This window comes from Indicator indicator, chromosome 7 (genome assembly GCF_027791375.1).
Source record: "Indicator indicator isolate 239-I01 chromosome 7, UM_Iind_1.1, whole genome shotgun sequence".
Taxonomy (NCBI): domain Eukaryota; kingdom Metazoa; phylum Chordata; class Aves; order Piciformes; family Indicatoridae; genus Indicator; species Indicator indicator.
Genome location: NC_072016.1, coordinates 35,252,879 through 35,393,660, shown reverse-complemented (window position 1 = coordinate 35,393,660; position 140,782 = coordinate 35,252,879). Strand labels below are relative to the sequence as shown.

Here is a 140,782-nt window from a genome sequence, read left to right as displayed (position 1 = left end):
GGTGGTGGGGACCCTGCTGACAGCAGCTCTGCCCTCGCCTGGGGAGCTCACACCCTGACCCTTGAGGCACCACCAGCACAGGGCATTCATGGCACCCATCCACCCCCCTGCTGGGGCTCTTGCCTTTGTGGCAGTACCATGTGCACTCATTAAAGGGTTCCTGCACATGCTGCTGGGCTGTACCACCAGCACACAGGGATCAGCTCCAGCTGAAGACCAAGAGACACACACACGTGCCCAGGGTGAAGTCTGGAACTCACCTCCTACAGATGGTTTCTCTGGAAAGCCCTGGGGTGCTGCAGCACTGAAACCCTCCCTGTCACAGCAGCCCCAGCCCTCTTACCCTGCATGTCCTGGCAGGCTGGGAACTAATGGCAGCCTGCTCGTTTTCTCCACTCAAGCAGCCAACTTGGAGGAATATTTTCTAATCATAATTCAATTAACAGCAGGCTAATCAAGCACCATCAAAGCAACCTTCTTCCAGGCATCCCCCACTGCGGGGAAAGGCAGTGAGCTAGCTCTGGCTGAAGCTCAGGAAGTTGACACAATCCCAGCATGGTGGGATTGGAAGGGACCTCTGGGGACCATCCAATCCAACCCCACTGCTAAAGGAGGGGCACCCACAGCAGCTTGCCCAGCATCACGATGTCCAGGTGGGGTTGGAATCCCTCCAGAGAAGGAGAAGGCCTGGATTGCAGTCAAGACCCTATCACCAACCTGCCAGATTGGAGCCACCTCAACTCCCAAGGCACCAGTATCCATCTGACTGGTACAGGCTGGAGCTGTGTTCTCCAGTATCAGGCTCTATCCTCTGAGCAGTGAACAGCCCTGTGCCAAGGTCGAGGGCCTTCTGCTTCCAGAAGGGGTGGCTTTGGCAGGAAGGGACAGCTCAGCTTATTGGCTTGAAGCAAAGCAGAGCAAGGCATCCAGCAGAGGGGAAGCTAAACCAGCAATTTAGCTACAGTTCATCTCTTCAGCTGCAGAGAGCAGGCAGGGAACGTGCTTCAGGAGGAAATCAAGTCTTTGATCCTCCATCTCCTGCAGCTGAACCAGGACCTGTTCCAGTGTCTCACCACCCTCATACTAAAGAGCTTCCTACTGGTGTGGGGCAAGGACCACACCAGAAGTGGGACAGCACTTCCCAGCTGATGGGAGAGCTGGAGATTTGGGACGCAGGGCCTCCAGAAGTCAAGGTGTTAAGCCCCATCTGTCACTGCTGCTACCCAGAGGCAGCCTGTTTCAGATGTAGGCAACCCCAGGACATGCAGGGGTGCACCAGTGATCCACTGCACAGGCACCCACAGAGCAATGCAGCTGCACCAGGTGGGCGTAGAACAGAAAGCAGCACCAGCTCCTCCTCACCCAGGTGGCAGGAACACAGGCAGGCAGCCACAGGGAATCATAGCATGGTGGGGGTTGGAAGAGACCTCTGGAGATCATCCAGTCCAACCCCCCTGCCAGAGCAGGATCACCTAAAGCAGATCACACAGGGACATGTCCAGGCAGGCCTTGAAAGTCTTCAGAGAAGGAAACTCCACAACCTCTCTGGGCAGCCTGCTCCAGGGCTCTGCCACCCTCCAAGCAACAAAGTTCCTTCTCATGTTTAGACAGAACTTCCTGAGGTTTATACCCAGTCAAGGCCTTCCTGAAGCCCTTCCTCAGCAGCATTCAGTCTGACACTCAGCCCACACACTCCTCCCACCCCAATCCCAGTGCCAGCCACGGGGATGTACAGAGAAAACAACCCACAGATCAAGCTGGAAAACCACACTGCAAGGCTGTCACCTTCTGAGAGCTTTCCTCTCTGCTTTTTGAGTTCCAAGTCCTACCTTTAATACATCAGCATTAAAATAGGAAACCTTAATGTGTCACCCCATTCTGTCACCAGGTCCCAGGAGCCAAGCCCTGCCTGTGCATGACCAAGGCATGGCTAATCCATACCAGCCAGGGCCAGGCCCTGACAAGCCTTTTGGCAAAGAAATTGTTCCTCATGTCCAACCTAAGTTGTCCTCTGGGGCAACTTGAGGCCATTTCCTCTTCTCCTATCATTTATTTCCTGGGAGAAGAGACCAACCCCCACCTGGCTCCAAGTTTTCCTCAGGGAGCTATGGAGAACCAGAAGGTTTCCCCCCTCAGCCTCCTTTTCTCCAGGCTGAACAACCCCAGGTCCCTCAGGTGCTCCTCATCAGACCTTTTCTCCAGACCCTTCATCAGCTTTGTTGCCCTTCTTATACCTGCTCCAGACCCTCAGAGTCCTTCTTGGAGTGAGGGGCCCAAAACTGAACCCAGGACTCAGGGTCTGGCCTCACCAGTGCCCAGTACAGGGGAACAATCCCTGCCCTTGTCCTGCTGGCCACACCACTGCTGATCCACGACAGGATGCTGGTGGCCTTCTTGGCCACCTGGACACACACTGGGTCATATTCAGCCACTACTGACCAACACCCCCAGGTCCTTTCCTACCAGGCAGTCCCCAGCCACTCAGCCCAAGCCTGGAGTGTCCACGGGGCTGTTGTGACCCAAGTGCAGGAGGACCCAGCACTTGGCCTTGTTGAACTTCATACACCACCAAAAGCTACAGAAACTTCCTTTTTACCTCACTTATAGAAGTGTTCAAAGAGTTTCCAGGCTCTGCTCTTTGTTCACCACTCAGACACAGCAACTCTCTCCCAGCCTGGGAAGCTATGCTGGGGATGGGGCTGTTCTGCTGAGCCTGGTCTTTTGCACACCCCACAAAAAGCAGCCATCACCTTGGTCTCCCAGGACAGACCCTGCTCTTGCACAGATTCAGCCAGCACAGAGCACACAGCAGAGCAGCCACACCTCAGAGAGAGGCTCTGCCCACCCTGAGCACGCTCAGCTAGCACAACTAATGCTCTACACGGGGATTGAAGACCACAACCAGCAGATGCCAAATGCTCCAGATGGAGCTTGGAGACACAACCAGCAGATGCCCAATGATCCAGATGGGGCCTGGAGACCCTCAGCCCTGGAAGCAGCTTGCTGTGCTTCCCAGGGAGCTGCTAAGCCCTTTGGTTGACACAAATCTCGCCTGGCAGCTGAAGTCCCAGCTCACGTAAGCAGATCGTGTTCCTGGGCATCTGCAGAGCCCCTCTGCAGTCAGAAATAGCACAATGCATGGCCCCTGGCATGTCCAACCCTACACCCAGGAGAAGAGGGAAGGGAAAAGGGGAGCAGATGGCACAGGGAGGGAGAAGCAGCAGAGATGTCCCCTAGCATGGTGTCAAAGCCCAGCATTGAGGGTTTGGGGGAGCAGGAGAATCTGCAGGGTGCCACCAGTCCCTGCTGCAGACACCCAGGGCCAGGGCACACAGACATGGTTTGGGACTTGCTCTCCTGCTTTGTGCCAGCATGCAGAGACGCTGGCTCCAAGCTGCTGGGAGGAAGACTGAGAACCAGTAATTAAGCTGGGAGCTTGGCTTTAGCTGACTGCACCATCCTGAAACCACGCCAAGAAACATCTCAAGCGTTCCTCTTCCTGGGCTGAAATGTTCCTTGTCACTAGGCAGGTGTTTCTGAAGCTTCAGCTTCCACAGCCACCACCACCACCACAGCTTTATATGAGCAGCCTTTCCATGCCACTGGCAGAGCAAAGGAGAAAAGGTGAAGGGAAAAAAGCAGAGTGAGTGATGCTGCTTTATAACCTGCTGGCAAGAGGCACACTGAGCCTCTTTGGAGGTGAAGTCACCACCCAAGGTTCCAACCCTTACGTTGGAGCTGCTATATATAGCAGTGTGCCATCAGCTGGGGCTCTGCTGCACAGGGCATGGCTGCTGACTCTGAGAGGCTGCTAAGCCAAGGGCAGCCAAATTAGGACCTCCAGAAGTTGGTCTGTTCTGCTTTAATGGTTCCACAGCTTGGGGGTGTGGGGACAAAGAGAGACAGGAAAAGTAAAGGATTCTCCAGAGTACAGAAGCAAATGAACATGGACACTGCTGTGCACAGTTTTGGTGCCTGCTGCACAAGAAAGGCTGGAAAATGTCCAGAGAAGGGCCAGGAGAATGATCAGAGGACTGGAAGAGCTGCCATGGCAGGACATGCTGAGAGAGCTGGGTGTGTCCAGCCTTGAGAAGGCTTAAGGGAGACCTTACTGCCATGGACCAGGACATAAAGGGTGGCTACCATCAGGATGGTACAAGGAGTCCCATGGAAAAGACAAGGGGTGATGGGGACAAGTTACTGCTGGGGAGATTCCCATTGGACTGCAGAAGGAAATGTTTCCCCTTGAGAACAGTTGGACACTAGAATCACCTTCCCAGGCAAGCAGTGGAGTCCCCTGCATTGGGCAGTTTGAAGACTCATCTGTACAGAGTGCTGGGACAGCTCATTTCAACTCTATTGCTACCTAGAAAAGTTGGAGCAGGTGATCCTTGGGGTGCCTTCCAACCTGGCCTTCTGTGACTGCAAACTTATTTGCTGCAGAGCTGTGTATGAAAACCCACCAGCAGTTTTAATGAAGTTTCACTGCCTGAGAGGGCTGTAGGCAGGGAGGGAGGATCTGTCTTGAGCTGCTGCTCAGGAGGACCACAGAGTAAAATGAGGCCCCCAATCTCGTGGCACTGCAGGATTTGCTCACCCTGCAGAAGTACCTGCATGGATCAACACTCTTACCACTGAGTAAGAGGATGGAGCAACAGGAGGTTTAGGCTGGATGTGAGGAACAATTTCTTTGCTGCAAGAGGGGTCAGGCATTGGATCAGGCTTCCCAGTAATGTGATGGAGTCACCATCCCTGGAGGTGCTCAAGAAACGTGTGGCCATGGCAGTTGGGAACGTGGTTTGGTGGCCATGGTGAACTTAGGCTGATGGTTGGATCTGATCATCTTGGAGGTCTTTTCCAACCCAAACAAATGTATGATCCTATGCCACTTGGGAAGCCCCTGGTCCTACCACGTGATGTGTTTCCTGGAGCAGGGACAGGGTGGCCACAGGAACCATGGGTCTCCTTCAGAGCTGGGTCTGCAGCTCCATCCACTGCTCACTCCCAACACCACGTGTGTAATGTCACACCAGCCCTGAAGGGTCCACCCCTGTCCACACGTTCTGCTCCAGACCAGGAGTGTGCCAGCGCCCCACATCACACACCCATCCATCACATCTCTCTGGCAGCTGAGCACAGCACCTCAGGGGGGAGAAAACCTCCTGTTGTAACACCAGACCTGAGTTGTGGTGCTCATCATTGTGGAATACATTTGGCTCAAGGAACCTGAAGCTTACACAGCTCCAAGATTAAACAAGAAGTTATCCTGGAAGTGAACACAAAGCAAAATATGAAAGCACAGGAGACTCTCCTGTGACCCTCCACACCACATGCACTGATTGGCATGGCCAATCTGACTGCCCTGAAGCATCTGGATGTCAAGAAGAAGGGGCCAGGCTCTTTTCAGTGGTGTCCAGTGATAGGATAAGAGGCAATGGATGCAAACTGGAACACAGGAAGCTCCACCTCAAGATGAGGAGAAACTTCTTCACTGTGAGGGTGCTGGAGCCTGGGAGCAGGCTACCCAGAGAGGTTGTAGAGTTTCTTCTCTGGAGACTTTCAAGACCTATCCAGATGCGTTCCTGTGTGATCTGTTTTAGGTGATCCTGCCCCAGCAGAAGGTTTGGGCTTGATGATCTCCAGGTCTCTTCCAACCCCTGCCATTCTGTGATTCTATGATTAGCTGCCACTTCCCTGCCCAGAAGCCACCAGATGTGGCCCACCAGCAAAGCCAGCTATCAGGAATGGTGATAACATTCTGCCCAAGCTGTCCCAAACAGCACAGCAAAGAGTTCAGGAAGAACTCTGCTGCTCCTTGGAGTGGAGCCCTGCTCCTGCAGGAGTGATGGATGCTGACCAGGATGGTCCCAGAGAGGACAGCACATTCTGGGCAGCTCTGGCTAACAGGAACCTGGGCCCAACCCAAACGCTCTCCATATGATGAAGTCTTGAGCCAGAGCTAAGCAGCAGCTGAAGAAGATCAAGAATGAAGCTCCAGTGATGCTACTGCATTGTACATTTTCACTTGTTCCAGTGTCCACTTGTCCAGACACCCTCAGCACACAGGATCCAGATTCTGATGGTATGGTTTAGGTAGGAAGGGACCTTAAAGTTCCACCTGCCCTGCCACAGGCAAGGGACATGTCCCCCTAGACCAGGTTGCTCAAGACCTTGTCCAGCCTGGCCTTGAACACCTCCAGGGAGGGAGCACACACTGATTATTTACTCCAGCCAGGTTTACTGGGTTGGAGTAACAGCTCAAGCAATCAAATCCTTCAAGGTACTCAAGTGAAGTCCCATGACAGAGGCTACAAAGAAAGAAAAGTCCTTTTTGCCCCCTCAGCTGACACAAGCAGTGACCATCACAGTCCTGCTGCTCTACAGCAGGATTAGAACCAGCATGTGAACACAGTGCTTCCAGCACAGAACCATGGAACCAGACTGCTTGGGGTGGGAAGAGACCTTTCAAAGTCATCTAGCCCAACCCCTAGCAGTCAAGCAGGGACATCTGCACCTAGAGCAGGTTGCTCACAGCCCCAGACAACCTAGCCTGCAATGGCTCCATGGATGGGCATCTCCCACCTCTCTGGGCAGCCTGGGCCAGGCTCTCACCACCCTCAGGGTCAAACATGTCTTCCTTCTCTCCACTCTGAATCTCCCTCTTTGAGTTCAAGCCATCACCCCTTGTCCTGTCACAACAGGCCCTGCTCAAAAGTCTGTCTCCAGCTGTTTTCTCATCCCCTTTAAGCACTGCAATGCCATCAATAGGTCTCCCTGAAGCCTTCTCTTCTCCAGGCTGAAGAACCCCAACTCTCTTAGCCTGGCCTCACAGCAGAGGAGCTCCAGTCCTCTTGAATTTCCACCTTTCATTCCAAAGCACCATTTCAGAATCCATTTCAAGGAAAGCTGCACCCTCCTGCTGAAACAACTCCAGGGAGAAATGGTTCCACATTTTTCTCGTCCCCTTTAAGCACTATGAGGCCACCAAAAGGTCTCCCTGAAGCCTTCTCTTCTCCAGGGTGAACAACCCCAACTCTCCTAGCCTGTCCCCATAGAAGAGGAGCTCCAGGAGGTTCTCATGGAGAACCACCACCAACTAACATCCAAGCACTGCAGTTCAACGCCTGTCGGCCAGAGTTTCTTAGGGAAACACCAATGCAGACAAGCATTGCGGAACACAGATTAAATCCCCGGGAAGCACCAGCCCAGCAAGCACTCACCTGATGATGCTGGAGGCCAGGTTATGTCTCAAACTGCGTTAAGAGATCTCTGATTTCTGGAGTCAGATGCTCTACGGCCTTGGCGGCTTCCGTGATGGCTTTGCGATACATCCCCTTCTTCTTGCGGTTAAACCTCAGCTTGAAAAACTCGGAGAAGGGGGAGAGTTTTGAAACAGACAAGAAGGAGGTGGTGGGAGAACCGAACCACGACACTTTCGCTTCTCGCCACGAGGGCTCCCCGCTCTCCTTCTGGCTAAGGTTTATGTCCAGTACGCGCGCTGGCCACCACGGAAACCCATGGATTTTACCCCAAACAACGTCCCCCACGGCCACGGTCCTGCCGTCCTCCGTCACGCACTTGGCTACGCTCTGGGTGTGCAGCCTCACGGTCAGGGGCGGCACCATCTTGCGCTCGTCTTTGGAAGAGGAAGAGACGGAGGCCTCGTCACCAGGCAGAAAGTCACACAGCTCCGGAGACGTCACCTCTGAGCTAGAGGACTTGGACTCGTCCAGGCTGTCGTTGCTGCAGACGGACAAGCTGGAGGAGTCCGCTTTCCTCTTGCGGTAGTTCATCAGGAATGCCAGGTTCTCGTGCCCGTCTTTGCCCTGGGGGAACCTTTTGAAGTCGTCATCTTCCCCCGAGCTCCCCGAAGACATCTCGGCCAAGCTCCTGTCGGCAGACTCGTCGTTGTAGAAGGCGGCAGGGTCGGGGTCCCGGCTGCTCTGGAGGACATTGATCTCATCGATGAGTTCCGCCTTGTAGATGGAAACACTCTGCCCGTCGCTGATGCGGTGAGGCTTCAGCCGGATCTTGGGGGGCGGCGCCTCGGCGCTGGCAGGCACCGGCCGCGTCAGCTTCAGCTTGGGGATGGAAGCCAGCTGCCCGCCCGCCGACTTCTCCAGGCAGCATTTGGTTTCTCGACACCGCTCTGAGTCTCTGCCCTCCTCTTGGTCCTCCCCTCCGTTCTGCAGCATCCGCTCCGGGCAGAAGGGTTTGACGGAGCCGTGAACCCGGGAAGGGATCTTGACCACCTCTCCTTTCCCCTGTGGAGTGCTGTAGGAGATTTTGATCACCGGCGTGCGATGCACCAGCTCCCCAGAGAACTTCTCGTCCTCCCTCTTCTCTCGCTTGTTCCTCTTCTCCGTGTAGTCGGAGTCGCTGTGCTTCTTCTGCTCCTTGTCCTGGATGCTCAGCCTCCTCCTGGTCTTGGTGCTCTGCCGGGGGGCGCCAGTGTCCTCGGGGTTCAGGGTGTTCTTGCACTTCTCGCAGAGCACCTGCCGGGGTCGCAGCCTGATGGTGCTCATGATCAGCCTGCCCGGGTCACGGTTCCGCGACAGGCGCCGCCGTGTCCTCTTGATGGTCCGTGGTGGTGGCTGAGGAACCCACTGCTGGTAGGTGTGCCGCAGCCAGAGCGGCCGGGGGAAGGGGGCTCCCTCGAAGTAGGGCGGGTAGGGGGGCAGGCTGCCCGCTGGCGGGGCAGGCAGCAGAGGGGGCACCTGCTCATCTCCCCTGCCCTTGGGGGGCTGCTGGCTGGTGGGATGCGGCTCCGTCGCGCTCTGCGCAGCGTCCCCGCTGTCGGCGACTCCGTTGGCATGAGGATCCTCAGGCTTGGGGAGGGAGGACGGGAGGCAAAACAGCCCAGACCTAGACAGGGCAAGAAAGACAGGGAGGGGGAGAGACACAGTCAGGATGTTTGAAAGCTCGAGAGGGCATCTTATGAATGTTTACAAATATCTGACAGGTGGGGCCAAGAAAAGGGGCCAGGCTGTTTTCAGTGGTGCCCTGTGACAGGACGAGGGGCAATGGGTACAAACCGGAACTGACGAGGTTCTACCTCAACAGAAGAAACTCATTCGGTGTGAGGGTGCTTGAAGGTTGGCCAGAGAGGCTGTGGAGACTTTCAACATCCATCTGGACACATTCCTGTGTGGCCTGCCCTAGGTGACCCTGCTTTGGTATTGAGGGTTGGACTGGATGATCCTCAGAGGTCCCTTCCAACCCCTACCATTCTCTGAAAGATGCTTCCCTGGGAAGACAGTGCATAGCAAAGATGCCACTTTGCTTAAAAACAAAAGAAACCCCAAACCAACACAAACAAACAAACAAACAAAACCCCTGCCACAGCCTCAACAGCCTCAGAACACAACATTGTCCCTTGGTGTTCAAGACAAGGCAGCCAGTTCTGCTGCTGGAAACAACAAAAGCATTGCACAGCTTAGGAACGGTGTCCTACAGTGCTGACAGAAAAGGCATGGAGAGCAAAATCTGGGGACAAGTTACTGCTGGGGAGATTCCCACTGGACTCCAGAAGAAAATGAAAACAGTTGTATTTCAGAATTGTCTCCCAAGGGAAGTGGTGGAGTCCCCTACACTGAGCAGTCTGAAGACTCAACTTGACAGCGTGCTGGGCCAGCTCATTTCAACTGTTACCTAGAAAGGTTGGACCAAATGATCCTTGGGGTCCCTTCCAACCTGGCATTCTAGGATTCTACTTCCATGAACTCTGCACAAAGTTTTGCTCCAAGAATCTCCAAATTTTACCCCACACAGCAGTTTACTTTGTCAGCAGGCAGGTGAAGCCCCAAGGAGGGCTGTGATAGATTAATGAAGCCCTCTGGGAGCTCTTCAACCTCCTCTCTTCATACTGTACTTGCAGGGCTGATTTTTCAGCTTCTCACTGACAATTTGAACACCTTGACTTGGATGGGTAAGAGTCACTTCCCAGCCAGGTTCAGCAGCACACAGCTCTGCTTCTCTGCCCCCAGGCTCTCCATACATCACTCAATTTGTTAAAATGAGGAACACTCCACCTGCTGCAGAGCAGCAAGATTAATGATGATGGTGTAGGACTGATGATGCCAAGTCCCATTTCAGGCTACCAAAGTCTGGATCCGGTATCCTGCACAGACACTAGCAATAGCAACACCTCTGAAACACCACCTCACAAACACAAGTCACATCTTTGGATTTCGGCACCAGAGTTCATGCCTTTGGCCTCACATTAGAAATATGAAGCTAACAAAGCACTTGCACAAATATTTGCCCTGGAACACTGACTGGTAATGGGCCATGCCCTGTCTTGGCTTTCCAGAGATCCATCTGGAGAGAGGACACTACCAGTGTAGTGCTTCAGCTTTTAAAATGATCGCAAAATGCTGTGGAGAGGAACATGGAAAACAGGAGATGGAAAACAGTTGCCAACTGAACATCAGCTTTACTTCAGGATGCTGCATTCTCCTCCTCCTCACCTGCCATCCTCCTCTTCCCAGCCACTAGCCAGACTGCTCTGGGTGTGAAGGGACCTTTCAAGGTCAACCAGTCCAACCCCCCTGCAGCCAGCCGTGCAACTAGAGCAGGTTGCTCACAGCCCCAGACAACCTGATCTGCCTTGGTTCCAAGGATGGGACATCCCCCACCTCTCTGGGCAACCTGGAACAGGCTCTCACCACCCTCAGGGTCAAACACTTCTCCCTTCTTTCCACTCTGAATCTCCCTCTTTGAGAGTAAAAGGGATCATTGTCGTGGCCTCTCCTGGACCTGCTCCAACTTGCACTCAGTTTCTTGGTAGTGTTACAGAAAGGACTTTGGCAACCATCATGCAGAAGGGCACCAAAGGGAAGCTGAAGGCACCCACACAGCCCCTTATCAAAAGGAACACAAAGCCACTAGCATGGGCTTGCTGATGGCTTGCTCACTGCAACAGGGTTGGACTAGATGACCTCTGGAGGTCCCGTCCAACCCAAACCATTCTCTATTTCTATGGAGAGAAGCCTTCTTCCTCCACACAAGCACCCATGCTCTTCACACGTTCCTCACTCTGCCTTCAGGCCACATAGCTTTGCTGTGGGAAAGACCCTGAAAACATCACCTGCCCTCACCAAGAGCAGGAGAGAAGATGTCTCCTTCCCAGGAACACCTGCAGAAACCAGCACCACCAAAGCTGATGAGCCATGCAAGAGCAGAGACAAGCAGATCACAGCAGTTTGGTGCTGGTACCAAGCCCCTTCTCTGGAACACAACCAACCACTCAGTCACCCGGACTCTGAAAAGTCCTTTCCCATTATCGGAGGGCAAGAGAGCAAGAAATTGCTGGTAAGATGACAGGTAAGTTGAACTGGGAAGCTCACAGTTTAAATCCTAGTGAGCCAAGAGGCTTAAGCCATTGCAAGTGCCCAATTTGGAACAAAGTTCCAAGAGGCTTTTTAGTTAGAGACAACTCAAATTGCAGGTGTCCTTCAAATGACATCCAAGGAAGCAGGCACAGTTTGTGCATCCAGGGATGTCAGCACCATCCATATAATAACTGGCAGCAGCCTCCCTTCCAAATCCCAGGCTATAAATTTGGGTTCTTTTGTGCAATGAAACTGTAATTTGGTCACATCAGAAAGCCTACCAGTCTTTTGTTCCTCACATGGGCACCAGCCCAGCTCCCTCTGCTCCTGCAGGCACGACCAGGTTACAGAATGATAGAATGGGTTGGAAGGGACCTCCAAAGGTCATCTAGTCCAACTGCCCTGCAGTCAGCAGGGACATCCTCCACTAGATCAGGCTGCCCAGGGCCTTGTTGAGCCTCACCTTGAATATCTCCAGGGAAGGAGCCTCAACCACCTCCCTGGGCAACCTGCTCCGGTGTTCCACCACCCTCATAGTGATGAACTTCTTCCTGATATCCAATCTAAATCTGCCCTTCTCTAGCTTGAAGCCATTGCTCCTTGTCCTATCACTGCAGGCCTTTGTAAACAGTCCCTCTGCAGCCTTCTTGTAGCCTCCTTCAGGTACTGGCAGGCTGCTATTAGGTCTCCCTGGAGCCTTCTCCTCTCCAGTCTGAACAACCCCAGCTCCCTCAGCCTGTCCTCGTAACAGAAGTACTCCAGCTCCCTGATCATTTTCAGGCCCTCCTCTGGACCCCCCCTCCACCAGGTCCATGTCCTTCCAGCACTGAGGGCTCCAGAGCTGGATGCAGTACTCCATGTGAGGTCCCAGCAGAGCAGAGCGGCAGAATCCCCTCTCTCCATCTGCTGGCAACGCTGCTTTTGATGCAGCTTAGGAAAACCTTGACCTTCAGGGCTGCAAGTGCCCATTGCTGGCTCATGTCCAGCTTCTCACCCACCAGCCCCCCCAGCCTGGCTGCAAGCAGGCAAATCCATCAATTCTATCCTTCTCGAGGATCTGACACGGCATGGAACTTCTTACTTGGCAGAAGCAAAGCACCAAAAGGTTAACTTCACTGGATGACCTATGTCTGTAAAGTTCAGGTGACAGGGCACCAGAACCTGGTCAGGTTTGAGCTGTTCCATCTCACCACAAGAATGTGCTCCTGCAGACCCTGGCCTCATGGAGCTGTGGGTCAATGCCCTCTAAAACAAGCACACTGGGGCAAGGATTGAGCCTGTGTTCAGGCACCTGCCACCACATGGCCCTGGACTAAGGCTCACTTGAACCTCAGGACAGCTCCTGACAGTCACTTCAGAGAAGTGCAGTGGCTGTGAAGCCATCTGAACCAGAAACCTCTCAAGTTGGGATCCTGCCACTTCAGACTCAGGACAAACATCCAGGGAAAAAGCCCCAGACAATGAGGAAGAGCACCCAGAACAGGGACTCCCCATCCAGACCCAACCATCACCCTGTGCTGGGGCAACAGTTCAGCAGCTCTTCAGCCTAAAGATGAATCAGGGACCAATGGTCCAAGAGCAGTGTACAGTAAGCCACAAAAATCATCCGAAGACTGGAAGCCCTCTGCTGTGAGGCCAGGCTAGGAGACTTGGGGTTGTCCAGCCTGGAAAAGAGAAGGCTCTAGAGAGACCTTCTGGTGGCCTTGCAGTGCTTAAAAGGGACAAGAAAAAACCTGGAGACAGACTCTCGAGCAGGGCCTGTTGGGACAGGACAAGGGGTGATGATTTGAACTCAAAGAGGGAGATTCAGATTGGAGAGAAGAAAGAAATGTTTGACACTGAGGGTGGTGAGAGCCTGGCCCAGGTTGCCCAGAGAGGTGGGAGATGCCCCATCCCTGAGACCATTGCAGGTCAGGCTGTCTGGGCCTGTGAGCAACCTGCTCTAGGTGCAGATGTCCCTGCTGACTGCAGAGGGGTTGGACCAGATGACCTTTATAGGTCCTTTCCAACCCAAACCAATCTGTGATGCTATAAAAAACACCACCTGCCCTGTCTGAGGGATTACACCACCACCAGGCTGAACAACAAAGCAGCTTAAGGCTCATTTTCGATGGCAGCAGCTTCCACACAGCCAGGTAGAGGCTTTGTCAGGCAGGGCCATGGCCATAGAGAGACAGATGAGCTCCACAAGTCCTGCTGTAGCACAGCTAGGATGTTCCTACACTGACACTGGTGGCCCAACACTGCATCCTTTATCCCACCACGGCACCCAGCAGCACTGGGCAGAGCTCTGCTCCACACAGCCACAGCTCAGGGCGCCACAGGAGACAAAGCTGTGGGTGTTGACCTGAGGAGAGAACAGGTCTTGTGAGCAACCTGGGGTTGTTCAGCCTGGAGAAGAGAAGGCTGAGGGGAGACCTTCTGGCTGTACAACTCCCCAAAAGGAGGCTGGAGACAGGAGGGGGTTGGCCTCTTCTCCCAAGGAACAAGCAACAGGACAAGAGATGGCCTCAATTTGCCCCAGGTGAGGCTCAACTGGACGTGAAGAACAATTCTTCCCCTTGGGGGTTGTCAAGGCCAGGGGTCTAGGCTTCCCAGGGCAGTAGTAGAGACCCCATCCCTGGGGTTTCAAAGCCATGGAGATGTGATGCTGAGGGACATGGTTTTGTGGTGACATTGCAGTGCTAGGGTAACACTTGGACTTGATGATCTAAAGGTCTTTTTCAGCCTAAACAACTTTGTGATTATGTGTATGGGAGTCCAAGACCCTCCAGGCTGGTTCTGGGCTTGGGACCCCATGGTGCAGGGGCTCACAGAACCCAGCCTCACATCACAGCCAGGTGACGGACACACTCGCTCCTGAGGGACCTCTAGTTCTTTTCCTTTGATCTGGAAGCATCTCCTCAGGCTAAGAAAGAAGTTTTGCTGAGGAGTCATCCCTTCTCCAGTCTGGGCAGAGGTAAGAAGGGTTCTGAGGCTCTGCCCACCTCCCCAGAATACTCTGCACTTTGGTCCTACTTGTCAGGCACAGAGGGAAGGAAAGCAGCTCCTGAGAAGCCACACACAGATCTCTCTTACCACCCAAGGCTGCCTTTGGCTGCCTCTGTCCCTTCACACTGCATGTTCCTGGCATGGATGCACTAACAGACCAAGCTCCCTCAGGCTCCTCCAGCCCTGGTTCCCATCAGGGCTAGAGGACTTCCCACCACCAGCTAGGAGAGATGAAGTCCTACCTTCGGAAAGTGTGAGCCAGCAGCCACCCCCTCAGCAGCCCGCAGCCGCCTTCCACGTGGGCACAGCTCCTCCTCAGAGGATTCTGCTCCAGTGCCTTTCCACCCACTGCAGAACAGGACATGTTCCATCAGGCACACCTCGCTTTCCAGGAGAAGCTCTTTCACCACCAGCAGAAATACCCATCTCAGGAGCCTTCCCCATGCTGGCACACACCTGGATGTCGCTGATGTACTTCTACCACCTACCCGCCCGACCCTGCATCTCCAACCCCACCCAGCCAAGGTGGAGGGGCCTGAGTTTGTGAGTTCAGGGCATGAGCACATGTGCAAGAATCACAAGCAACAGGAGATACTGCAGGATGTGAGCTCATCCTGTTTGCAACCCCTGAATCCCAGTGTGGTGGGGTTGGAAGGGACCTCTGGAGATCATCCAGTCCAGCCCCCCCTGCTAAAGCAAGGCACCCACTGCAGCTTGCCCAGGATCACAATGGCCAGCTGGGGTTGGAATCTCCAGAGACTCCAGAGATTGTGGAGACAACTCCACAACCTCTCTGGGCAGCCTGCTCCAGGGCTCCAGCACCCTTACACCAAACAAGTTTCTCCTCCTATTGAGGTGGAAACTCCTGGGTTCCAGTCTGTGCCCACTGGCCCTTGTCCTGTTGCTGGGCACCAGCGAGAAGACTCTGGCCCCATCCTCCTGCCCCTCACCCTTTAGATATTACAGACTCATCCTCCATGCCATGCCAACCCCCATGTGAAAGAAATCACAAAGCCACCAGACAGGCTTTCCCTCTTTCAGGGCTCTCCTCTCTTTTTGCACAAGTAAAACAACCCACTCCAGTTGCTCTTCTTCAGCCAGTCCTGTCCTTCTCCAGGGGGGTAGCATCACCCACGTGGCACTGCCAACTGCCCAGGAGGTACTGGCAGAGCAAGCAGGAACCAGGCACAGGCCAGCAAGACCTTGCTTCATCAATGGAGCAGCAGAGAGGAGCATGGAAAACACCTCTGCCACATCTCTGTTATGGAGCCTTGGAAGTTGAGCAGCAAGCTGACAAATCCCTCCTGCCTCTGGGGCATATCTTGACCTTCACCTTCCAATACCAAGCAGACTGACCCCTGGGTTTTGCTGTTACATTGAAGCACGAGATGCCTTCTTCCCACCACATCCCAAATATGCAGTGGAGAAGATGCTTTCAGCCTGCTCCCCACGCTTGTCTGAAGTCACCAAGGTCCACGAGGAGCCAGGCATTCCTCTCATGTACAACACTGTCCTCCAGCTGGTTGGCTACGTGTCACAGGCTTGGTCATCTCCTTCTCTGGAGAGCTTCCAAACCCATGTGGACCTTGTGATCCTGGGCAAGCTGCTGTGGATGCCCCTGCCTTAGCAGGAGGGTTGGACTGGATGAGCTCCAGAGGCCCCTTCCAACCCTCACCATGCAGGGGTTCTGTGATGACAGGCCAGCCAACACTCAGGAACCACCATGGATGAGATATGGCCTCTGCAGTGGATGCCATGAAATCTACCCAGGACTTCATGAGAGACAGTTGAATGGGCAGCATGGCCCTGTGACAGAAATGCAGTGCCAAGTGGCCCCCAGGACTGCTTTTCCTCCCATGTCTACCTGCTCCCATACCAGTGGGTATGGAACTGACACGCTCACAGGCTTTAGCTGCTTTGACAAAAAAAACTTTCCCTCTATAACCCTGGGGGCAGGGGAGCCCATCTGAAGGTCACCTTTCACCTCAGACAAGTCTGATCACTAGAGATGACGATCGCAGGGCTGGTGAGAAGAGATGGGGAAGCTGTGCTACACATCAGCAAAATCCCTTCCTTCTGCCCTTCCCACTCCACTTTGGGTCAGAAAGGAGGATGCTGCTCCTACCACAGCTGCAGGCAGCCCCCAGCTAAGCCACAGGTCTCCTAGTTATGGGACAGCAGCAGAACAAGCACCAAGGCTCACACACAACTCCACTGCTTGTGCCCACAGCCTGCCTGCTGCCTTCCCACTTCAGCAGAGATCAGGTCACAAGAGCTATTGCTGGGTCAGCACCAGAAGCACCTTAAAGCCTGGGAGGAAAGATCCATCTGGTCCTTTTTGGTTCCAGTGGGGGCAGAGGAGGCACAAAGAAGGAAAGAAAAATCATAGAGCAAAGTTAAGGAAAGAAAAAAACAAGGTTAATAAAAGTGCACATTGTCACTACAGAGAAGACAACTGAAGTGTGAAGCCAGCAGGAGATGGCACTGCACAGGGAGGGAAAAGCTGCCCACCTCTCACTGCTTTGGCTGGAACCAGACACCAGGCAGGGTTTACAGGCTCCTAATGGAGTCGGATGCCTGAATACTGCTGCAAATCTGGCTCCAATTTCCTGGGATAGCCACATCAAACTAAACAAACTGCAGGAATTAAGTTCAGGAGTCTTGCTTCGTAGGTCTGCTACGAACTGCCGAGGTGACACTGGCTATGTCCCCCCAGCACTGACCTGAGCAGACAGAAGCTGCCCCCTCTCCTCCTGAGCCTGGCACCCACAGGCTGGGCAGCAGCAGGGTGCCAGTCCTGGGGAGCTCTGCTCCCACCAGGGCGTTTAAAACGGTCTGAAAAGTTCGTGCTGTTTTGAAACAAGGCATCTGCTGAGCGTTTCCCCGGCCTTCAGCCCAGGCCCTCGATGCACTGCGTTAGGAAAAGGCCTCTCTGCACCTCAGAGGAGACTGTGACCTCTCCAGAGCAGGGTGACACCACACAGGGACAGGGGCTCTGCGGCTACCACAGCAAACCCTTAAACCAGGCAGGATTAAACCAAGATCCTCTGGAAAGCACAGCCCGAAGTGGCAGAGCCGCGGAATCTGGGCTGCACGAAGGGGAGATGGGGCCACAAGGTGATGGGGACCCCCAGGGCGACTCCGAGGTGGGACGGACGCTTCAGAGAGGGAAGAAAGAGGAACGGACGAGGCCGGGCTGCAGCCCTCTTCCCCAAGGCGGCCCGGCCAGGCGGGGGCTGCGGCAGCGCAAGGTCGGCGGAGGGGAGCGGGCAGCTCCGGCCCCCGGCCGGGCCGCGGCGCTGCGGGGCCGGGAAGGAGGCGCTGGGGGGGAGGGGGGCAGCGAGGGGCAGGGACACGCTCACCCCCAGCCGGCTGCCAGGGCAGCGGCCTGGCCCCACCGCCTGCCCTCCGAGAGCCGAAGGGGCACGGCACAGCCTCACCGGCCATCACGGACGGGCCCGCGGGGCTCCGGCGCAACCGTGAGTCCCGGCGGAAGCGGGACGGTACCGGTACCGCCACCCCCCACCCCGGGCCAGGCCCCGCTCCCCGGGGCCGCTTTGTTCCCTTAGGGCCATGCCAGACGAACAAAGGGGCGGGCAGCGGGGGGCAATAGGGGGCACCGCGGACCCACTCCCCCCTAACCCCCCCGGTTCCAGTTGTCCCCCTGCCCTTCCTCTCTCCCTCCCTCCCTCGCCGTACTTCTTGGTGCAGTCCAGCAGGACGCCGGTAAAGCGGCGTTCCCCGCAGCTCAGCGTCACCACCAGCGTGTCGTTCACCATCTGCTCCACCAACACCGGCAACCACGCTCCCACCCGCGGCGACGGATCCTCCGCCTCCTCCGCCATGCTGCTGCTGCCGCTGCTGCCGCTGCTGCCCGCCGCGGCCGCTGGGGCCGGGCCGGAGCCGGGGCCGCGCTGTGCGATGACCTCACGCTGCGGGCGCTCCCGCCGCTGACGTGCGACGTGACGTCACAGCGCCGCACGGGGGCTGCCGCGCACGTGCGACGGGGAGGGGCCAAGAGGGGAAGGGGTAGAGAGGGGGCGGATCAGCTCGTACGCCCCGCCCCCTGGCCCCTCCCCTTCCCCTCTCGGCCCCGTACACCCCCTGGTGGCTGCGGTTGTCTCTATTGGAAGGGACCTACCCATCTTCAGGTGGAACCTCCTGGGTGCCAGTTTGTGCCTGTTGCCCCTTGTCCGCACACTGACAAGAGTCTGGCCACATCCTCTTACACCCGAGAGGTGCTTTATCCCTTGCTGAGGGAAACAGACAAGGTAACCCAGGCCATGCTGGGCAGCAGCCACGTGCAACCTCATGAGAGCTCCTCCTGGAGCACCAGGAGTCCACAGCATGGGACAAGGAGTCTACTCCTAAATGCCAGGATGTTGCTGTCATCCATGACTCCTACACTCACACTGAGGAGCGAGCTCCACACTTGGACTGTGCAGCTGGCACTGAGCCGTACACGACAGACTGGAGCGGGAGGGAGCCAGGTGATTGTAGAACAGTGTCACCATTTCCTGGCACAGGGACAGAGGCTCTGCCCTCTGCGTGACTCAACTGCCCTGTTAGGTGTGGCAGGGAGGCTGTGCTCTCCTCAGGTCACTGCGGGTTTGAGGCCAGAAGATGCTTCAGGTAAAACAAGAACTTCTTTATTCCAAAAACAGGTGAAGAGAGGAACGAAGAAGTGAAAAAGGAGAAGTGTATGGTCAGAGAAGCTGCATGAGGTCATAGAATCATGGAATGGTTTGGGTTGGAAGGACCCTTAAAGATCATCTAGTTCAATCCCCCTGCCATGGACACCTCCTACCAGATCAGGTTGCTCAAGGCCTCATCCAACCTGGCCTTGAACATTTCCAGGTTTGGAGCCTCCAAAGCTTGCTTCTCAGAGAAGGTCCTGTGGTTCCAGTGGAGGAAACACTGATGGGGATTTTGGCACCAGCAGAAGAAGATGACAGTGGTTGAAAAGCTACAAAAGGCACAGTAACAAAACGAGAATGTGAAGGACAGTAGAGCTGTGCACATGGCCAGGCTACAGCACATGCAAGCAACTCTTCCACTGTCTTGGCTGTCAGTTTGAAGTGGTAATGGGCAGCAGATCAAACAGTACAACAGAACAGCCCTTCCCAATGCACCACAGGTATCACAGAATGGTTGGGGTTGGAAGAGACCTCTGGAGATCACCAACTCAAATCCCCTGCCAAGGCAGGTTCACTTAGAGAAGCTAACACAGGAACATGTCCAGGCAGGTTTGGAATCTCTCCAGAGATGGAGACTCCACCATGTCTCTGGACAGCCTGCACCAGGGCTCCATCACCCTTAAATTAAAGAAGTTCCTCTTCATGTTTGGATGGAACTGCTTATGTTCAAGTTTGTGCCCATTACCTCTTGTCGTCCCATCACTGGGCACCACTGAAGCAAGCCTGGTCCCATCCTCCTGACACTCACCCTTTCAGTATTGATCAGCATTGATCAGATCCCCCCTCAGTCTCTTCTTCTCCATACTAAAACGCCCAAATTCTCTCAGCCTTTCCTCATCAGACCCCTCAGTCCCCTCAGTGTCTTTGTAGCCCTTTGCTGTACCCTCTCCAGCAGTTCCCTGTCTCTCTTGAACTGGGGAGCCCAGAACTGGACCCAGGACTCCTGCTGTGGCCTCACCAGGGCAGAGCAGCAGGGGAGGATATTCACACAGGTCTGAAAGTCAATGCAAGATCAGGACTGACAGACCAGTGGCTGCTAAATAAAAGTATTTGCTGCACTTTGCTTTCTGTGCTTCTCAGCCCTGCCTGGCCGTAGCCCTAGTGTCTGTGGCCACCTCTCTCCCCTGTTCTGGCCTTAAAGCTGATTTCCTTTGTTTTCAGGTGTGTGTCTGTGCTCAGGAGCCATGCCCTGAGCTCAGCAGCTAGAACGTGCTTGTGCAGTTAGTCACAGCCTCACCTGAGGGCTCACCAGTGCAAAGTGGAGCAAACCAATCTTGTGAGCAGAAGCACAAACAGAGCATTCCAGGCTTCCCCCATACCTGTTGAAACCAAACAGAAAAAAAAAAAAAAAACCTGAAACTTCATTTGAATGCCTTCTAAAAATAGCATCAAACATCTTCCAGGCTCTTAAAAGCTTGGGATGTGTTTATGCATCTCCCCTCTCTTCCTTAGTTAAGCTCTCATAAAGGAGAATGATTTCGAGTGTTTTCCAGCCTGGCTGGCAGAGAGCCACCAAGACAAGCACTCACATGCATCCCTCAGGATGAGCCTGTCCTGGTGTGGCTGTCAGTCATTTGGGACTTGCTTAGTTCATCTTATCACAGAATCATAGCACAGTTTGGGTTGGAAGTGACCTTGAAGATCATCTAGTTCCAACCCCCCACCATGGGCAGGGACATCTTCCACTAGACCAGGCCTTGCTCAAGGCTTGGCAGATAGGACCAGGGAAAACTGACTTCCCATCAGCCCTTTGGCTCATGCCAGCTGCAGAGATGCTATAAAATGTGTAGACACTATAAAATAATTGGGTTATTATTAAAGTAAATTACTCTCATTAAATAAGAACATCTTTGAGAGCATGCTTCTTGCCTTGGCCTTGCGTTGCAGGAGCAGAGGCACACAGCTCAAGTCCATGTAATGGTCTTTTAAAATGCTTTATTTTGATTTAAAGTAAGTCTGGGATTAACTTGATTTTTAAAATTTCTTTTCTAGTCACAGTGTTGGTTAGGGTGCAGGGTTTTTTACTTCACAGAATAGCAAAAAGAGAACTGAATGCTGACAAAATGAAATGAAAGTCATCAACAGAATTAGGTTGGCACAATTCACAACATTGTCTTCATAGATTCACAGAAGGCTTTGGGTTGGAAGGGGCCTCAGAGATCATCTACTCCAAGCTCCCTGCCATGGGCAGAGACACCTCTCGATTAAACTCAGATGCTCAGGACATCATCCAGCCTGGCCTCTAACACCTCCAGGGAGGAGGCATCCACAACCTCCCTGGGCAACCTGTTCCAGAACCTCACCACCCTTGTACTGAAGAGCTTCTTCCTAAGATCCAGTCTAAACCTACTCTCCCACAGCTTCAAACCACTCCCCCTTGTCCTACTGCTAGACATCCTTATGAAAAGTCTCTCTCCAATCTTTTCAGCACCCACCTCATCGCTCCATCTGTTCCTTTCAGCACTTTCTTCTGTGATTCTAGGGCTACAGCCCTGCTTCTCTGCCCCCTCTTTCAAGGTGCAGTCAGTGATATTATCAGGAGCACATGGTGCATTCTGTGCTATCTACAGCAAAACACAATGCTAACACATTGCATGGAAATGCCAGCAATGAAAACTGATTCATGTTGAAATAAAACCATGTTGTAAAGGCTGGAGTTCTGGGAGGTCCTGGTTAGTCATCAGTGGCTGTTGGGGAAACAGTGGTATTTGGTTCCTGACCCTCACCAGAAGCTCAGTGCTGGGGTCCAGGGCAGAAGTGACATCACAATGATGCTGAGAGACATTGTGAGGACACATTTGTAGGAAGACACTTTCCATGTCTATTTCCTTTTGTCACACAGCATGAAGAAGCTTCCGTTTCTGTAGAATCATAGAATCATACAATCATTTTGTTTGGAAAAGACCTATAAGATCATGGAGTCTAACCACTCTCTAACTCTGCCAAGGCTGGTACTAAACCACATCCCTCAGCAGCACATCTCTGCCTCTTTGAAACACCTCCAGGGACTGGGATGCAGCCTGGGCCAGTGTTTGAAAACCCTTTCAGGGAAGAAGTTTCTTCTCATGTCCAACCTAAACCTCCCCTGGTGCAATTTGAGGCCATTTCCTCTTGTCCTGTAACTTGTTAGTAGGGAGAAGAGACTGACCCCCACTCCAACCTCCTTTTGAGAGAGACAGAAGGTCTCCCCTCATCCTCCTTTTCTCCAAGCTGAATAACCCCAGCTCCCTCAGGTGCTCCTCACCAGACCTGTAAAAGGGCTTAATACAGAGCCCAGCAAGCAAGACTCAAAGAGGCCAAGAGAGAAGGCTGGGCTTGAACACCCTTCATTGCTCAGTGAAATGCTGCTGATGCTGTGGAGGCCAAGGAAGCTGCACGGTGACACTGCTCATGAGTCCTGCTACAGCTGCAGTGCTGAAGGCAGAGCCCTGTAACTGAATCCTGCAGCTCATACTCCTGTGCTTGGGTTGCCTTCCACCAAGCTGTAACACGCCCAGCTGCGATGTGATATTTATTTCATATTTACTTCCCAAAGTCTTCATTCCCCAAGGAAAAAAAAAAAAAAGTCTAGACAGAACCCCCAAACCTGCTTCAATTATTTAAGTTCAGTTGAATGCTGATACTTTACAGAAACTCCTACCATAAAGTGAAACCCTTACCAACCACACTTCATGACTGAGGAACAAACCAGGCAGACACAGCAGCATCCCCCCTCCCACAAGGAAGAATATTCTCAGTTTTATTACTTATTAAGTCTAATATTACATTTTATTAGCTGCTTTGTGGCCTTTTCTCCCCCATTCACAGAATCCCTGAATGGGCTGGGTTGGAAGAGACCTCTGAAGGACAGACGACCTTCGGAAGTCCCTTCCCACCCAAAACAGTCCAAGCCCCTGCGGCGAGCAGGCACATCTGCACCCAGATTTCAACAAGAGCAGTTTGAAAACGAAACTCTTTAGGGTTAACTAAAGGAATATTCTCTGCAGCGCTCAAGGAACATGAAACCTGCTTCTTATCAAGACGATCAGAGGACAAAGAAAGGCACTAAACGAGAGCAAAAAGCAAAGATTTGGAATACAAAAGCAGGAGAAGGCGTTGCAGAGCTCGCATTAACTTCAGTATTGATGAGGTATTGATGAGAATGGTGGGAACACGGGGGTGGTGGTGGTGGGGGGAACAGCCTGGCTTTGTCTGTGGTCCTGTGGTGCCACCTCCTGTCCAACACCTGCGCAGCTGCTGATGGTGCCCTTTTAAACTCACTCAAATCCTTTAAGTACCGCTTCAGTACCTGAAAATGATCCTTCCGGAAGGGTCGATGTTTTTCTTTTAAAGAAGAAGGGAAAAAAAAAACCTTTCACAGCAGAAATTCTAGAAGGAACACGTGGTGCTCCCCATCAGTTTCTGTGCGAACAAGGAATGAGGAAGGTTTAACTCTGTCAAGAACATTGTCCTCTCAACTAAACTCAGCTGCTCAAGGCCTCATCCAACCTGGCCTTGTACACTCCCAAGGAGGAGACAGCCACAATCTCCCCAGACAACCTATTCCAGAGTCTCACCACCCTCATACTGAAGAACTTCTTCCTAAGATCCAGTCTAAACTTACTCTCCCTCAGCTTCAAACCATTCCCCTTTGTCCTATTACTGAAAACCATTATGAAAAGTTCCTCTCCAGCCTTCCTGTAGGATCCCTTCAGGTATTGGAAGGCAGCTCTAAGGTCCCCCTGGAGACTTCCCTTCTCCATGCTGAACAATCCCAGCTCCCTCAGCCTATCCTCATAGCAGAAGTGCTCCAGCCCTTGGATCATCTTTATGGCACTTCTCTGGACTCACTCCAACAGCTCTGTGTCCTTCTTATGAGGAGGACATGAGAACTGGACACAGTATTTGAGGTGGGGTCTCACAAGAGTAAAGGGGCAGAGTCCCCTCTCTTGCCCTGCTGGCCGCACTCCTCTTGATGCAGCCCAGGACATGATTTGCCTTCTGAGCTGCATGAGGGCACTGCTGGCTCATGGGGAGCTTCTCAGCAACCAACACCCCCAAGTCTCTTTCTCTCTTTCTTCAGAGCTACTCTCAACCCACCCTGCACCCAGCCTGGATTTGTGCCTGGGACTGGCCCAACCCAGATGCAGGACTTTGCATTGTGACTTGTTGAACCTCATACAGTGGTCACTGGCCCACTTCTCAAGCCTGTTGTCTTCCATTCCATGCTAACCCAATTTCTGTGGTCCTAAAAACAATCAGCAGGTTGGCAAAAAGCAACAACAGCTGTGAGCAGCAGGCCTGTCTGGGAAGGAAGGAGAATGTCATGACAAAATAATTTAGGGGAATTTTTTTATTTTCATATTTATTACTTTGGGGGCAAAACCTTTCAGGCATTTTAGATACAGACAGATCCAGGGTCTAGTCTGTGATCACAGGATCAGAGAACAGTGGGAGTTGGAAGGGACCTCTGGGGATCATCCAGCCCAGCCCCATGGACTGATTTCTGAGGAGCAGCCCAAATGTATGTACAGAGTGGGAAAATACAGAGCTATAAACAAGTGCCTTTAGCAAACTGTGCTCCTTGTTACACCCCAGACAGTTTTTGTGTCAACACATGGAGTTTGCCCTCTAGCTGCAGCCTGCTGTCAGCAAAGATTAGATTTCAGTTTATAGGGAAAGGAAGCTCTGAATGAGCTGAAACGGATTTATTTTCTGCTCAGTTGAAATGGGAATTCACGGAGTTCAAGCCTGAGCTGCTAAGAATCACAGAATGTTAGGGCTTGGAAGGGATCTCCAGAGACCAACAGGTCCACCCCCCCTGCCAAAGCAGAATCACCTAGGGCAGGTCAAACAGGAATGCATGAAGCAGGTTTTGAAAAATCTCCAGAGGAGACTCCGCAACCTCTCTGGGCACCCTCACAGCAAAGCAGTGTCCCCTCCTGTTGAGGTGGAACCTCCTGTGTTCCAGCTTGTACCCCATTGTTCCTTGTGCTGTCACTGCTGTCACTTTTGGCACCACCAAAAAGAGCCTGGCACTTGACATCTCAGGTATTTATAGACATCAATAAGATCCCCTCTCAGCCTTCTCTAAAGACTAAACAGCCCCAGGTCTCTCAGTCTCTGTTCATAGGAGTGATGCTCAAGTGCCCCAAACATCCTTGTAGCCACCACTGGACTCTCTCCAGCAGGTCTCCGTCTCTCTTGAACTGGGGAGCCCAAAACTGGACACAGTATTGCAGCTGTGGTCTCCCGAGAGCAGAGCACAGGGGGAGGAGAACCTCCCTAGACTTCTGGACACACTTTTCTGGATGCATTGGCCCTCTTGGCCACAAGGGCTCATTGCAGTCCCATGGATCACTTGTGGCCCATTAGGACTCCAAGGTCTTTCTCCACCAAGCTGCTTTCCAGCAGGACAAGCCCTAGTCTGTACTGGTGCCTGCTGTTATTGCTACCCAGATGCAGGACTCTGCACTTGTCCCTGTTGAACTTCATGAGGTTCCTCTCCATCCAGCTCTCCAGCCTGTCCAGGTCTCGCTGGATGGCAGCACAGCCTGATGGGATGTCAGCCACCCCTCCCAGTTTGGTATCATCAGCTAAGAGTACACTTTTGTATTCCCATCACAGAATCCCAAAATCCCAGCATGATGGAGGGTTGGAAGGGACCCCTGAAGATCATCTCGTCCAACACTCTTGTGAGAGCAGGGTCACCTATGAAAATAAGAATAAAAAAAGGGAAGTAAATGAGAAACTAGAGCAGATTGATAGTGGGGTTTAATTCTGGGGGGAAAAAAATAAACCAAACCACCAAACACTGAAAATCCTAGAAAACAGAGAAGTTGGTTTGCAATCTGAATCCCTGTGCCAACACCACCACGTATTCCATCTTTGGCAGTGAATATCAAACTGCTTTTCTTCTTTCCAGCAGAAATGCATCTCTCCAGCACTTGCCAGGCCCTTATCTCCTGGTACCGCCTGAAGCTCAGTCACCTGCAGCACAGAGCTGACTCCCAGCAGAGCTGGCTGTTCCTGCTGAGCTTTTTCCCTGCTTCAGGAACACCATGGGCTGCACCTACACGTTCCTCAGGAAGAAATTCTTCTCTTTCAGCTTTGATAATTGCTTCCTTCAGCTTCTGAAACCTCAGCTTCTTCTCTTCATTAGGCCACTTGTCTGACAAATTCAACTCGCTCAGGTTTAGCTTTTCCACAGGCAGCATTTCTGCTGGAATTAAAGGGACACTGCTGTAATCCCATGGATCAATTAAACTAATTGGGTTTGAAGCAAACACAGGGTTTAGATGATGTCAGCCAGTCAAGCTATCAGAAGTGGAACAGGCTGCCCAGGAAGGTCATGGATGCCCTGTCCCTGGAGGTGCTCAAGGCCAGGTTGGATGATCTTTAACGTCCCTTCCAACCTAAACCATTCTATGATTCTAAGTGGAATTTGTTGATCCTTTTTGCTTTTAAGACATATTTTATTCTCAAAGATTTTCCACAAGTCTTAAGCAATCTGTGCTCTGGAAAGAACCAGCAGGCTGTGGATGAATGTGAGCAGAGCAGTGGCTTCCTTTTGATTGATGCCTTCTGTATCTCCTAAACTCTTCACCCAGCTTTTTATCAGCTCCACCATGCAGGAACTCATTCAATGTCCAATCTTTTGTCTTAAGTGCTTAATAGAGTCCTAGATTCATAGAACAGTTTGGGATGGAAGGGACCTTAAAGATCATCCAATTCCAATCCCCCTGCCATGGGCAGGGACACCTTTCACTAGCCCAGGTTGCTCAAGGCCTCATCCAACCTGGCCTTGAACACCTCCAGGGAGGGGGCATCCATGACCTCCCTGGGCAATAGCTCTGACTTACTCCGAGTTTAGAGCCACGTTTCCTTGACACCCTACAGAAACAGAGCTCTGGGATCAGTGTCCACATCCCTGCTTGCTGAAGCTGCCTTCACCATGGACACATGTGACCCAATAAGCATGGCTCTGTGCCACTGTGGGGCCCCTTCCACCTTCAGGGCTGACCCAAGACCTGGGAACTGTGAGTCTGCCACAGACATCAGCGAGGTTTAAATGCAACATCTTAAATATGCAGAATAAACAGTGAATTCTCAACTGGGGTAGGACATGGAAGTGGAAAATCCCAGTCTTGTGCTGAGCTTTCTACTCTGAGGGGAAAAACAGAGTGAAAATTCAGCCTCACATCACGCTGCACATATAAGGATGGAGTGAAGGATGTATATAATCCTAACTTCTTCTCTCACTTCATCTTTCTGCAGCATTTATAGCCTGCTAGTGCAGATTTGGGTATAAATAAGCATTACATGAGCTGTGTGTGACTGAATTTGAGTTTTCTGCATGATGAATAGGAGATAAAAATACGTTCTGTGTATCAGAGGAAGCAGAAAGGCAAAGCAAACAGATACAATAATCATTAACATACTACGAGTGCCCAAATGCAGTCTGTGAGTCAAAACAGGAGAGGTTTACCATAATTCATGTAAACAGGCAGTGGAATGCCATGAGGGAAAGCAGGGCCCTGCTGGGAGCTGTGGCCCACCTGGCATTTCACCCCAGCTGGCAGCTGAGCCCAAACAAATCCAGCAGTAGCTCAGGTGACATCTTCACTGAGGTGCATCCCTACTTACATGGTGATGGTTCTTTCTAGAGCATGTCTGTGCTGCACTCCAGAGTGTGACTGGCACACCAGCACACAAACTGCTGGTACCAGTAAGCCAGTAGGGTATCCACAGAAGTGCCCAGATCAGCAGTAATTCACAGAATCATAGAACTGTTTTGGTTGGAAAACCCCTCTAAGATCATCCAGTCCAACCATCAACCCAACACCACCATGGCCATTAAACCACGTCCCTGAGTGCCATGTCCACAGGTTTCTTGAACATCTCCAGGGATGGTGACTCCACCACCTCCCTGGGCAGCCTGTTCCAGGGCCTCATCTCATTCTTGCAGGAAAGAAATTTTTCCTAATATCCAAACTAGACCTCCCCCGGGACAACTTGAGGCCGTTTCCTGTGGTCCAATCACTTGTTCCCTGGGAGAAGAGACCAACTCCCACCCCACTCCAACCTCCTTTCAGGGATGTGTAGAGAGAAACAAGATCTCCCCTCAGCCTTCCCTTCTCCAGATTAAACAACCCCAATTCCCTCAGCTGTTCCTCACCAGCCCTGTTCTTCTTTCCACCAGCTTTTTCTTCTCTAGACTCACTACAGCCCCTCAGTGTCCTTCTTGGAGTGAGGGGCCCAAAACTGAACTCAGGACTTGAGGTGTGGGCTCACCAGTGCCAAGTACAGGGGCACAATTCCCTACCCCTGCTGGTGACTCTTTGCCTTCTGTTCTGGGTAGGTCTGTACCCTGGACCTGCTGCTGCCCAAGCAGTAACCACAACAGCTAAACCATCACAGGTCACCTTTGGCCACGCTGTCAAGAGATCATGAGATGGTTGGGTTTGTATGAACAGGAGACTCAGGAGGCTCTCTGAATCCCAGAGAGGAAGCACATAGGATTTCATCTCCCTCCTCTTCTCGCACTCTAGAGCAAAAGCCTCACTCCCAGGCACATTCTGCTCCCCTCTCCACATGCAGCCTGCACACACTACCCCTTACACACTGCTCTCATCCAGCAGGAACAGATGGGCCACGTGGGAGGGAGCACAAAACTCCTGCATATTACAGAAGGTTCCCAAACTTCGTGTGCATGCCCACAGATTCTAAATATTCGAGTCCAGGGGATCATTTTTCCTTTAAATACACCACAAACTGAACTAAGATCAAACACAATAACAGGATGAAGTCACTCCAGAGCATAATTTGCAGTTGTTTTGCCATTCTAGTCCATTATGTTTGAACTCCATAGAACAGAAAGCAATCCCACACTTTCTTGGAGACAGAAATCAGCAGGAAAAACCCTTTGGATTTGCTGTTTTGAAGAGCACTCACCAAATCCTCAATGTTTTCAAGGCCATCTAGCACTGAAGGGGAGTTAAACCCCAAAGTAAGTAGCTAGAGGGTTTTGAGTGTTATTTTGAGAGGAAGCATGCAACAAATGGGTGAGGAACTTGGTAACCCAGCTGTGGGAGGCCATCCTACCAGCACCAAAGGAGCTTGGAAACCCAGCTGAAAGAGTCCACCCCACTAGCACCAGAAACTCAGCTGTGAGAGTCCACCCCACCAGCACAACACTGCTGTCAGACACTGCTGCTGATTCCCAAACCAAACTCTCATCTCAGATGCTAACCTGAAGGGTGCCCTTCATTCTTAAATTGTGAAGGTAATCAGTGGTAATTAAGCAACACTATCATTTGTCTCAAAGCAAGAATTATAGATAAAGCATGAGAGGATCACATGAAGCTCTGGATGCTCACAGTTCCCTTTAATGCCACCATATATGGAACTGAGATGAATGACAGGGAAGTCATTATCTCTGCCTCAGCATCTTGAGCTCACTTTCAGCACCATGGTATTTTGGGCTGGAATTTTTCTATTTCCTCAAACTCCTCAGCATTTGAAGTGGCTCTTCCCTACTCTGAATTTCCTGCATTGCCTATAATGATGTCACACCCCTCATTCCAGGCTGATACTAATGGGATCCACAGTCATTAGCCTCCATTACAGGAAAGCTTAAGTGAGAAGAGGGCTTCTGTAGGAATATGCCCACCACTTCCATTATTGATGACTTCTGGAATCTATCAGACCATAAATAATGCAAATTATGTTGCATCTCTTCTTCTCTGCTGACAACTTCTTAATTTTACCCTCGTAATGTAAATTTATAACTGCAATACTGGGCAGGGGGAAGGAAGAGAAAGTGGAATAAGGAGCAAATTGTCCTTGTCTAGGAAGAATGTGAGCTCAGTTACAACAGGGTGGAAACAGTCAGACTAACACAGCTCCAATATACCTGAAGTGACTGGCTCTATATAGAGGAGTCTGCCATTTGCAGAATCCTGAAGAAAGCACAAGATGGATTTTAATCCTTTCTGAATGACCTCTCTAGGTGGAAATTCAAGGGGACAACCTCTCAGATTCAAGGCTGTCAATGAAGTTAAGCTTCCTGTGGAAAACAAAACAACAAAACTATCATTTAGCAAACATTCCCTCTGCAGCCTTCTTGTAGCCCCCTTCAGGTACTGGCAGGTTGCTATTTAGTCTCCTGGGAGCCTTCTCTTCTCCAGGCTGAACAACCCCAGCTCCCTCAGCATGTCCTCATACAAGAGGTGCTCCAGCTCCCTGATAATCGCTGTGGCTCTCCTCTGGATCCACTCCATCAGGACCATGTCCTTCCTGTGTCGAGGGCTCCAGAGCTGGATGCAGCACTCCAGGTGAGGTCTCACCAGAGCAGAGCAGAGCAGAGTGACAGAATCACCTCTCTCCATCTGCTGGAGGCAGCTGCAGGCCAGGGTGACATTGGCCTTCTGGATTGCAAGCACACACTGTTGGCTCATGACCAGCTTCTTGACCACCAGCACCCCCAAGTTCTTTTCTGCAGGGCTGCTCTCAACCTTCTCATCCCCCAGCCTGTACTGAGATGTTACTCCAAAATCACTGGGTTTCTCTTGCCTCTCCCTCATAGCTACTCCTGCCCAAGGAAGCAAAGAGCCACCATCTCCAAGAATAAAGAAGGCCATCAGTCTTTAACCTTCCAGGGGATGGTGAGTCCATGAGTCTCCAGGGCTGCTGCAGCCTCCTGCTCATACCATCAGCAGAAGGACAGGCAGCACAGTTACACAGGTACAGGGGATTTATCATCTGTCCTGCTCTGCTCGCTGCCTGCTGGAACAGGAACAGAGCACGGAACATGCACAATCCATTTCAGAAACCAGATTCATGCTGATTATTTGTATTTATAAATGATGTTTCAGGGAAGCAAAGTAAAATTGGCCAGTTCCCCTTCCTAACTAGATCTGCAGAATTAAATCATACCTTCGGTCAGTTTTGATTCAAACAAAAAGCACAAGGGCTGAAACCTGCTAAATCTTGCAGAAAATAAATCTCCACCAAGTCTCCACAAGAAAGGCTAAACATCCTCTTTTGTCCTGACATTTGGGTTAGATCCAGAAATGGTTCAGAATAATGTACTTAGGAAGTGCAGCACTGAAAGCCACACAGACAGTCTCAATCCAGTGAAGGAAAATAGGTATTTCATAGGTGTTACTGGAGTCACACCTGACATCATAGAATCACAGAATGGTTTGGGTTGAAAGGGACACTAAAGAGCATCTAGTTCCAAGCCCCTGCCGTGGAGACGGGGACACCTCCCACCAGACCAGGTTGCTCAAGGCCTCATCCAGCCTGGCCTTGAACACCTCCAGGGAGGGGGCATCCACAACCTCCCTGGGCAACCTGTTCCAGTGTCTCATCACCCTCACCGTAAAGAATTTCTTCCTACTCTCCAGTCTCATTCTCTCCTCTTCCAGCCCAAAGCCTTTGCCTCTCCTCCTATCACTACAAGCCCTTGTCAGAACTCCTCCCCAGCTCTCCTATAACCCGGTTCAGGTGCTTCCAGCTCATTCAGAGCTTGACTGTACACTCTACAGGTTGGCTGCTTAGAACCCTGCCTGTGCCCAGCTGCTCTCCTCCTGCAGCAGGATCCAGCCTGTCTGCTCTGAGGCGGCTTTTGTGAAGGCTGCCTTGCAGAAGTGACAAAAACATTACTAAGAGCACAGCCATTTCATTTTAAATTACCAGTAATTAAAGCTGAAAGGGCTGTTACACAACAAACCTTACCATGTGATTAACGACTCCCTTTGACTTGACTTCTCTGGGAATGGCAACACGGCGATATTGACAAAGGAGCCTCAGAAAGAACAATTAACCACCAGCCTGAGAGCTGCTGAAGCAGGGACTAGACTTCTCTTGGGAAGCTAGAGAGGGCAGAGAAGATTCCCCAAGCAGCAGGGTGGAGAAAACTGCTGGATCCTTCTGGGTCCTTTCTGGGAACAGAGATACTGGAGACCCAACTAGAAATGGACTCTTCACATCAAGGATGTAGTGTGTCCAACCTGCCGTGTGTACCAACGTACCACGGGCACATGGAGAATTTGCTGTCACATCCTGTTAGCAACATGGAAGGCACAAGTGCTCCAGCTTCACTGAAATGAAGAACAGAAGTACCTAACAAATTTGAGGCTGCTGGTCAACAGCCCACTGAACACGAGCCAGTGTGTGCCAAGGTGGCCAAGAAGGCCACCAGCATCCTGGCCTGGATCAGCAATAGTGTGGCCAGCAGGACCAGGGCAGGGATTGTCCCCCTGTACTGGGCAGTGGTGAGGCCACACCTTGAATCCTGGGTTCAGTTTTGGGCCACTCACTCCAAGAAGGTGACTGAGGAGCTAGAGCAGGTCCAGAAAAAGGCAATGAATCTGGTGAAGGGTCTGGGGAACAGGTCTGATAAGGAGCAGCTGAAGGACCTGGGGCTGCTTAGTCTGGAGAAAAGGAAGCTGAGGGGAGACCTTCTGGCACTCTACAACTTCCTGAAAGGAGGCTGGAGCCAGGCAGCAGTTGGTGTCTTCTCTCAGGGAACAAGTGATAGACCACAGGAAAGGGCCTCAAGTTGCCCCAGGGGAGGTTTAGGTTGACCATTAGAGGAAACTACTTCCCTGAAGGCCCAGGCTGCCCTGGGAGGTGGTTGAATTCCCCATCCCTGGAGGTGTTTAAGTTTCTGAGGAGATGTCAGGAAAGAGGAATTACCTGGTACCACAGCTCAAGGGAAATAGCCCAGGGCAGAGAAACCAGCCAGAAGATATGAAATAAGAAGGCACAAAGGAAGGACTGCTGACAAACTAAAACCACAACCAGCCAGCAGAGCTGCACAGGTAACCACCTAGGGAATTGTCTCAGAGAGGAACAAAACTGCATAAAATTCACAATCCGTGTTTACTGCACACAGACCAAATATGCTGTTGGGTTGTGAGGAATCACATCCCACAGCTGGTACAGGGTGGCACCTCTGCCAAACCAGCAGCTGCTCCCAGTGCTCTGAACAACCCTTTGACTACAGTCTGTGTGCCACCACTGGCCAGCAGTGCTGAGGTTCTGGGGGTTTGCCAAACTGACTGTTCCAACAACCTAACCCCAAAGTTTGCTCCAAAAGATTGAGCTACACTCCCCAGCCCTCCTTTTCACACAGCTGTGATTCACAAATGAGAAATTCAAGCAATGATGAAAAACAAACTCAGGAAGGAAGAGCTCCATGGTGAACAAGAAGAACTTTGAAAACACACCTTGGAGAGAACTATTTGGGAATACAATTAGATTTAAAATAGTTGAGCGTGAAGAAATTGAATCTATTTTTAAACAGAAATGATCAAAATGAATCACAGGGCTGACTTCAGCACTGGAAAAATGCAGTCTCGTTTGGATCTGGCTGAGAACCACTGGGGTTTGAGCAGGAGTGCAGTGGGGGACTTTTCCAGGACAGGTAGCTGTGATGGGACTTCATGCACACACCTGGAAGAGCTCAGACTGGCATCTACCTACCTTTCAGCAGCCTCTTCAGAGTCATTTACTCACATTTTAAACTGCATCACCTGCTGAGACTCTTCATGCTGTAGAATGGCTCTGAAAGCATTCTAAAGAAGCTCTAGGTAGATGCAGTAATAAAATGATCCAGCTCCTATGCAAAGCTTCCTTTAGCCCAGGCCCAGCTGTGGGCAGCAGGTGGAGGGAGGGGATTCTGCCCCTCTGCTCTGTTCTGCTGAGCCCCCACGTGCAGCACTGGGGCCAGCTCTGGGGTCCTCAGCACAGCACAGACATGGACCTGTTGGAGCAGGGCCAGAGGAGGCCACAGCAATGACAGGAGGGCTGGAAGCCTTCTGCTGTGAGGCCAGGCTGAGAGAGTTGGGACTGTTCAGCCTGGAGAAGAGAAGGTTCTAGGGAGAACTTCTGGTGGCTTTCCAGTACCTGAAGGGGACAGTTGGGGAAGGACTTTTGACAACGACATGGAGTGACAGGATGAGGTGTGATGGCTTCAAACTGGAAGAACCTACATTTAGATTACACATGAGGAAGAAGTTCTTGCCCATGAGGGTGGTGAAGCACTGGAAAGGGTTGCCCAGGGAGATGGTTAAATTCCCATCCCTGGAGGTGTTTCAAAGAGGCAGAGATGTGGTGCTGAGGGACTTGGTTTGGCACCAGCCTTGATAGAGTTAGAAAATGGTTGACTCCATGATCTGAAAGGTCTGTTCCAACCAAAACCTCTCTGTGGTTCTATGATTCTGTGATGGGAAGTGTGCAGAGAGGAGGGCAAGAGGGAAGGGTAGGAGGAGGAGCAGGCTGGGAATTAGCTCGTGAAGCATGATTTTGTCAGGAGAAGCTGCCTTGTCACAACAGGAGTGTTTTGTAAGATTCTGGTGGATGTTGACAGCCCCTCACGGTGTCACAGCACAACTCCCAGCTTCTCTCCCAGCTGGGCTGCTTGGTCACCTCTCAGTCCCTGTCACTGGAGACAGCTGTAAGCAGGCTGCCTGGGCTGTGCAGGAAAAGCCTTTAGTGACCTGGATTAGGACAACCCTTGCATCACACCTACTGTCCTCTAGCTGAGGTTCCAGTCACTGCTCTGCTCCAGGCCTCACCTTCTCTGCTATGAAAGGAATCAGGTCTGAGGCAGCTCAGCTGCTGTGGGGCAGGGAGAGGCACGGTTCTGCAAACCATGGGCATCATATCACAGAATCACAGCATGGTTTGGATTGGAAGGGACCTTCAGGATCATGGAGGTCTACCCTTAGCCCAGCACTGCCAGGTCACCACTAAACCATGGCTGTCAGCACCACATCTCCATGGCTTTGAAACCCCTCCAGGGATGGGACTCCACCACTGCCCTGGGCAGCCTGGGACAGGCCATGACAACTGTCAAGGGGAAGAAATTGTTCCTCATGTCCAACCTAAAACTCCCCTGGGGCAACTTGAGGCTGTTTCCTCATCCTGACACTTGTTCCCTGGGAGAAGAAACCAACCTCCACCTCATTCCAAGCTCTTTCAGGGCGTTGTAGAGAGCCAGAAGGTCTCCCCTCAGCTTCCTTTTCTCCAGACTGAACAATCCCAGTTCCCTCAGCTGCTCCTCACCAGACCTGTTCTCCAGACCCCTCACCAGCTTCGTTGCCCTTCCAGCTCCTCAATGTCCTTCTTGGAGGGGCCCAAAGCTGACCCCAGGACTCAAAGTGTGAGCACACACACACACATACACACACACAGAGAAATATCTGTGCACACTGTATGCTGGCAGCTGTGGCATACACAAGTTCTAGGTGGCAAAGCCACGGCCATGTAGCCTCTGCCAAGGGAACAGAGCATCCAGACTAAGGCATATGGTGGGACAGGCACAAGGATCCTGCCTGCCTCATCCAGGATCCTCACAACAGTCAAGAATCCTGAAGGGGATGAGTGCAAGTGATTAAAGGAATGATGCTGAAGGTCCTGCTGGCAGAGCAGAGCAGCCTGGCGTGGGCCACCCCTGTTCAATCAGGACATCACTGCAGCACTCACTAATGAGCACATGCAGCATTTTGGGAGCCTGGCTGCAGCCAGCCTCTACAAATACCTCCAGCCATCTGTCAGCACCACGCTGCTGCCCAATAAAACCTGCTCTGAAAAGCCTGCAGAGCTCTTTACCAATCCCTGGGGCTGGAACAAAACCTCCAGCACAGCAGGAACCTGGCATCCTTTCTTTGGTACCTGTCAGCCACACAGCCAGGAGAAATGGGTAAATGTCACATATGGCAGGAATTCCCTCATCTCAACACCAGTGTGGGAAACCTGCAGCAACCAATGGATTACACTAGAAGAGGGTCATGATCTAGGACCTGTCCTTTTTGCTGGTCCTGTCCTGGGACCTGACCATTTGTGCTGGACCCGATCTAGGACCTGTCCTTTTTGCTGGTCCTGTCCTAGGCCCTGTCCTTTTCTGGACAGAAAACGGCATCACATGGAACAAGAGTGAGTGCAGCAGTGGCCCATCCTGCTCTGAAATGCTTAAATCAGCAAATAGTATCCTTCTGATACAGTCACTGCTCAGCTCAGGGCTGAAGGAGCAGAGTTACTCCAGGAACAGGTCCCCTCAGGTGAAGCAGGAATGGAGCAACTGATATTTTCTGTCACATAAGTAACAGAGTCACACACCATAAGTAATTCCTCCCTCCCATAGAACATCTATCATAAATTAAAAACATTCACAAGATAAATATAAAAATATTTTAAACTACAACCACAGAATTCAACACTAAGAGCCCCCAAACATCTATGATCTCTTCACAAAAAGAACTGAGTACTTACCAAGCCCTGCAGGTAGCTCTTTTATAGGATTCCTCTCCAAAAGCAGAGTTTTCAGTTGCCTTTGCAAGGAAGCAGAAAACAGCAGTGACTGCAAGAGCAAACTTCATTTATTTAAACACAAAAAATGGGTTTTGTCCTTGATATTTTTTTTTTCCTGGGTTTTGTTTCCTACCACAGGAGGACCCCACAAGGCAAGCCCACACCTCTGCAGCACTAGAAAAGTCACACTGGAAAGGTCACAGCCCAAGCTTGCTGGTCTGACCCCCTGGAGCTTGCCTTTATGCCCATTTATCAGAGTGTTTGATCTCCCCTTGCACAGCCTGCTCATCCCCTCAGCCTGACACTGACTGCTCCAATTACAAACACATCCTTTTCACTTGTTTACCGTGCTGCTGAGCTTCAGCTGCTGGAGCTGACTGCTCCCCAGGCTAGATTTGAGCTAAAGCTGCTCAGCCATTTTTGATAATGAGATTAGAAAGGAATATGCTCTCTTTGTATTTCATTTTGTCAGATTCTTTTGATCAGCTCTAGCCTTCCTATTCCTGGAAGCAGCGTGGAAGCTTGGCAGGGGTCACATACAACACTTGGGGTAAGGTAATATTTCTTTGGATACATCTGAAAATCTGTTAACATTTAGACAAATCCTAGGCTCCTGGAAAAAAAAACTCAGTGTGCCCATGCTGAGAAAACAACTGGTATTGCTTAGCAAGTACAATGCTCAGAGCTGCTGTTTGGTGCAGCTCAGAGGGGAACCTCTTAGCTGCTGCACACTAAGGAAAGAGGGAGGTTGTCCCTTTGTGCCCTTTTTCACTGTGGGTGACAGAGCACTGGAGCAGGCTGCACACACTAAGGAGAGAGGGAGGTTATCCCTTTGTGCCCTTTTTCACTGTGAGGGTTGCAAAGCACTGAAGCAGGCTGCCCAGAGAGATGTGGAATCTCCTTAGCTGGAGACTTTCAAAACCCACCTGGATGCATTCCTGTGTGGCCTACTCTAGGTGATCCTGCTCTGGCAGGGGGGTTGGACTGGATGATCTCTGGAGGTCCCCTCCAACCCCTAACATCCTGTGATTCTGTGACATGGAGGCTCTGCAGAAACCATATTTACCTATTTGCTAATTTTTGCCAACCTCATTCTGCCACTTTGCAGAGTTTTAAATAGCTTTAATATGCAGCAACACATCAGCTCAGATGAGGTGCTCCAGACAAGGTGCTGTCCATACCTTAGAGGAGAAGCCCACCCAGCAGCCACATGGATGGGTTTTTATTGACTACTCTTTCAGTTCGACTTGTTTACTGTTAAACAAAGCAAGGAGAAAGCTTGCTAGTTTCTGCCAAAATATTTTCCTTTACCTCCAGGAAACAAAAACAAACCAAATGTTTTGGCAGCTGCTCAACAGGGGATTAACATTTGTGGCACTGTTAAAAGCCATCTCAGTTCAGTCAAGAGCTGAACACAGCAGTCTGTTCATGTTTGCAGGTTTGAAGGGGAGATTTGACTGCATTTGAAGCAAAATAAAAACCCAAATGAAAGCTACAGGAGATGGGAGACTCCAGAGCCTGAGTTCCACTGTGGTTTGAGGTACCAGGGGATGTCAGGGTGATCCTGCTCTGCCTCAGGAACCATTGGTGCAAATGGTTCTGAGCAAAGAGCTGCAGCCCTGCACCACAGCCAACTCTCATTCTTGCCAGCACCTGCCCAAATGCCTCCTCTGAAACAATGATGGTGTGGAACAAGCCCCCAGCTGATCCCTGCTCAGATGTGAGAGACATCTCTAGAGGGAAAAATGTTGAGTGGTACTTTCCCTCCCTCCACACCAGGTTAGACAACACTTCCACAACTGAAATGATGTTCTTGTTTAACAGAATCATGGTACAGTCTGGTTGGAAAGGACCTTAAGAAACTCTTGCCCATGAGGGTGGTGAGACACTGGAACAGGTTGCCCAGGAACATCATGGATACCCCCTCCTGGAGGTGTTCCAGATCAGGTTGGATGGGGCCTTGAGCAACCTGAGCTAGTGGAAGGTGTCCCTGCCCATGAAGGGGGGTTGGAACTGGATGATCTCTAAGGTCCCTTCCAACCCAAGCCATTCTGTGAACCTACGAATTGCTCAAGGACAAAAAACAAAAGCAAAACCCAACCAAACAAAAAATTACAACAAAAACCAAATAAAAACAAACCAACAAAAAGCCCCTCAAAAAGTAACAAACGAAACCAAACAGGTGAGAAGTTAGATTTGGTGATCACAGCAACCTGAAAGCAAGAATGATTCTCAGGGTCACAGCAACACAGCGTTCCTCCTTCCTCACACACTCCATCTGAGCCACTGACAGCGAATTAATCCTCCCAACACTTTATGCCACACAACCATCAAACCCAGATTAATGGCTAACATTTTCTGACTTAACTGTCCTTGATTGTCACTTAGGAGTGACACCAGATTTGTAATAGTGGGTCCCTGTTTTCCCCTCCCTTCCCACACTGTAAAAATAGTCACCTATAGTCCAGTCTTGTGAGGAGCAGCTGAGGGAACTGGGGTTGTTCACCCTGAACTCAACTGACAAGGTCTTTCATTTGTCTCCAGTTCAACTTCGTGAAGATAAAACTACTTACTGCATTTCTAGTTGAAGCAAAAATTAAACAAGACATCATGCTGCACCTTCTTCCATTTGGCAGGTGAAGGGATCAGGAGATGTGGTTAATGCAACCCCGCTCTGGTGTTAGGAGCATCACATCCTTGTTTCCCACTGTTTTTTCCTAGACTACCACTCACAAACTACTGAGAAGAAGACTATGATTCTGTGCTGTGGAGCAGATTGTCCAGAGAAGGGCAACAAAGCTGGTGAAGGATCTGGAGAACAGGTCTTGTGAGGAGCAGCTGATGCACCTGGGGTTGTTCAGTATGGAGAAGAGGAGGCTGAGGAGAGACCTCACATTGCTCTCTCTATCTCCCTGAAAAGAGGCTGGAGTGAGGTGGGGGTTGGTCTCTTCTCTCTAGTGTCAGATGATAGGACAAGAGGAAATGGCCTGAAATTGTGCCAGGGAACGTTTAGATAGGATATTAGGAAAATTTTCTTTCCTGCAAGAGTGGTCATGCATTGGAACAGGCTGCCCAGGGAGGTGGTGGAGTCAGTGTCCCTGGAGGTGTTCAAGAAACCTGTGGACATGGCACCTGGGGACATGGTTTAATGGCCATGGTGTCTTAGGCCAGTGGTCGGACTGGATGATCTAAGAGCTATTTTCCAACCCAAACAATTCTATGATTCTGTGAATAAAATGAAAATAGTTCAAAACATAGGTGAAAAGCTCCCCAGGGCTCACATTTCTGGAGCTAAAAAGGTTTAGAGTCACTGTGTTATATTAGTTGGACCTTTCAGTTCTTCTGGGTCTTAGGGAACAAAATTTGGCTTATTTACTGCTCTCCTGCACTGAGGTCAACAGCAAACAAAAGCAGTTAAGAGTCTGACTGCTGCAAGGAAATTACAGCAGGGGAAAGAGAGGACAAACATGCTGGTGATTGCATTATCTGTGTGCCCACTGAGCTCACCTCTGGCAGCCAATGCCAGGGGGCAGAGCTCTAACCCTGTTCCAACGCAGATCCAGCCAGACCAGGTGTGGCAGCCTCTGGAAGAAATCCTCAGGAACTGTGGAGATGAGGTTCCTTTCCAGGTGAAGGTACTAAGGGAGAAAAATATCTTTTCAAGTCAGAAGGAGAGGGGACATTCCTAGAGATGTAAAATGTCCAGTGGGAAAGTACACTGCTGGATGCTTTCATGGGAAGAGCACTGTTAAAGTGCTCTATAAATTACACATAGAAATGACTTATTTAAAGGCTTCTTCTTAAAACACCCAGGGATTGAGGGCCATCACTAAGAATCTGTACTATTTCCCCCATCTCTAGGGAAGAGGACCTGGGAATGCTGCTGGACAACAGGATGAGCATGAGCCAACAGTGTGCCCTCATGGCCAAGAAGGCAAACGACATGCTGGGATGCACCAACAAGAGTGTGGCCAGCAGGTCTCCTTCCCCTCTGCCCTAGTGAGGCCACATCTGGAGTACTGGGTTCCCTTCTGGGCTCCTTGGTTCAAAAAGGACAGGGACATGCTGGAGAGGGTACAGCAAAGGGCTACAAATATGCTGAGGACAGTGAAACATCTCTGTGACTAGGAAAGATTGAGAGAATTGGGGCTTGTCAGTCTGGAAAAGAGGAGACTGAGGGGGATGTCATCAGTGCTGCTCAGTACTCCAAGGATGAGTGTCAGGAGGATGGGACCAGGCTTTTTTTCAGTGATGCCCAGTGACAGGACAAGAGCTAATGGGCACGAACTTGAACATAAAAAGTTGCATCTAAACACGAGCAGGAACTTCTTTAATTTAACTGTGACAAAGTCCTGGTGCAGCCTGCCCAGAGAGGTAGTGGGGCCTCCATCTCTGGAGACATTCCAAACCCATGTGGACATATCCCTGTGTGAGCTTCTTTAGGTGAACCTGCCTTGCCCTGGATGATTTCCAGAGGTCCCTTCCAACCCCTGACATTCTGTGATCTGAGAAAGCAAGAAGACCTTCACTGCTCTGTGCTATACTCAAGCCAATGGTATCAGAACTCCCCACATCAAGTCAGTCACCTTTATGCAGGGCACTAGATACATTTCCTTATAAAGATGCTTAATATTTCTTCTGCTGATGTCAAGAGCACTTGAAGATGATGACAGACACTGTTCAACAGCCTTCCTGATCTCTTCTGATGAATCAGAACCAGGTGAATTTCTCTTTTTGAGATGTTCAGCTCCAAAACTGTCGCCACTGCCACTGAACTCTTTGGAGGAGCTGTCATCCATTTGTCAGCCAGCCTGGAGTCCCAGCTAAGCAAAGCTGATGGGCTAACAACAAGGTGTTCTGGAAAGAAAACACAGCAAATCAAGTGCCCCCCTTTTTTTTTCTGTTTTAAATATTCATTTGCAGACTTCTCCCAGTGCTGTGTAGTCTTTGTATGATACAAACCAGTCAAATTCTTCTATGTATGCACACTTATAATAACTGTGGTAAATATGATTAGGAGACACATTTGAAAGTGTAGTAAGTAAGAAAAATAACCAGCTGGCTCTTGTGGCTGCTTCCCCCACACTGTGTTATACACAAGCTTGGCAGAAACGCTGACCTACAGATCATTAGGATGGGGTACATGAAATAAGCTCCTTCCTGACAACACCCCATCCTGCCTACTATCCTGGCTGCCCTCTGAAGACTCGTCTCACCAGTATCTCTGGCTGGGGTTGGAAAGGTCCTTTTCTCCCTTTTTCCTACACCTCACATGGTCCCTTCCACCTCACTGTGGTGCCTCACTGGAGGTTTTGGGCACGGTGAGGCTTTGGGGGCTTTCTCAGCTCAGCTAGAAGATGTGGGTGCCACCAGGGCCTCAACTGCTTTACCCGGGTACCACCAGGATCTCAGCTGCTTTACCTGGGTGCCACCAGGGCCTCAGCTGCTTCACCTGGGTGCCACCAGGATCTTGGCTGCTTCACCTGGGTGCCACCAGGGCCTCAGCTGCTTTACCTGGGTACCACCAGAATCTTGGCTGCTTCACCTGGGTACCACCAGGATCTCAACTGCTTCATCTGGGTGCCACCAGACCCCTGACTGCTTCACTGGCATTGTATCTCATCCCTCCCCAGGCACTGCCTTGTCCCCAGAGCTCAGTGAGGGGCTGCTCACATCCGGCAGCTCTGTGGCACTGCTCCTGGGGACGGACGGTGGCTGCCCCTTCTGCAGTAAGCAGAAGCCCCACAGCTCCCGGACCAGCACCTGCCTGTGCCCCGGGCTGGGTGACCCCAAGCCCCAAGAGCCGGCGTGTGGCTCTGTCCGTGCCACAGACCAGCGCAAGGAGAGCACCACCCTTGACTGCAGGCTTGTCGATGTCTCCTGACCTCGGAGGCGCCGGGGAGCTGGAGAGTGCCCGGCCGTACCCCTTGTCCCTGTCGCCCCACGCACCCTGCTCCGCTGAGCCTCACCCTGGGCAATCCCTGAGCTTCGGCTCTCCGGGCGGGCAGCCGCGGGGGTCCCGGCGGAGGCGGCTCCTCAGCTCAAGCCGGCCGCAGCTTCCCCCCGTCCCCGCTGCAGGCCAGCCCTGCCCGCACAAGGGCAGCCATCGGCTCCCGGGAGCCGGGAGGCCGAGGCGGGCTGCGGGCGGCTGGAGACGCCGCTCGGGCACCGCCCGGCCGGGGCCGCGTCTCCACGGTAACGAGCTGCGGCATGCCCCGGCCGGCACCGCTGCAGCACGGCCCCGGGAGCTGCCCGCGAACGGTAACCACGGCCTGGGGGCGTGGAGACGGCGCACTGGAACCTGGAGAGAAGCAGATGACGGGGGGTGTCTCAGTAATGCTGATCAGTAATTAAAGGCCGAGTATTAATTAATTAATTAATGGACAATATGTGAAGTATCCTGAGAACAGGGCCAGACTCTTGTCAGTGGTGACAGTGACAGGGCAAAGGGGCAATGGGCACAAACTGGAACCCAGGAGGTTCTATCCGAACAGGAGGAGAAACTTGTTTGGTGTGAGGGTGCTGGAGCCCTGGAGCAGGCTGCCCAGAGAGGTTGTGGAGTCTCCTTCTCCGGAAATTCCAAACCCACCTGGCCACTGTTGATCCTGGGCAAGCTGCTGGGGGTGCCCTGCTTTAGCAGGGGAATTGGACTGGATGACATCCAGAGGTCCCTTCCAACCCCACCATGCTGGGGTTCTGTAACTTTGGGTAAGTTAGGAAGCAAAGTTTTCTCTTTTTTCTGAAGCAAGGAGCGTTGAACAACACAAGAAAGGTCGTTGCTGCCTATACAAATCTTGCTCTCCATAGCTTTCTATAGCTATCTTCTGGACACTCCCATTAGTGCGAGAACTAGAGCAGCAAATGCTAAGAATGCATCTTCTGAAAATCTAGCAACATATGTTCTCGATTTCTTAGGGAAATATTTGGTTAACCTAAATAAACAACATAAGCAGAGAAATGAACAGAGGCACAAACGAAAGCAGACACAAAGAAACCAAAGGAGGCAGAAGTAACCAAAACTGCAAAGAGCTAGGTTGCTCAAACTGTACCAGCAATAAACCTACTTTTTCCCAGCATTAGGCCTTCCAGCAGACAGCAAATGAAGCAGGATGTATATTTTACACTGCAAAAGGCTAAAGCCAAACAAGACACTGCGGCAGCACGCGCTTAGCTCAGCAGATGAAGAGGAGGAGGCTTGGCAGGGAGGATGCCAGCGCTTCCTCACCCTCTGGCTTTAAGCTCTGGCTGGCAACAGGCCTGTAAGCCCTGCTGGCACTGGGGGGATCAGCAGCAGCCTTGCCCTGCACTGAGGGGTGTGACCCTTTTTCTACTCACCGGGACAAGGTTTAATCTGAAGGTGGGCAGGACAGCTGTGACATGGAATCCCAGAATGCCAGGTTGGGAGGAACCCCAAGGATCATCTGCTCCAACCTTTCCAGATAGCAACAGAGTTGAAATGAACTGGCCCAGTACCCTGTCAAGCTGAGTCTTCAAACTGCCCAATCCAGGGGACTCCACTGCTTCCCTTGGGAGATTATTCCAAAGTCTAACTATTCTCATGGGGAAACATTTTCTTCTGGAGTCCAATGGGAATCTCCCCAGCAGCAGCTTGTCCCCATCACCCCTTGTTGTTTCCATGGGACTCCTTGTACAAAAGCAGTCTCCATCCTCCTGGTAGCCACCCAGGTAGCCATCCTGGTCCACGGTTTTAAGCCTTCTCTTCTCAAGGCTGAACACACCCAGCTCTCTCAGCCTGTCCTGCCATGGCAGCTCTTCATGTCCTCTGATCATTTGCCTGGTCCTTCTTGGGACTGTGGGCTGCTGCAGGAGACCCAAAGAGGAGAAGGTTATCAGCTAGCTGTGGTGGTGACAGAGGACTGTGAAGCAGCTGGATCAGAATGATTACCATTAGCATCTTTAAAAATAGAAGTGGCACTATTTACAGACACCCTAATGAGAGGAAAATATGTGAAATTTCCTCGTTATGTAATGTTTATTGAAAGAATTCTGTGTCCTTTTAGAGGAACTTTTTAAAACAAACATGGGCTTTTCTCTGGAGGCTTTCCTCTTGATGAGGAAGGCATGTGGATTTAAAGAATCACAGCAGTATGCCTCTCATCAGCTCAAACACTGCAACTACAGCCATTCCAGTCAGGCAAAGAATGGAATATCCTGCTGTATTATGGAATATCCTGCTGTATTGGCCCCCTTGCTTCTCTGCCTAAATTAGGAGTGGCTTAGAACATTTGCCTGCTTTGCAGCTTTGTGATAATTGGTGGCATTTTTGTTTAGGAGCCGTTTCCACCAGCTCACAAGAAGAGATAACCATAAATAATGTAAGACTGCTTCGGGCACTGCTATTTTTATTTACGCTGGTTTTGTTCAGGAGAACTTAACTGAAACAGGGAACTTGAGCCTGATGTGCAGTGAGGGAGGAAGAAACCCATCACCATTCCTTGCAGCCAGTGAAAGGACAGAAAGGGAACTGTAAGGAACACAGCATAGATCATGGAATCATTGAATTGTTTTGGTTGGAAAAGACATTTAAGATCATGGGAGTCCAACCATTCTCTAACTCTACCAAGGCTGGTCCTAAACCATGTCTCTCAGCACCACATCTCTGTGGCTTCAAAACACCTCCACAGAGATTCAACCACGTTCCTGGGCAGCCTGTGACAGGCTGTCCAAGCTAAACCTCTCGTGGGGACAACTTGAGACTGTTTCCTCTTGTCCTATCACTTGTTCCCTAGGAGAAGAGACCAATCCCACCTGGATCCAACCTCCTTTCAGGGAGCTGTAGAGAGCCAGAAGGTCTCCAGGCTGAACAACCCCAGTCCCTCAGCTGCTCACCAGACCTGTTCTCCAGACCTTTCACCAGCTTTCTTGCTCTTCACTGGACCAACTCCAGCCCTTCAGTGTCCTTCTTGGAGTGCAGGACCCAAAACTGAACCAAAGATTCAAGATGTGACCTCACCAGTGCCCAGTACAGGGGGACAATCACTTTCCTGGTCCTGCTGGCCACAGTATTGATGATGCAGGCCAGGATGTTGGTGGCCTTCTTGGTAAGAGGTAAGATGCAGGATCCAGACTGCTTGACTGAAGTGTGAGACTAGCAAACACACACTTAAATATTATCCTGAGTTTCCCTCATACTGATTCTGACACACTATGAAATGTACAGCTCCCAATGCTTGGGAGTGAGAAGGATCAGTCATTTCTCAAAGGAGACTTGTTCCCTTGGGGAACTGAAGTATTTAACAGTGACTGGATGAAATAATTCTTGAAATTCCATAAAGAAGTTCTTTGACATGTCCTAGATTAGAACAGGTATCACATCTCCCAGTTAAATGAATGCACCTGGCTTTGCCTGTGGACTGGCAGGGAGATTTTGGTCAGACACAGCACAAGTGGCACAAGTTGTCTAAGAGAAAACAGGAGACCTGCCTTTAGCTTTTTGGAGCTCTGAGCAACCTGCTGTAGTTGCAGATGTCCCTACTGTCTGCAGGAGGGTTGGACTGGATGAGCTTTGAAGATCCCTGCCCACCCAAAACAGTCTGTGATTCTATGACTCTATGACAGGCAGATGTTATTGTAAGGATGACAGCCAGATGATAGTTTCATTGGGATTTGTTACATCACCCGTGGCTGATGTTCTGGAAAGCAGGAGAGAAGGAGAGGAAGGAGAGGGCCTGGCTTTTCTGACTCTGGACTTCAAAAATTGTGAGCAGCACTTAGCAGTGCTCTGGACAGCATAAGAACACCCTGAACTCAACTGACAAGGTCTTCCATTTGTCTCCAGTTCAACTTTGTGAAGATAAAACTACTTACTGCATTTCTAGTTGAAGCAAAAATTAAACAAGACATCATGCTGCACCTTCTTCCATTTGGCAGGTGAAGGGATCAGGAGATGTGGTTGATGCAACCCCGCTCTGGTGTTAGGAGCATCACATCCTTGTTTCCCACTGTTTTTTCCTAGACTACCACTCACAAACTACTGAGAAGAAGACTATAATTCTGTGCTGTGGAGCAGATTGTCCAGAGAAGGGCAACAAAGCTGGTGAAGGATCTGGAGAACAGGTCTTGTGAGGAGCAGCTGATGCACCTGGGGTTGTTCAGTATGGAGAAGAGGAGGCTGAGGAGAGACCTCACATTGCTCTCTCTATCTCCCTGAAAGGAGGCTGGAGTGAGGTGGGGGTTGGTCTCTTCTCTCTAGTGTCAGGTGATAGGACAAGAGGAAATGTCCTGAAACTGTGCCAGGGGAGGTTTAGTTTAGACATTAGGAAAGATTTGCTTTCTGCAAGAGTGGTCATGCATTGGAACAAGCTGCCCAAGGAGGTGGTGGAGTCACTATCCCTGGAGGTGTTCAAGAAATGCGTGGACATGGCACTCGGCAACATGGTTTGATGGCCATGGTGGTGTTGGATTGATGGTTGTACTATGATCTTAGAGGGCTTTTCCAACCCAAACAATTCTGTCATTCTATGAATATTAGTGAAGAATGAGAGAGGTGACAACTGAGGAGCAGATAGACTGCAGGTGTTGGGTGGTGTCTTTCTACTGCTCCTGCAGAATAGAAAGGCAGGAGAAAGGAGGGAGGGAAGCTGAGCGCTGGGAGATGTGCAGTGTATTTAACAACAAACCTAACCCGGCACAAAGCAGAAATTGCTGTCTTGCATGAATCTTTTTATCTGAGAGTGATCCTTTCTGTTTCCTTCATGAAATGTTCTATAGTACTATTATTTGCCTCTGGAAACCTGTTCCTAAATTACAGCCTTCATTGTAATCCTCTTCCAGCCCCCAGGTCCTCAAGCAGTGACTGAATAGAGGGGAATGCTCTGGGCAGTGCAGTAAGCAATGGATACATTTCAGAATGTGCCACCATGGAAAACTACACCAAAGGCAGCAGCAGCAGCTCAGGAGTTATGGAGGAACCTACTGATGGAGGAACAGGCACAGTCCAATGGCTGAAGAGCTGCTCCTCACTGTGCCACCTCTGACATGGTCTACAAATGTAGTGAGGTATCTCTGAGAAATGCATGTAATGAGACATTGATGAGAAGTTTCATAGAATTATGGAATCACTTTGGCTGGAATAGAGCTTTAAGATCATCAAGTACAACCATTATCTGTCTCTACCCAGGCTGGACAGGTCTAATGGCAAGTGTCCCTGCCAATGCCAGAGGGGTTGAAACAAGATGATCTTTAAGGTCCCTTCCAACCCAAACCATTCTATGTATTTATGAATCTATGAATCATGAGCAGGCTCCAGCTCAGCACCCTGGTAAGCGTGTAGTATTTAAGGTGGACTCTTTCACAGAGGAGCTCTGCAGCAATCCCAAGTTTCCTCACTGACCCCAGAGTAGGAACTCTCCAGAGCTGGTGAGATTCAGACTCTTGGCAATGTCGCTTTTCCATTACCTAGTGCTGCATGGACCAGAAATGCAGCATCAGAGCTCACACTTTTCTCCTGCCTACCAGAAAGTCAGGTCACAGGCCCAGCAGTTCATGGAATAAAACAGAGGTCTCATCTGCTCCTGTTCTACCTGGGGAAGAGATTTCACCTGCGGTTTGGGCACTGTTTTTCTAACTTTTGTGTGGTTTCTTGCACTGCACTCATCAGATAAAAACATCATTTCATGCTGACACTAGCAACCTCAGGGTGTTTTTTTTTCTCTCTACAGACACATCCCATGTAACACCTTCAGACAGCTCAACGAAGATCTTCACAGGGAGTGAGGTTCTGAAACGCCGTGAATGTCCAAGAAGAACACTGACTGTCCAAGCCACCCACTTATTTAAATTCAATTAAATTACAATAGCTGGTGAAGGATCAGGGCGGTTGCCTGCACCTTAACGAGGTTAGACATCACTAGCGGGTCCTTAGGGACTCTCTACCAGCCGCCGGTGACATCCTTGCCCGTAGCACAGCCCGTCTGCCTCCGGAGCGGTCGTGATCTTTACGGAGGAGTTTAAAAATAACCCAAAATAACCCAAAATAACCCAACTCTGCGAGAGCCGCGGGCAACTACCGGCCATCCCAAGGGAGCCGCGGCAGGACTGGTGGTGTCGGGGCTGGGCTGGGGAACCGCGCAGCCCGGGGCTCAGCGTGGCGCCCTCCCGCGGCACGCTCCCCACTAACGCCCGGTAAGCGGGGCCGCAGGGTGCAGCAGGGCGCAGGCTCAGCCATCCCCCGGGAGACACCCACGCGTCCGCCGGCCGCGGGGCGGGCCGGGCGGAGGAGGCGGAGCGGCGGGAGGCGGAGCGGGAGGAGGTGGCCCCCGGGCCCGGTCTGGTCTCACCTGCGGGCGGCGCCGCTGCCCTCCCGCTACCGCCGGGGGCGCTGCGCTAGGGGCGGTGTGGCCCGGCCTGGCCCGCCCCGCCCCGCGGCTCTCACCGCCCTCCGCTGCAGCCGCCTGCAACTCGGCTCGGTTCCGCTCGGCTCGACTCTGCTCTGCTGCTCGGCTCGGCCTGACTCTGTTCGGTTCGGTCCGGTCCGGTCCGGCTCGACTCCCCCGCGGGCAGGAGGTCGGGAGGCGGCGGCGCCGGGCTCTGCCATGCGGGCGGACGGCGCCAAGTGAGGGCGGCGGCAGCTCGCAACGCCTGGTGTTGGCCGTGGGAGCCGCTGGCCGGCGGGGAGCGGCGCGCAGGGCTCATGCCAGCCGCCTCGCCCCGATGTTTCACTGGGGCAAGTGGAAGAAGAGGATGGGAGCGAGCGCCTCCTCCTCCAAGAGACCCGTCTTCGACGAGCGGGAGGACGGTGAGTGCAGGCCGGGATGCCCCTGGGATGCTCTTCTCTGGGGTGCCTTGGTCGGGAATGCTGAGTCCCGGGATGCCCAGCTTAGCCTTGAGATGCCTTGGTCGGGGATGCTGAGCCCCGGGATACCCAGCCCAGCCTTGAGATGCGCTGTCCTGCCCCGGGATGCAGGGCCCCGGGATGCCCAGCCCTGTACCGCGCTGTCCTGCCCGGGGATGCAGGGCCCCGGAATGCCCAGCTTTGCCCCGGGATGCCCAACCCTGGACCTGTTGAGCCCTGCTCCGCTCGGCACGTCCCGTAATGTCCCGTCCCATAGACGCTGCCCCCAGCGCTGCGAGCCCGGGAGGAGCGGGTGGCGGGACCGTGCCCCGCGGGCGGGTTTGCCGGGCGGAGAGCGCGAAGCCCCCGGCAGCAACCCCGCGGAACCGGGTCGGTAAAACAAGGGGTGAAGAGCAGCGGCCGAGGGGTCGGGTTAGCGGGGAAGTTTGAATCCGTGCGGGGCCATCGCGGGATGTAACGGGGGAGAATCGGGCGCGACCGACCGTCAGAGTTGGGTAACGGTTCGTCGGTCCTGCTCGGGGCTTTTCTCCTAAGCGGGAGGGTCTGCAGAGAACCCTGCGAGTGCCACGGGTGCGCTGAGCTTCTCGGGGGCAGGTTCCGGTTCCACGGGACCAAGGAAGGGTAGCAGGAGTGTGGTGGGGAAGGCTTTTGCGGGGCTGGGAGCCATCCCCGGGGACAAAGAGCTCTGCCTTGGTCCTTTGCACCAACCGGGCACCGGCTACAAGGCCGGGAGTGCGGGGTGCTGGAGTTCTGCAGGAGATGAACCTGGAGCTGGATCTGTTGGTGTGATGTGCCGGTTTAGGTCGGCACTGGCATCCTCAGACCGGCATCGGTCTTCTGGCATCCCCTAGGTGAGGGTGAACCGGAGCCTCTGAGCTGCTCCTGGCAGCTGAGGGGGGTTAATGGGATGAGCTCTCTGTGAGGGGTAGGTGGTTGTTGTCACCACCAGGTATTTATTAGTGGTTCAGGGTATCACACTGAGTTGGTAACTCTTGCATCCTGTGCTGCAGATCTGTTCAAGAAATGTGTGGACATGGTACTTGGAGACACGGTTTAATGGCTGTGGTGGTCTGAAGTTGAAGGTTGGAATCAATGATCTTGGAGGTCTCTTCCAGATGAAACAATTCTGTGATTCTACCGCAGAGTTGTAGAGAACTCACCTGTTGGAGCAGCACCTGCTGTCCAGGGCTGTGACGACCAAATCACTGTAGTTAAGAGCTGCAAATGACTCCCACAGTCACCAGTCCCTCTACATCAGGGGTGTGTGTAAAGTTGGGTTGGTGTGGCTGCTGGCTCTAAGCTGCACTTGGCCAGAGCAGTGTGCTGGGGGTGGAAAATGTTTTCCACTTTGGATGTGGTGGGTCAGCAGGAGCAGCCAGTGAGCTGAGTGGAAGTGCTGAAACTGGAGCTTTTGCTGTCTAATTCAGGAAGCATTTCACTGTGGACTGAGCCTGTGTGGGGAAACTGAGTCTCGCAGGAGAGTGAGCACTGGCAAAGCCCTGGCATCATCTTGTGAGGTGTATTCCAGCAGAGCTTTTGCAATAGCAGAGGTTTGGTAGGACCTTACTCTCCTGGTGTTGCCCGTTTCTCCATCACTACTCGTTAGCAATTGCAGTGCTGCTCTGGTGCTCTGCTATTTACTGGCAGGGCATGGTTGCCATGGAGATTTCTGAAGACATTCCAATAACTTCCTTACATAAAGACACCAGTTAATACTTTGGGGTTGTGTGTGACTTCATGAGAAGGGGGATTTCTTTTGATGAGAAGTTAAAACGAAATTTAAGAAAGAAGGAAAAAAAAAAAGGAAGGAGATGGGTTGGTCCATGAAGTGTTTCCCAGAGCTGAATGCACAAGGAAAGAGCCTGGCTGGATAAATCCACTGGTCAATTCCTGTTAATTATGGCAGAGGGTGTGTAAGAAGAAGGTTAACTGTTAGTAGTCTAGTGAGTGGCAGCACACAGGCTGATATTTACCCACAGATAATCAAACTGAGGATTTTTTGAGGCAACAAGGCTCTCACAGCCCTCTTGCCTGACCTCCCTGGGACTGGTGACAAGAATTCACTGAGTAACAGCCTTGGGTCCAACTGGTGTGGCTCAGCCAGAGCACATAGGGCATCCTGGGTGGGCAGTGATATGTCTGCCCCCTGCATGCAATACCCATCCCTAGAGATTATCCACTGATAACCTCACAGCTAGAAATTGCCCTTTCCCTGCAGGCTGTGTCTGCCTAATCCCCGCTCCCTGCTGAGGATCTCACCCCTGTGAACCCCAGGAGCTCCTGTTGTCATTTAACTGTTTCAAAGCAGTGAGAGGCTGGGGCTGTGGCCACCTGCTGCCCTCCTTGGTGGGATGTGTGGATTGAGCTCTCAGAGTCTCTGAGGGTTTACTTGATATTAGAGTTATAGAAGGGTTTGGGTTGGAAGGCACCTTAAAAATCATCTAGTTTCAACCTCCTGCCGTGAGCAGGGACACTTCCTACTCACCCAGGTTGCTCAAGACCACATCCAACCCAGCTTTCAATGCTTCCAGGCTTGGAGCCTCTACAGCTCTACAGTCTTCAATTCCTGAGCCTGTCCAGTGGATCTTTTTTGCCCTCTCTGGTTTTTCAGCTTTATTCCTGTTAAGAGCGGACTGAGCTCACTGCTTTGGCAGGGACGGAGCCTGCTTGATGCTGATGCAGCCCATGCTTTGCTGGCTTGCTGTCCATCCAGGGACAGGGTGATGTGGAGCTGTGCTGTGGAGAGTTGTGCCCAACGAGCAGCTATCCTGTTCCCTCCTCCCTTCCCTTCCTGGGTGCTAGGTTGTATCCTGCCCCTCAACTTCCCTCCAGTTCAGATAACTTCTTTTGACCATGAGGCCAAGTGTGACTGCTCCTCTGTGTCCCATCTGTGCTGCAGTGGAGAGGGCAGTCCGTCTGTCTGCCACCCTTTTGGTGCTGAGCTTGGCTGCAGCCTGCACATCTCACTATCCAGATTTGCATGTGGAACCTCAGGGAGACCTCATTGCTGTCTACAACTGCCTGAAAGGAGGTTGGAGTCAGGTGGGGTTTGGTCTCTTCTCCCTCGTATCAGGTGACAGAGCAAAAGGAAATGGCCTGAAATTCTGCCAGGGAAGGTTTAGGTTGGATAAATCAGGAAAAATGTATTTGCTGCAAGAGTCATTTGGCATTGGAACAGGGAGGTGGTGGAGTCACCATCCCTGGAGCTGTCCAAGAAATGTGTAGCCATGGCACTTTGTGACATGGTTTAATGGCCATGGGCATGTTGGGCTGACGATTGGACTGGATGATCTTAGAGGGCTTTTCCATCCCAAACACTTCCATGATTCTAAGTGTTGTGGAGCATTTCAGGGTCGGGATTCCACTACCAGGAAAGTTGCTCTGGGAGGAAAGTGTCTGTGTGTTCTGCTTGTACCTCCAGAAACCACCAGCACAGGAGGGATCAGCTCCCTTGGCTGCTGAGCGTCACCTCAGCAGGTTCTGTTTGCACAGAACACTCCCCATGCCCAGTAGCTGCTGGGTACACACCAGTTGGGTGCCAGCTCCAGATGCTGCTGCTGTCTTTCTGATGTTTGATGGGTTTTGGGGAGGTGTACTGTGACCTGTTTCTGAGCAGAGAGAGTTAGTGAATGGAAAAAGGGAAAAGAATATGGAAAGAGTGGGAAGAAGAATACAAGGCAGAAGAATAGAAGGGTGCAGGGCTGAGCAGTCTGAGGGTTGTGGTGTGCTGGAGGAAGAGGACCTCAGTGAATCAGGAGTGGCCTCGTAGGTTGGTCACTGTCACCACTGCTGTTTTCCATCAGGAGAAACAGGCTTTTAAGAGACTTTTTAAGCTTTAACTGAGGGCTTTTCAGGCCTTCTTACGTACACATGTGAGAACCATTTAAAAGCTTCTTACTTGGTGAGTGTTTACTTTCCACCCCAGCCCAAGTGTCAGCTGCCTCTGTTTGCTGTGAGCCATCAGCTCCCCGCGGCAGGGCATGGGACACTGGGATGTCTCAGCAAGGCTGGGTTTCATGTGGGCAGTCAGGGGGTTCTGTCATTACTGTGGGACATGGCCTGGCAACTTTTACTGGCGTCTGCTCCTTTTTTAAGTCTTGCTTTTAATACTGAGTGGGGAGGACCTGGCACCATGCAAGGAACAGGAATGTTTCAACCCTAATATTTAAAAGAAGCACTTAGCAGAGCTGCTGGGGCTTGGGAGAGAGGGCTGGGGAGCAGGAACTGCAGGGCACTCTCACACCCAGTGCTGTCAGTGTTGCCCATGGGTGTGTTATGGTGAGGGTGGGCAAACCAGGGCATGAGGGTTCTTCGTGTGCAGCTCTGTCTGAAGAGGAATTTCAGGAGCACATTTTGGTGGTGACTTCTTCTGAATCTAAGTGGCTTACTAAAAATGTGTATGGAAAGAGGCAAGGGATATGTGAAGAGACAAGGGATATGTGAAGCCATCTGGTGCTTCTGCTGAGCTGCTCCTTCCCTTGCTTGCACTGAGGTGAGTGGTCCGAGGGCTTCCTGCCTCCAGATTTCCAGCTGATTTACAAGGTTTTAATGCAGTTGGCATTAAATGAATCACTGCAGCCCAGTGAATCTCATCCTGATTTTTGTCTGGATCACTTCTTTGCCTGCCCTTATCTGACTCTCTCTGCCAGAGTGCAGATGGTGCTTTGTAAGGAGGTCAGGTGCAGTCTCCTGAATTTATCACTCTTCCATTAAAATCAACTTCTTCAAACAAGCTCCCAGTTGCACAGCCCACAGGTACAGCTCTTCCAGTGAACCAGTCTGGCTTACAGTGGTGTGTGCTCAGGGGTGGCTTTGTTCCCCTTTTCAGGAAAGAATCTCTGCTTGAAACTGGGAGGAGGTGTCAGCTGGACCTTGGGGAAGCATAAAACCCCAACTGCAAGGGCATCAGGCAGGAGGATGTGCAGGATGAGGGGTTCTGGGGAGGAAGAGAAGCCCTCTCCTGGGACAACGTGCTCCTCCCTCTGAGTGGACACCATAGTGCTCCATTTGTGGAGCTGCTCCACGTGCAGAGAAGGAACCTTGTGTGCTGGTGCCAAACCTGCCTCTTGCTCCTCCCTGTCCCCCTGCAGCCACCTTCTGCTGAGTCTGCACTGGCTGGGTGCCTTGGGTGCTTTGAGCTTCAGGGGCACCCTCAGACCTATGTCCTGCTCAGCCCCAAGCTCAGCCCTTGCAGATTGGCAAGCTGTGGATTTCCTCCCTTTGCTCCCTGTTTTCTGATGGGACAGGAGTAAGATGCCCAGCATTCTCCACGGCACTGGGTGTTAGTCTGGCAGGTTAGGATTCTCCTCCATGATTGTTTGTTCCAGAGGCTGGAACCTTCAGGGGAGCAAGGGTATGCCAGCAGGCTGCCAGAGGTGTTGGTGTGATGGAGACATGGAGAGGACAAGGAGCAAAGCTGACCTCATCATGCATCCCTGACCTCTGTGGTGACCCAAACCCCTTCTGCCAGGTTTGTGCCAGGACTGGCAGCATCCCACTGCACTGCTGGGAGAAGTTTTTCTCCCTGTCCTAAGGTGGTAAGTGTCATGAATCATGTACTGCTTGTCCCTGGGATGGCCAGCATGGTCTGGCTGAGTCCCCTGCTTCCTGGGGTGGCCAGCGTAGCCTGGCTGGGTCCCCTGGGGCTGGAGCTATCCAGCAACAGTGTCCCTGCTCCTCTTGCCATGGGTGGCTCCTTTCATGGCTGGGTGCCTGGCACTGTTTCTCCCATGAGGCTTCGTTGTCTCAACTGGGCAGAGATTTCAAGCCCTGGGCAGGAAATGTTGCCCTTTTGATTGGAAATCTGTGGACTAATGCCCAGTAAAGTGGTTTTAAAATCCCCAGTCCTATTTATTTAGGGTCAGGTACAGCTGTATTAATCCCCAATCTTATTTGGTTAGAGTCAAGTACAGAGGCATTTTCTCTGCAAATTACTTATTAAAGCAATCACTGATCAGCTTTTGCAAGGCAAACTTTTTTCCATAGCCTGCCTGTTCTGTGGCTGTGGGTTGGGAGCACAGATGCCTGTCCCTGTTATTTAAAACCAAAAGAAACAAGCCTTTGTGTGTTATCAAAGTGGCAGCTAAGTCAGTGAGGGGGGGAGGAGGGAGTGGGAATCACAGGAGGTGTCAGAAGAGCTGTGGTTGGTGTCAGCTGTGTGTTGCTTTTGTTCTCCAGCCTTGCTGCCCCCAGCTCCTGGCTGCTGGGTGTGCTTTGCCCACAGACAAGCTCCCCACTGCTCCCTGACTTCCCCAGCAGAGCTCATGCTCCTCCTTCAGCCTGAGGACTGCAGAAGTTCCATGTGCAAGGCTTTTCAGTGTGCTGGGTAAGGAAGAAAGGGGTTAAACCCTGGGAATTCAGGATTGCAGCTGTGTGGTGAGATATACAGGGTTTGGGTTACTGCCTCTCTCCTTCAGCAACAATTAATGAGCTTGCTGCCACTCTCCACTCTGAAGACTTCAGTCTGTTGTGCTCAAAGAAACCTGAGGGAAAACCCTTCTGGACTGTGCTGATGAAGGGGAGAAAATGTCCCCCTTTGAATGTTGAAAATGCAGCTTTGGAAGAGGGTTCCACTGTTGCCAAGTGGGGCTGGATGGGGAGTTCACATCCTTCTGCTGTTGCATCACCCCAAGCATCTTCTGGACATGAGGGAGGAAAGGTCCTGCCAGACCTCGAGGGGTTGATGTGTCTGTAGGAGGTTTAAAGAGAGGAGGTTGGGGTAAAACAGCCTCTGAGGGCAGCTGAGGCTCTTGGCATGCAGCTAAGCAAGAGAAAATCAGCAAATCCAACTGCAGTTCACTTGACTGATGGGGAGGGAAGAGAACAACCCAGACAAAGTTATTGGGGTACAGCTGAGGCTGAACGTTGGGCCACATCAATCAAGGCCACTGTCCTCATGGCTGGCTTGAAACAGGCTTCCTGTGAACACAGGGACATGCAGGAGCACACTGCCAGGCATCTGCACACCTTGCTGACCACTTTCCTGGAGCTGGCATGGTGACTTTCCCTGCTCTGTTGGCATTGCCACTAGTGCCTGTGGCTGTGCTTTCTGGGGACTGAAGTCCAAGGAAAGGGAGCTGATGGTGCCAGGCCACTTCTGGTCACCAGCAACTGCTGGTCAGGAGAGTGGGCTCTGTCCACATCCTCTCATGAGGGCCCTCACAAGGTCATCTCATGCTGTGGCTGGCAGAGGCTCAGTGTGTGTCCCAGTAAAACCTCCCAGGAGTGGAAGCAGCTGGTGGTGCTGCTGCTTGGTACCTGCCTCCTCTGGAGCTGGGCTTCTGAAGGGCTGAGCCTACTGTGCCTGCAGCTGGTTTGGTGCTAGGCTGCTGAGAGGTTGGCTGGAGGAGGACTGCAGAGCCTGGTGGCTGCTCACAAGTCCCCACAAGTTGGGGTACAATGGATCTCCTCTTAAATATACCTTCATTTTGTGTTGAATTACCTGAAACTGAGTGTGGTGGGGGAAATTTGTGCAGAACAAAGGTGCTGCCATGACCCTAGGTCAGGACTTGGGCTCTGCTCACCAGGCAATCCCCCTGATCATGGTTGCTGATGTTGACTGGACACAGCATCACCTCTATGGCTCAGTGCATTGGTGCTGTCAGGAGGATGCTACATGTCCTCTCAAAGGGCTTTTTGGAGCTGCCACATGTAGCCTGCTAAATTACCCTGTAGAACACATGTCCTATAATCCACTGGGAATGCAGACTGGCTTTTAGGTTGTGCTGATTCCACGCATGTAATGGAAAGTGGCAGGTAGGGCCAGGGAGCAGGAACCACAGGAGATTACATAGATGAGGCTGGGATTGCACCACTGGAGAACCTGCCTCCTGCTTTGCAGAAAATGAGGCTGGAGCTTGGGCCCAAATCATTTGCACTTTAAAGGCTCCATGCCTCTTGTGATAACCACATGAATGATTCATAGGCATCCAAGCAGCCCCACCAGTTCATATTCATGCCTGATTCTAGGCTTGCTCAAAACTCTGAACTGCTACCCATTAGTGGCTGCTGCAGCAGAGGAGGTAGCTTGGCAGGACCACCTGTGCAGGGGTGAAATGATGACATCTCCAGCTGGTGCTGGTCCATGTATCTGAGAGGGCTGGTAGCCTTCCCATTGTGCTGACTTGGGCAGCCTGGTCAGGTGCTCCAACAGTGTCCTTTCCTGGGTCTGGCTCTGACAGGTTTTCATCTGCCTTCATAGAGAATCACAAACAAAATGGTGGGGTTGGAAGGGACCTCTGGAGATCATCCAGTCCAAGCCCTCTACTAAAGCAGGAGCACCCACAGCAGCTTGCCCAGGATCACAATGTCCAGGTGGGTTTGGAATCTCTCCAGAGAAGGAGAACAACCTCTCTGGGCAGCCTGCTCCAGGGCTCCAGCACCCTCACACCAAACAAGTTTCTCCTCCTGTTCGGACGGAACCTCCTGGGTTCCGGTTTGTGCCTGTTGCCCTTTGTCCTGTCACTGAGAACCACTGACAACAGTCTGGCCACATCCTCTTGCCCCTCATCGTTTAGCTCTTGCTGAGCATTGATCAGATGCCCTCCCAGGCTGCTCTTCTCCAGGCTCAGCATCCCCAGGTCTCTCAGCCTTGCCTTCTCACAGAGATGCTTCAGGCCCCTCAGCATCTTTGGAGCCTCTCCTGGACTCTCTCCAGTAGTTCCTTGTTTCTCTTGAACTGGGGAGCTCAGAACAGGACCCAGTGTTCCAGGTGTGGCCTCACTAGAGCAGAATGGAGGTGGAGGATAACTTCCCTCAACCTGGTGGGTTGGGTTTGCTCCCTGAGTATGGAGGTAGGCTTGGCTTACCCCTGCCCAGTACAAGTACTGTTGGCTTAGCACTGGTATTTGTAGAGTAACAGAGTGGTAAGGATGAGGCACATCTGCACAGACCACAAAGGCAGGTGATTGAGGGGAAGCTGATGGGCAGAGATGCTCATCTTAGGGTGCTGCTGGTGGTACCACCCTGCTCTGCTTGGGCATCCCACTGGCCGCAGCTGTGTGTCGCCTGCCTGGGACGGACTCGTGGGTCAGACCTACTGGCAGCTTCCAGAGTACACCAACACATGGGGGCTTTGTGATGGTCCCTGGGCAACACCTCAACCAGTGCCAGCAGAAGCTGTGTGGGCAGCTATGGTGGGGTCTGTGTGGTGCTGGGGTCACCAGCATCATCGCTGCTCGCTCTCTTGCACAGGTTGTGTGGCACAGTGAATGGCACAGCAGCAGAGCTGCAGGCAGGTGTCAGAACAGGCAGAGAAGAAGCTGGGGACTGATAGTTGCAGCACGCTGGGTGTTCTTAGCACGGCTTTGAGAGCTGAGGAGCACTGTGGAGTTAATTCCCCAAATAACAGGTTTCTTTAGCTGCAGCAAACTGCTCCTGTTGATCAAAACCTTGAGTGGCATCAACAAACAATTCCTGCCCTGATTGCCCCTCCTTGACACCTCGGGAAGGGCTTTGGTTTTCCTTCAGTCCTGCTTTTTGTTTTCCATGCCCTGAGCTCAGCATCTCTAGAGGTACCCTCGCCTCACCCCCTCCTCTCTCCAGACGCCTCTGTCCTCCTCCTCCTCCCTGAAGTGGGACTTCTTTGATGCTGGCTCTGCTCTAACTCTGTGCTTATTCCCAGGGGTAAGCTGGTGTGGGTGGAAAGCAGGCAGATGGGTGGCCCCAGTGGTGTTGGGTGCAGGTGGTGGGGATGATGAGTGAAGGCAGAACCCTTGGGGCTGTGTTTGCCCCCCCCCAAAGCCATCTGTGCTGAGGTACCCCAGCTGCTGTGCTGTGTGGTGAGAGGAGGGGGCTCTCCAGGGGCTATTTGCTGCCCACACATGCACCAGTGCAGTTTGCAATGGGGTGAGGGCTGCACTCCATGGTGGTACTTGCCAGAACTGGAGGGGAAGGTGATGCCCACCATTCTGCATGCCACTGCTTTCACAGAGCTTTCCTCCTCCTTGTGGTGCAAGTCTTCTTCAGCAGATGTCTTTCCAGGGTAAGCCTGTACCTAACTGTGCTCAAGAGAATTTCTTACCATAGAAATAGGATCACTGCTTTCCCAGGAGAAGTTAAACTTGGTGAGTCATCCTGCTTGACATCCCCACTGGCTGTGGATGTGGGGCTGCTCTCATGGTGATGAGTGGGAATGAATCCCAAGTGGTCATGGCCACCCATCCTGCACTCCTGCAGGTGCTGGTGGGCAGGCTGAGTTCTGCAGTGCTCAGAACACTTGTGTCTCAGAATCCCAGCATGGTGGGGTTGGAAGGGACTTTTGGAGATCATCCAGTCCAACCCCCCAGCTAAAGCAGGGTCACCCACAGCAGCTTGCCCAGGATCACAATGGCCAGGTGGAGTTGGAGGGGATTTAAAGATGATCTGGTTGCAACCTCCCTGTCCAACCCCTTGGGCAGTGAAACCTTCCACTAGACTTGGTTGCTCAAGGCCTCATCCATTCTGGCCTTGAACATCCCCAGTGAGGGGGCACCTACAACCTCACTGGACAACCTGTTCCAGTGTCTCAAGGTTTTGACCTGGAGCTTGTGTTCACCAGCCTTGGAGCTGGCAGTGCCCGGTTCTGTGCCTGCTGCTGGGCTCACAGTGGTAGCATTCAGGGCAAGGAAGCTGGTGAAGGGTCTGGAGAACAGGTCTGGTGAGGAGCAGCTGAGAGACCTGGGGCTGTTCAGCCTGGAGAGTAGGAGGCTGAGGGGGAAGACCTTCTGACTCTCTACAGCTCCCTGAAAGGAGATTGGCGTGAGATGGGTGTTCATCTCTTCTCCCTAGTATCAGGTGATAGAATGAGAGGAAATGGCCTGAAATTGTGCCAGGGGAGGTTTGGGTTGGAGATTAGGAACAATTTCTTTCTTGCAAGAGTGGTCAGGCATTGGGACAGGCTGCCCAGGGAGGTGGTGGAGTCACTGTCTGTGGAGGTGTTCAAGAAACATGTGGCCATGGCACTTGGCAACATGGTTTAACGGCCATGGTGGTGTTGCTTGGACTATGATCTTAGAGGTCTCTTCCAACCGAAACAATTCTGTGATTCTATCCTGCTCAGCATGGCTTGGTTTCCTTCCAAAGCTGGGTGAACTGCTGGTGCTGCTGGCATGTCCCTCTTCAGCTTGGTGTGCCAGCAAAGCCCAGGTCAGCTGGGGAGCAGCATCTCCACAGGCGTTCCGACTCGGCGGCGTCTCCAGCGAGCAGCTCTCCATTGATCCCAGAGGAAGGCGTTCCCGGCACTGCTGGCGAGCCTCCGGCACAAAGATAGGACTGAGCACCCAAAATAGCCCCATGCGTGGTGCCAGCCCCACCAGGGCTGCTCCTGGGAAGGAGCCCCAGAGCTTGTTTGCAAGTGGTGATGGCTGTGTTGACAGGGCTGTCGTGGAGAGGATCTGACTGGGGATGGATGAATTGGCTCCAGCACAGCCTGCAGACAGGCAGCCACCACGCTGCTCCTGCTGCAGGGCAAGCAAGGGAAGGACTTCTTGGCTTGGGGCTGAGACCTGGCCCAGGTTGCCCAGAGAGGAGGGAGCTGCCCCATCCCTGGAACCATTGCAGCTCAGGTTGTGTGGGGCTCCAGTTGCAGATGTCCCTGCTGACTGCAGGGGGTTGGACTGGGTGGCCTTTGAAGGTCACTTCCCACCCAAAGCAATCTGCATGGTTCTATGATCTATGCAGGTAAAGGCCTGCCTGGTGAAGATGCAGAGGCTTTGTGTTGTGCTTGGGTGCACACGTGCTTTTAAAGATGTCTGTGGAGGGAGGTCCTATGGACCCTCATACCCTGAGGGCATCCTAGCTGTGGTTTGCTCCAAACTGCAGCAGCAAGCTGTCATGTGCCAAAGTGGCTCTTTCCATGATGCAGAGCACCAATGCCTGCTCCTGAACCATGGGGAAATTCATGGCTGATAGCAGAGCACACTGCTAACCGTGAGCCAGCAACGTGCCCTCGTGGCCACTAAGACAAATGGTCACCTGGGGAGCATGAAGAAGAGTGTGGCCAGCAGGCTGAGGGAGATTCTCCTGCCACTCTCTTCTGCTATAGTGAGGCCACAGCTGTAGTGCTGGGTCCAGTTCTAGGCTCCCCAGTTAAGAGAGACAGGGAACTACTGGAGTGAGTCCAGGGGAGGCTCCATAGATGCTGAGGGTCCTGGAGCTTCTCTGCGAAGGAGGAAAGGCTGAGAGACCTGAGGCTGTTGAGCCTGGAGAAGAGCAGCCTGAGAGGAGATCTGGTCACTGCTCAGCAAGAGCTAAAGGACCTGTGAAGGTCAAGAGGATGTGGCCAGACGCTTGTCAGTGGTGCCCAGTGACAGGACAAGGGGCAATGGGCACAAACTGGAATCCAGGAGGTTCCACCTGAAGTAGTGACACTTATTTGTTGTGAGGGTGCTGGAGGCCTGCAGCAGCCTGCCCAGAGAGGTTGTGGAGTCTCCTCTTGAGAGATTCCAAACCCAGCTGGCCATTGTGATCCTGAGCAAGCTGCTGTGGGTGCCCTGCTTTAGCAGAGGGCTTGGACTGGATGATCTCCAGAGGTCTCTTCCAGCCCCACCATGCTGGGATTCTGGGTTTCAGTGCATTGGGTAGCACACAGACATTCAAAACCCTGCAATCCAAAGCAGAGAGCAGCTGCATTTCCATGGTGCTGAGCCACCCAGTTGCCAAGAAATGAGTGCAGCTGCCAACTCCAGCCCTCTGTCATGGGATTTTTATGTCTTTTTAGTTCTTTGTGGTACTCAAGTGGAATGAGAGGCTGCAGCAGAGACCACCCTCACATGCTGTGGTTGCAGTACATGCAGCAGCAGTGGAGTTACAGCCTGGTAAAAAGCAAGCAAGCAAGCTGCTCTTCATTTTGAAGCATGTCCCCCACTGTAGCTCTTGCCAATGAAGTGCTTCTCAGACACCCACAGATGATAAGCAGGGATGGGAGCACAGCTGTGAAGTGAGCCACTGCTGTTAGTGTCTGCTCTGGTCTTCATGGGAAAGCCAAGTGGTTTGTGCTCTTAACTCTATGAATGCACTACTGTGGTAGAGAATCTTGAATCCCAAAGTGGTGGGGCTGGCAGGGACCACCCCTCCTTCCAAAGCAGGGGTACCCACAGCAGCTAGCCCAGGGTTAAATGGCCAGGTTGGTTTGGGATCTCTCCAGAGAAGGAGACTTCACAACCTCTCTGGGCAACCTGCTCCAGGGCTCCAGCACCCTCACATCAAACAAGTTTCTCCTTCTGTGCAGATGGAACCTCCTGAGTTCCAGATTGTAGCTATTTCCTCTGTCCTGTTGCTTGGCACCATTGACAAGAGTCTGGCCTCATTCTCTTTCCCCCCACAGGTTGTTCAGCTCTTGCTGAGCATTGAGAAGATCTCCTCCAGGTCTGCTCTTCTCCAGACTAAACAGCTCCATGTCTGTCAGCCTTTCCTCCTCACAGAGATGCTCCTCATCATCTTTGGAGCCTCCCCTGGACTCTCTCCAGTAGTTCCCTTTCTCTCTTGAACTGGGCAGCCCAGAATTGGACCCAGGTCTCCAGATACAGCCTCACTAGTGCAGAGAAGTGGACAGATGGATCTAGTTGGTGCATAACAAACTGATTTGGTTTAGGTTCCCCATATTCTGATAGTTGTTCCTGGCCAGAGGAACACAGCAGGAGGACAAAGCTGGCTTTCATGTCCCACCATGAATTTGCTGGTATGGTGAGTAGTAAGAGCCTCCTTTGATTGAAATCCAGAAGCAGCTGCTTGTAGGAAATCTTCTTGGAGACTTGTTACAAAGAGTCCTTGTCTTGGGGCCGTCACACACCAAGGATGCAGGAAACTCTTAACATTGGTGGATTTATTTGGAAAAAACAGGGATGGTGAGTAAACAGAAATCAAGGATGGAATGTGTAACAGGGAGTAGAATCATGGAGGGGTGTCCCCCAGAAGATCCATGCTTTTCAGTCTCAGCCTCTGAAAGGCTCTCTTGTAATTTCAAAGTAAGTCATAATGCTGTTTTCTGCCTTGTTCTCAGCTGGCTTTAAACTCTCACTTGGAACTGGGATACTCCATGCCCACCTCAGCAGTGTCATCATAAAGGCTGGGAAGATGAGGGAGTGTTGGTTGTGGGAGCTGAAGGGTGATTGAGGAGATACCACTACAACTTTACTCACGGTAATGCCATGGAAATCTACAGTAAAATAATCCAACCTGGCCTTGAATACCTCCAGGGAGGGGGCATCCACAACCTCCCTGGGCAACCAGTTCCAGTGTCTCATCACCCTCACTGTAAAGACTTTCTTCCTAATCTCCAGTCTAAACCTCCTCTCTTCCAGCTCACAGCCATCGTCCCTCTCCCTGTCGCTACAAGCCTTTGGCCTTTAACCCAAAGCATCACTTTTCCCTCTCTGTGATGGCCCCTCAGGAGCCAGGGTGGTACCAGGAAGTCCCTGGTTTGCCCATTAGCAGTTGGGAAGCTCTGCAGTTCCTCTTGCTGCTGGTTATTAGCTGCCTTTCCATAGCAACTGGAGGCTCTGCTGGTGAGCCCACCACTGCTGTGCCCGGTGCTGGAGAGGCTCAGGAGGTGCAGGCAGGATGCCCTGGGCCCTTTTCAGCCCTTCTCCTTGCTTGGTGGGGATCAGTACCTCTCTGCTTTTCCTCTCTGTTCATCAGAGCTCTGTCCCAGCTCTTGTCAAAGTTCCTGAAACACTTTTTTTCACGTTTTTCTTACCCACTCCTTAACTTTATGGGTTTTGCTCCAAATCAGAGCTCTGAGCCACCCAAGCACTCCATCTCCATGCCTGGTGGTTCCAGCAGCTGATGAGGGGAGCCAATCAATTGGGCAAAACATTGAGTTGCTGGAGCTTGTGCAGAGAAAGGCAATGAAGCTGGTGAAGGGTCTGGAGAACAGGTCTGGTGAGACCTGGGAGTGTTCATCCTGGAGAAATGGAAGGGAGACCTTCTGGCTCTCTACAACTCCCTGAAAGGAGGTTGGAACCAGGTGGGGGTTGGTCTCTTCTCCCTACTGTCAAGTGATAGAAGAAAAGGAAATTGCCTGAAATTGTGCCATGGGAGGTTTAGGTTGGAGAACAGGAACAATTTCTTTCCTGCAAGAGTGGTCAGGCATTGGGACAGGCTGCCCAGGGAGGTGGTGGAGTCACCATCCCTGGAGGTGTCCAGGAAATGTGTGGACACTTTGGGACATGGTTTAGTGGCCATGGTGGTGTTAGGTTGACTTGATGATCTCAGAGGGCTTTTCCAACCCAAACAATTCTATGGTTCTATGACCTCCTGCCCTTCAGTGCACATCTTGATGAAGAAGCCTGAGCATCCTTATTGCTCTCTTAGCATCTCAGCCTGTTGGTGCTAATGGGACCTGACAGCCCTTAGAAGAAATAGGCCTGCAGAATCTGCTCTGCTGCAGTCTCAGGGAGCTGCTGGCCACTGCTTGGCTGTTACTACCTAGAGGAGGAGTCTGTTGTTGCTTAATTTACTCCCATAATGCCAGGGAGCAGGAAGGAAAAGGGGCAGAAAATCAAATAAATGAACATTTGGGGCAGGGAGAAGTCCAGGAACAGGCCAGATGTGGCTGTACCCATCTGGATGGGTGTTCTTTGCTGGCTTGATTTCTGAAGCCCGGGAGTCATTCTGCGTTTGGGGCTTCTTGCACCTCAGACATCGCTCCCCAGTGCAGCTGACTCTGGTTTTAAGTGAAATCCAGGTGTGGTCATCATTTTGAAAGAAACTAAAAGGGGAGCAGAAGCAGCACACTGAGTTTGCGGTTGGTGTGGGATGGTTGTGGGGTTCTTCTTTCTTTTTTCCTCCCTTTTTCTGCTTTTTCTCTATTTTCCCTCTTCTCTTTCTCATTTTTCTTCTTTCCTCTCTTTTTTTCTCTCTCTTTTTTTCTCTCATTTTTCTCTTTTCTCCCCTCTCTCTTCCCTCCCTCCCTCTCTTAACCCCCTCTTCCCCCCATCTCTTTCCCCCCTTCTTCTCTCTTTCCACCCTCCCCCCTCTTCAACCCTCTCCCCACCACTTTCTTTTTGCCCTTCTCCTTTTTCTCTGTGCCTGCATGGATACAGTAAGCACCTCGGAGGGGATTTGGTGCTGGGGACCAGCATTCATTGAGCTGTGTTATAAAGGCAGTGAGAAACCATTCAGAGGTGCTCTGCTGGGGCTGCTGGACTGCTGCTCATTCCCAGGAGTTGATTAAACACCAAGTAAGAGGGAAGCTCTTTCCAGGACTGGACTGGGGGCATGGGTTGTTCTCCCAGCCTTTTCTGCTTCTCACCACATGTAACTCCATGCTGACACTCTTCCATCCCAGAGGTAACTCACATCTTGTCTGAGATGTTTCCTTTGGTCATGGGCAGCATCCTGGTGTCCAAGCATCACTCAGCACCCAGTCTCATCACCCTGATCAAGGTTCCACACCCCATACCCCCCCCAATGTTGATTTTCCTCTTTCCACTGCAAATCTCTACCAGGAAGTGAGCAAAGTCGCTGTTGCTTGTTTGTTTTGACAATTACAGCACTGATTTAATTACGATTCCTCTTCCTCCTGTGCTGCTGAAGGTTGTGTGGTGTGCTTGGTGTAAACAAAGATGTTCTGCTCATGTCAGATGTGGCTGTGGAAGATGCATTCTTGTGCTGCAGCCTGGTTGCTGAGACTGAATTCAGCTGGAGCTGTGTGCTTGTGTTCGTGTTTTGCAGCCTGCCTGTGAGGCAGAAGCAGATGCTGTGCAGATGATCAGCAGGCTGGAGCACCTCCCCTGTGGGGACAGGCTGAGAGAGCTGGGGCTGTTCAGCCTGGAGAAAAAAAAGCTCTGGAGAGACCTTAGAGCAGCCTGCCAGTACCTGAAGGCAGCTACAGGAGAGCTGGAGAGGGACTTTTGACAAAAGCTTGTAGTGGTAGGATTTGGGGCAATGGCTTTGAGCTATAAGAGGGGAGATTTAACAATGGAGATTAGGAAGAAATTATTTATAGTGAGGGTGGGTAAACTCTGGAACAGGTTGCCCAGGGAGGTTGTGTGGATGCCTCTTCCCTGGAGGTGTTCAAGGCCAGGTTGGATGAGGCCTTGAGCAACCTGGGCTAGTGGGAGGTGTCCCTGCCCATGGCAGGGGGAGTTGGAACTGGATGATCTTTAAGGTCTCTTCCAACCCAAACCATCCTATTCTATGACATCTCTGGCAGCAACTGGGTGAACCTAAGGAAGATGAAAAATAAGGAAAGGAAAAGAGAAATCCACTTTTCTGCCTTATTTTGATTTGGGAGCTGCAGGTATTGTGCCAGGAACACAATAGTGAAGTCTGGGAGGCAGCTCTGACCAACCCAGTGGGCACCTTCTGTTGTCTCCATGACAAGGGGCTGATTTTGTGCTAATCACTTCCTGCCTGGGAAGGCACTGCTGAAAGCTGAACCTGTTGTGTTATGGGAGAGCAGCTGTGGCATTGTCTTGTGGGGGTGACTTGGCAGTGGCTTTGCATTTCATAATTGGTTGATGAGGAATCACAGACACGTGGTGCTCAGAACATCACTGAGCCTGCAGTGCACCTTTGGCACACAGCTGATTCAGAGCAGGGATTTCAGAAGTTCTTGGGTGATAGTTTCCACCAGTACTGGCCACTGGTGAGGCCACACCTTGAGTACTGGGATCAGGTTTGGACCCCCCACTCCAAGAAGGACATTGAGGAGCTGGAGCAGGTCCAGAGGAGGGCAGCAAAACTGGTGCAGGGTCTGAAGAACAGGTCTGGTGAGGAGCAGCTGAGGGAGCTGTGGTTGTTAAGTCTGGAGAAAAGGAGGCTGAGGAGAGACCTTCTGGCTCTCTACAACTCCCTGAAAGGAGCTTGTAGTGAGGTGGTAGTTGATCACTTGGGAATCCAGCACTGCAGGTATGGTCTCAGCCAAGCAGAGCAGTAGGGCAGAACTCCTTCACCCTGAAATTGTGAAACCAGGAGAGGTTTAGGTTGGAGATTAGGAACAATTTCTTTGCTGCAAGAGCGGTCAGGCACTGGAACAGGCTGCCCAGAGAGGTGGTGGAGTCACCATCCCTGGAGCTGTTGAAGAAGCAGCATGTGGACAGGGCACTGTGGGGCATGGTTTAGTGTCCATGGTGGTGTTTGCTCTATGGTTGGACTTGATGACTTCTTCCACTGCTAGGATTCCATGATTGTCATCACCTGGAACCCACAGCTCATTCTTCTCAGGGCTGCTCTCTATCCTTTCTCCATCCAGCCTGGAAGTGTGCTTGGCTGTGTTGCCTGTGGGGAGCTGTGCAGGTTGGTGTCCCTGCCTGCCTCTCACCCTGACCCTGCTCACCTCCCCCTGCAGAGACCATGGCCCCGCCTGGCTGGTTTGGAACCCGGGGAGTGTTTGTGAGATTTGCCTTACGTCTTTTGGGTATTTTTATCTTCTGCCTCATTCTAACGGCCTCCTCTGAGTCATCTCATCCCTAGTTTAGATTTATGCTCCTTTCTACGCCTACTCCCAGCAAGACCTGGATCCACCAGGCGCAGCCTGCCACTGGCCTCGCTGGAGTCACGCGGGACGGTTGTTATGGCACCGTGTGGGCACCGGCCCGGGAGCTGGGGGTATTGACAGGTTTGATTGAGCAGCCCTTGGAGTGGAATGAGTGTTCACAGCACAGCCACTCAGAATCCATCCTCAGTGAAGAGGGTGATTAGGGGGGTAATTTAATTACCGCTTGTTTGTGTAGCGGTGGTGGGGGTTGTGTGGCAAGATGTGCGGAGGAAAAGCAACCCTCTCTGAACTCTGAATGAGGATGAGGAGTGATGCCCAGTGAGAAGACGAAGGGCAATGGGCTCAAACTGGAACCCAGGAGGTTCCATCTGAACAGGAGGAGAAAGTTCTTTGGTGTCAGGATGCTGGAGCCCTGGAGCAGGCAGCCCAGAGAGGTTGTGGAGTCTCCTTCTCTAGAGAGATTCCAACCCCACCTGGCTGTTGTGATCTGCTGTGGGTGCCCCTGCTTGACTGGATGATCTCCAGAGGTCCCTTCCAACCCTCATCACCCTCTGATTCTCTCAGTCTGTGAATAACAGCCCTCTCCTTCAGCAGGGACGTAGGGGAGCAGTTATTCCTTCCAGTGGCACTGCTCACAGGAGGAAGTGTCTTTGCTTCAGGGAGGTTTGCAGGACCTTGGTTTCATTTCCATCTGCACAAATTTTGTGAGGGCCTAGCAAAGCTCTTATCAGAGCTTGTTGTTGTTGATGTGCTGTCATCTTCTGTTCTCCTTCCCCAGCCACATGGTTTCTGCTTATTTAATGAACAAACCTCTCTCCCAGTGAGGACACAGGGCAGCAGCATGGCTCCCTTCAGTCCAAATGGTGGATATGGTATTTATGATGGAGAGATCCAAACAGGACCCATCTGTTCTGTCTTATTAAGCTGTTCACTTCATAGAGAAGAGAACATTTCCACATCTCTCCTGGGATGTTCAGATGGAAAGATGAGGGTTTGGAAGCTGTTTAATGTTTTTCTTTGTGGAGTGGATGGGGACACATGAGAAATCCCATGAAATCAAGCACTTGGTGTTCCCAAAACACCAGGCTGCTAGCACATGCTGGTGCTTTCAGAGACCTTCTGGTGGCCTTTCAGTGCTTATAGGGACCAATTAGAAAGCTGAGGACAGGCTTTTGAGCAGGGCCTGTTGGGACAGGACAAGGGGTGGTGGTTTGAACTCAAACAGAGATATTCAGATTGGAGAGGAGGGAGAAATGTTTGACCCTGAGCATGGTGAGAGCCTGGGCCAGGTTACCCAGAGAGGTGGGAGATGCCTCATCCCTGGAACCACTGCAGGTCAGGTTATTTGGGGCTGTGAGTAACCTGCTCCCGATGCAGATGTCCCTGCTGACTGCTTGGGGGTTGGTTTGGATGACCTTGAATGGTCCCTTCACACACAAACCAGTCTGGAATTTCTGGCCACCGCTCACCCATGGCTGTCTGTTCTGTGCTCCTGGTGGCTCATGGTGACCTCTTCTATGTGCTCTGGACCAGTCAGCTCTGGTGGGAGCACCAGTTTAGCCCCAGTAACTGGTGACTCTTTTCCAGTTACCAGTGCTGTAGTGCAGAGCTGCCAGATGTGGTGAAATCAGGCAAAATCAGGCAGAGCCATCGAGCTGTGAGTGTGGCTGGGCTGGGCTGCTCATTACAGGAGCTGGCTGCTCCCCAGGTGTTGGGCAACCTGGAAAGTGATGATTGACCCAGGGGGTATCAGGGGAACCAGGGCTTGTGCCTCCTTAGATCTCCTCTGCTGACCATGCCACACTCTGAACCTTGCAGCCACTGTTGGTCAGACTGAAGTGCAGCTGCTGAACAGAGTTCTGCCCTGTGACCTGGTTAGAGATGAATAGTACAGAGAGCTTTCAGAGATGGAGAAGGAGTTTGGTACCAGAGGACTTTAATTTTGTTTCGAGTGAAAGGGGAGCAGAGTCAGATGTAATCAAGAGCCTGCTAGAAATAGTCCAGGGCTAACATCCCATCATTGCCTCTGAATGTACCGAGAGTTTGTGATTGATTGCAGGGGAAGCAGCACTGGAGACTAAAATGAGAGAAAGTTGTGGAAGATGCATCAGGTCAAAGAGGAGATGATTTAAAGGATCAGTGAGCTGAGAGTTGCTAAGAATAGGGCTCACTGGAGACAAAGTGAGGTGTCAGGGAGTCTGATGGATGTTCCTGCAGCTGCCATGTCTCCGGTGGTGACAGCAGCAGGAATGAGGAGGAATTGGGAAGAAATAGGTTAGAGAGCAGCTCTGCAAGGAGAGGAGTTGTGCCTGCAACTGGTGAGCCTTGAGTAAAATGAAGCAGCTGCATGGGGAGGGGCTGGAGGAGACCACTGCAAGTGACCAGGACCTCTAACCTATGAAGACTCCATGAGGGACTCAGCCTTTGGTCGGGGACCGAGCAAAGAGAAGGGACACCTTCTTCTCCATCTCTCTTGGCAGCTGAACAAATGAAAGCTGATGTAATAAACAGGAAGGAAAGAGTGGCTGGTTGTTGTGGAAGACTTCCCAGCAGCATGGACAGCCAGCTTGGTGGGGCAGTTTTCCTGGGAAGCTGGGTTTCTGTGGCACAGGGAGCAGTGCTGCTGAGGGCACTTCAGACACAGCACTGTGCTGGGAGCCTGGGACAGCAGCTGGTGCCTGGAACATGTTCTGCTGTCTCTTGAAAACTTCTGGGTGGAAGAAAACTGAGCTGTACAGCTGGGAACCTGCTCAAAGCCAAGCTTCCCCTATAGGGACAGGCTGGGAGAATTTGGATTGTTGAGCCTGGAGAAGGCTCTGGGGAGACCTTAGAGCAGCCTTCCAGTACCTGAAGGCAGCTACAGGAGAGCTGGAGAGGGACTTTTGACAAAGGCATGGAGTGATAGGATGAGGGGTGATGGATTGAAGCTTGAGGAGGGCAGATTTAGACTATAGATTGGGAAGAAATTCTTTACAGTGAGGCTGGTGAGACACTGGAACAGGTTGCCCAGGGAGGTCGTGCATGCCTCTTCCCTGGAGGTGTTCAAGGCCGAGTTGGATGAGGCCTTGAGCAACCTGGGCTAGTGGAAGGTGTCCCTGCCTCTGGCAGGGGGCTTGGAACTGGATGATCTTTAAGGTCCCTTCCAAACCAAATTGTTCTGTGAACCTGTGAATGCTTATCCCTAAACTAATTGTCATTGCATTTTAGAAAGTGATTTTCACTGAAAATAGCTTCTGAAAAATTCTTGTTCACATCAGTTAAAAAAAGAAAAATAGTGCCAGCACACTCACAGACACATCAGCATCAACATCAACTTAGCAAAGCCTTTGGTTTCCTCCATGCCTGCTGCAGGAAGGCTCTTCTGGGACCACTTCCTGCAGCTTCCATTTCCTCATTTTGGTGGTTGGACTTGATGATCTTAAAGGCCTCTTCCAACCAAAACAAGTCTGGAAGTGATTCTATAACTCACATCACATTTTGGTTCATCTCTGACACCTAGAAAATGACAAAAGGAGCATGAGAGTGAAATAGAGGCAAGGAGAAAATTGGATTTATTGCTGGTAATTGGGCTAAAAAGGAGACTATTTAATCCTGGCCAGCCCAACTTTCTGGGACATTGGGTTCTAAAAGGCAGATTTAAACTGGTCTCAACAGAGGAGTCTGACATCATCTGGCTGCTTATTAACTGTTAAACCTGGTGTTGGGGACTCTCTTGGCAGCTCAGGCTGTGTTGCCATAGTTTCTTTGTTAATAGAACAAGACATTAATGCATTCTGAGCACTTCTTGCCCAAAAGACATAAAAAACCCCACCTTCTGTCTGAACATACCAATTGGAACTGGTTAGAAGGCGTAGGCAGAGCTGGCTCGCTGGCTGTGGACAATGTCACATCCCCACAGCTCTGCCTCTGTGGGCTGGCAGGGCACAGGTCTGGAGAAGGGCTGCAGACTGCCCTGCTGGAGCCTACACTTGGCAGAGCTTGCTGGGCAGCAAGCTTGAAAAGGTGTTCTGTGTGTTTAGACAAACATTGACTGGGCCACCAAAGAGGAAGTTCCCCACCACCACCAGGCATGTTTGGCAGGGGAGCCTTGGGGACCCTCAAGGACAGGGCAGGACAGGACAGGTCTCCATACCTGGCTCAGGTACAATTCCAGGAAGCAGAAGCCAAATTATCCATACCCTCTTGACCCTTTCTTCCTTTGTTAGCCTCTAGCATCTCCCCTGGAGCACACTGCATGTTGGCAAGGTGTTGGTGAGCATCCTGCAGCTGAGACCTGCACAGCCATGCAGAGCCTTGTCTGGAACTTCTCGAGGACTTTCCAAAGCACAAGTAGCATAGAATCACAGAATGTTGGGGATTGGAAGGGACCTCTGGAGATCATCCAGTCCAACTCCCCAGCTAAAGCAGAGTCACCTGCAGCAGCTTGCCTAGGATCACAATGTCCAGGTGGGTTTGGAATTTCTGCAGAGAGGAGACTCCACAACCTTTCTGGGCAGCCTGCTCCGGGGCTCTGGCACCCTTACACCAAAGAAGTTTCCTCTCATGGTGAGGTGGAACTTCCTGTGTTCCAGCTTATACCTGCCTGTATTCCTGCTCTTCGCCTCATCCTTGGGATGGATCAAACCAGGGGGATAAATAGCTTGACACAAATTCATGTCTTCTCAGGTGACAGTCGTCAGCTTCAGCCTGAACTTAGTAGGGAAGAATCAGTGGGAGCTCCAGGCAGTAGTAAAAGGCTTTTGTGAGTAATGACAGGCTGAGGGGAGTTGCAGCACTGGGTAGTGACAAGTGGTAGTTATTCCATGTTTTGTTCAGTGTTTTAAATTACAGACTCATTAAAAAATATGAACTGGGCAGATATGGAGCTGCCTGAAGCTGCCAAACAGGAGTCCCCAGGGACCGGGAGAGCCCTGGGGGCTCTGGATGGATGGCACCCAGTGTGTTGGAGCCCTGGAGCAGGCTGCCCAGAGAGGTTATGGAGTCTCCTTCTCTGGAGAGCTTCCATCAACATGCGTAGTGCTGCATCTGGATCTCAAGCACAAATCCAGGCTGGGTGCAGAGTGGTTTGAGAGTAGCTTTGAAGAAAGAGACTTGGGGGTGTTGATTGATGAGAACCTTACCATGAGCCAACAGAGAATCTCATGAGAACCTCATGCAGCCCAGAAGGCAAATTGTGTCCTGGGCTACATCAAGAGGATGGTGGCCAGCAGGGCAAGAGAGGGGATTCTGCCCCTTTGATCTGCTCTGGTGAGACCCCACCTTGAATACTGCATCCAGTTCTGGTGTCCCCATCATAAGAAGGACACAGAGCTGTTGGAGTGAGTCCAGAGGAGGGCCACAAGGATGACCCAAGGGCTGGCGCATCTCTGCTATGAGGGTAGGCTGAGTGATCTGGGGTTGTTGAGCCTGGAGAAGACTCTGGGGGATCCTACAGGAAGGCTGGAGAGGGACTTTTCATAAGGGTGTCTAGCAACAGGACAAGGGGGAATGGTTTGAAGCTGAGGGAAAGTAGGTTAAGACTGGATCTTAGGAAGAAGCTCTTCAATATGAGGGTGGTGAGGCTCTGGAATAGGCTGCCCAGGGAGGTTGTGGATGCCTCCTCCCTGGGGGTGTTCAAGGCCAAGTTGGACGAGGCCTTGAGCAGTCATGTCTAGCTGAGGCATCCCTGCCCATGTTGAGGAGGTTGGAATAGATGATCTTTAAGGTCCCTTCTAACCTAAGCCATTCTATGATTCAAACTGCCCTGACCATTGTGATCCTGGGCAAGCTGCTGTGGGTGCCCCTACTTTAGCAGGGGATCTCCAGAGGTCCCTTCCAACCCCACCACGCTGGCATCCTGGGATCACCTAACAGGCTGCATGGTTATGGTGTTTCACTCTCCCGGCAAACTTGCTCCAAGGAATGCTGAGGCCAAAGCCAGATTGAATGGAAAGGTTCTGCTTCTTTCAGAATCTCATCTCTCTTTTCTGAGCTGTGGAATTCTGCAGGTGGCTGGTGAATGGTGAAGTAGTGAGTGATGGAGAGGAGGGCAGAGCACGACTCATTCAGGTTTGTTGTGATTCCCCCACGAGTCTCTTGACAGCTCTGCTCTGTGCCTGGGGAAATGCTGTATGAGCTCCACAGCTCGTGGCTTAAAATACCTCCTGGGAAAGCAGCATGCCAAGAGGAGCTGAAAGGCAAGGATAAAAACTTTGGGAAATGCTGAACTTACTTTTCCCACTTTTTTTTTTTTTTTCCCCCTCATGGCCCCATGGGTGGTTTTTTTGTTTTGTTTTTTTTTTTTTCTGAACTGAGGATGTGGTGGGACAGGGCTTTTGAAGGTGGAAGGGACATGGGTTAGTGGCCATGGGGGTAGTGAGTTGATGGTTTGTCTTGATGATCTTGGAGGTCTTTTCCAGCCCAAACAATTCTGTCACTCTGTGAAGGCAAAATGTAAATAATCTGTCCTCAGTGCTGTTCATGGTGCAGTGGTTGCCTGAGATGCACCATGGAAGACGTTGTCCAGTCATCAGGAAACAGGACAGAGTAGAAGGTGCTAGAGGAGGGATTTGTGGTAGTGGTAGAAGCAGGTGAGAGGAGCAGCCTGTGCTCACCTTTCCCTGTGTGGGGAAGGTTTCAGTGGTAAAAGGAACATCCAGTTGTGTCCCACCTGCTTGCTCAGATTGTCATTTTTAGGGGTGGTTTAAGACCAGGCTGGATGAGCTTGTGCTCCACAGGTTTTCCAGTAAGGTTATGTATTTAGGGACATGGCTGAGGGGTAGGCTTGGCAGTGTTGGGTGGATGGCTGAGGGGTAGCCTTGGCAGTGTTGGGTAGGTGGCTGAGGGGTAGCCTTGGCAGTGTTGGGTGGATGGCTGAGGAGTAGCCTTGGCAGTGTTGGGTGGATGGCTGAGGAGTAGCCTTGGCAGTGTTGGGTAGGTGGCTGAGGGGTAGCCTTGGCAGTGTTGGGTAGGTGGCTGAGGGGTAGCCTTGGCAGTGTTGGGTGGATGGCTGAGGGGTAGCCTTGGCAGTGTTGGGTAGGTGGCTGAGGGGTAGCCTTGGCAGTGTTGGGTGGATGGCTGAGGAGTAGCCTTGGCAGTGTTGGGTGGATGGCTGAGGAGTAGCCTTGGCAGTGTTGGGTTGATGGCTGAGGAGTAGCCTTGGCAGTGTTGGGTGGATGGCTGAGGAGTAGCCTTGGCAGTGTTGGGTGGATGGCTGAGGGGTAGCCTTGGCAGTGTTGGGTGGATGGCTGAGGGGTAGCCTTGGCAGTGTTGGGTGGATGGCTGAGGGGTAGCCTTGGCAGTGTTGGGTGGATGGCTGAGGGGTAGCCTTGGCAGTGTTGGGTGGATGGCTGAGGAGTAGCCTTGGCAGTGTTGGGTGGATGGCTGAGGGGTAGCCTTGGCAGTGTTGGGTAGGTGGCTGAGGGGTAGCCTTGGCAGTGTTGGGTAGGTGGCTGAGGGGTAGCCTTGGCAGTGTTGGGTGGATGGCTGAGGGGTAGCCTTGGCAGTGTTGGGTGGATGGCTGAGGAGTAGCCTTGGCAGTGTTGGGTGGATGGCTGAGGGGTAGCCTTGGCAGTGTTGGGTAGGGGGCTGAGGGGTAGCCTTGGCAGTGTTGGGTAGGTGGCTGAGGGGTAGCCTTGGCAGTGTTGGGTAGGGGGCTGAGGGGTAGCCTTGGCAGTGTTGGGTGGATGGCTGAGGGGTAGCCTTGGCAGTGTTGGGTAGGGGGCTGAGGGGTAGCCTTGGCAGTGTTGGGTGGATGGCTGAGGAGTAGCCTTGGCAGTGTTGGGTGGATGGCTGAGGAGTAGCCTTGGCAGTGTTGGGTGGATGGCTGAGGGGTAGCCTTGGCAGTGTTGGGTAGGTGGCTGAGGGGTAGCCTTGGCAGTGTTGATTAGGTGGCTGAGGGGTAGCCTTGGCAGTGTTGGGTGGATGGCTGAGGGGTAGCCTTGGCAGTGTTGGGTGGATGGCTGAGGAGTAGCCTTGGCAGTGTTGGGTGGATGGCTGAGGGGTAGCCTTGGCAGTGTTGGGTAGGGGGCTGAGGGGTAGCCTTGGCAGTGTTGGGTAGGTGGCTGAGGGGTAGCCTTGGCAGTGTTGGGTAGGGGGCTGAGGGGTAGCCTTGGCAGTGTTGGGTGGATGGCTGAGGGGTAGCCTTGGCAGTGTTGGGTAGGGGGCTGAGGGGTAGCCTTGGCAGTGTTGGGTGGATGGCTGAGGGGTAGCCTTGGCAGTGTTGGGTAGGGGGCTGAGGGGTAGCCTTGGCAGTGTTGGGTAGGGGGCTGAGGGGTAGCCTTGGCAGTGTTGGGTGGATGGCTGAGGAGTAGCCTTGGCAGTGTTGGGTGGATGGCTGAGGAGTAGCCTTGGCAGTGTTGGGTGGATGGCTGAGGAGTAGCCTTGGCAGTGTTGGGTAGGTGGCTGAGGGGTAGCCTTGGCAGTGTTGGGTGGATGGCTGAGGGGTAGCCTTGGCAGTGTTGGGTAGGTGGCTGAGGGGTAGCCTTGGCAGTGTTGGGTAGATGGCTGAGGGGTAGCCTTGGCAGTGTTGGGTGGATGGCTGAGGGGTAGCCTTGGCAGTGTTGGGTAGGTGGCTGAGGGGTAGCCTTGGCAGTGTTGGGTAGGGGGCTGAGGGGTAGCCTTGGCAGTGTTGGGTAGGGGGCTGAGGGGTAGCCTTGGCAGTGTTGGGTGGATGGCTGAGGAGTAGCCTTGGCAGTGTTGGGTGGATGGCTGAGGGGTAGCCTTGGCAGTGTTGGGTGGATGGCTGAGGGGTAGCCTTGGCAGTGTTGGGTGGATGGCTGAGGGGTAGCCTTGGCAGTGTTGGGTGGATGGTTGATGGCTGAGGGGTAGCCTTGGCAGTGTTGGGTAGGTGGCTGAGGGGTAGCCTTGGCAGTGTTGGGTGGATGGCTGAGGGGTAGCCTTGGCAGTGTTGGGTAGGGGGCTGAGGGGTAGCCTTGGCAGTGTTGGGTAGGTGGCTGAGGGGTAGCCTTGGCAGTGTTGGGTAGGTGGCTGAGGGGTAGCCTTGGCAGTGTTGGGTAGGTGGCTGAGGGGTAGCCTTGGCAGTGTTGGGTAGGTGGCTGAGGGGTAGCCTTGGCAGTGTTGGGTAGATGGCTGAGGGGTAGCCTTGGCAGTGTTGGGTTGATGGTTGGACTCAATGATCTTAAAGTAATTTTCCAAGCTGAATGATTCCATGATTCTCCCTTTGTGGGCTCTGGCAGACAGTGGCCCTCCATTCATTCCATGAGCAGGAGACTTGGCCCCTCCTCTGGCAATGAATTCTTTCTTCCCTGTGATCAGTTATGGTCTGAAGATAGCTCCTCTCCATTGTATGGAGACAGATATATCCCTTCTAATGGCTTTTGGGGATATTTCTGGATACTATTAAGCTAATTTAGGAAACATTGACTCTCTCTCTCTGTTTCTTAATTGAAAGGAAGCAGATTTTGAACATTTTTTTTTTTCTTTCCCAGGAGACAGGAAGAGTATTTACCTTTGGGGACTAAGGAGAGAACACCTTCTGTTCATTGAATCCAGCTGGGAAGTGCTCGAGGTGCCAGGTGTGAGGCTGAGGGAAGGGAAAGGTTTTGGTTTCATTCAGTTTGCTTATCAGGATTAATATGAATTTGATAATTTGAATTTGGCACTGGTGAGGCCACACCTCAAATCCTGGGTTCAGTTTTGGGCCCCTCACTCCGAGAAGGACATTGAGGGGCTGGAGCAGGTCCAGAGAAGGGCAACAAAGCTCTGGTGAAGAGTCTGGAGAACAGGTCTGGTGAGGAGCAGCTGCAGGAACTGGGGTTGTCCAGTCTGGAGAAAAGGAGGCTGAGGGGAGACTTTCTGGCTCTCAACAACTCCCTGAAAGGAGGTTGGATTTTGTTCTGCTGTGTGAGGTCCAAGTCAGATCCAGGGAACGCAGATGGTATAGCTGGAGTCAGTTTCAGAAGAGCCAGTGGTTCTTCAGTGTTCATGTCCATGTCTACATTGAGCAATGCCATACCTTCACGTTCTGGGCAGTAGGAACATCCTTACTCTCCAGCTGGTTGGTTCACACTGTCCAGCTGGTTGGATCACAGCACATTGCCTTCTACCAGACATGTTTTCAGATGCTACTGAGACTTTTTTCTCCAGCAAAAAGATGTTCTGTCCAAGGCCTACTTTTGTCTCCTGCACCTCACCAAGCTCAGGGCCTGTGGGCTTGGACTAGATGACCTTTGGAGGTCCCTTGCAACGCAATGCATTTTGTGAGTGTATGTTCAGCTCCAGGCTGGCTACAGCTGGCAGGGTGAATACCTCGGTGGTGAGCAGGAGTCTGAAGTTAATTATTAGCCAAGAAAGAAGCTAATTCACTAATGAGGAGTGTGACACTCTCTCTCTTTGCAGTACTGCTGGGAATAAGTGTCACCTGCTGTGACAAGCAAGCTGTTCCTGCCACAGCACCGTGGTTAATGGTCTCAGACTTCACAATGGTCTTCTCTCTCCAACTTCCTCTGGCTGGACTGGTGAAGTGGGAAGGATTTTACATGAATTAAAGCATCTGCCCCAGGGTGTCTCCAGTAGGAGCTGAGCACCAGTGTGCTACAGAGCGAGTGGGAGGAGAGGAATGTGGATTTGTGAGGGAAATAAAACAGGAGATGATGGGGATCAGTGTGGTGGGGGAATGGAGAGGATGGGAGAGGACAGGTTGTTGCTGGGATCTGGCTGAACCTGGGTTTTCCTTTTGGGTATGATTCCATGGCCATGATGTCTGATGATTTCATAGGAGGTGAATTCTCTGCTTGGAGAAATGACAGAAACACAGGTTTTCCAGAAGGAGAAGGCTGGAGTTTTCTGAACAGGCAATGAGGTTTTGCAGGCTGAAGTCATGTTCTGGGTGATACCTACTGAGGCTCACCCAGAGGACTTGTGGTCAGTCCTTGGACAATAAGGCAGAAATAATTCCAGATGAGTTGCTTGTTCAAAGGGTTGGGTTTTGAGGCTCTTCTCATGCCTGTGTTGGGAGATGATGGAGATGCCTCTGTGCTGGCAGGAGGCACCATCTCTTGGGGAGCTACCTTTGCTGCTTGGTGGAAGGCTCAGTGTTGTCGAGGCCGGAAGGCTTCCTCTGGAGCAGAAAGCTGGAGGCTGGTGGTGGAACAGGGAATGCTGAGCTGAACAGTGGGGATGGGCTGGAGGCCGCAGGGGGGCTGTGAGCAGTCCCACTTCTGATTCTGCAGTGGAGAGAGTGGCTCCAGCCTGCTGCAGGAGCAGAGCCACATCATGGTCAGCTGGGGCTGGGGACATCCTACATTAGAACTGGTGTCAGTCTCACAAAGAGGATTCCATTTGCTCCTGAAGGCACTGGAGCATCTCTGTGAGGAGGAAAGGCTGAGAGACCTGGGGCTGTTGAGCCTGGAGAAGAGCAGCCTGAGAGGGGATCTGATCAATGCTCAGCAACAGCTAAAGGGGGGCAAAAGCATGGGGCCAAACTCTTATCAGTGGTGCCCAGTGACAGGACAAAGGGCAACAGGCACAAACTGGAACCCAGGAGGTGCCATCTGAACAGGAGGAGAAATTTGTTTGGTGTGAGGGTGCTGGAGCTCTGATGCAGGCTGCCCAGAGAGGTTGTGGAGTCCTCTTCTCTGGAGAGATTCCAACCCCAGCTGGCCATTATAATCCTGGGTAAGCTGCTGTGGGTGCCCTGCTTTAGCAGGGGGTTGGACTGGATGAGCTCCAGAGGTCCATTCCAACCCCATCATGCTGGGATTCTGTGAAGAACAGCCTTGTGCCTGCAGACCCTGCTGAGAGCAGCTGATGCCAAGGGGTGTAGCTGTGAGGCTGGCTTCAGGCAGGTTCCTGGTGCTTACCAAAGCTGCACACAGCTCATGGTTCCTGGTGCAGCAAGGTGGACCCCTTCCAGAGTTTTACAGGGAATCCTTGTCTCTCTGAAGTCAGTTTGTAAGCCTCCTGCTGAATCTGCTGGGCCAAAACATTCCCAAGTTTTGCTGCTGTCGTTGTCCTTGGAGTTGAATTTGGACTTCAGAGATCCCCAACAATATTTATAGGCCTCTTGTGGTTATTTCTGCTCTTTACCCCTCTGGGAGCTGTGGGCAGTCACTGTCCCATCTGTATTTGAGTTCTGCCTGGACATCTTTGTGCAGCCTCTGCTGAGGATCAGCCCCTGCTGTGGTGTCTCCTGTGCATACAACATGCAGTGCATGGTGGGCTTTCTGCTGCAAGATGGTCTTGGCAGCAGAAAGTCACTTTGAATCAGAGATGGAGCCAGGAATAGAGCACAGGGCTGGTGGCTGTCAGTGTCCTTAGCAGTATCTACATGGTGCCATGGTTCCCCTCCATCCTTCCTTCCACCTGCCAAACTAGGATTCCTTTGCTCCCCTCACTGCCTGCTGAGCTTGGAGCTTGATTTTGCTCTTGATTCTCAATTCTTGTGACTGTCTTAAAGGTTCCTTGCTTTGTATTTTGGTTTCACATTCCATTTGTTGAATGAATCCCATTCCCCAGGGTCTGGAAGATAGCAGTGTGATCCCCATGGCCTCAGAGGCTGGCAAGTGCCACCTCTGCCTGTGCTGAGTATGGCAGGAGCAGAAAGCTTGAACATGGTCCTTGTTCCATGCTTTCCAGAGAGGAAAGATTGTTGTGGCCCCAACAGACAGCAGCCTGGCAATGCTATGGCTGACAGCTTGCTGGGAACAGCCCTCAGCACATGGCAGTTAATGTGGACATGTGGAAAAACAGACAAGGGAATGTGCCAGCAAAAGTGGGCCTTTCCCCCCTTTTTTTTCCCCTAAATGTCATGTAAAAATGTGGGAGTTTTGGAGGTGTGTCAGTGAAGAGAAAGAGAACCAGAACCTGCCTCTAGCTCCGAGGCAGATGAACTGTGGTTGATCTGGTGGCTGAGGGTGGTGATGGTGAGGCTGGCTTCAGGTGGGAGAGGGTTTGTCAGGGCTGCTCTCTGAGATAACAGCCATGGAAAACTTGGTTTGGATCCTCTGGGTGCTCATGGTTTGGATGAGGACAAAACTGACTGGGCCCAAAGAGTGGTGGGGAATGAGGTTGACTCCAGTTAGTGGCTGGTCACTGGTGGTGTTCCTCATGGCTCAGCACTGGGGCCAGTTCTCTTTAAAGGCTTCATCAATGATCTGGATGAGGGGTTGAGGGCTCCCTGAGTCAGGTTGCAGATGACTCTATGTTGGGTGGCAGCTGGAAGGTAGGAAGGCTCTGAAGAGGGATCTGGCCAGGCTGGATCAATGGGCTGAGGCTAATAGGACAAGGTCCTGCACTCGGTTCACAACAACCCCACAACCACTTCAGGCTTGGGGCAGAGTGGCTGGAAACTGCCTGGTGGAAAAGGACCTGCAGGTGCTGGTCAACAACAGCTGAAGATGAGCCAGGGTGTGCCCAGGTGGCTGAGAAGGCCACCAGCATCCTGCCTGGATCAGCAACAGAGTGAGCAGCAGGACCAGGGCAGGGATTGTCCCTGTGTATTGGTCACTGGCAAGACCACACCTTGAGTCCTGGGTTCAGATTTGGGCCTCTCACTCCAAGAAGAACTTTGAGGAGTTGGAACAGGTCCAGAGAAGGCCAACAAAGCTGGAGAAGGGACTGGAGAAAAGGACTGGTGAGGGGAGGCTGAGGGAATTGAGGGGAGACCTTCTGGCTCTCTACAACTCCCTGAAAGGAGCTTGGAGCCAGGTGGGGCTTGGTCTCTTCTCCCAAGGAACAAGTGACAGCACAAGAGGAAATGGCCTCAAGCTGCACTAGGGGAGGTTTAGGTTGGACATTAGAAGTAACTTCTTGACTGAAAGGATTCACAAAGGCTGGCCCAGGCTGCCCAGGGAGGTGGCTGAATCCCCATCCCTGGAGGTGTTCCAAAGAGGCAGAGATGTGGTGCTGGGGGACATGGCTTAGCCCCAGCCTTGGCAGAGTTGGAGAACGGTTGGACTGCATGATCTGAAAGGTCTTTTCCAACCAAAGGCATTCTGTGATTCTCTGCAGGTGTCACTGAGACTTTGCTGGCAGTCTGCAGCCATAGCAGAGCCAAGGTGCTGTGCTGGGTGTGTTGCTGGGTGGGGTTTGCTGAAGATGTGAAGTCAGGACACATTGTGCAGCCCCTGGGCTTGGCGTGATGGAGCAGCATGAAAAATGCAGAGGGTTTAAATTTGGCCCATCCTCACGTGGAGCAGAGCTGGAAAATGGGAACTGAGAGCTGGGAGGAGCTCATGAAGAGTCTGTGTTAATTCTTCATGGGGTGAGGGTGACCTAGTTCTGAAGTCACTGCTGACTGCCAGCTCTCAGCAATGAAAATGCATTTTCTGAGCGGTGAATAATTCAGCAGCCTTGCAGTGATTACCATGGAGGAGAAGCTCTGCCATGAAAGGCAGCCTGCTTTGGAGCAAAACAGGCTCTTCTGCAGGAGGGAAGCATGAATCCATGGCATCCTCAAAATGAAGTCACTCAAAGAAGGTTCCTGCTGAAAGAAGACACAAGAGCAGCCCTGCAGAAAAGGACTTGGGGGTGCTGGTGGATGAGAAGCAGGACATGAGCCAGCAATGGGCACTTGCAGTGGCATCCTGGGCTGCACCAAAAGCAGCCTGGCCAGCAGATGGAGAGAGGGGATTCTGCCACTCTGCTCTGCTCTAGTGAGACCTCACCTGGAGTACTGTGCCCAGCTATGGGACCCCCAACACAAGAAGGACATGGACCTGCCATGAAGATGCTCAGAGGGCTGGGGCAGGTCTCCTATGAGGACAGGCTGAGAAAGTTGGGGCTGTTCAGCCTGGAGAAGAGAAGGCTCTGGGGAGACCATAGAGTAGTGTTTCAATATGGGGAGCAGGGGAGGGACTGTTTAGAAGGGGCTGAGGTGACAGGATGAGGGGCAATATCTGAAACTGGAGCAGGGAGGATTTAGGTTGGACATTAGGAGGAAGTTCTTCACAAGGAGAGTGGTGAGAGACTGGAAGAGGTTGCCCGGGGATGTGGTTGAGGCTCTGTCCCTGGAGACATTCCAGACCTGATGTGGCCCTGGATAGCCTGATCCAGTTGGAAGTGTCCCTGGCTGAGTGCAGGGGAGTTGGACACGATGAGCTTTGAGGGTCCCTTCCAGAGGGAGTCTGTGACTCTGTGTCAGTGTGCTTATCCTCAGGACACGGATCAAGTGCTGAGGATCTGAAGCAGTTTGTGGTGTCAGATCATCAGAGCTGCCATTGCCACTGCTCAGTTTTGAAGTTGTGGATTGAAATGTCCTGAAGAATGAACTTCTGGTGTGAAGGCTTCCCTGGGGTGAGCTCAGTCCATGGAGGCAGCAGAACAGTTCTGGTATAAACTTTGTAGTTGTTGCACTGTGAGTTTGGGGCTCTGAATGAAACTCTCCTGTGGCACCAGTGTTGAAACCCTCTCCATGTTTTGTTAGACAGGACAGAGGAATGGACACTTCTTTAAAGCCCAGCTTCTCCTGCTTTGACCCATTTGGTGTTTCATTGGCAGCTACACAAGCCACCCCTGAGCCCCATGCAGGGGACACTGAGCCCAGCAGCTCCATGCAGGCTGAGGGACCTGGGCTGTCTGTCAGTGACTGCCACCAGTTCTGGAGATTTCAAATGCATAGAATCATAGAATGGCTTGGCTTGGAAGGGACCTTGAAGATCATCCAGTTCCAACCCCCCTGCCATGGGCAGGGACACCTTGCACTAGCCCAGGTTGCTCAAGGACTCATCTAACCTGGCCTTGATCACCTCCAGGGAGGAGGCAACCACAACCTCCCTGAGCAACCTGTTCCAGTGAGAGTTGGATTAGGTGATCTCCAGAGGTCCCTTCCAACTCTTACCACTGTGTCATTCTGTCTGTACCCAGGAGCAAGGTAAAACACAGCAGCCTGCAGGTCCCCATGGTTGTTTTTGCCCATGCAACATGAGCTGCATGCTGTTAGTCTTCTCTTTTGGAGCCTTAGCCATCTCAGGTCATGCTGGAGTGTGTGCCAAGAAAACCATTGACATAGAACATTGCTGTTGAAAAGGCTGCCATCAGAACAAGTGGTTGTGTTCCCCTGGGTTGGTAGAACCTCTTGCATTTCAGCAGGAAAGAGGCATTGATGGTGTCCTCAGGACAGAGCTGCTCTCTGGCAGGTCTTCAGCTACATCCTCGTTCCACTTCACTATGGGTTTGCATGAGCCCAGCTGTGAGCCCTCCTGGCTTGTCCATGCTTTTGGAATTCATCAGGCATCTCTGCATGGCTTTAAACATTTCACAGCCCAGCGACAACGTGGGAGTGCAGGGCAGGTTGTCTGCACAGGCACAGAGCTGAGGAGTGCTGCAGTATCCATATTTTATGAGGTGGAAGGTCTGGTGGGGAAGATTGTACCGAGCTTGGGAAGCCACTGTGCTGTTCCAACATCTGCAGCAGGCAAGAGGTTCTGCAGAGCCTGCCCAGCCTCACTGCTGCCTCCCACAGAGAGCCAGACAGAGCTGAGGACCTGGGCATTTCCATGTCAACTTGGTCTGTGGCCTGCAGTTGTGCCAGGGGAAGGTTAGGTTGGATATTAGGAAAAATTTCTTCACTGCAAGAGTGGTCAGGCATTGGAACAGGCTGCCCAGGGAGGTGGTGGAGTTGCCATCACTGGAGGTGTTTGAGAAATGTGTGAGGATGACACTTTGGGACTTGGTTTAATGGCCATGGTGCTGTTGGGTTGATGGTTGGACTTGATCTTAGAGGACTTTTCCAACCAAAACAATTCTGTGATTCTCTTTGTGGTGTTAGGGATAAGAAGTCCTTTGTAGCAAAGCTTGGGTCAGTGTCCCAGGCAGCAGCCTCCTCACACTCTGCTCTAAGGTTGATGGCTGGACTCAATGACCTTGGAGGTGTTTTCCAACCAAAACGATTCTGTGATTCTATAAAACCCAAGGTGGGCTGCTGGGGTGGCTGCTGCACCCAGGTGACGTTAGAAGGAAATACTTCAGGGGGGTGTCCCTGGATGGGCTGTGGCCATATAAAACCTCTCCTGCTGGCTGTGTAAAAAGTATTTATCTGGAGTTGTGTTTAAGGGCATGAAATGATGAACTGGGCATCCATGGGGCCAGGAGTGCAACCTCATAAAGGAGGTAAAAAGTCCTGCATCAAGGAAACTCAAAATTAAATCAGTTTCTTCACAGAGTCACAGCTCACAGCTACACCTCCTGGCATCAGCTGCTCTCAGCAGGCTCTGCAGGCACAAGGCTGGCAGAGGGTCCCCATCCTTCACGGAGCCCCAGCATGGTGAGGGTGGAAGGGACCTCTGGAGATCATCCAGTCCAACCCCCTGCTAAAGCAGGGCACCCACAGCAGCTTGCCCAGGATCACAATGGCCAGCTGGGGTTGGAATCTCCAGAGGAGGAGGCTCCATAACCTCTCTGCTTTAGCAGGGGTTGGACTAGGTGATCTCCAGTGGTCTGTTCCAACCCTGACCATGCAGGAATTTTGGGATTCTGTGACGTTTAGCCCCTGTAACAGTCAGTGTCCAGCAGAAGCAAATGAATTCAATGTTTTGGTACCACCAGCTTTACCTTTTCTGTTAGAATCAATTTGTCTGAAACTGTTGAGCTTTATGGAGACTCTTTCTGCTCACTGCTGGCTTTGAGGAAGGCACAGCTCAGCCCTGAGCACCTCAAGTCAGCCTTTCTGCACTGCTAACATATGTTGTGAAAGCATTAACTAACATTTAGCAGCTGGTTGTTGCTCATGTTGTGCTGCTCTAAACATGTGCTATAAAGATGTTAGTTGTTGCTGGGTTTGGGTTTTTTTTTTCTTTTTTTATGATAAATCAATTTCAGTTACTTGAAATTAATTCCCCTCAGCTGTAGAAGTGGGAGAAAGAAAAAAAGCAACCAAAAGGAAGAGAGCAGCTAAAGGCTGGAGCACATGGCCAATCTGCCAGCTTGAGAAGAAAGCTGAAGCTGGGATTTAATTAGATTTGTTTTCCTAGATTGATAGAATGGTTTGGGGTGGAAGGGCCTTTAAGGTCATCCAGTTCCAACCCCCCTGCCATAGGCAGGGACACCCAGCAGACCAGGCTGCTCAAGGCCACATCCAACCTGGCCTTGAACACCCCCAGGGAGGAGGCAGCCACAACCTCCCTGTGCAACCTGTGCCAGACTCTCACCACCCTCCTACTGAAGAACTTCTTCCTAAGATCCAGTCTAAACCTAATCTCCCTCGGCTTCAAACCATTCCCCCTTGTCCTGTTGCTAGATACCTTCATGGAAAGTCCCTCTGCAGCCTTCCTGTAGGATCCCTCAGGTACTGGAAGGCAGCTATAAGGTCCCTCTGGAGTCTTCTCTTGCCTAGGCTGAACAACCCCAGCTCCTTCAATCTATCCTCATAGCAGAGCTGCTCCAGCCCTTGGATCATCCTTGTGGCCCTCCTCTGGACTCACTCCATCGGCTCTGTGTCCTTCTTATGATGGGGACACCAGAACTGGATGCAGTATTTGAGGTGAGATCTCACCAGAGCAAAGTAAAGGGGAAGAATCATCTTTCTTGACCTGTTGGCCACCATCCTCTTGAAGCAGCCTAAGCCAGGATCATCAAAGCTAAGCTAGACTATGAGCAGTGCTCAGACACCTCCCAGAGCTGGCAGCCCTCTGCTGCTCTAGCCTTGGTGCCAGGCTGGGCAGTGAGAAGTCCCACCAAGAGCATGATTCCTCCTCAGTCTTCCTCCCAGGAGCTGCTCTGCTGGGCTTGGTGCTGTGAGGGCAGAGACTTGTTTCCTCTGCCACATCAGCTTTTCCTTGCAGGGTCCTTGTACCATCCAGACCTGCACCTCAGCATCAGCTGCTGAAACAAGTCCCAGGAAGGGGTCTGGGGTTTGTGAGAGGAGCTGGGATGAGAAGGCTGTGGTTGCTGGTAGCACTCTAATGAGCACTGCTTTCAGCCCAGATGAGATCATGCTGTGATCAAACAGCTTCAGCTCTGCTCTACTTTAGGCTCAGTGCAAGAGTTTGATTCTTTGGGAGATTTTATTCCAATTGCATGTGAAGTTTTCCATGATGGTTGTGCCCCAGAAAGCCTGCCGTGTTCTTCACAGGGAGAGGTGAACTTGTGTCCATGGTGGAGTACAGCTGCTTGTACTCTGGGCAGCAGCTCCTGGAGCTTTTCTCTGTCCCTATAGACCTCTGGGATCACCAGCACAGGAGAGACATGGACCTGTTGGAGCAGGTCCAGCAGAAGCCATGAAGAGGGCCTCTCTGCTGTTAGGACAGGCTGAGGAAGTTGAGGTTATTCACCCTGGAGAAGAGAGGGCTCCAGGGAGACCTTCTGGTGGCCTTGCAGTGCTTAAAGGGGCAGATCAGAAACCTGGGGAGGGACTTTATCAGGGTGTGTGTGGTGATGGAACAAGAGGTGATGATTTCAAACTGAAATGGAGGAGATTTAGGTATTAGGTGGTAATTCTTCACTGTGAGGGTGGTGAGACACTGGTACAGGTTGCCCAGGGAGGTTGTGGATGCCTCCTCCCTGGAGGTGTTCAAGGCCAGGTTGATCAGGGCTCTAAGCAACCTCTGTGGTTGTGAAGCTGAGGACATGATTTAGTGGCAATGGTTTAACAGCAGTGGTGGGATTGTGAGCTCTAGGGGGGCAGCTGGACTCCATCTCAGAGATCTCTTCCAGCCTCAAGAGTTCTATGATTCTGTGCTCTAGTTGCAGGTGTCCCTGCTGGCTGCAGGGGGGTTGGGCTAGATGACCTTCCAAGGTCCCTCCCAGCCCAGCCTGTAATGTTCCTGTGTTTCTGTGCTTAATGATTTTTCAGTACCACCACCCTGCAGCTGGTTGGAGGCTGTTCAGCAGGTGACCCCACCAGGAACCAGACCACTGACCAAAGAATGCTGCAGGAGGCAGTGCCCTCTGGACATGCTGGCTGGGCACCTGGGGGCACAAACCCACCACTGATGTTGGCCTTGGGGCAGCAGTTGCTCATTTGGGGCAGTCCAGACAGAATCACACAATCAACCAGGCTGGAAAAGACCTCAGAGATCATCAACTCCAACCTATTAGCTAATACCTAACACCTACTGACAACTAAACCATGACTCCAAGTGCCACATCCAAGCTTTTTTGGAACACCTCCAGGGATGGTGACTCCACCACCTCCCTGGGCAGCACATTCCAGTGGCCAATTACTCTTTCTGGGAAGAACTTTGTCCTCACCTCAAGCCTAAACTTTCCCTGGCACAGCTTGAGACTGTGTCCTCTTGTTCTGGTGCTGGTTGCTTGGGAGAAGAGACCAAACCCCTCCTGGCTACAACCTCCCTTAAGATAGTTGATAGCAATGAGGTCTCCCCTGAGCCTCCTCTTCTCCAGGCTGAACACCCCCAGCTCCCTCAGCCTCTCCTCACAGGGCTGTGCTCCAGACCCCTCCCCAGCCTCATTGCCCTTCTCTGGACACATTCAAGTCTCTCAATGTCCTTCTTCAATTGAGGAGCCCAGACCTGGACACAGCACTCAAGGTGTGACGTTCCAGCCAGTGTTAGGGGGGGTTGTGCTCCTGCAGCCAGCCTCCAAAACGCCATCTGACCTTGGAGCTAAGGGGGGTGGCAGCTGTGAGTGACAGCTCTGTGTTCTACCTAAACAGCCTGCCTGGGGAAAGCACACAGAATCACAGAGTTGTAGGGGTTGGAAGGGACCTCTGGAGATGGAGTCCAAGCCCCCCACCTGGCCAGGATTACACAGGAACATGCCTTGGAAGTCTCCAGAGGTGGAGCCTCCACTGCCTCTCTGGACAGCCTGTTCAATGCTCTGCCACCCTCAAAGAAGTTCCTCCTCATCTTTAGATGGAACTTCTTATGTTCATTACCTCTTGTCCTGTCACTGGGCACCATGAGAAGAGTCTGGTCCCCATCTTCCTGGCCCCCACCCCTTAGATATTCCTAAGCATTGATAGATTCCTTCTTAGCCTCCTCTTCTCCAGGCTAAACAGCCTAGGTCTCTCAGCCTTTCCTCATGAGAGGTGCTTTTGGACAGCATCACCAGAGCTCATTTTGTGCTGCTTGCTCAGCTGAGGGTTACTGAACAGCCTGGAGGCTTCCCTGGTTGCTCCTGCACAATGACAGGGGTTTCTGACAGAAACAGCCTGTGTGAAGCAGCCAGAGCACAAGGGACAAGGTGAGATGTTTTCCTCCACTATCTCCTGGTGATGGAGAAGCAGATGGAGTGTATCAGCCCTGCACTCCTTTGTAGGGGCTCCTGGCCAAGGTAAGCAGTAGTTTGGCTCTCAGTAGGAATGGTTTCTGGCCAAAGCAAACACATCTGTGCCCAGCACCAATAACCCAGGCTTCTTCAGGTGGCTTTGCAGTGGCTTTGTATGGTGTTTGATTCATAGAACCATAGACTGTTAGGAGTTGGAAGGAACCTCTGAAGATCATCCAGTCCAACCCCCCTGCCAAAGCAGGATCACCTAGGGCAGGTCACACAGGAACACATCCAGGTGGGTTTGGAATCTTTCCCAAGGAGGAGATTCCACAACCTCTCTGGGTAGCCTGCACCAGGGCTCCAGCACCCTTGCACTAAAGAAGTTTCTCCTCCTGCTGAGGTGGAACTTCTGGGTTCCAGCTTACAGCTGTCCTGTTTCTGGGCACCACTAAGAAGAGACTGGCCCCTTCTTTTTGACACCCACCCCTCAGATACTTACAGATTTTAATAAGGTCCCTTCTCAGCCTTCTCCAGACTAAACAGCCCCAGGTCTTTCAGTCTTTCTTCAAAAGGAGAGATGTTCAAGTCCTCCAATCATCCTTGTAGCCTTCGGTGGACTCTCTCTGGCAGATCCCTGTCTCTTGAATCGATTCCTTCTGGAGCTGCAGAGATTCACTTTCACTCATCCAGTAACTCTCTGGTTTTATACAACTGTAGAGCTGCTTCCAAATGGTGTGTTGGAACTCTTGGCTTCCACAGGGGCTCATTATAGCCCTGGGCTGGGACTACTCCTTTAATTTCTGTCATTATCCACCAGCACTCTCTGGCTTCCTGGGCAGTTAATGCTCACTGCAGGTCCCTGGCAGTCATCTCCTGCTGTGTTTCTATTGTTTCCCACCCATGTAATCTTCTGGGTGGATGGGAACAGGCAGAGCAGATCAGCCTGAGGTGCTGGAGGCCAAGTGTGCTGCTCCTGCTTTTGCCAGGGATGGGAAGGAAAGGGGTGGATTCCTGTACCATGTGGAGCCTTCCCCTGACAGAAAAATGAGTTTCAGGCTTAGGAGGACTGCTTCTTGTTCCCTCTCTTCATCAAATACTTCTGCTTTTCTCCCTCAAGTTGCTTTGCCTCATCCCTAATCACAAATCTCCATCCTGATCTCCCTGCTCTGCTGTTATGGTGAGCTGGGTGTCAGTCTCTTGTCCCAAGGCACAAGCAATAGGATAAGAGGAAATGGTCTCAGGCTGCACCAGAGGAGCTTTAGGTTGGACATTTCTCCCCACAGTTCCTCCCCACTTTTGGGTCATGAAGGCCTGGCCCAGGCTGCCCAGGGCAGTGGTGGAGTCCCCATCCCTGAAGGGATTTCGAAGCTGTGTAGATGTGGTGCTGAGGGCCATGGTTTGGGGGTGACCTGGCAGTGCTGGGGTAACAGCTGGACTTGATGATCTGAAAGGTCTCTTCTAACTAAAACAATTCTGTGATTCTGTGCTCTTTTCAGTTCACTGGGTTCATCTTCCAGTTTTAAAGCTCTTCATTCTGAGTCCTCCTTGTCCTCCTCTTCTCAGGAGGCTCACTGTTTCTTTGGAAGGTTTTGGAGGTCTCTGTTTGCAGTGATGCCTATACTTCCCTCACAGCTTCTCTCAGTACCTCCCTGCTCTGCCCCATCCCAGAACTCTAAATCTCCTAATCCTTGCATCTGTTAATCTCACTGTGGTTCCTTCTCACCCTCAGACTTCCACAACCATGTGGCCATGCCTGTGTTGTGGGGCACCCTGGTACAGCCTGGCCACCATCCCTGTCCATCCCTGCCTCATGGTTCACAGGGATGCTCAGCTGTGCAAGAAATAAGTGGACGTGGCAGCTGGGGACATGGTTTAATGACCAGAGTGGTCTTAGGTCGATGGTTGGACTTGGTGATCTGAGAGGTCTCTTCCAACTGAAACAATTCAGTGATTCTGTGGTCTGCAAGGATGGTCTGGCCTTTCTGGCTGGAACCCATCTGAGTGGTGGCTTTTAAGTCTCAGCTGTGCCTCTCCTTCATGTGGGATGAAAGTGGTGGTGTTTTGTGGCAGCAGACCTGTGGTTTCTGTGGCCATGTCCTCACGTTTCTACATCAGGTCCTGTGGTGCTTCCCTCCAGCACCATCGTGGCAGTGTCGTGGGCAGAGAAATGCTGTTAATTGTGTCAACATGCAGAAGTACATTGGCAGAAGGGGAGACCTTTTTGGCTCCAGTTAGACCTTATAGTGGCCAACCAGCACCTGAAAGGGGCTCCAAGACAGCTGGGGAGGGAGTTTTTACAGGGCTTCTAGTGATAGGATGAGGGACAATGGCTTTGAGCTGGGAGAGAGGAGGTTTAGACTGAGATTAGGAAGAAATTCCTTACAGTGAGGGTGGGGAGACACTGGAACTGGTTGCCCAGGGAGGTGGTGGATGCCCCTTCCTTGGAGGTGTTCAAGGCCAGGTTGGATGGGGCTCTGAGCAGCCTGCTCTAGGGGAAGGTGTTCCTGCCTATGGGCAGGAGGGTTGGAACTGGATGATCTTCAAGGTCCCTTCGAATCCAAACTGTTCTATGATTAATACAATGCCAGGTCCTGATGTGGAAACATTACTGGGTGTCCACTGTATACCTGAAGTTTTGTGGTAGCTTTATCACCCCATACTTTTACATGACTTGTAAATAAATGTTTTTCCATCTGAAGTTGAGAAACTTGTTTGGTGTGAGGGTGCTGGAGCCCTGGAGCAGGCTGCCCAGAGAAGTTGTGGAGTCTCCTTCTCTGGAGAGATTCCAAAGCCACCTGGCCATTGTGATCCTGGGCAAGCTGCTGTGGGTGCCCTGCTTTAGCTGGGGGTTGGACTGGATGATCTCCAAAGGTCCCTTCCATCCCCATCATGCTGGGATTCTGTGTGAAATGCAGGATAAATATCAAAAATAATGAAAACATTCATAATTTTAAGATAGTAAAGACAGGATTTGGATTTTTATTTTTCACCTCCCATGCAGCCATCTCCTGTGGAGCCATGCTCATCCTCAATTTTAGCAGAGAAACATTTTCTTCCTTCTCTTTGTTTTGCTGGCAAACAGGAGCTGTGCTCCCAGGCTGCTTTATCCTGCAGGACATTTGTAATTAAGTGAAATCTTAATTACAGAGATGCCAGAGCAGCACCTGGCACTCTGTTGTGGAGTGGGCTGGGCCAGCCTGCGTGAGGTTTGCTGAGGTCCAATGGGCACGTGAGAGCCTGAGCCATCCTGCTTGGCACATGTTCCTGGGGATGGAGAACAAACCCCCTCCATACTGGGCAGATCCAGGGCATGGTGTTGGTCTGTTTGTGATTCATACTTTGTCACTGGTGTCTCCTGGTGAACACCAACATCTGGTGTCCAGCAGTACCACTTACAGGAAGGTGCTATATTGATAATGAGCTGTTGGAGGAGTTGAGGTGAGCTAACAAAATGCCCATTTGGGTGTTTCAGCATAGCAGATGGCACTGAGGTGTGGTGTGACCAACAAGTCAGGGTTGTGTGGTGACCACCAGCCAGAGTCCTTGTGCCATGTCTGTACATCACAGAGGGCTTCCAGAAGCCTTCTTGTGGGTCCTTGTGCCATGTCTGTACATCACAGAGGGCTTCCAGAAGCCTTCTTGTGGGTCCTTGTGCCATGTCTGTACATCACAGAGGGCTTCCAGAAGCCTCTGTGGGTCCTGTGCCATGCTGTACATCACAGAGGGCTTCCAGAAGCCTTCTTGTGGGTCCTTGTGCCATGTCTGTACATCACAGAGGGCTTCCAGAAGCCTTCTTGTGGGTCCTTGTGCCATGTCTGTACATCACAGAGGGCTTCCAGAAGCCTTCTCGTGAGTTCCTCTGTCCCAGCCTCACACCAGAACCATTCCTGCCCTTACAGACTGTAGCTGCCAAAGTTCTGCTGTGCTGAAGTTGCAGTGGTGGTCAGCCTGGTCTTCTGAACAGGCAACAGCTGTCACCTCCTGCTCACCCAGAGCTTGTGTCACCAGTGTCCCCCAGCAGCAGTGACTCGGGCTCCTGCCAGTCCTCCCAGATAAGCAGCTCCTGGAGCTGTGGGTGAGAGACAACCTTCTGGAACAGGCTGCCCAGGGAGGTGGTGGAGTCACCATCCTGGGAGGTGTTCCAGAGATGTGTGGACATGGCTCCTGGGGACATGGTTTAGCAGCCGTGGTGGTGTTAGGTTGAGCTCAGTGATCTTAGAAGTCTTTTCCAACCCAAACAATTCTGTAGTTCTATGATTCTGATGTCAGTCACGGAGAGTGGAGTCTCTGGAGCCCTGGGAGATGTTGCAGCAGGTTCAGGGCTGCTATTTTCAGGGGCAGTCACAGATGCTGTAGTGATCTGGTGCCTTTCTTAGCAACCCCAGCGTGTTGTGTGCAGAAAGCAAGGCACTGCTACTATGGTTGGCTCCTCACATGCTGGGGGTTGTGTTTCTCTAATAGGGCTGCTGACTAATTCCTGAGGAACATCTTGGAGCTGAGCAAACTAGCCAGTGCCTGGTCACCCAGCACCTCCTGCACTTCTCATCTGCAGACCCATTTATTAGAGGTGACACCTTCGCCTTGTCCGAGGGCCTGGTGAATATTCATATCTAGGTTTGTTTCTTGGCTGCTGCCTGGAGCAGGCTCTCCAGATCAGCTGTAGCCATGGAGACGTGGGAATGACACTTTGGGGTTTGTTTTCTCAGAGGCACTGCCTTTTTCCACACGATTCCAAACAGGAGAAGAAAGAGTTGTCAGAAGCTGCCCCCCTGGAGCGCTCGCAGCTCGCCAGCGCTTGCACAGGCTTTGACTGCTGGGGAAGGGCTCTGCTTTGAAGGTGCTCACTCCAGCTGGGTGTTCTCTTCGAGCCTGGCTGAGGGACTGAAGTTTGCCTGCAGGTGAAAAAGGATGGGATCTGCTGCTCTAAGTGCTTCAGCATGGCGTGTGCTGATGGTTTGGGTCTCAAGAAGAATCTTAGAGAATCATAGAATCAGAATCGTCTCAGTTGGAAGAGACCTCTAAGGTCATTGAGTCCAACCCGCAGCCCAGCACCACCATGGCCATCAAACCATGTGCCCAGGTGCCACATCCACATGTTTCTTGAACACTTCTTCCTGCAGGCCTATTCCAGCCTTCAAAACTCCATCACTAACCTGCTTCTGGACATTTTAGGGTGTCAGGAAGTGATAGGACTAGAGGGAACGGAACAAAAATAGGAATGGGTAGATTCAGATTGGATGTTAGGAAGAAATTCTTCCCCATGAGGGTGGTGAAACACTGGCACAGGTTGCCCAGGGAGGTGGTAGAAGCCTCATCCCTGGAGGTTTTTGCAGCCAGGCTGGATGTGGCTCTGGGCAACCTGATGTAGTGTGAGGTGTCCCTGCCCATGGCAGGGGGGTTGGAACTGGCTGAGCCTTGAGGTCCCTTCCAACCCTGACAATTCTGTGATTTTAACTATGGTAAAATAAAAGGTCTGCTTTTGTCTTCACCCTTCCTGACAAGCTGCTAAGATTCCACTTGGGTGAAGAACAGGGTGATGGCAGATCCTAAATCCACAACAGACCCAAGCCACTGGAACAAACCCCACACTCTCCACACTGGCAATTCCCTTCTACAGTTGTCTACTAAAGAACAGGCTAATTTCTAGCTGCTAACTGCCTCTCCACCTCATCCTCTTCTCATTCCAGTGCCTGTCACCTGCCTTCATGCACCCATAGAATGCTTTAGGTTGGAAGGGACCTTTAAAAGTTATGTAGTCCAACACCCCTCCACCCATAGTGAGCAGGGACACTTAGCTTAGAGAAGAGGAAGCTGGGGGGAATCTATTAATGCTTACAGATATCTAATGGGTGGTGGTTGGAAAGATGGGCCCAGACTCTTCTCAGTGGTGCCCAGTGACAGGACAAGAGGTAACAGGCATAAACTTGAACATAAGAAGAGGAGGAACTTCTTCATTTTGAGGGTGGCAAAGCACTGAACAGACTGCCCAGAGAGGTGGTGGAGTCTCCATCTCTGGAGACTTCCAAGGCCCACCTGGATGCATTCCTGTGTGACCTGCTTTAGGTGATCCTGTTCTGGCAGGGTGGTTGGACTCAATGATCTCCAGAGGTCCCTTCCAACCCCTGCCACTCTGTGATTTTGTGATCTTTGACTAGACCAGGTTGTCCAGGTTGCTGATCTAATCTGCTAGAGGACCTGACACCCCAGATGGAAACCCTTCCTCAGGTACCTCAGCTCTTTAGACAATGCACTGGGACACCTGGCTGTGGGGTGGGATTCACTGAGTAACAAAGGAGTGGCTGAGAGTGGAATTCTGAGCCCCAGGGATGGTGCATCTGCTCTTCAGCATTGCTTATGGAATGGACTGGGAGCGTGGGGAGATATGTGGCAGGAGCTGGCCCAGACTCTGTTTTCAATTGCATTTGGCAAAGTTTTCCCAGTCCTCCTGTGGCGAATGTCCCCCCCTAAAAGTGACAATAACAATATTTTGGACACAAGCCTAGCACAGAAGGGTGATAGGAACTCCAGGGGCATGTGTGGGCTCTTGATTCATCCTCAGAGATGACAGATGTGCAGTTATTTGAGATCTGGGAGTGGGACTCGGAATATTGATGGTGAGTTCTTTGCTCCCACTCTTCCTGTGTGGTTTTGGTCTCTCCACTGTCAGTCAAACATGGCTTCAGGGCTCTCCTCTGACCATCAGAGCTACCAGCAAGATTAGGGGACTGGAGCACTGCCCTGTGAGGAGAGGCTGAGAGCCCTGAGGCTTTTTGGTCTGGAGAGGAGGAGACTGAGAGGGGACTTAATAAATGTTTATAAATATCTGAGGGCTGGGGGTCAATAGGGAGGGGCCAGGCTCTGCTCAATTGCACCCTGTGATAGGATAGGGGGCAATGGATAGAAACTCCAGCACAGGAGGTTCCAGCTCAACATGAGGAGGAACTTCTTCACTGTGAGGCTCACAGAGCACTGGAACAGGCTGCCCAGAGAGGTTGTGGAGTCTCCTTCTCTGGAGACTTTGAAGACCCATCTGGATGCATTCCTGTGTGACCTGTGCTGGATTCTGTGGTCCTGCTCTGTTAAGGGGGTTGGACTTGATGATCTTCAGAGGTCTCTTGCAACCCCTAACATCCTGTGATCCTGTGATACAAATTAAAATTCTGTTTTTCTTTACCTTGTAGTGAACTTTGACCACTTCCAGATTCTGCGGGCGATCGGGAAGGGCAGCTTTGGCAAGGTAGGCTTGAGTTTGCTCCTCTCCTTCCTGGGGTATCTGCTGCTGTCTCCTCCTGGTTTGGTGGAACCATCAGGGTGCTGGAACGAGCTGAGGTTTTGTTGTCTGATGATGGCTGCTACGTAAAGGCAGGAAAAATCTGCTCAGGACAAGACCTCGCTGCCATTTGGCATCGCTTGGATTCTTGGCATCCTGGTGGAAGAGGTGTGTTTGAAACTGGCAGCACAACTGTGACCATCTCAAGGCAAATCTTCACAGTGTTTGCTCATTTCTGAGAGGCTTGTAGGCTGTGAGGAGGGACAGGAAGTCAGAACTTCATGAGGTTCATTAAGGCCAAGTGCAAGGTCCTGCACCTGGGGCTGGGGCAACCCTCGAGCCAGTACAGGCTGGGCAATGATGAGATTGAGAGCAGCCCTGCAGAAAAAGACCTGGGGGTGAGAAGCTGGACACAAGCCAGCAATGGGCACTTGCAGCCCAGAAGGCAAATGGCATCCTGGGCTGCACCAAAAGCAGCCTGGCCAGCAGATGGAGAGAGGGGATTCTGCCACTCTGCTCTGGCAAGATCTCACTTGGTGTGCGGTGTCCAGCTCCAGGGCCCCCAGCACAAGAGGGACATGGACCTCCTGGAGTGGGTCCAGAGGAAGCCACAAAGATGATCAGAGGGCTGGAACACTTCTCCTGTGAAGACAGGCTGAGAGAGTTTGGGCTGTTCAGCCTGGAGAAGAGAAGGCTCTGGGGAGACCTTAGAGCTACATTTCAACATCTGAAGGGCACCTACAGGAAGGCTGCAGAGGGACTGTTCAGAAGGGTTTGTGGTGATAGGTGAAGGGGCAGTGGTTAGACACTGGAGCAGGGGAGATTGGGGTTGGACATCAGGAGGAAGTTCTTCACAATGAGAGTGATGAAATACTGGAAGAGGTTGCCCAGGGATGGGGTTGAGGCTCTGTCCCTGGAGACATTCAAGGTCAAATTGATGTGGCCCTGGGCAGCCTGATCTAGCTAGAGGTATCCCTGTTGGTTGCAGGGGTTTGGGACACAATGAGCCTTGAGGGTCCCTTCCAATGTGATGCAATCTGTGAATCTGTGAAAGGTGTTGGATGTTCTGTGTGTCTGAGCTGCATGGCATGGCCAGGAGGGTTCTCTGAAGCCCTGGCTTGTTTTCCCACTCAGCAATGAGTTTTGCTGAAAGCTTTTGTTGTTTATTTTTAACAAGTGTTTTTTGCCAAGTGTGTGGGAGAACATGGGAGGGGATGATCAAAGAGCTAGAGAGCTCTGGAAGTCAGTTGCAGCTTGATTTCCTGGGTTTCCTTTTGCATTCTCTTGTCACTGCCTCTCACTCCATCCCTGTGCAGAGAACTGTTTGCTGCTTCTGCCAGGGCATGTCCCACCACTGATCTGCACTGCAGGTGACCTCACTGCCTTGCTGCAGTCACTGGGTCACAGAGTTGCAGAATCATAGAACTGGGCTTGGAAGGGACCTCTAGAGGTCATCAAGTCCAACCCACCTGACAAAGCAGGATCCCTTTGGGCAGGCCACACAGGAATGCATCCAGATGGGTGTTGAAAGTGTCTAGAGAAGGAGACAAGGTCACCTGCCTTCTTTTACACTTCATCCCCCCGGGCGAGTGGTTGGAGTCTCCCACACTGGGCACTTTAAGTTGGACAGGGTGCTGGGCCAGCTTGTCTAGACTGGGCTTTGGCCAGGAAAGGTTGGAGCAGATGTTCCTTGAGGCCCCCTTCCAGCCTGGTGTTCTGTGATGGTATGATACTGTGCCTCAGCAGTAGTTGTGCTCCTCCAACCTTCTACCCACGACTGCTAAACCATGTCCCAGAGTGCCTCATCTCCACATTTTGGAACAGCTCCAGGGATGGTGACTCCACCACCCCCCTGGGCAGCCTGTTCCAAAGCCTGACCATTCTTACAGCAAAGAAATTTTCCCTAATACCCAACCTAAACTTCCCCTGGTGCAGGTTGAGGCCATTTGGTCTTGTGCTGTCATTAGTTACTTGGGAGAAAAGGCCAACACTGGCCTCACTCCAACCTCCTTCCAGGAGAACAGGAACTCTCAAGGTCTTGTGACTTCTGCTCATCATCAGAGACCCAAACCCAGCTCAAAATCTTCCTAGAAAGCAGCAGCTGATGTGTTTTTGAGCTTGTATGAGAAGATTCATACTTCTGAATGTGAACTATCCAGAGACAAGAGGTTTGATTCTGCTGAGCACCCCCGCGTGCTGCTGCAAAATTAATTTGGCTCAGAACTTGAAAGGTAGAATTAAATATTCTGGTCCCAGGGCAGGACCTTTTGGCTTTGAAGAGAGCTGCTCCTCATGGCTGCCTCCTTCCTTCTCTGTGGATCTGGAAGGAAGGTTAAGTCTGGCAGGCAGCAGTCTATCAGGCGTCAGAACTGGAGGGTAGACTTCAACAAAAGGCTGAGATGATTCATCTGCCAACTTTGGGGATCATTTTGTCAATATGCTGCATTTCCTTGGGATGCTGAGAAAAGCTTTTTACATTTGCAAAGTCATCTCCAACTCACGGGGTACAGGCACTGTGCAGCCACCGCCCTGGAAACTTGGCTGAGCCTGGTAAGTAATTCAGTGGCTTTGGTTGATTGCAGCTCTTCCTGCCTGCTTCCTGCAAGGGGTGTAGCTGCCAGTGGCTTGTCCATCTCAAATGGACCCTCAGTGTTCACTGAGTGACCGGTGGAATCTGTGCTGGTGTGGGATCCCATAGTGATGGGACCCATGAAGAGCAACCTGTGGGGCAGATGGACTCTCTGCAGTAGTTCCCTGTCTCTCTTTAATTGGGGAGCTCAAAACTGGACCCAGGGCTCCAGATGTGGCCTCACTAGGGCAGAGTAGAGGGGGAAGAGAATGTCCCTTGGCCTCCTGGCCCCACTCTTCTTCATGCACCTCAGGAGACTATTTGCCTTCTTAGCCATGAGGACACATTGCTGGCACAAGGGGAACTTCTTGTCCCTCATCAGTTCCAGGTCCTTCTCCATAGAGCTGCTTCCCAGCAGGATACCCCTCACCTGTACTGGTGCTCAGGGTTGTTCCTCCCTAAGGGCAGGAACCTGAAAATCTCAGATGTTGGTTGCACTACAGACATCTCCCTTCTCAAACTGTGACCTCTGCTGACCATCTGAACCAGGAGGCAGCTGAGGGAGTGTTATCCTTGTATTCCTCCTGCTACCTGCTCTTCTCTCTCCATTCACCCCTGAATCATCTGTCACCACTTTTTCTAAGGGAGGAAGAGCTGGACAGGCTTTTGGGGATACATCATTTTCCACTCTGCTACTGTAGAGAAATAAAAACATATCTGAAATCCTTCAGCATAGATTTATGTTGGGAGGCACAAAGGAAATGACCTCAAGCTGCACCAGGGGAAGTTTAGGTTGGACATTAGAAGAAGGTTCTTCCCTGAAAGGATTCTCAAAGGCTGGCCCAGGCTGCCCAGGGAGGTGGTTGAATCCCCATCCCTGGAAGTGTTTTAAAGAGGCAGAGATGTGGTGCTGAGGGACGTGGTGTAGCCCCAGCCTTGGCAGAGCTAGCGAATGGTTGGACTGCAGGATCTGAAAGGTCTCTTCCAGGCAAACAATCCTGTGATGCTGTCTTTGCTCTTGGAAAGGGGATTAATCCAGGGGCTTGGCTCTGGAGTCAGCGGTAGCATGAAATGAAATTTCCCAGAGTGAACAAACACATCTTGGGGCAGGTGGACCTGGGCAGGCAGCCCACAGGGGGTGGGGGCTGCTGCTGTCATTTCTTCTTCTGCTTCTTTTTTAATTTTTTTTCCTTTTTCTTGAGTAATTTGTGAAGTTTTAACAGGACCTGCAAAGCTTCAGGGGAACTCAGCTGGTTGTGAAGAGGTAGCTGGCTTGGAACGTGGCTTGCTTTGCAGAAGTCCTTTAACTTTTGTGGCTTTGTTGCTTTAATTCTTCACACAGCCTGAAGCTGGGACTAGGAAAGCTTTAATCCATCTTCTAAAGGTCAGAGCTGCCCACGCAGGAGATACACCGTAAATAAAATTCCCTCAGAGTCTATTCTCAGCTGCATCCCTCTTTGATACCCACACAAGCTTGAGCCTTCCTTTTTTTTTTTTTTTTTTTTGTCCTCCCAACTTTATAAATGTTGGGTTTTTCCCCCAAAGAAAAGCTAGAAAGAGAATCTTTTGATACCTGGGAACACCACAGACAGCTTTTGCCCTTGTGTTTCCCTTAGCTGGTCTGCAGCTGACTTGAGGGTTTGGCAGAGCTGCAGGCAGGGTCTCCAGACATGTCCCTGATGGAGGTTGGCCACACCTCTCATTCACGTGCTAGTGATGGCCCCAGCCCTGGTATTGAGGAGGCATCTGGAGGACCTGCTGGGTCTTCAGGAGGTGACAATGTTCATAGAGTCACAGAATGGTTTGGGTTGGAAGGGACATTGAAGATCCTCTAGTTCCATCTGCCCTTGCTATGGGCAGGGACCCCTCCCACTAACCAGACTGCTCAGTGTGCTTGGTTTTTGGAAGGGCAGCGTGGTTAGCTGAGAGGGGACAGCCAGGTGAGGGGTGTCCATCAGTCCTGGGGCACCAAGAGCCCAGAGCCATCTTCTGGGAGTGAGCAGGAGTGGGTGCATGGGAAAGCATGGTGCACAAGGGTGGTGATCCTCCCTCTGATACAACCTCCTGGCAAGAAGGTAGAGATGTTTTCCATTCTTGGCCGTTGCTGAGCTGTTTGGTGTGTCACCAGTAAAAGCCAAGGGAGAGAGAAAGGCAAAGGGTGAAGAGCTGAAGCAATGGTGTGGCCAGGAGTGAAATTACAGAGCAGAAATTGCTATGAAGGTCTCAAGTGATGGAGTGAGCAGTGATTTCTTCTGGAAGGAGGCCTGGGACACTGTGCACCCCTACTGGGGACCTCTTTAGGGCTCCTGAAGTCTCAGGCTTCAGAAGGCAGGGGTCTCTAGGAAGAGCTACCCCCTGTGGTTATTGTTGTACATCCAGAGCCTTCTGGCATTTGCATTAGGAGCTGCCTGGGGCTCCTTTCAGCCCCCATCATTCCCTGTGGCTGAGTCAGGCTGGTGTGGGACGGGAGTGGGACTGCTGCACACCAGCAGCTGGGAGGCTGTGGACAGCAAAGTGCCATAAGAGCACAGAGGGTTGGAAGCACCTCTGAGGGCCCCTCCCGACCCGATGCAATCTGTGAGCCTGTGAATTGCTGTGGCTTCACAGCTTGCCCAGCAGCTGGTAGCTGTCAGAGGAGGTGGCACAGGGTGCTGCAGGAGAAGCCTGGAGGCTGGTGAAGCCTGCGTGCGGAGGAGCCCCCGGCGGCCGTGGCAGACACGATCCATAGAGCCGGGGTGGCTGGTGGTGTGCTCAGCATCCCTGCAGGGCTCCTCTCCATCTGGAAGCCCCAGCTATGTCCTGAGGTGAACCACCAGGCTGCTTCTGCCCAGTGATGCCATGGAGCTGGCTGCACCTTGTGTCAGCAGAAAGCTTCTCTTGCATACATCACCCTGTGTGCAGCCAGGCCGAGGAGCTGTTTGCTGCTCCAGCTCTTCTGAGCAGGGAGAGGCTTCCAGAAGGAAATTCTAGCAGAAGATCCACTCACCACCACCACCACCACCCACCCAAGCCCCAGATAGAATCATGTATTGTCAGGGTTGGAAGGGACCTCAAGGATCATGCAGTTCCAACCCCCCTGCCATGGGCAGGGACACCTCACACTAGAGCAGGTTGTCCGTAGCCACATCCAGCCTGGCCTTAACAACCTCCAGGGATGAGGCTTCTACCACCTCCCTGGGCAACTTGTTCCAGTGTCTCACCACCTTCATGGGGAAGAACTTCTTCCTAACATCCAATCTGAATCTCCCCATTTCTAGTTTTGTTCTGTTCCCCCTACTCCTATCATTACCTGATACCTATCTCCTTTCTGGGGCTTTGTTTAACAAGACCTTTTTATGGTCTTGTTGAGTGGCAGGGGTCTCCCAGTCCAACACTGACAGAAGGGTCAACCTAATAGTAGGGTGAGTAGATGGAAAGCTAAAGGTCTTTGAGGAGAGAAGGTTGCAGCCAGGTGGGATTGGTCACTTCCTCCAAGAAACAAGTGGTAGGAAGAGAGTAAATGGCCTCAGGTTGCCCAGGGAAAGATTAGGTTGGATGTGAGGAACAATTTCTTCCCCAGAAGGGTTGTCAAGGCCTGGCACAGGCTGCTCAGGACAGTGGTGGAGTCCCCATGCCTGGAGGGGTTTCGAAGCTGTGAAGATGTAGTGCTGAGGTAACCTGGCAGTGCTAGGTTAACTCAATGACCCTAAAGGGGTCTTCCAGCCTAAACAATTCTGTGATTTCATGTGATATCTCCAGGTTCTGCAGGAGTCTCATGGACTCTCAGAAGAAAATCAGCGAGAGAAGGAGAGGGCAGAGCTGGGTTAGGTGACATTGGCTATGAAAAAACTCAACCTGAAGGCATCACTGAATTTCATAAACTGTTGTCCATCCATGAGGACAAGGAGCAGAATATGTTGGCACTTGGTTGGACTGCTCACTGGCAATCTGATGAGTCTTCCCCTAGTGCCACCCTTAGAGATAAGCCCTTCCAGCTGTGCTCAGCTGTCAGCTACTCGAGAGGCTGCACCTTGTCTTTGGTGGCCATGGTGTCTACCTGCCCTCTGTGCCAGACCAGAGTGCTGGCCACACAAGGTTGGCAGGAAAAAGGTCTCATTTTTAAAGTGAGAAAAGCTGATCTTTGCTGCTGGTAATGATGCCTTGCTCAGTGGCTTCACCCTGCCCAGCCTTTGGATCTGGTTTGTGTTCTGACAAGCCATCATCCAGCACTCCCCCACAAGCTGCTTAATTGAGCCAAGGGTTTGGGATGATGCAGGGTTTGGCAACGGTAACATCCAAGCTTTGCTGGACATCAGCATCATCTACAGGTCCTTAGAAGCTGCAGCTTATGAGTTTGGGATGTTCTGGTAGTGCTCATGGTGGGACAATCCAATTACAAACCACTTAATGTCATAAATGATCAGGAACAATGTCCTCTGCTCATGAAATTATATCAGCATGATACAGCAGATGTTCCCCAAGCCCTTTGGTAATAGTTTATTAGTTCAAGGCCAGGTTGGATGAGGCCTTGAGCAACCTGCTCTAGTGGAAGGTGTCCCTGCCCATGGCAGGGGGTTGGAACTGGATGATCTTAAAGGTCCCTTCCAACCCAACCCACTATATGATTAAGGTTGGAGCCAGGTGAGACCAAGCCCCACCCAGCTCCAACCTCCTTCCAGGGAGCTATTGGGGGTGTTTAAAAGAAGGAGTAGAAAGGACAGGAGCAGTATTTACTAAACAGGAGTCTTTTGTATCTTTGCTTCTCACTCTCACCTCCAGTTGCTATTTCTGCCCAAACCCCACCAAGGATCCTTCTGTTCTCTTGTTCCCTCTCAGGGCTGCAGCGGGGTTGTTGTGCTGCCTTACTGCTGCTGAGCTAAAAATGCTTTTGTCAAGTCAGTGCTAAAATTCGCTCTGAAGAGCGGGCAGTGTGGTGTGGAACGTGTGTCTGTCCATGTTCCTCACGTGGTGCACTGACACCAGGCCACTCCTCACAGCCTCCATGCTGTCAGGTGCTGGTTAGCAAGGATTGGAGTTCACAGGTTAAAGGATTCACAGAATGGTTTGGGTTGGAAGGGACCTGAAGGATCATCTGGTTCCAACCCCCCTGCCCATCTGCTTGGGTTCAGCTGGTGGAGTGGTTGCAGTGTTGGAGGAAGGAGCCCAAGCAGGAGGAGCAAGGGGTTGCCCACGTTGAAGCTGGAGCATAGAAGTGGGGTCTGCTCCAGATGTGGCCTCACTAGGACAGAGTAGAGAGGGAGGAGAACCTCCCTTGACCTGCCAGCCACTCTTCTTGGAGACCTTTGTCCTTGGTCATGAAGGCATGCTGCTGGCTCATGGTGAACTTGTCCATCAGCACTCCTGGGTCCTTCTTTGTGGTACTTCATCAGCACAATGAAGTAATCTTCTGTCCATGAAAAACAGACATTTGGCTACAAGTGGCTTTAATTCCTCTGGCAGCTTTTGCACCTTCCTCCTTAGCTGCTGGGAAGTTCTACCTGTCCTGATCTGTGTGGGATGGCCACTCTGGGGCCTGGGAGGCACGTTGGGGCAGCAGCACAGACATTGGGCCACACTGCTCTGGATGCCACTGCCCAGCAGCACTGTTTCAAGAAGAGTGATGAGGCTTTGGAAACAGCACCCTGAGTGTCCTTGCCTTGGGGTCCATGACTAAAGCTGCACAGCCATGGAGATGCCTGCCAGCCAGCCTTCTTCCAGTCAGTGTGACAGCTGCAAGTCACCTCTCCCTGCTTGTCCTCTTCCCCACTCATGCAGTGGAACCACAGCTCCTGTCTGCTTTGAAACCTCCCCGTCTGCTGCTCTGCATCCTTAGGGTCAGCAGATCCAGGCCATGCCACATTGCAGACACATGCTCAAACCTGTGACCAAAGGATGATCCCAAATCACAAGTTTCTTGGTTCTAAAATGCAGTAAAAACAGGTTCTGAGACACCTGCCTGGTGCTCACCTCTATCAAATGATGGAACCCCCTAGCTGGTGTGCAAGAGGGAAGAGGGTGGAGAACAAGGACAGAAAAAGCCAAATGGCTCCTTTTTTAAGTTCTTAGTTTTCTGTGCTGTCACCTCTTTTTGTGTTCCCTCATTTGTCTGGATGAATGACTCTCACGAGGCACAGAAGCCTGGAAGCTTTTGGAGCTGCAAGTCAAATCATCATCCATATCCAAAACTCAATTAGAGAAACATCTGCTTTGTGTCTGATGAGATGCTGCTTTCCCAGTGTGACATTAAAAGGAAGCCCTTCATCTGAACCACCAATCCCTGCTTTGAATCAGAGGATTCAGAGCATGGAGGCAACCTTCTTCATCCTCCTCTCAGGAATTCCTGTAGGACAATTGGGAAATATTCACAGACTCCCAGCATGGTAGGGTTTGGAAGAAACCTCTGGAGATCACCCAGTCCAACCCCCCTGCTAAAGCAGGGCACCCACAGCAGCTTGCCCAGGATCACAGTGGCCAGGTGGGGTTGGAATCTCTCCAGAGAAGGAGACTCCACAACCTCTCTGGGCAGCCTGCTCCAGGGCTCCAGCACCCTCACAACAAAGAACTTTCTGCTGATGCTCAGCTGGAACCTCCTGGGTTCCAGTTTGTGCCCACTGTTGCCCCTTGTCCTGTCACTGGGAACCACTGACAAGAGTCTGGCCTCATCCTCTTCCCCCACAGGTCCTTTATTTCTTGCTGAGCATTGATCAGGTCTTGTCTCAGGCTGCTCTTCTCCAGGCTCAACAGTCTCAGGTGTCTCAGCCTTTCCCTCCTCAAGAGATGCTCCAGTCATCAGAAACACTCCCTGAGAGCTCAGCTCCCTTCTTGCAGTGTGCAGGTGCTGATCAGGAGAGCTTCTGCTGACATGGTTTCAGTGGGCTGGTCCTGTGCCATTTGTGTCAACAGCAAGACCAAAATGAGGTTCATTCTGTTCATGTGCAAGCCTAGTTTGGGATGTGCTTTGAGCACACTCCCAGCTGTACCTGTGGGATGTGTTTTGTTTTCCTGGGCCATGTTTGTAGCTGGTCCCAATCCATAAATGTCTGTTGTGCTTCAAGGAGGTCTGCAGGTCTGCTTCTCAGCAGGAAAGAGGGGAAGTCTCAAGGCTTCATGCAAAATACCTTGAGGAGTGAGAGGTGGCAAGGTGTTTGGAACAGAAATCAGCTCTTGAAGGTGTGAGGACAGATCTACTGAGCTGTAACCTTGAGATGAGCTGGCTCCTGGGGGTGGCAGTGTCCTGGTTCTGCTGGAGCAAAGTTAACTTACTGCAACCAACAGGTTGCCCAGGGAGGTTGTGGATGCCCCCTCCTTGGGGCATGTCCTTGCCCATGGGAGGGGGTTGGAACTGGATCATCTTGGAGCTCCCTTCCAACCCAAACCATTCTATGAATCAATGAACTTTACACCTTCTAATTTGCTTTGCACCTGGGGAGAGTTTCTGGTTCTGACCTTTGTAGCTGGAGAGAAGATATTAAAATACTTTTTGTTTTTCTTGGAGATGGAGCTCTAAAGAGGTCCCAACGGGTTGAAACCATTGACTGCTGGAAAGCTGCTTCAGTGCTGGTGTGTCTGGAGGCCAGGTACCCATGCCCAAGTGCAGCCCTGTGGATGTGCACAGCATGGACCCCTCCATGAAGGCTGAAGAGTGGCTATACAGAGTTGGTGTGCCTGCTGCTGTGCCCATCAGGAGCACAGAATCACAGGATGGTTTGGGTGGGAAGGAACCTCTGAAGCTCATCCAGTCCAACCCCCTGCAGTCAGCAGGGACATCTGCAACCAGAGCAGGTTGCTCACAACCCCAAACAGCCTGGCTTGCAATGGTTCCAGGGGTGGGGCATCTCCCACCTCTCTGTGCAACCTGGGCCAAGCTCTCACCACCTTCAGAGCAAAAAATTTCTCCCTTCTCTCCAGTCCAAATCTCCCTCATTTGGTTCAAACCATCACGCCTTGTCCTGTCACAACAGGCCTTGATCAAAAGTCTGTTCCCAGCTTTCAGCTCAGCCCCTTTAAGCACTAAAAAGCCACCAGAAGCTCTCCCTGGAGCCTTCTCTTCTGCAGGCTGAGCAACCCCAACTGTCTCAGCCTGGCTTCACAGCAGAGGGCTTCCACTCTCCTCTGGCCTGACTTGAGCAGGTCTGTATCTCTGCTGTGCTGAGGACTCCAGAGCTGGCCCCAGCACTGCAGGTGGGGTCTGAGCAGAGCAGAGGGGCAGAATCCTCTCCCTCCCTCTGCTGCCCATGCTGCTGGGGATCAGCCCAGGTCAGGCTGGCTCTGGGCTGTGAGCACACAGTGCCAGCTCATCTCCAGCTTTTCACCCCCCAGCACCCCCAAGTCCTTCTCCTCAGAACTGCTCTCCAGCCCTTCATCCCCCAGCCTGTGTTGATACCAGGGGTTTTGCTCCAACTCAGGTGCAGAACCTTGCAGCTGAACTTGTTGAATCTCATGAGTTCATGGGGGCAGGGTTAGGGACATGTTTTAATTGTCATGGTGCTGTTAGGTTGACAGTTAGACTTGATGATCTTAGAGGTCTTTTCCAACCCCTATGATTCTGTGACATTCACAGGGAGAGCTTCTCAAGATGTGGGGTTACTTTCAGTGAAGAGCAGAGTAGTAGCAGCAGCAGCAGGCACCTGTTTGCACCATGTGTCCCCAGTCTGGGCTCTGGGATGTCCCCTGGTCCCGTTTGGGAGCAGGGATGTGAGTGTTACACCTGGAAGTGTCTGTTGTTTGGAGAGCCCCAAGCCCATGGGTGAGCATCCAAAGGCAGGCAGGCTGCTGGAGAGGCAGGTTGAGGAGCAGTGTCACTATGGCCAGCAGGCACCCAGGTGTTTGTGTTCATCAAGGTGGCATCCTTCAGAAGGTTGCTGTGCTGCTTGGCACTGGCACCAGCACTGCAGATGTCCCATTCTTATGCAGGGGCCTTTGTGTGCTGGAGATAATAGCTGGGAGGAGCAGTGCCAGGGACGCTGCTGTCAAACTGCTCCCAGAGCAAAGCTCTGCTCCAACAAGCTGCCTCAGCAAGCAGGGAAGGTTCTGGATCGTTTCAAAGTGTGGTTTTATCCAGGACCTGACACTGTGAGACTGATGTGTCCCTGCTGAGCTGGGCAGGACCTTCTCATGGGTAGGTTGTGGGCAGCTGCAGGCCTGCTCCCAGGGCTTTGCCACCAGCCATGGTGGCACAACCTCCCTGGGGGAGTTTTGGCTGTGGGGCTCTTAGCACAGTCCTGGCCCAGGCTGCCCAGGGCAGTGGTGGTGTGCCTGTCCCTGGAAGGGTTTCAAGGCTGTGGAGATGTGGTGTTGAGGGCCATGGTTTAGTGGTGACCTGGCTGTGCTTGATTAATGGTTGGAGCTGATGGTCTTGGAGGTCCCTTCCTACCAAGGTTGGAAGGGGGTTGGACTTGATGATCCCTGGAGATCCCTTCCAACCCCCCTCATACTGTGATGCTGTGTGCACTTGCAGCCCAGAAAGCCAACTGTATCCTGGGCTGCACCAGGAGAAGTGTGGCCAGCAGGTCGAGGGAGGTGATTCTCCCCCTCTGCTCCACTCTGGTGAGACCCCACCTGGAGTACTGCATCCAGTTCTGGAGCCCCTAGTACAAGAAGGTTTTGGACATGTTGGAAGGTGTCCAGAGAAGGGCCCTGAGGATGATCAGAGGGCTGGAGCTCCTCTCCTATGGAGACAGACTGAGAGAGTTGGGGCTGTTCAGTCTGGAGAAGAGAAGGCTCTGAGGAGACCTTCTTGTGGCCTTCCAGTATCTGAAGGAGGCTACAAGAAAGCTGATAAAAGACTTTTTAGGGTGTCAGGGAGTGATAGGACTGGGGGGAATGGATCCAAGCTAGGGGAGGGGAGATTTAGATTAGATGTTAGGAAGAAGTTCTTCCCCATGAGGGTGGTGAGACACTGGAACAGGTTGCCCAGGGAGGTGGTAGAAGCCTCATCCCTGGAGGTTTTTAAGGCCAGGCTGGATGTGGCTGTGAGCAACCTGATCTAGTGTGAGGTGTCCCTGCCCATGGCAGGGAATTGGAACTGGATGGTCCTTGAGGTCCCTTCCAACCCTGGCAATTCTGTGGTTTTAGGTGAAGGCTGTCAGCAGTTCACACCAGATGCTACCCATGACTCAGGTGGGTTTGGGACTTTGTAGGAGGAGCTCTTTTCTGTGGCTTGGCACAAGGGAGTAGCTGGGAGCCAAGGTTCAGAGAAGTTTCTGACCTGGGCAGTGTCCCTGAGGGAAGGCAGGGGAGAATTTTGATGCAGGCCACTTGCAGTCACTGGTGGCCTTCAGGGGACCATGCCTGGCTCTACAGGGAGGACTTGGGAATGAACCCTTCCTTGTGGCTCACAGCCACGACCCTGGCAAAGTCACCATCCCCTTTGTGTCCACCCATGCCTGGTCTTGTGTCAAGTGCTGCAGGGAATGACCTTGGTCCTGGGGTTCTTGCTGGTTGCACTCAGAAGTCATGGGCAGACCCATGGAAAGCAAACAGATGCTTCCAGCAGAGCCTCCTCCTGCTGCTCACCATGGTTCATGTGCTTGATGAATCCCTGAGATCCTAATTCCAGCGCTGCAGATCCACCTTGGGGGCAGCTTCCAGCTCTGCTGCCTTGGCTGTGCCTACAAACAAGAATTGATTGGCTGGTTTGGGCTTTAATTGGTGACCAAGCTAATATTATCTTTTAAATTAGTAGTGTTAGCAGCTGTTAATTAGCAGGCAGAGATCCTGCTTCAATTGCCATCAGAGCCATTGGAGTACAAATGGATATGGAGATGATTTCCAGATGAGGAGGTGATGGTCCTGTGCCACTGTGATGCCATGGCCCTGTCAAGTCATTGCTGACCTTTGTGGTGTTCATTGGCAAGGAGAGTCCTCCCCAGCTCTCTCTGAGGCTGTGGGAGTGGTGTCCCCCCCACTGAACCCTCCCTCACCTGCTTTACCCTCTCTGTTCATAGCATCATGGGACTGTTTGGGTTGGAAGAGACCTTTCAGATCATGGAGTCCTGCCAAGGCTGGGGCTACACCATGTCCCTCAGCACCACATCTCTGCCTCTTTGGAACACCTCCAGGGATGGGGATGCAGCCACCTCCCTGGGCAGCCTCTGTGACAGTGTTTGAGAACCCTTTCAGCGAAGAAGTTTCTTCTAATTTCTAACCTAAACCTCCCCTGGTGCAACTTGGATGGCACAAAGTGGAACCCAGGAGGTTCCATCTGAATAGGAGGAGAAACTTCCTTGGTGTGAGGGTGCTGGAGCCCTGGAGCAGGCTGCCCAGAGAGGTTGTGGAGTCTTCTCCTCTGAAGAGATTCCAACCCCACCTGTCTATTGTGATCCTGGGCAAGCTGCTGTGGGTGCCCTGCTTTAGCAGGGGGAGTGAAGTGGATGATCTCCAGAGGTCTCTTCCAACACCATCTTGCTGTGATTGTTGAACCTGGCTGTGGGGATGTCCATCAGATGTGACAGTGGCTTCCTCAAAGGGTGATGGTGCCTCAATTTCAGATGAGATCTGCATTTGCAGAAGGCAAAACTCATCTTTGTGCTGCCCAGGTGGAGCAATCTCCAGCATTTATCAGCTCCACAGAGCTTGCTCAGAATGCCAACCACTTGTTTTTGTTTGAGGCCAGGGAAATGGTGCTGCCCCCAGGGTAATTAGTGGGAGAGAAGTCAGGACAGGCTATTAAATGATTAGATGACCTCTCATCTGTGTGGGGTTCAGCTCCAGGCTTCCTTCAGTGTCAGCAAGAAAAAAGTTATTTTATTTCTAAAGGAGAAAAGGCAAAGCCTGGCTGGGAGAGAGCAAAGTTGGACTGAAAATCTTGCACAGCAGCAAAAATTTAGATGATTGGGGAAAGCTCATCCTAGAGGAACAAGAAAAGCTTCCAGTAAGGACATAATGTCTGAGTCCCCTGGACACCAAACCCTCCACATCCCAGCTCTCCACTTCCATGCCAGCACAGACCATGGCTGGGTGGAAAATGGAAACAACTCTTGTAAGCAGCAGCTCAGTGAGTGATGAAGGCAGCAGAAGCCAAAGACCTTCTAGCAGCCTTCCAGAACCTAAAGGGGACTACAGGAGAGCTGGGGAGGGAGTTCTGACAAGGGCTTGCAGTGATAGGACAAGGGGCAATGGCTTGAGCTGGAGGAGGGGAGATTTAGACTGGAGATCAGAAGGAAACTCTTTAGAGTGAGGGTGGTGAGACACTGGGACAGGTTGCCCAGGGAGGCTGTGGGTGCTCCTCCCTGGAGGTGTTCAGGGCCAGGCTGGATGAGGCCTTGAGCAACCTGGTCTAATGGAAGGTGTCCCTGCCTGTGGGCAGGGGGTTTGGAACTGGATGGTCTTTCAGGTTCTTTCCAACCCAAACCATTCTATGAAAGATTCCCAGCAGGTTGTGGTCTTTGTTTCTGCTCTTGGTGCTTGGTCCATGACAGAGAACACTTAGATCCTACAGAATATGGTTTATCCTGAGACTTCATCCTAAAACCAGGTTTGTTTCAGAGTGTAAATCGTGCTTCCTACCAAAGGAGCAAGGCTCATCCCCACAAATCACAGCCATGGTCTTCTAGTACAAGATAAACCAGTCAAAAATCGAAGTCCTTCAGATGTGTTCCACTTGTTTAGACCCAGCATTAATTTTGTTTTGTTGTTGTTTTGGCTTCTCAACTCAGGTGGTGCCTGATATTTGACATCCTAAGTGTTTTCCCTGGGCTAGTTGGGAGCTGCTGAAAACAGCCACCACCAAGGTGCCTCCAGGAGAGCAACTCGGGGCTGTGCCAGCTCTTCCTACTCCAGAGGGCTGTGGCTCCTTTGTTCCTCTCACACTGAAGCTGGGCCCTTTGTCCTCCTCTTTGGTTTTCAGATGCTATAGGAAAATCAGGAGAGCCTTGGGTGTTGTGTCACATTTCCATGTGGTGTCCATTTGCCCCTTGGTAGCATTGCTGGAGCTTGGCACAGCTCAGCATGGCTTGGAGGAGTTCTTCAGGTGCCCAGCTGCTGCTGGGGGCTCCTTTTGGCTTCCTGCTGTTCTCACACCTCTCTCCAGGATCATTGGGATATTTGAATGGGTAGCTTGAGCACAAGCCCTATGAGGAGAGGCTGAGGGAGCTGGGGGTGTTTAGCCTGGAGAAGAGAAGGCTCAGGGGAGACCTCATTGCTCTCTACAACTACCTGAAGGGAGGTTGTAGCCAGGAGGGGGTTGGTCTCTTCTCCCAGGCACCCAGCACCAGAACAAGAGGACACAGTCTCAAGCTGCACCAGGGGAGGTTTAGGCTGGAGGTGAGGAGAAAGTTCTTCACAGAGAGAGTGGTTGGCCATTGGAATGGGCTGCCCAGGAAGGTGGTGGAGTCACCATCCCTGGAGGTGTTCAAGAGGGGATTGGACGTGGCACTTGGTGCCATGGTTTAGATAGGCATGAGGTGTAGGGTGACAGGTTGGACTCAATGATCCTTGAGGTCTCTTCCAACCTTCTTGATTCTATGATTTACTGCTAGCAAAACAGAGGGTGAGATGTTTGGCAATGGGAAGCTGCAGGGACAGTTATGCAGCAAGTGAGATTGGGGACATTCTCTGGGCTGTGGTACATGGCAGCAGGGTGGCCTCAGGACAAGAGGAAATGGCCTCAAGTTGTACCAGGGGAAGTTTAGGTTGGACATGAGGACTAAGTTGTTCTTGTCAAGCCCTGGAAGAGGCTGCCCAGGGCAGTGGTGGAGTCCCCACCTCTGGAGGGGTTTCAAAGCTGTGGTGCTGAGGGTCATGGTTTAGTGGTGACCTGGCAGTGCTGGGTTCATGGCTGGACTCTATGATCATGAAGGTCTTTTCCAAGCAACACAACTCTGATTCTGTGGTTCTGTGACGATCTCCTGGGTGCTGCTGAAGGTGGGACAAAGTCAGGCTGACTCCTTTACTGCTTGTGCTGATGCTAACAACCTTGTGTGAAGTGGAGAGGCAGCTGGGAAGATTTCTGCTCATGCCCATGCACTGGTTTTTCAGTGGTGACTCTTACCTGAAGGGCAGGTATCTCGAAACCAAGAGCTGGTTTTCCCAGGCTGCTACTGTTCTGATTTTACCCAGGCCACTGCTCCTCATTAGTCCCCTCTAAATTAATGTGCTAGATGGGGCTGCTGGGTAAAGACTGAGGTTGCCCCAGATTCAGGTGAGAAGCAGCTGCCAGCTGTGGTGACAGTACAGGCAGGTCCTCACTGTCTGGGGCTCCAGCAGGGAGGTGGAACTGGGAGGTGTTCAGTGCACCTCTGCTGTCCTGAGGCACAAATGGCAGCCCCAAACCCTTCCTGCCTCTCCTGCAGTCAGAGGAAGGCAGCTGCATGCAAACCCCTCGCCAGCAGCTGAGCACTGGGGGATCTGGGGCTCTGTTGAATCTTTTTTTTGTGCCATGTCTTGAGCAGCACCCAGCCAGCTGATGACTTCTGCAGCTGCAGGGCTCTGCCAGCAGCACCCACTGGTCTTGTTCTGATGGCTGCCTTTAGCCACTGAACATTGCCTTTGTGTGCAGGAGACAAAGTGGTGGCTTCCTTCTGCTCTCACCTTGCCTCCCATTGTAGATCTGCATGGAAATGGGTGGAGATTCATTTCAAAGGTCTCTCTGATTTGTTACCAGGTAGAGGTTTGTTCCTTCCCTAGGAGCAGATGCATGAAAGGAGAAGCACAAAAAGGAAAAGATAGGTAATGGAGCACTGGTGGCTCAGGGATGGACACACAGACACAAACCACAGCTCTGTAACCAACAGGGCAGCTTACAAAGGGATCCTGCCTGTGGCAGAGGGACCTAAGTGGCCAAGCTTGGCTGGGGAAGCACGAACATTGGTGTGCCTGCTGCAGTGCCCATCAAGAGCCCAAAGAGTGTAGAATCCCAGGCTGGTTTGGGTGGGAAGGAACCTTTCAAGGTCATCCAGTCCAGCCCCCTGCAATCAGCAGGGATATCTGCACCTAGAGCAGGTTGCTCACAGCCCCAAACAGCCTGAGTTGCAATGGTTCCAGGGATGGGGCATCTCCCACCTCCCTGGGCAACCTGGGCCAGGCTCTCACCACCCTCAGGATCAACAGTTCTCCCTTTTCTCCTGTCTGATTCTCCTTCGTTCAGTTCAAACCATCACTCCTTGTCCTGTCACAACAGGCCCTGCTCAGAAGTCTGTCCCCAGCTTTCCAACTTTAAGCACTGCAAGGCCACCAGAAGTTCTCCCTGGAGCCTTCTCTTCTGTAGGCTGAACAACCTCAACTCTCTCAGCCTGGCCTCACAGCAGAGGCTTCCAGCCCTCCCATCATTACTGTCTCCTCCTCTGACCCCACTCCAACAGGTCCATGTCTCTGCTGTGCTGAGGACTCCAGAGCTGGCCCCAGCAATGCAGGTGAGGTCTACAAGGACAAGCTGAGAGAGCTGGAGAGAACTTCAGTCTGGAGAAGAGAAAGCTCTGGGGAGACCATAGAGTAGTGTTTCAATATGGGGAGCAGGGGAGGGACTGTTTAGAAGGGGCTGAGGTGACAGGATGAGGGGCAATATCTGAAACTGGAGCAGGGAGGATTTAGATTGGACATTAGGAGGAAGTTCTTCACAATGAGTGGTGAAATACTGGAAGAGGTTGCCCAGGGAGGTGGTTGAGGACCCATCCCTGGAGACATTCAGGATCAGACTCGATGTGGCCCTGGGCAGCCTGATCTAGCTGGAGGTGTTTGGGTTTGGACAAGATGAGCTTTGAGGGTCCCTTCCAAGGCAATGCACTCTGTGCATTCTGTATTCCACCCCTGCCCACCTGGGTGTTCTTGTACAGGCAAAGAGGACAGCCATGTCCCAGGTCCAGGCCCTGGTCCCCAGCAAAGCTGAGGACACAGCTTTCCTGCACAGGGCAGTCCATGATAGCTGCAGAGCACCAGGAGCTGTCAGCATTTCCCTATTTATTACCTGAGGTTTCCATTTCCCCTGCAGAGCAGCACGAAGCAAACAGCATCACCATCAAATGCAGTGCCTGCTGAGACAGAGCAAACCACAACCTAGAATAATGAGACACATTTAGAGATTAATGAGCTTCAAACCAGAATGTGACATAAAGTGACTTTGGGAAGGAGTGGTGTTCCCTGCCTGGGTGGCTGGCAGTTGAAGGGTTTGCTTTTAGAGGAGTTACAGAGCAAGGACCATGATTTAAAGAGGCTTTTTTTTTTTTTTTTTTTGGTCTTTTCTGCTCAGAGAATTAAATACAAAATGATTTTTGCCTGGTTAATTCAATGCACAACCAGTTGAGTCTGCTTGAGGCAGGGGGTGGATCCTGCTGGTGCTTTGCATGGCAGGAGGAAGCTCGTTGTTATCATTAACTTTGCACAAAGCAGGGGGTTTACCTCATTATTTTCCTGTTCTGAACAGGCCCTGGCAGCTGCACCCAGCAGCTGTGCACCCCACGGGCACTGGAGGGGATGTGCCAGCCTGGGGGGGCAAGGCTGAGCCCCATACCTCAGTGGTGTGGGGCACAGGCTGCCCTGCCTCGGGGAGGCTGAAGCACAGGACATGGCTCACAGCACTGCAGCAAGGTAGGCTGGAAGGGACCTCTGGAGATCATCCAGTCCAACCTCCCTGTTAAAGCAGGGCACCCACAGCAGCTTGCCCAGGATCACAATGGCCAGGGGGGGTTGGAATCTCTCCAGAGAAGGAGACTCCACAACCTCTCTGGGCAGCCTGCTCCAGGGCTCAGCACCTTCACACCAAAGAAGTTTCTCCTCCTGGTCAGATGGAACCTCCTGGGTTCCAGCTTGTGCCTGTTCTTGCCTCCTGTCCTGTCCAGGCTCTGGCAGGGCTGGTGGGCAGGGGTGGAATACAGAATACAGTCTGGCCACATCCTCTTTTTCCCCACAGGCCCTTTAGCTCTTGCTGAGCATTGATCAGATCCCCTCTGGGGCTGCTCTTCTCCAGGCTCAACAGCCCCAGGTCTCTCAGCCTTTCCTGCTGACAGAGGTGCTCCAGGCTCCTCAGCATCTTTGGAGCCTCCACTGGACTCTGTGCAGTGGTTCCCTGTCTCTCTTGAGCTGGGGAGCCCACAACTGGACCAGGGTTTGCAGCTGTGTCCTCACTTGGGCAAAGCAGAGGTGGAGGAGAGCTTCCCTTGACCTGCTGGCCACACTCTTCTTGATGCCCCCCAGGAGACTATTGGCCTTGACCATCAGGAAACATTGCTGGCTCACAGGAGGGAGCACCAACCCGAGATGTGCCCTGCATAGCCAAACCCACTGCCATGCCAGCCACAGTCAGGCTCTACCAGTGGTGCCAGCCTCTGGGCAAAGCATGACTTCCAGCCAGGTCAAGCTGCCCCAGAAATGAGCCTTTGAGGTGAGGTGTGAGGTGCTCCTGGAGTTATTTCCATCAATAACTCTCCCTTCTCACCTAACTGCAATGATGACTGCAAAATAATGTCCCCAGTTTGGGTGCTGCTGGCCCACTGGGGTGTTTTTAGCAGGCTAATGATAACCACCTCTTATTGTGTCCCCAGTGATATTAGCTGGTGTGCCATCAGCACTGGCAAATGCTTCTCAGTGATGGTATTTGAGAGGTTCAGTAGAGCCTGGTGGCTCCTGGCTCACTGAGATGTTTTGTGGCCACCACAGAAGCCCTCTTCACTCTGGAGATCACAGAATCACAGAGTGTCTGTGGTTGGAAGAGACTTTTAGTATCATCTAGCCCAACCTTTGACCTAGCACTGCCAGGTCACCACTCAACCATGTCCCTCAGCACTGCATCTCCATGGCTTTGGGTCCCCTCCAGGGATGGGGACTCCACCACTGCTCTGGGCAGCCTCTTCCAGGTCTTGACAAGAAGAATTTGTTCCTCATGCCCAACCTAAACCTGTCTTGGCACAACTTGAGGCCATTTTCTCTTGTTCTGAGGCCACCTTGCTGTCATGTAGCACAGCCCAGAGAATGTCCCTGACCTCACTTGCTCTCTGAGGAGCTGCCTGAGGTCACCCCCAGGTCACCCTCCCTGTGAAGGCTCCGTGGCCACCACACCTGATGATTTATTTCTCCAAGGAGATAGAGGCACTGCACTGCAGCCATGGGCAGGGCTGTGCTGAGGACAGACCTAATTACAGCAGGAGCAGACATTTCATTAGCTCATTTACAGCTAACTAATTAGCTATCCTGAAAACAGCTACCTTGGTAATTAAGGTGTCATGAGAAGAGCCAAGAGAGGGACACCAGAGGCGATGCTGGATGGGGACCTGTGCCTGCCCAGCAGGCATTGTTCCCGATGGCTTAGTTGGTATCAAATGCCAGGGCCGGGGGCCAGGTTCTGCCCCTGGTCCAGGAGCTGCTGGTGGCCAGGCTGTGCGTGCCAGGAGGCTGCCATCAGCTGGTGGGAAGTCAAATATTTCATGGAGGGGACCCACCATGGCTTCCTGCTTGCTTGGCCATCAAACAGACTGCTCAGGCTGTGTGCTGGGGAAGGAGTGGGCAGGGGGAAGGAGGAGGGAGGGACCCAGACAGTGGCAGAGAACTTGGCCACAGGATCCCAGCATGATGAGGTTGGAAGGGACCTCTGGAAATCATCCAGTCCTAGCCCCTGCTAAAGCAGGGCAGCCACAGCAGCTTGCCCAGGATCACAATGGCCAGCTGGGGCTGGAATCTCCAGAGGAGGAGACTCCACAGCCTCATTGGGCAGCCTGCTCCTGGGCTCAGCACTTTCACACCAAGTAAGTGTCTCCTGTTCATATGGAACCTCTTGGGTTCCAGCTTGTGCCCCTTGTCCTGTCATTGTCACCACTGACAAGAGTCTGGCCCCATCCTCTTGCCCCCCACAGGCCCTTTAGCTCTTGCTGAGCATTGATCAGATCCCCTCTCAGGCTGCTCTTTTCCAGGCTCAACAGCCCCAGGGCTCTCAGCCTTTTCTCCTCACAGAGGTGCTCCAGGCCCCTTAACATCCTTGGAGCATCTACTGGACTCTCCAGTAGTTCCCTGTCTCTCTTGAACTGGGGAGCCCAGAACAGAAACCAGCACTGCAGCTGTGGCCTCACCAGAGTAGAGCAGAGGTGGAGGAGAGTCTCCTTTGACCACACTCTTCTTGATGCCCCCCAGGAGCCCACTGACCTTCTTGGCTACCTGAGGAAGGAGATGTCCCTGCCCAGGATGGTTTGTTTGTGCTGGTGCTGGGAGCCTGGGCTGGGTGCACAGGAGAGGCTCTGGGTTACAGACCCCTCATGGTGATGACCTCCAGGGATATGGAGCTTGCTGCTGGTAGCACAGGGACCTTTTTGTCCCTCTCTGCTGAAACCAATAGGATTGTTTGGACCTTTCAGGGCACTCTTTTGTGGACAGTAGCTTAAAGCCAATCTGCTGGAGGTTGGAGCCACTGGCTCTGAGCAGAATGGAGTCTAGGCTGGGTGAGAAGCCTCCCCAGTGCCCAAAGCTGGTAACAGAGCTCCAGTCACCCTTCCCTGCTGGCCAGTACTTCCTAGATGAAGCTCTGGTGTGGCTGCATAGTGAAGGACAACCTGGGTGATCTGGTTTGACACTGCACTTGGAGCAGGGTTGCTTGATCCCTAGATTCCATGCCTCAGCCCACCATGTCTGATGGAAGTGCTGAGTCTGGGCTTGAGCCTGGTGCTGCAGCACATGAATAAATACCTGAGGGGTGGGTGTCAAGTGGAGGGGGCCAAGTTCTTTGCTGGTGCACAGTAATAGGACAAGGGACAATGGATACAAACTTGAACATAGAAGGCTTCACCTCAACATGAGGAGAAACTTCTTGACAGTGAGGGTGACAGAGCACTGGAGCAACTGCCCAATGAGGTTGTGGAGTCTCCTCTGGAGGGATTCCAAACCCACCTGGATGCATTCCTGTGTGGACTACCCTTAGGTGATCCTGCTTTTGGCAGCGAGGTTGGACTGGATGATCTCTGGAGGTCCCTTCCAACCTCTGACATTCTGTGATTCTGTGGTGGAAGGTTTCACTAAATCTCTCTTGTCCTCCCCATTTGTGGTGCTTCAGGTGTGCATTGTGCAGAAGAGGGACACTGAGAAGATGTATGCCATGAAGTACATGAACAAGCAGCAGTGCATCGAGCGGGACGAGGTCCGCAACGTCTTCAGGGAGCTGGAGATCCTGCAGGAGATCGAGCACGTCTTCCTGGTCAACCTCTGGTGAGCACCTCCTTGCCCTCTGCCTTCTGATGCCCACAGGGCCACCTTCTTGTGTCCTCCTGGGGTCACACACATCCGTGGGAGCATCTCAGTGAGCTGCCCTGGTGGAAGTTGCTGGTTACAAGAAGTGCATTCAGGAGACGTAGCCCCGAAGATGCTGAAATGTTGTGGTATCAACTTTAGACCTTCTTAGCTTCCCTTGTTGTGTTTGCTGGGTGCTCATCACATAGCCTTCTACATAGAATCCATCATAGAATGGTCCAGGTGAGAAGAGACCTCCAAAGGTCATCCAGTCTGACCTCCCCACAGTCAGCAGGGACATCCTCCACTAGATCAGGTTGCCCAGGGCCTTGTAGAGCCTCACCTTGAATATCTCCAGGGAAGGAGCCTCAACCACCTCCCTGGGCAACCCGTTCCAGTGTTCCACCACCCTCATAGTGAAGAGCTTCTTCCTGATATCCAATCCAAATCTGCCCTTCTGTAGTTTGAAGCCATTGCCCCCTGTCCTGTCACCACAGACCCTTGCAAACAGTCTCTCCCCATCCTTCCTGTAGCCCCCCTCAGGTACTGGCAGGCTGCTATTAGGTCTCCCCAGAGCCTCCTCTTCTCCAGGCTGAACACCCCCAACTCCCTCAGCCTGTCCTTATAGCAGAGGTGCTCCAACCCCCTGATCATTTCCCTGGCCCTCCTCTGGACCCTCTCCATCAGCTCCATGTCCTTCCTATATTGAGGGCTCCAGACCTGCACACAGTACTCCAGGTGAGGTCTCACCAGAGCAGAGCAAAGTGGCAGAATCACCTCTCTGGCTCTGCTGGCAGTGCTGCTTTGGATGCAGCCCAGGGTGTGAATGGCCTTCCCTGTACCCATGGCATCCTTCTCTACCCTGGTGTGCTGGCCTGCAGCTTGACTCAGCTGTCTGGGGGCAGTAGGATGCTCCTGGTGTCTGCTGTTGAAGGAAGTCTGTCTCATGTGCATGGAGATACTGAGAGCTGTGACAGTCCATGGGGAATTAGATAATGTCTGGGGCCAGTTTCTGTAGCAAACAGCAGCTTGACAAGTCCAGACCCCAGCATTTTTAGAGGCAATTGTGTACAACCTTGGTCAGCAGAGAAATGCTCCAAACTGTAGTGTTTTGCACACAAAGTTAATGTTGATTTTTTTCAGCATTTCAGCAACTGCAAACGTTTTTTTTTCCCCAAGAAGCAATGTAATCCCTGAGGCATCTCTCTCCTAGCCAAAATTTCCTCTTCCAGCTCCTGCTTTAGCTTAAAGCCACATTTGGGCTGAGAGCAGACATGGGTGATCCCCCCCTGCTCTTACCTCAGGACTCCCACCCCCACAGATGGCACTGGAGGTGGTTTCAGAAGGTGTCCTCCCTGCTGCCAGGCTCTGGCTGGCTCCACAGGGAATAAAGAGCTCTTTTTCTGGGCTTTGAGGTCAGCTGACAGTTGGGGTTTTCCAGTTTGGTTTTGGGATCAGCAGAGACATCTCAGGAGGTTTATCAGAATGTTTGTGATTGAGAGTGGGAAGTTTCCCGCAAGCAGCTGGCTCACAAAGCCCTGAGCTTTGCCCCCCTGCATGCCCCCTGCTTGCCTCTCTGCCTGCAGCTGTGCTTGCCCCTCTTCCTGCCCCCCCTGCCTGCAACTCAGCCTGCAGCTCCTGCTGTCCCCCTGCCTGCAACTCAGCCTGCAGCTCCTGCTGTCCCCCTGCCTGCAACTCAGCCTGCAGCTCCTGCTGTCCCCCTGCCTGCAACTCAGCCTGCAGCTCCTCCTGTCCCCCTGCCTGCAACTCAGCCTGCAGCTCCTGCTGTCCCCCTGCCTGCAACTCAGCCTGCAGCTCCTGCTGTCCCCCTGCCTGCAACTCAGCCTGCAGCTCCTCCTGTCCCCCTGCCTACAACTCAGCCTGCAGCTCCTCCTGTCCCCCTGCCTGCAACTCAGCCTGCAGCTCCTGCTGTCCCCCTGCCTGCAACTCAGCCTGCAGCTCCTCCTGTCCCCCTGCCTACAACTCAGCCTGCAGCTCCTCCTGTCCTCCTGCCTGCAACTCAGCCTGCAGCTCCTCCTGTCCCTCTGCCTACAACTCAGCCTGCAGCTCCTCCTGTCCCCCTGCCTGCAACTCAGCCTGCAGCTCCTGCTGTCCCCCTGCCTGCAACTCAGCCTGCAGCTCCTCCTGTCCCCCTGCCTGCAACTCAGCCTGCAGCTCCTCCTGTCCCCCTGCCTGCAACTCAGCCTGCAGCTCCTCCTGTCCCTCTGCCTACAACTCAGCCTGCAGCTCCTCCTGTCCCCCTGCCTACAACTCAGCCTGCAGCTCCTCCTGTCCTTCTGCCTGCAACTCAGCCTGCAGCTCCTCCTGTCCCCTGCCTGCAACTCAGCCTGCAGCTCCTCCTGTCCTCCTGCCTGCAACTCAGCCTGCAGCTCCTCCTGTCCCCCTGCCTACAACTCAGCCTGCAGCTCCTCCTGTCCTCCTGCCTGCAACTCAGCCTGCAGCTCCTGCTGTCCCCCTGCCTGCAACTCAGCCTGCAGCTCCTGCTGTCCTCCTGTCTGCAACTCAGCCTGCAGCTCCTCCTGTCTGCAACTCAGCCTGCAGCTCCTCCTGTCTGCAACTCAGCCTGCAGCTCCTCCTGTCTGCAACTCAGCCTGCAGCTCCTCCTGTCCTTCAGCCTGCAGCTCCTCCTGTCCTTCAGCCTGCAGCTCCTCCTGTCCTTCTGCCTGCAGCTCCTCCTGTCCTTCTGCCTGCAGCTCCTCCTGTCCTTCTGCCTGCAGCTCCTCCTGTCCTTCTGCCTGCAGCTCCTGCTGTCCTTCTGCCTGCATCTCAGCCTGCAGCCCTTTGCTTGAACCCCTGCCTGAACCTCTGCCTGCAGCCTTGCCCGCTGGGGGATGGGGAGTCCCAGAAGGTGACAATGGGGACATTAACTGGGGCATGCACCTCTTAGTGCAGCAAGAGGTTCAAAAGCAGAAGGCCACCTTGGGTTTCAGTTGCTGAGTCAGAAGGTGTGGGCCCTGAAGCCAGTGTGTGCTCGTGGTGGGACTCTTGGGCTCCTGCAGGTCCCCTGGGAGCTGTGTGATTAGGAGAGGAAAAAGCCTGACCTGACTTTGTGCCTCCTGTGGGCCTCATCATGCTTGCTGACATCTCACTGACCCCCCCAGGTACTCCTTCCAGGATGAGGAGGACATGTTCATGGTGGTGGACTTGCTCCTGGGTGGGGACCTGCGCTACCACCTGCAGCAGAACGTTCAGTTTACAGAGGAGACGGTCAGGCTCTACATCTGTGAGATGGCCTTGGCTCTTGACTACCTGAGAAGCCAGCACATCATCCACAGGTAACCCCACAGACCCTTCTGAGCTGGGGGGAGCTGCTCAGGAACCACCCTGCCCATGGCTGGGTTGGGGGTGGGGGGTAATACTGTCCTTGCCTAACGCCACCGGTGTCCCCAGGTCACAGAATGCCAGGTTGGAAAGGACCCCAGGGATCACCTGGCCCAACCTTTCTAGGTGATAGTGTGGTTGAAATGAGGTGGGACAATGACTTCTCTGTCTCTGCTGGTGATGCAGCCCAGCATGCTGTTGGCTTTCTTTGCTGCTGCAGCACGCTGTTCACTCCTGCTGAGCTTGTTGTTCACCAAGACCTCCAGCTCCTTCTCCACAGGGCTGCTTTCCAGCCAGGTGGATCCCAGCCTGAGCTGCACTCCTGGGCTATGTGTTCCCAGGTGCAAGACCCTACCCTTGTCCCCGTTGAGCTTAATGTGGTTCTTGCTAGCCCACTCCTGCAGCCTGACCAGGTCTTCCTGGAGGGTGGCTCTCCCTTCTGGAATGTCAACCTTCCCACTTGTTTTGGTGTCATCTGCAAAACTTCTTCATCAGGGTGCTCTTCATCAGGGTGCCCTTCATCTGGGGGTGTTTAAGAAAAGCCTGGATGAGGCACTTAGTGCCAATGTCTAGTTGATTAGTTAGGGTTGGGTGACTGGTTGGACTGGATGGTCTTGGAGGTCTCTTCCAACCTGGCTGATTCTGTGATTCTGTGATCCCAGATCCAGATCCCCACCCAGATCACTTATGAAGATATAAAACAAGTGTTGGGCCCAATATTCAAGCCAGGGAGCTGCTGGCATGAAACAGCCCCAGTGTTACGCTACTGATTGTCCCTGGGAGTGATGCCTGACCAAGCCCCATGCTCCCAATTTTTTGCCCAGCTGCCCAGGAAGGATATATTTCTAGTCCATTGTAAAGGGACTTCAGAAGTGCTCCAGGCCAGGTTGGATGAGGCCTTGAGCCACCAGATCTAGTAGGAGGTGTCCCTGCCCATTGCAGGGGTTTGGAACTGGATGATCTTCAAGATCCCTTCCCAACTAAACTTTTCTGTGACTCTGCTCTGGGGCAGTTTTGGTTTATTTGTTCCTAATTTTTGATGGATCTAAAAGCTGCAGGGTTGGGGTTTTTTTTGTTGCTGTTGAGTTGCATCCTTGACCTGACTGAGATCTGATCTTGCTGTAACCTTGCTTCTTGTCCCAGAGATGTAAAACCAGACAACATCCTCCTCGACGAGCAAGGTAGGAGCTCTCTGCTCTGCTGTGTCTGCCTCCTTCAGCTGAGGGGCAGATTCCTGAATCCTGGCTGTCCTTTTATCTGGGAAGGGTGTCCAAAAAGCAGCTGTCCTTCTAAATGAGAGGTCTTTGGTTGGATGTACCTGTGCATTCTAACACCAAGGAGGTCCCACCAAGGGGCAGTCCCTCTCCTCAATCCTCTGTACTCTGCCTCCTCTCTTTCCTCTGCCCCTGTGCGCAGGTCCCCAGGCCAGAACTGTGGTACCTGGGGTGGTGGGAGGCACAAAACAGAGAACTGGGCTTGTAGAGCTTTAGAGTGAGGGATCTGAGCACACACTTCTAGGATGGCCTTGATATCTTCTGAGGGGATGGGTCTGTGCTGAGCCAGGGGGAGTGAGCTCAGGAATCTTTATGAAAGGTTCTAAACCTTTATGAGGACATCTGTCTGAGGAGGAAAGGGTGAGACCTGGGCCTGTTGAGCCTGGAAAAGAGCAGCCTCAGAGGGGATCATATGAATGTTTATAAATATCTGAAGACTGGAGGGCAAGAAGAAGGGGGCAGGCTCTTTTCACTGGTGTCCTGTGATAGGGCAAGGGGCAGTAAATACAGACTGGAACCCATGAGGTTACATCTGAAGATGAGGAGAGACTTCTTTGGTGTGGTGGTTCTGGAGCCTTGGAGCAGGCTTCCCAGAGAGGTTGTGGAGTCTGCTTCTCTGGAGACTTTCAGAACCCACTTGGATGTGTTTCTGTGTGATCTGTCCTAGGTGACCCTGCTTTGGCAGGGAAGTTGAACTGGATGATCTCCAGATATCCCTTCCAGCTCCTACCATTCTATGATGTTTGTCTGAGAGCATCTATCCCAGTGGTCCACAGAGGAGAAGGACCACCAGAGGTCTTGTAATGCTGCTGCTCCAGCAGTGGGTCTTGCAAAACAATGACAGAATCTCTCAGGACAACAAGTTCCAAACCACTCAAAGCCTTGTCAAAACCAAACCTGCACTTGCATGGAAGTTCCTTAGAAAACAGCACAGGGAGAAAGAGGAGGAAGGAGATGTGAGGAGATGGCTTGTGGATGGAGAGCAGAAAGGAGCCTCCAGCAGGGCAAGTGGCTGGGTTTGCCATATGCCAGGCTAGCTTCAGAATGACCTCTTCTGAATTCTAACTTTCAGCCCTGACAACAGATAAAGCAGAAACAGAGAGAAGGTGTCCCAGCAGATAATGAAAAGATCCAAAGGCTGGAGCACCTCTGCTGTGAGACCAGGCTGAGAGAGTTGGGGGTTGTTCAGCCTGGAGAGGGCTCCAGGGAGACCTTAGAGGATTTGAAGGGAGCTACAGGAGAGCTGGAGAGGGAATTTTAACAAAGGCGTGGAGTGACAGGATAAGGGTTGAGGGCTTCAAACTGGAAGAAGCTGGATTGAGATGAGACTTGAGGAAGAAATTCTTCCCCATGAGGGTGGTGAGGCACTGGAACAGGTTGCCCAGAGAAGTCATGGAGGCTTCAAGCCTGGAAGTGTTGAAAGCTAGGTTGGACAAGGCCTTGAGTAACCTGTTGTGGTAGGAAGTGTCCCTGCCCATGCCCATGGATGATCTTGAAGGTCCCTTCCACCACAAACCATGCTGTGATTGAATCTGGTGGGGCCATTTGGTGGGATCTGCCCCCAGTCTGCCTGTGCCCCTGCCATGCTGTCTGAGGGCAGAGGCTGATGAGGCAAATCCCACCTCTGCCCTGGGCTGCCAGTAACTCCTTCTCCCCTGTGTCTCTCTCCAAGGTCATGCCCACCTCACAGATTTTAACATTGCCACAATCATTAGGGATGGAGAGCGAGCGACTGCCCTGGCAGGAACCAAGCCATACATGGGTAAGGACCAGTCCTGCTCCTCACCCCCCAGCTACACCTCTCCAGAGTGCACCCTACATGGCCCTGCCAGCCCCTGCCCGTCCCAGAGACATGGAATTAATCAAGGACATATATTGAGCACCTTAATGCATGCTCCTGAGCCACTCAGCAGAGCCTGAGACTTTGAGATGTGAAACTCCTGGGTGATGAACCTCTGGCAGCATGTCCTCACCTTCCCACCCTGCCCTTCCATCCCAATCCCACCCTGCTCTCTCCATTCCATCCCACCCTGCCTTCCCCATCCCAAACCATCCTGCCCTCCCCATCCCATCCCTCTCTGTCCTATCCCATCCCACCCTCCCCATCCCATCCTGCCCTTCTTGCTCTCCCTGGGATGGGATGTGGGGCATCCCAGTGGGTACTGGGGTTCTGCCATCCTTCAGTTACTGGGTTGAGAGGGATCTCCCCAAACCCCAGCTGCCCAGTGAGGGCTGGTCTGCTGCTGCTGCTCTGCTGGCTGGCATGGCCTGCCCTGGGCCCCAGTGCATGCAGATAACCATAAAGGTTTAGATGCTGATGTTGGTGTGCTGCTGAAAGTGGGAGCAGAGGGAAGTCAAGCAACAACCTGTTGTGTTTTGCCTTCCTGTGTTCAGCCCCAGAGATTTTCCATTCCTTCCTGAGCGGAGGGACAGGATACTCCTTCGAGGTTGACTGGTGGTCCCTGGGAGTCATGGCTTACGAGCTGCTGCGGGGCTGGGTAAGGCTCCTGGGTGGCCCCAGGTCTAAGAATTTGCTTTCTGATTGAGAGGAGAGGGAGCTGTGCTCATCTTTCTGCTTTCCTCCCCCAGAGACCCTATGACATCCACTCCAACAACCCTGTGGAGTCCTTAGTCCAGCTCTTCAGCACTGTCAGCGTTCAGTACTCATCAGCATGGTCAAAAGAGATGGTGGCTCTGCTGAGAAAGGTAAAGGTCCTGTTGGTGGTGTTGGTGCCACAGTGTGTGAGGGATGGGCTGAGAAACCTTCAGCTGATGGAAATGATGTAAAATCAAAACTGGTGGTTGTGTCTTTGTTCAGGCTGAAGCACAGGTTAACCTTGCATTGTCACAGCATCCCAGCACTGTGGGGGCTGGAAGGGACCTCTGGAGATCATCAAGTCCAACCCCCCTGCTAAAGCAGGAGCACCACAGCAGCTTGCCCAGGATCACAATGGCCAGGTGGGGTTGGAATCTCTCCGAAAAGGAGACTCCACAACCTCTCTGGGCAGCCTGCTCCAGGGCTCAGCACCCTCACACCAAACAAGTTTCTCCTCCTGTTCAGATGGAACCTCCTGGGTTCCAGTTTGTGCCCATTGCCCCTTTGTCCTGTCACTGTCACCACTGACAAGAGTCTGGCCAAATCCTCTTGTTCCCCACAGATCCTTTAGCACTTGCTGAGCATTGATCAGATCCCCTCTGGGGCTGCTCTTCTCCAGGCTCAACAGCCCCAAGGCTCTCAGCCTTTCCTCCTCACAAGATCCTCCAGGCCCCTTAGCATCCTTGGAGCCTCCCCTGAACTCTCTCCAGTAGTTCCTTGTCTCTTTTGGACTGGGGAGTCCAGAACTGGACCTAGGACTCCAGATGTAGGGCAGAGTAGAGGTGGAGGAGCACTTCCCTCAACCTTCTGGCCACACTCTTCTTCCTGCACCCCAGGAGACCATTTGTCTTCCTGGCCACGAGAGCACATTGCTGGCTCCTGGGGAACTTCTTGTCCCCCAGCACTGCCAGCTCCTTCTCCACACAGCTGCTTCCCAGCAGGTCACCCCTCACCTGTACCGGTGCAGGGGGCTGTTCCTCCCCAGGTGCAGGACCCTACACTTGCCCTGGTTGCACTTCAGCAGGTTCCCCTGGTGTGGGTAGTGTCTGCAGGGGGTTTCCATGTCTATGGGATGGTCTCTGCTGCTTTCTTTCGGCTGCTGCCCGCGAAAGCTGTTGAGTTGTTGTGGAGGCTGTGCTTAGCTGTGCTTGCTGTGGAGCTGAGAGGAGTGGCTGGTGAGAAGGCTCTCAAAGACAGGCACGTGCTGACAGCAACTAAGTGACTCTGATGGCAGTGAGCGTTGGGTGGACGATTTCTATAATTAGATTTTGATTTAATTAGAGGCAGTGCTGGTAGTGCTGGCTGCAGCAGAACATCCAGCAGGCTCACATTGCCATCTGCTGGGCTTCTGTGGAGTCATAGAATCAAGGAAGCACAGAATCCTGGAATTGTAGACTCATGGAATGGTTTGGGTTGGAAGGGACCTTAATGATCATCTAGTCCAGATCCAGTGCCATGGGCAGGGACATCTGCAACTAGACTGAGCTGCTCAGAGCCCAGGCAAGTCTGGCCTTGAACATATCCAGGGATGGGGCCTCCTCCTCTGGGCAACCTGTTCCAGTATTTTACCACCCCCATTGTGAAGAACTTCCTCCTAATGTCCAATCTAAACCTCCCCCAGTTTCAACCCATTACCTCTCGTCCTCTCACCACACACCCTTCTGAACAGTCCCTCTGCAGCCTTCCTGTAGGTCCCCTTCAGATGTTGAAATGCTGCTCCAAGGTCTCCCCAGAGTCTTCTCTTCTCCAGGCTGAACAGCCCCAACTCCCTCAGCCTGTCCCCACAGGAGAGGTGCTCCAGCACTCTGATCATCTTTGTGGCCTTCTCTGGACCTTCTCCATGAGGTCCAGGTCCCTCTTGTGTTGGGGATCCCATAGCTGGATGCACTACCCCAGGTGAGGTCTCACTAGAGCAGAGCAGAGTGGCAGAATCCCCTCTCTCCATCTGCTGGCCAGGCTGCTTTTGGTGCAGCCCAGGATGCCACTGGCCTGCTGGGCTGCAAGTGCCCATTGCTGGCTCATGTCCTGCTTCTCATCCACCAGCACCCCCAAGTCCTTTTCTGCAGGGCTGCTTTCTATTTCATCATCCCCCAGCCTGTATCACAGGATGTTAGGGGGTGGAGGGGACCTCCAGAGGGCATTGAGTCCAACCCCACTGCCAAAGCAGGATCACCTAGGGCAGGCCACACAGGAATGCTTCCAGGTGGCTTTTGAAAGTCTCCAGAGAAGGAGACTCCACAACCTCTCTGGGCAGCCTGCTCCAGTGCTCTGTCACCCAAATGTCAAGGATTGCCCTGACCTAGGTGCAGGACCTTACACTTTGCCTTACTGAACCTCAGCCTGTCCAGGTGCCTCTCTGGGTGGCACCCATCCCATCCTTCAGTCTCATCAACCACACCACTCATCTTGGCATCGTCAGTAACTTGCTGAGGACTGTCTGTAGCGTTGATGAGGGCATTGCTGGGTCACTGCTGGGTTGCCCATCTCTGCTCTGATGGTGATGTAGTTTAAGCTTTTTCCCAGAGTCCAAAAGCCCAAATGGAACAGATTTAGATTGCCTCCCCTCTCCCTTTTTTCCTGGTAGGGTAAAAGCAAATTAGGCAGGAGAAAGCAGAGGTTAAAAATCACAAAATGAATAGTCTGGAATCAATTTGGAAGTTAAAAAGGTAAGTCTAACCCAATATATATAGATGGCATTTGAGTAACAGGGCAACTCACAAAGGTATAAGGAAAAGGGTAAATAGAAAAATATACAAAACCAGGCCCAGCTGGCATTGGATTCCCTTGATGTAAATGTGGATTCTCTTTGGATGCAGTCCTTAGAAGCGTGGATGCAGCATGGAGGCAAGCCACATGGTGACTCGGGAAGCAGGAGGGGAGCAAAGATGTCTGCTGAGCAGGCGAGGCAGGAGCAAGAGGGAGAACCCAAAGGGATGGCTCCCCTTAAATGGGCTTTGGTGGACAGGAGGGGGGGAGTGGGATGGACCTTGCAGCAGGAGACCCCTTCCCTTGGGAGGGGAAACCAAGTCTCTCTGCCCAGCTGGGTCAGGTTTCTTTGTGCACCCCGGGCACTGGGTTCTTTTCAGCCCCTCCAGGGCTGGGGGTAACCTGGCACAGATGGGATGCTCTTCTGTGCCCAGCTGGGTCAGGTTTCTTTGTGCACCTGGGGGGCTGGCTGTAACCTGGCACAGATGGGATGCTCTTCTCTGCCCAGCTGCTGACAGTGAACCCTGAGCACCGCTTCTCCTGCCTCGCTGACATGCAGGCCTCAGCCTACCTGTGTGGCGTGGTCTGGAGTGACGTCAGCGCCAAGCACCTGGAGCCAGGCTTCGTCCCCAACGTGAGTAGGGCTGCCAGGCACCGCTGCCCCTCCTGCCAGGCGCCGCTGCCCCTCCTGCCAGGCACTGCTGCCCCTCCTGCTGGCGCCGCTGCCCCTCCTGCCAGGCACCGCTGCCCCTCCTGCCGGGCGCCGCTGCCCCTCCTGCCGGGCGCCGCAGCCCCTCCTGCCGGGCGCCGCTGCCCCTCCTGCCGGGCGCCGCTGCCCCTCCTGCCAGGCACCGCTGCCCCTCCTGCCGGCGCCGCTGCCCCTCCTGCCGGGCACCGCTGCCCCTCCTGTCGGGCGCCGCAGCCCCTCCTGTCGGGTGCCGCAGCCCCTCCTGCCGGGCGCCGCTGCCCCTCCTGCCGGCGCCGCTGCCCCTCCTGCCGGCGCCGCTGCCCCTCCTGCCGGGCACCACTGCCCCTCCTGCCGGGCACCGCTGCCCCTCCTGCCGGCGCCGCTGCCCCTCCTGCCGGGCGCCGCTGCCCCTCCTGCCGGGCGCCGCTGCCTTCATCTGAGGCTTTCTGGTGGAGCAGCAGTTTGTGGGGGCGCTGGCCGGGGCAGGTCACGGCAGTGCCTGACCCGTGTGGTCCTGTGTCCCACAGAAGGGACGCCTGCACTGCGACCCCACCTTCGAGCTGGAGGAGATGATCCTGGAGTCCAGGCCCTTGCACAAGAAGAAGAAGAGGCTTGCGAAGAACAAGTCCAGGGATAACAGCAAGGACAGCTCCCAGTCTGTGAGTGCTTTCTGGGGTGGTGGCCAGCCAGGGAAAGAGGCTGAGCTGCTGAAGTTGGGGAGGGTGGGTAGCAGTAGTTTGTGAAGCGGTGGAGTCACCATCCCTGGAGGGGCTTCACAGCCATGGAGCTGTGATGCTGAGGGACATAGATCCAGAGAATCATGGAATGGTTTGGGTTGAAAGGGACCCTAAAGATCATCCAGTTCCAACCACCCTGTCATGGGCAGGGACACCACCCACGAGCCCAGGTTGCACAGAGCCTCATCCAGCCTGGTCTTGATCACCTCCAGGGAGGAGGCATCCGTGACCTCTGTTGGCAACCTGCTCCAGTGTGTCACCAACCATGGAGTAGTGGTGACCTGGCAGTGCTGGGTTAATGGTTGAATCTGATGATCTTGATGGTCTCTTGCAACCAAAACCATTCTGTGATTCTGTGACAATGGAGTAACTGCAGATTTATTTTGGTTAAAATATCTGCCCAAGGTGTCCTCCCAATGACCAAACGTTCCTCTTATGTAATTCTGATCAAACTCTTTCACAGCACCCTGTGCTTTGGGAAATGAAAGGACAAAGAGAGGGCTGGGCACACTGCTCAAGAATCATAGAATGGTCAAGGCCAGCAGGGACCTCCAAAGGTCACTGAGTCTGACCTCCCCACAGTCAGAGGGACATCCTCAACTAGATCAGAATCAGAATTGGTTAGGGTGGAGGAGACCTTCAGGGTCATCAAGTCCAAGCATTAATCCAGCCCTGCCAGGTCACCAGTAAACCATGTCCCTCAGCACCACATCTCCACAACTTTGAAACCCCTCCAGCAATGGGAACTCTACCACCACCCTGGGCAGTCTGAGTTAGCCATTGACAACCTCTTGGGGGAAGAACCCTAAACCTCTGGCACAACCTGAGGCCATTCCCTCCTCTCTCATCACTTGTTAACTGGGGAGAAGAAGCAAGCCACGGAGGCAGTGAGCTCTGCAGTCCCCATCAGCTGTGTCAGCTGAAGCTCCTGGTGGCTGGAGCTTGTGGGCAGCAGTGAAATGCTGATGGGACTGCTTATGCCTGTGGTGTTCTTTCTCAACAGGAAAATGACTATCTCCAAGAATGCCTTGAAGCCATCCAGCAGGACTTTGTCATCTTTAACAGAGAGAAGTGAGTGTGTGTGGGGGGAGGCATTTTTTTAAGGGAAAATTATTCTTTCTCCTGACTTCCCTTGGGAATCAGAATGCCAGTGCCTGAGGGCCAAGAGCATCTCACTGCCAGTATAGCTCTGGATGGCTGATGGCCACCAAGGAGCTCAGATGCTGCACCTCCAACCAAACGAGAGGCAAGCTCAGGGGTTGTTAATCACTGCCACTGCACAGAATGTACTGCAGAGAGACTTCTGGGGTGTAACACATGTGGGACACTGCTGCAGCTCCTCCACTGCATCTTCTCACCCATCCTGCTTGTAGAGGATGATGCCTTGGAACAGGAAAGTGAGGAACCTGCTAAAAGGTATGGTTGGACTTGATGATTCCACACTGACCTGCAAGGCTTCAGCATGCAGCAGCACTGCCCACCCAGACTTTGACCATGAGTGCCTGGTGCTCCCTGCCACCCACCACCTCTGAAGGGGACCTGCAGGAAAGCAGGGAAGGGCGTGTAGTGATAGGAGGAGGGGGCAATGGCTTTGAGCTGGAAGAGGGGAGATTTAGACTGGAGATTAGGAAGAAATTCTTCACAGTGAGGGAAGGAAGACACCGGAACAGGGTGCCCAGGGAGGTTGTGGATGCCCCCTCCCTGGAGGTGGTTCAGAACCAGGCTGGATGAGGCCTCGAGCAGCCTGCTCGAGTGGGAGGTGTCCATGGCAGTGGGGGGTGGAACTGGATGATCTTTCAGGTCCCTTCCAACCCCAACCATTCTGTGATTCTATGATCTTCAAGGTCTTCTCCAACTCCAGTGGCTCTGCAGGGTGAGCTAACGCAGCTGCTGCCCCTCCTTTGAGCACACAGCCAGGGGAGTGCTTGGTTCAGGAGTAAAGCAGGAGGCAGGCTCCAGGGAGGAGGTGGTGGGTGGCAGGGAGCAGCAGGCAGTTGTGGCCAAGGTCTGGGTGAGCAGCACTGGGACATGCTGAAGCCTTGCAGCTTGGTGTGGAATCACAGAACTGCTTTGTTTGGAAAGAGACCTTTCAGATCATGCAGTCCAACCATTCTCTAACTCTGCCAAGGCTGGGGCTAAGCCATGTCCCTCAGCACCACATCTCTGCCTCTTTGGAACACCTCCGGGGATGGGGATTCAACCACCTCCCAGGGCAGCCTGGGCCAATGTTTGAGAACCCTTTCCATGGAGAATTTTCTTCTAAGTCCAACCTAAACCTTCCCTGGTGCAGCTTGAGGCCATTTCCTCTTGTCCTATCACCTGTTCCTTGGGAGAAGAGACCAAGCCCCACCTGGCTTCAGCCTCCTTCCAGGGAGTTGTAGAAAGCAAGGTTGTCTCCCCTCAGCCTCCCAGGCTGTACAACCCCACTTCCAGTAGCTACTCCTCACCAGACCTGTTCTCCAGCCCCTTCACCAGCTTTGTTGCCTTTCTCTGGACCTGCTCCTCACTGTCTTTCTTGGAGTGAGGGGCCCAAAACTGCACCCGGTAATCAAGGTGTGGCCTCACCAGCACCCAGTACAGGGGGACAATCCCCATCCTGGTCCTGCTGGCCACACCATTGCTGATCCAGCCCAGGCTGCTGGTGGCCTTCTTGGCTACCTGGGCACACATTGCTCACAGTGTCAGAGTGGTTCAGTGTGTTTGGCTGTGTCCCTGTGCTTTGTGTGCCCTGGAAAAATCCTCCACCATGGGTCTTCTGTGGGCACCTCCTGAGCAGTGGTCACCTTCCCCCCACCCTCTCTGTGGGCTGCTTGCTCTGGGGGTGTGTGAGTAACACCTGCTCCCTTTGCTCCCCACAGGCTAAAGAAGAGCCAAGAGCCGACGAGCGACTCCATGTCCCACCCGGAGACCAGCACCGAGGCTGAGACAGAGGCCGAGGCCTCCAGCTTGAACATGTGCAGCTCTGTCTGCTCCTCTGCAGGCAGCAGCTAGGCTGGGCGAGGGCCATGCCAATAACCCATCCTCAGGGTGTGCTGAGCACCTCAGGCTGTCCTCTGCTGCCACCAGGGAGCACCAAGGAGTCTCTCAAAGCTGTAGCAGGAGAGTTAGTTCCTTCGGAACCAGGCTCCTGGATTTGATGGCTCTCCAGCTGGGTGCCCATGGTGGCTGGAGCCCTTCGCCCTGCCACTTGCCAAGGAGGTGGATCAGCTTCTCTCCTTGCCCTTTTGATGCCAGGGTGCTGAGCTGCTCCTGGTTTGAATGCAGTGAGGTGACACGAAGTGACATCCTTGGGTCCGGCCAGGAGGACACGGAGCAGGTGGCAGAGGAGCAAGGCTGAAGGGCTGCTCTCAGATCTGCTTTGGTGTCTTCTGCTCACAAAGGCTGCTTCAGGGACAAGCCCCATGCTGCCTGTGTTGGAGCAGCCCCAGGCTGGGTAGGGTGGCACCAGCCTTCTGGAGCCTTGAGCTGCTGGGATCCTGCAGCAGAAGGACATCTCAGGCACCTCCTTGTCTGCTCCTCAGCTGTCAGAATTTCTTCCCCACCTTGGGGCCAATAAATGTTTTCCTTTGCACTCCCTGAGTTCTCCTGGAGCTGGGCAGTGTCTGACCCTGCCCTAACGTTTGCTTCCCTCACGGAGCTGCTGCAGAGGGGAGGAGCAGTGCCAGAGCCCAAGGGTTGGTTCTGTTTCTCCATGGTTGGAGGACACAGTTTGGCACAGGTTCAGGTTTGACTAGAGGCCACGGGGGTGGCCTTGCAGTGCTGCTGGTCTCAGAGGGAGGACCATCTCACTTCACCCTTCATTTTTCCCTGTCCAGTGCAGTCTAGAACCGACCTGTTCAACAGCCAGGCCCTCTCCTGGCCTCGGTCCAGCTGTGGATGTTGCCTTTCTTCTCGTTCCACAAGCCTTCACTCTCCAAGTTCCTTGGTCTGCTGTAGAGTGGCTTTTGGTTGCTACTGCTAGAAAACCAGCCATGGGTCCTGCTGCCACAGGGGCTTGGCTGGCACTGTGTTCACTTCCAAACCACCACCCTGCCAGATGTGAGGAGGTGGCAGGGTCTGCTTCCCTGCTCTACCTTCACAAGGCAGAGGTGGGCAGAAGGTGTTTCTACCACGTGCAGGCTCTTCCAGGACACAAACAGAAGGTGAAACTGCCACGGAACCATTCCATGTGAGAAAAGACACAGGGTGTGCATCTCCCACAGCTTCATGTGGAAATCAGCAGGTGCCTGCATGCTGCAGGACCAAAGTGGCAGGAGGTCTCCACAGAAGAGCTGAGGTCCATGGGCACAGCTCTGATACCATGGCATGGTTATTTTCAGGACAGAGCCAGGTGGAGCTGTTGGATGTGGCAGCTCTCACCAGGGTGGGGAGCATCCAGCACCAGTGAGGGATCACAGGATGTTAGGGGTTGGAAGGGACTTCAGGAGATCCTCTAGTCCAACGCCCCTGCCAGAGCAGGACTATGGGATCCAGCACAGGCCACACAGGAATGCATCCAGATGGGTCTTTAAAGTCTCCAGAGAAGGAGACTCCACAACCTCTCTGGGGTTCCAGGGCTCTGTGACCCTCACAGTGAAGTTCCTCCTCCTGTTGAGGTGGAACCTCCTGTGCTGGAGTTTCTATCCACTGTCCCTTGTCTTATCACAGGGTGCAACTGAACAGAGCCTGTCCCCTGCTTCTTGCCACCCAGCCCTCAAGTATTTATAAACATTTTTTTAAATCCCCTCTCAGTCTTCTCTTCTCCAGACTAAAAAGCCCCAGGTGACCAGGGCCACACCACACAGCCCCAACCTCGGCCACCCCTTCTTCAGGACTATGTGTCTGAATGGGGCCCATGACCCTGGTGAGCAGCCCCTGCTCGCTGGGTGGGCAACCTGGTCCTCCTCCCTCTGCTCCCCTCATGTCCCCTGTGCCCCATGCCAGAGCATCCAGCTCTGTCCTGGCACAGTGGGTCCACCCTGGCTGCCAGCTCCAGGGGATGTCCTGGTGGGCTCAGCTCCCACCACAGCAGAGCCATGCTCAGGGGACGAGGTAGCAGTGGCACTTTGATCTCAAGGCACAACCCACATCACAATGGGCTCTGGTCTGCTTCTGAGCAGAGCATCTGACAGCACTGCGAGGAGCAGAGACTCACCTCTTGTTCTGCTAGCACTCAGCTGGGGCAAGAAGAGCAGGAGGAGGGCCAAGCCCAGGTGCTTACGAGGAGTTAGCAAGCAGAGATGAGGTCCCACCAGCGTGGAGAGGCTTTCTCACGCCCTTGCACTGTTTGCCATCTTTCTGTAAACAATGACAAAAATTTGGGTTATCAGAATGACAAGGAGCAGAACTTACATTTGGGCCAAACCCTCCTGAGATCCTGTTCAGCCAGAAGCTCTTGGGTCAGGAGAGAGGGTGGCAGTTTGGTAGGACATGTCTAATGAGAGGTTCTTCAAGGATTTTTTTTTTTTTTTTTTTTAGGAAGGACAAGGGATAAACAGCCCTTGAGGCTGCCTCACTTCTCAAGTGGATGTTTCTCACCCCAAACCATCTCCATCGTTTTTGTTCCCCTTTCAGCACTGCTGCTCTTGGGTAAATTGTGCAAAACATCCTCAGCAGAGCTTGGCAGAAACTGGGAGAGCTGCTGGGGAGACACCAGGTTCTGGGGCCGCCCCAGGTGACTTTACTGGGGGCAGATTCCTGGGGAAGCTCCACTGTCTGCTTCCATCTATTCCCAAACCTTGATTCCTGAGAGAAGCAGAAGGACACTGAGCTCTGAGACAATTGTGCTGAGTAGAGACACTGAGTAAAGTCTAACTGGAGTTCCTCACCTTGGACCCGAAGTGCTACAGGGTGTAACTCAGCAGTGGCCAGGGGCCAGGCTTTATTGGTGCCTGCCTCAGCCTAGACCCTGGAGAACAAATTACAAGGAAGGAGTCACTGGGAAATAGAGGAAAGATAGGAAGGAGATTCGGGTTTGCTTCATTGTCACCTGGGTTGCAGACATGGGGTCCTTCAGCCCCCACTCTGCTGCTGCTCTGTGGGCCCTCTGTGTCCCCATTGCTGTGTTCCTGTCACAAGCCTGTGCTGGCTGAGCCGAGCTCAGCCCTGTCAGCACCGCAGAGAATCACAGAATGGTCATCAAGGGTCATCAAGTCCAACTGTTAACTGCCAGGCCACCACCAAACCACCTGCCTCAGCACCACATCTCCACAGCTTTGTAACACCTCCAGGGATGGGGAGTCCCTGGGCAGCCTGGGCCAGGCTTTGACACCTCTCAAGGGGAAAAAATTGTTCCTCACGTCCAACCTAAACCTCCCCTGGCACAACTTGAGGCCATTTCCTCTCATTCTACCACTTGATATGAGTAGACCAACCCCCAGCTAACTCTGACTTCCTTTCAGGGAGTTGTAGAGAGTAATGAGGTCTCCCCTCAGCCACCTCTTTTCCAGGCTGAACAACCCCAGGTCCCTCAGCTGCTCCTCACCAGACCTGTTCTCCAGACCCTTCACCAGCTTTGTTGCCCTTCTCTGGACCTGCTCCAGCACCTCAATGTCCTTCTCAGAGTGAGGGCCCAAAACTCAACCCAGGATTCAAGGTGCAGCCACCCCAGTGCCCAGTGTGATCCCTGCCCTGGTCCCACTATTGCTGGTCCAAGCCATGTCCCCACAGCTCCTTCAAGACATGTCCCATGTAAAGCTGACCCAGCCCTGCTGCTCCATCACATGCAGTGCCAGCAGCAGCCATCTCGCACAGACCAGGCTGAGGATGGGGAGAGATGTCTGGGGTGGGGGGGTAGGATCCAGTGGGCTTACCCCCATACCATCCTCTGGGGCTGGTGTCACTGAAGGGAGTCCTCAGCTGCTGCTGGTGGTGCTGAAGGGTCATCTGTCAGGTTCCTGGAGGGTACATGGTGTCAGGGGCAACTTGCCAGGGCGGGCACCAGCAGATGACCTGGCAGTGATGCTGGGCACAAAGAGGACATCAGGCTGGTGCAAAGGGGTCTCTGGAAGGGCCCTTTCTGGGGAAAAGAAATGAATGTGGAATTCTCAGCACTGCTCCTCTCCTGCTCCCTTCTCTGTTGCTCCAGACATGAGCAATCCTTGCAGTGAAGCCATGAGATGCACCTGGTACCAAACCCTATCAGGAGAAGGTCAGCAGAGCTCTGGTTGCCATCTCCACCCCACCCAGAACCTAATAATTTCCTGCAGATGACTCTTTGAATCCAGGTACTTTTTGTATGACAGATTTGTACAGGATGTGCCCTCACTCTGCAAAGTCTCCATCATTGAATTCTTCTCCTTGACCTCCTCACCATGGTTCTTTTCTCACCTCTGTTGTCTTCTCAAGTCTTTCAGGGCTGCCTATCTTTCAGGCTTTCCATTCAACTTCACAAGCTTTGCTGAGAACTTTGTGTAGAAAACAAATGCTGGGTGAGGTCCTGATGTGTCTCCTGTTGCCAAATCTTTATTACTTTGACCCTTGCCAAAAAAAAAAAAAAAAAAAGAGAAAGAGAGAGAGAGAAGAAGAGTCATAACACAACAGCCAAAATGTCAAGGGCACAACCCTGGCACTGCTTGGGCAGTGCTGACATCTGATGCCTTGGTTGCACCTGGAGGTACCTGTCAGGCATTTCCTTGTTCTTCATGTTGAAACATCCCTGTGATTTTTGCTGCATGGAAGTTCTCCCATGCCACAGAACATTCCAGTTCTGCCAAGGTTGTGTTTCTGCAGAGGAGCCATTGCCTGTGTGCAGTAATAAATATGTGTTTTCAACACTGCCAGTGCTCGGTGTCGTTTCTGGGTCAGGGACCTGCAGGAGCGTCCACAGGATCCTGTCAGAAGTGGATGTTGTGATCACAGTTCTTGTTTGCACATAGAATCGTAGAGCTCATCAAGTCCAGCTTCCTTCCAAAGCAGGATCATCTAGGGCAGGTCACACAGAAACATGTCCAGGTGGGTTCTGAAAGTCTCCAGAGAAGGAGACTCCACAACCTCTCTGGGCAGCCTCTCCAGGGCTCCTGCACCCTCACAGTACAGAAGTTTCCCCTCTGTTCTAGCTTGTACCTGTTGTTCCTTGTGCTATCACTGGGCACTGCTGAAAACAGCCTGACACCTTCATCTTGACACCCACCCCTCACATGTATAAACATGTTGATCAGATCCCCTCTCAGCCTTCTCAAGACTGAACAGCCCCAGGTCTCTCAGTCTCTGTTCACAGGAGAGATGCTCAAGTTCCACAATCATCCTTGTAGCCTCCACCGGACTCTCTGTAGCACAGCCCTGTCTCTTGAACTGGGGAACCCAAAACTGGACACAGTATTCCAGGGGTGGTCTCACCAGGGCAGGGCAGAGCAGAGGGAGAGAACCTCCCTAGGCCACTGGACACTCTTATCCTAATGCACCTCAGGATGCCCTTGGCCCTCTTGTCCACAAGGTCACATTGCTGTCCCGTGGATCACTTGCTGTCCACTAGGACTCCAAAGTCTTTCTCCATGGAGCTGCTTTCCAGTAGGACAACCCCTAGTCTGTACTGGTACCTGGTGTTCTTCCTCCCCACATGCAGGACTCCACACCTGCCCTTACTGAGCTTCATCCCACCCATACAGTAAAACTCTGTTTAGAAAGAAGATGAGGAGATGGTCAACAGTCTTGGTGCAACTGCCTGGAAACCCAAGGAATGTGCCTGACCATGGAAATGTGGCTGACTGCACTGCCAGGCAGGGCTGCTGCAGGAAGCACTGCAGCTCACTGCAGGCTAGGAGATGGAGGTCAGATCAGCCAAAAAAATCCCACCTAAAACATCCCTTTCTGCTTTACCTGGGTGAATTCAGGTGCAAACATTCAGCCCTCTTGCTCCCATGGCTGGTGCCTTCAGAGCTGCTGAAGGCTACAAGTCCAGCTTCCACCAAAGGAGCTTCCACAGCTCTGCTGGTCTCTTCCTTGTCCCCTGCTTTCAGATCCAGCTGGAGACCAAAGCCTGGCATTGCCATAGGAGAGGCTGCATCTCACAGATGCTACAGCAGCTCTGGTGGGATCTGTGTCACACAGGGATGGGGGTGGTGGTGGTGACCTAGTGGGCAAATCTGACCATGCTTGGGGCATTTTGGCTTCATCTGCAAACAGGTTTGCCACTGACCCTGCAGCCCCTGGCAGGTCTCAGCAGCAGGGTGGGACTCTGTGATTCCCAAATCCCAGAAGGGTGGAGTTGGAAGGGACTTCTGGAGATTATCCAGTTCAACCCCCATACTAAAGCAGAAGCACCCACAGCAGCTTGCCTAGCATCACAATGTCCAGGTGGGGTTGGAATCTCTCCAGAGAAGGAGATGCCATGACCTCTCTGGGCAGCCTGCTCCAGGGCTCCAGCACCCTCACACCAAACTAGCTTCTCCTCATCTTCAGATGGAACCTCCTGGGTTCCCCTTTATGCCCATTGCCCCTTGTCCTGTCAACTGAGCACCACTGAGAATTCTGGCTCCATTCTCTTGCCCCACATCCTTTAGCTCTTGCTGAGCACTGAGAAGATTCCCTCTCAGGCTGCTCTTCCAGCCCCAGGTCTCTGAGCCTTTCCTCCTCACAGAGATGCTCCAGGCCCCTCAGTATCTTCCCAGCCCCCACTGGACTCTCTCCAGTAGCTTCCTGTCTCTCTTGAACTGAGGAGCCCAGAACTGGACCAGTACCCCAGATGCCACCTCAGTAGGGCAGAATAGAATAGGAGAAGAACCTCTCTTGACCTGCTGGTTATACTCTTCTTCATGTACCATTCTGGGCCACAAGGGTCCATTGCTGGCTCATGGGGAACTTGTGCCCCAGCACTTCTAGCTCCTCCATGGAGCTGCTTTCTAGCCAGCCACCCCTTACCTATACTGGTGCAGAGGGTTACTCCTCCCCAGAAGCAGGACATTCCTACACCACCACCACCACTCATCCTCTTGCCCTTCCTACACCACCACCACCACTCATCCTCTTGCCCTTCCTACACCACCACCACCACTCATCCTCTTGCCCTTCCTACACCACCACCACCACTCATCCTCTTGCCCTTCCTACACCACCACCACCACTCATCCTCTTGCCCTTCCTACACCACCACCACCACTCATCCTCTTGCCCTTCCTACACCACCACCACCACTCATCCTCTTGCCCTTCCTACACCACCACCACCACTCATCCTCTTGCCCTTCCTACACCACCACCACCACTCATCCTCTTGCCCTTCCTACACCACCACCACCACTCATCCTCTTGCCCTTCCTACACCACCACCACCACTCATCCTCTTGCCCTTCCTACACCACCACCACCACTCATCCTCTTGCCCTTCCTACACCACCACCACCACTCATCCTCTTGCCCTTCCTACACCACCACCACTCATCCTCTTGCCCTTCAGGCAAGTGTGGTCCCCACCAGGCAGTGTGGTCACCTACCTGCCACGACCTCATTTTGCCAACCTTGGCACATAAAATCCCCAACGAAGACAACACCAAGGTGGACTCAGCTGGACCAACCACGTCCATCTCTTTCTGGTTTCCATCAAACTTTAATCAAAGCAAGGAACAGAGAGCACATGGCGCGCCACTGCCAGAGGGACATGCATGGCCTGGTGGCACAGAGGGGCACCTCTGCTGCTCAGACCTCGACTAGAAAGGGGCTTTGAGCACCTGTGTGGGAGGCTGATGCACAGCTGGCCTCCAGCTGAGCTGTGGTGCTGCCTACAGGATGTGCACTTGGGCCTCCAGAAACTCTAGAAATTGTCCTTAGAAAACAAGCCCAGGAGAGAGACTCCACAGCTGGCACAGCCACCAGGGCCAGGGGACTGGGAGCAGCCAGCACCTG

At 52.6% G+C, this 140,782-nt stretch overlaps 2 protein-coding genes across 3 annotated transcripts in view; one reads left to right on the top strand and one right to left on the bottom strand.

The window, feature by feature from the left end:
- Positions 1–18,169, bottom strand: part of PWWP2B (PWWP domain containing 2B) — a 23,083-nt gene extending 4,914 nt beyond the window's left edge. Inside the window, exons 1-2 of the mRNA XM_054382725.1 lie at positions 18,024–18,169; positions 7,221–8,865 (exon numbers count right to left, since the gene is read on the bottom strand). Coding sequence (XP_054238700.1) covers positions 7,242–8,865; positions 18,024–18,169 — 1,770 coding nt within the window. The 3' untranslated portion in view covers positions 7,221–7,241. The remainder of the gene's footprint in view (positions 1–7,220; positions 8,866–18,023) is intronic.
- Positions 18,170–48,997: 30,828 nt separating this feature from the next.
- Positions 48,998–132,956, top strand: STK32C (serine/threonine kinase 32C). Of its 2 annotated transcripts, XM_054382220.1 has the most exons (12): positions 48,998–49,079; positions 95,847–95,902; positions 118,450–118,601; positions 121,745–121,918; positions 123,108–123,145; positions 124,911–125,000; positions 125,633–125,736; positions 125,828–125,944; positions 129,049–129,174; positions 129,756–129,887; positions 130,969–131,036; positions 132,824–132,956. In XM_054382220.1, exons 1-12 carry the CDS (start codon positions 49,025–49,027, stop codon positions 132,954–132,956), a joined length of 1,245 nt encoding a protein of 414 aa, XP_054238195.1. In that variant the 5' UTR covers positions 48,998–49,024. The 2 variants fall into 2 exon arrangements, with proteins under 2 accessions (XP_054238195.1, XP_054238196.1); XM_054382221.1 differs by lacking the exons at positions 48,998–49,079; positions 124,911–125,000; positions 132,824–132,956 and having other exon boundaries at positions 95,855–95,902; positions 130,969–131,040.
- The last annotated feature ends 7,826 nt before the right edge of the window (positions 132,957–140,782 follow it).

Bases quoted from the DNA above. Each gene is read 5' to 3' on its own strand.
- STK32C (XM_054382220.1), top strand. From the start codon at position 49,025: ATGGGAGCGAGCGCCTCCTCCTCCAAGAGACCCGTCTTCGACGAGCGG. The intron at 125,737-125,827 runs GTAAGGCTCCTG...TTCCTCCCCCAG, and splicing joins ACGAGCTGCTGCGGGGCTGG to AGACCCTATGACATCCACTC. The intron at 129,175-129,755 runs GTGAGTAGGGCT...TGTGTCCCACAG, and splicing joins AGCCAGGCTTCGTCCCCAAC to AAGGGACGCCTGCACTGCGA.